This window comes from Oreochromis aureus, linkage group 2 (assembly GCF_013358895.1).
Source record: "Oreochromis aureus strain Israel breed Guangdong linkage group 2, ZZ_aureus, whole genome shotgun sequence".
NCBI lineage: Eukaryota > Metazoa > Chordata > Actinopteri > Cichliformes > Cichlidae > Oreochromis > Oreochromis aureus.
The window spans coordinates 6,135,179-6,261,121 of NC_052943.1; the positions used below are offsets into that span (position 1 = coordinate 6,135,179).

The window sequence follows — 125,943 nt, forward strand, 5'->3', positions numbered from 1 at the left end:
AAAGTTGCCAGGTCAGAGGAGGTAAACAAAACTGCAAAAATCCTGTGACTGCTGAAAACACCTCACTCAGAAAAAAAGGAGACAGCGACAGAAAGAGAGACAAAAGAGATGTTAATTATACAGTAGGCCGCTGGCTGTCACAGTGAAAAAGAGTGGGGCCTCTCCGGCGGTTGATGCCACTAATCATGGGGTGTGACACAGCATGACACCCTGCTATCTCTAATGTAACACACAAGTGCATACACACACAAAGTCAAACACATACACACTCAAAGGCGCGTGTGCTCGGCGCAGCGCACGCTGGTACATTCTATATTTGTATCTTCATTATAATAATAATTTCTTCTTCCAGGCTGAACAGTGATATGAGAAGCGGGTGTTGCATGAAATGTTTATCCCGAGAAATGAAAACTATTTCTTCTTTTTTTTTGTTTTCACCCCTTATGCATCAATAGGATGATGCATCAAGTCTAAATATATGCAACATACCCGGGGAAATAGATTAATTAGTACGCTAAAAAGAATTTGAATCGTCAAGGGGTAAGATTTGTACCCAACCATCAGCAGCTTTACTGACACAGCATGAGATCTGGTGACTGTGGAAGCCATAGGGGTACGGAGGACTCACTGTGATGTTCAAGAAGCCCGTTTGAGATGGTGTGAGTTTCGTGTCAATAAAATATGGGCAACACAGGATGTATTAGGGCGTTTTTCCTTATGCACATTCAAAACTTTGCTAAAGTGTAGAAGTATTTGTTGTCAAGAGTATATACACTTTCAAAAATGACACTTCTCAGTCAGAATTACTGTAAGATAGTTCTAGTTGAAAGATGAAATCATGCATACCTGGTCACTTGCTGCTAATTAGACGAGGCGACCGTGGCTCAGGGGGTTGAGAAGGGCACCTGTAACTGGAAGGTCGCCGGTTCGATCCCCGGCCTCTCTGTCCTGGTCGTTGTGTCCTTGGGCAAGACACTTTACCCTACCGCCTACTGGTGTTGGCCAGAGGGGCCGATGGCGTGATATGGCAGCCTCGCTTCTGTCAGTCTGCCCCAGGGCAGCTGTGGCTACAACCGTAGCTTGCCTCCACCAGTGTGTGAATGTGAGCGTGAATGAATAATGTCATTGTAAAGCGCTTTGGGTGCCTTGAAAAGCGCTATATAAATCCAATGCATTATTATTATAATTATAAAAGTACATAAGCCTGAAAATCTTCTGTTGTCCAGTTCTGGTGAACTTCCTGTTTTCAGCTGACAGGAGTGGAGCCTGATGTGGTCTTCTACTGCTGTGGCCCATCTGCTTCAAGGTTTGACGTGTTGTGGATTCAGAGATGCTCTTCTGCATACCATGGTGGTAGCATGTGGTTATTGTTGCCTTCCTATCAGCTTGAAGCGGTTTGGCCATTGTCCTGTGACCTCTGACATCAACAAGGCATTTTCTTCTAGAGAACTGAATATTGAAAATACTGGATATTTTCTCTTTTTCAGACAGAAAAACCCAGTAGATCAACAATTTCTGAAATACTCCCACCAACCATCATGCCACATTCAAAGTCACTTAAATCAACTTTCGCCTCTATTCTGGTTCAGTTTGAACTGAGTTGCTGCCATATTGGCTGATCAGATATTTGCATTAACAAGCAGAAGAACAGATGTACACAGTGAAGTGTCTGGTGAGTGTATTACTTTGATCTGTTTTAATCTTATTCTCTAAAAGTGCACACAGGTACACAACACCCATCGAAGTCCTTGAAAAGCAGGTTTTTAGAAGATTTCTGGGCATTCAATAAAGTTGGCCCCTAGTAAAAATTAACAGTTTCTGCTTTTTAGAACTACTACTGCTTTTTATTATAAGACGAGCTTAGTACCTAATTTAGCAGAAGTGAAGTAATAAAATCTCCCACAAGCTTGGTGACAGGGATCTATTGTATTGCAAAGCGTCCCTTGGGCATATCATTCCAAGGTTGTTCAAAGTTGTTGAGCTCTCATTGACAGATTTTGGGATGCATTTTGAAGAGAAAATTTCAGAAAATAGGTTAAGGCTTTAGGGGCTAATCACTGCGGTGTATGAAAGCTGTCAGTGCTCTGCTGGATCTTTTACTGCAGCGCTGTCTCCTTCGAAAGCTATGGTAACACCTGTTATGACTGTTCATATAGAATTTCTCAAAAAGCACTTCCAATCAGCATCCACCTGTACGCTCTGAGTTTACATTCACCAAGGGGGGAAGGGGGAACGCTATTATCACGACTCCCCTGCTGTGCTGATCATGCTGTTTTTGTTGGGGAGTGATGAGGTGAGATGAGCCAAACATAGAACATAGACCGCTTTCACACAATAGCTTCGTTCTAAGCGAGCTGAATTGAATTAATTCACATAACAACAGCTGAACAGGTTGGAGTACTACTGTGTGTGGCAGGAATGATAACAGCATAATGCAGGTACTTCATGTCAAAAAAATAACAAAGCTGCATGGAACAGAAAAAAACACTATCTGACTGCTGGCCTAATAAACTGTGTTAATAAAAAAAGAGCCGTTATAGATTAAATATCTACAATGGGAAAAATGACTGCCAAGTCAAGTGAACAGCATGTCATCACCATATTACACTCCTCTTATTTCCCACTACATCCACTATATTTATATATATATATATACACATATATATATATACATATATATAACAAAAAACCCTATTAAACGCCCTCTGAAATAGTACACCCGTCTCTTTCCTCTTTGGTAATGCATATGCACTTGCCTGTTTTTATACAAGCAAATGATGCATATTACAAAATCCCAATTAATTCAAGTGAGTTGCACACTGAGTTGCTGCTTGATTAAGTGTCTGTACTCACTAATCTCTGTGACCCTGATTGTTTCTGTTCACTTGTAGCAGCTTATGTAACACCGTCTTCCTTCGTCCGCTTTCAAATAAAACAGACTGCCTCAGATTATTATTATTTTTTTGGATCAGCGCACTCCTTTCAGACCCGGGCAGCGCTTTATCCTTCTCTGGTTGTAATATCTAAAGTCATATCCCATTTGCCTAAGGCACGGAGTGAGATTTATGACTCTAGTGAAAATAATAACTGAACAAATATCCATAGTTTATTCCTTTATTCAGTTACAAAAGCATGATGACTTCTTTCCAGGACACTTTGGTTAGAAAAAAAAGAAGATTTCTCAAAAGTCTGACTCCTAACAGTGTTCTGTATTCTTTTATATTTATTTAGTTTAAAACTTTGAACCCATTTATTGAACTTTGCTTGAATTTTAAAACTCAATTGTAACATTTGTAGAGTTAAAAAAAACATGACAGTGTTTCTGGTGATTAGATTCCAGTAGTAAAAGTACTGTGAAAAAAAAAAAGAAAAAGAAATATTCACATGGTGGTAGATTTTAAGCACTTCAAAAAAAAAAAAAAATACAACAGGAGATTAAATTAAAATCAACTCTAAACTGGCTCTGAACAACAAAAAGCGTCTGCAGATTATTTAACATCAGTGTGTGGTTTACTTTTTTTATAGCCTTCAAAGTGCCACCTAATTCTCCTTTACAATACAAACACTGAATGTCTCTTTAAAAAACAAAAACTTTTTCATTTTGTTTAATTTTTTATTTTATTTTTTTACAAATCCTGTTATGCCATATAAAACATATTTCCCAAGATAAAGCCTCCACAGAAGAGTGCTGTGCTGTCATAGTAATTAATACATCATCAGAAAAAAGAAGACGCATATGAAGGAGGAAAGAAAAAAGTATTCACACGGCAGGTAACTAATTCTGGTACACTGAGGCTTGATTTAAAGGAGAACAAACATTTTCACTGGGGAAGAGAAAAATCCTTTTATATACATAACAATGTGGAGATATGTATGATTTTTGCTTGCCCACTTGTTTTATGAACATATAGCGGAAAGAGAGGTTCTACATTAGATTTGGTACCCTTGAAAAAGGAAAAAAAAAGGATACAAACTCAGGAATAAAAATAAAAGCACATCCATTTGTGGAAGCAGAGGATGAGTGCTGCCTTTGTACAGGCGCTTGGCTGTAAAATAAGAGGTCAGCTAGATTCTGCAGTACATAATCTAAAGCTGACCTCTGGCATCCAACAGCAGTGAAAATCCCATTTCAAGCGCTTCGACCTTCCAGTCACCTTAGACTAAAATCACCCCCTTGGACACTGTTAAAGACACGCAGATATCAAGCCAGTGGTGATGGTTGATGCATTTTAGGACTTCTCTTTTCAATGACTATAATTTTGACCCACTTTAAAAAAAAAACCTTTAATTTTTACCCACATTTCCCTCAACTTGCTTCATCTGCTTAAACTTCGGCATTTCCTATATATACTTGAAAGCCTTTTAACAATTTGGGTACGTGAAATTGCTGTACTCTGCAGTGGAATATTTGTGGAGGTGGACTGAGGTGGAGTGATAGCTATGTAAGAGGAAAAGATGTTCATGCTGGCTGAAGGCACATAATGCATCCTTTACATAGCTCCAGGCTCTGATGTGTTATGAAAAAACCCCCACTGTTAGCGATTTCTCTCCTGGTCTCACATTTTTCAGTTGTACCAATACTTCATTTAAACAATCAATTTGGCAATAGTCTCTATATTTTTTATTATTGTTGACAATAAAATCCAATGAAAAGACCAAAACCAGCTATGATTACCAATCTTTCAAAACAAAAACGAACTAGTCAAAGTCTGATACTGTAACTTATTGCTCTGATACTACCTAAAAAAATATCAGTGAGTCACCTGACCCTGCTGAAATTTCATTTCAATACAACAAACCAGAATACTGCATATTTCCTTCACTTTATCCTGCACTTTTGCTGTACTAATACTGTAACATTTAGAGAAACTGGGACTGAATGCTTCAGAGAGGCTGGAAAAACACAAACTTCCTAAGGATGATCAAGACATTATGCATTTGTCGCAAAATGTGCAAGCCTGGTGGGGGAAAAAAGGAAAAAGCTAAAGCACTGGACCCTATCCACTTATATGCTTTTGTGCATTTATGATAAGTGCACAACATTTCTTATCACCATGTGTATGTTCTCAATTTTTCTAAAATAACAGGTTCTCCCGTTATTTGCAGTCAGCATAGTGCTACCAATCATTTCTATCTATTTCTATGTAAAGAAAATGCAGAGAGGGCTATCATAGAAAAAGTGTAGAAGTTGTTCAGAAAAATAAAATAAAACTGAAATATTACTGTCTGAGGTGAAAGCTAAAAAACGGACACGTGATTCCCCGTAGTTACTGGATAAGTGGGAAAGCAACATTATTAATGAATGAACTGCTCTAAGGATTATTTCCTAATAAACCTTTAAAAATACATATAAATTAGGTTTTAATATGTGATGCACTTTGTGAAAAAAATTACAGCTGACTGTCATTTGTTGGTACGTGGTTCGAGGCAATTCATTGGTTTGCATATATGAAAACTATTTTCATACATGAAAACAAATGTGTGCTATTATTATAATTACTACTGTTATGAGAATATTCATGAATATCTTGTGTGTAAAATGTTGGTTTGAGGACAGACGGGATTTAAGCAAAAGCTGTTTCGGCCTGTTGTGATTTATTGAACAGAGCCTTGTGAGAGCGACGGGGGTCAACACTGTCATCACGTTTTGATTAAAACATCTTCATACTGAAATATGTGACAACACATTTCTCCTGGCTCTATCAAGCAAGTAAACTAGTAAAGACAGCAGCAAAACACTCAAATTGTTCTAATGAAAAAAAAAACAAAAGTGAAAATTGTTGGTATCCTCGCATCTCTGGAATTATTGTCAATAAACGAAAAAAATAAATTATAGAATCATGCCAGTGTTTCTCGTTTTCCCTCCTGTTACATCATCTTTCCGTTTTAAATCACAGAATTAGCTAAAGGTTTGTTTTCCGCCGTTGGCCACTTATTCATAAGAATATAAATTACCATAGTGTGTGACAAAATGGGCCCAAGAAATGCAAAGTGCATCACCGACAGTCGTTTTGTGTTAAATGTACCGAAATGCTCTGGTATGGAATCTTCCTTTAGGGCCTAAATGCCAAACCTAGGATGTCTGCCCTTTGTCACATCTCCCCTCTAATGTCCCAGGCCTGTCACTCTGATTCCTCGATACTTGATGTGATCTGAAAGGGAGAACTCGGAGAGCCAAGCAATGCAGTGATCACCATAACCTTGACTTCCAATAGCAATACTGACTCCAAATCTGTCAGTCACATCGAGTGTATCAATCGCACCCCCTCCTTGCTGTGCTAGCTAGCAACAGCGAGGAAGCCGGCTTTCTGGCTTTTTCGCTCAGTACTGAACAAAATACATCAATGCTGCGACAACTCCAGATAAACTCTAAATTTGTCTTCAAACAGACTGTCCAATGTATCAGTGATTATGCTATGAATGTCACAACAGCAGAATACAGTGTAAGGTCACTCAGTAATGTACATACAGAATAATGTGTCATTGTGTCATCTCCATTCACTTTTTTACGTAGGTTGAGGTGAGCATTTATGAATGTGCCCAATGACTGCTTTGATGATCAATGTAAGTACTCAAACTCAATCTGTGTACAATGTTCCGTATTTGAATGGTCATGTGGCACTAAGACAAGGCATGATATGTTCAATGAGGTCTAGCAGCAATGCTTGTTTGTCGTAGCCTGGAAAGCTTCTGATTTGAACATCATTAACCGTCATCGAAACACAAGTCAAATCAAAAATACGTGAGACAATCTAATCTGCGCTATCACTCCAGCGTAAACCACTATCTCACAAAAATTGGCCATGCTACTCTGAGCACTTAGTCCTTCAAAAATGGAGTATAAATGTAAGAGTGAAGGAAGGTGGGGACATCCCGAAAACAACATCATATCATCGTAGCAGTCACAAGTGTTTGTCCTCCTCTGCCACATCTGTGCAAAGACATGATCCATCAGCCATCAGAAAGCATCTAGGTAGTACAAGGTCAGCAGTGGAGGTGAAGATATTGCACAAGCAGACTAACGTCAACAGCTCCATCGAAATGGCACAGCGCAGGCGTCACACTGAAGAATAAAATTCTTTTTTTTTCCACATAAATGAACACGGTAAAAAAAAAAAAGTCCAAAAACACGCCCAGTTGACGACTTCTTTATTGCAGCACGTTTCCCTTCTTTTTTTCGATATCTATTTTTCAAACACCCACTTATTAAAAAAAAGGAAAAAAAAGTTGCGATTCTCTGTTCATCATTTGCGAGGAGCGGTTTTTAAGAGTCCGTTTTGGCAGTAAGTTTTTGTTCAAGTTGGGAAAGCCGGGAGAATAGATGGGTCAAACCGGACAGCCATGGGTTTTGTTTTGTTTTTTTTGAGGTTATTAGAGTCCTGTGCTCTTCTTCTTCTGCCCCACCCTGCCTATCCCCTCGCCGCCAGCACAGTAATATGATGATCACATGCCGGAGGCACCCAGTCCCATGCTGGCGGTGTGGCTCATGCAGGGCAGCGTCTGAACGGTCTTGGGGAAGTCGTGGGTGAGGATTCGTCCGTTCTCTCCGCCGCTCCCATTGCCACTCATCCTGGTCAGGGTGGAGCAGCGCATGGCGTCGTTGATGGATTGCTGTTGGAAGCAAAAACATTGCAATTAGCTCACAGATCAGATTTTGGTGAATTTGTGCACACATGCATTATCTTGTAATCAAAACAGTGAATGCAACAGTTTGAGCTAGCAGCACACAGATAATGTCTGCAGAGAAGTTCGACATTTTTCTAGTCTTTTTTTTATTCTAATTCACGCACAAAAGAGTCTGCTGCATGTACGTATGTTCCTTTCTGAATGTTGTGTGGGCACGCTAAAAAAATCTGGAGCAAGTAAACTGTTAAACATTCCTTATCAGTTATATTTGCTGGTGTTAAAATTGGGGTACCAGACATTGTGCATCAAATGTCCCAATTTGTAGCAGGAGGAGCTGAGTGAAGGGTGGGCAGAGAGAAGGGAGCTGAGGCTTCACTCATTGGTTTAATAGCTTCATTCTCCAGTCTAGCGCAATAAAAGCCACTGGGATCGAATGCTGACTTAATGATGTGTGATGCTTGTGTGTGTGCGTGCACGTGCCCACGCGTGCCACTTCGCTATCTGTCAGCATTCTATAGCTGATTAAATCGGGCAAAGCAAGTGCGATCTGGAGCGACCAGTAAGTGCTGCACGGGGATTGGAGAATTACACCGGCCTCTAATTGGAACGGTGTTGTTGTTTCTTTCAAGTCAAACAGCATAAAGGCACCGCTGGACTAATAGGCTCCTCGCCATTCTCTTCAGCATACTGATCAGGTGGCCCCTTTGTGGGCTGATTAAAACATAAGAGATTTCATGTAGACGATCACTCCTCGCACTCGGCCTGCCTTTTTTTTCTGTTTACATGAAAACGATATCAGTGTGCCCCCGGGGGGGCTTTGAAGCTGGAAGAATAAATCATAGGCTGTTTGTTGTAAATTGATCCACGAAGCTGATAACTAACAGCTGCTGAAGACGAAACCTCACATCTACCAGTAAAGTATAAAGCAACAAGTCCTGCATTTTAGATCTGTGAACATAACAGCAGTTTGAGTTAAGACTTTTCGAGGTCAAAGCAGTGATGGAAGACATGCGAGCCGCACCACGTCTGCCTTATGGTATACATATAAACGATGTTCACCACAATGGGGCCTGCGTTTGCGAGACAGTCAGCAAAAAGAGAAGAAGGAGTAGGGCAGAGAATTGCTCAGAGGGACAGAAGTAGATAGATGTACCACTGTGATTCAAATTGCCTTTATACCTGTGCTGTGGTAGATTATTGTAATGGGTTAAATAATGGGTCTTAACAAAAGGCCTGTGAGGAACATTGTGCAGTGTGACATCAAAAAGCAACATGTGTACTTTACCACACAGTCAAGAAGGAAATATAAGTTAGAGAACAACATATAGTGACAAATAATCCATCTACATGTAACTTCAAAGGCAAAAACTAACTACATCAATCAAAAAAAAAAGCTACATTCTAACAATCCTGCCACATTAACACATGAAACTCTAAGTGACTGCTCTGAAAACTTACTTCTCAAACGTGACGAAACAGGCATAAGGGCAATTTTGGAATCAAGTGATTGAACAACACTGCAGGAGATCAGTGACATAAAGACTGAGCGAGGGAGCGGCAGAGGTAGAGAGAAGTACAGGAGAGCGTTTGCACTGGAAGCCGTGAGAGGCCCTACTGTGATCACGGTTAGATGGGCGGGGAGGGGGTGTGGAGGCAGATGTCATCATCATCATCATCATCATCATCATCATCATCATGGCTTGATCACAGCGTTTCCTACCCCGTGGCTGTGCTCTGCCCTTATATCTTAACAGTGTTGTTGGCGTACAGGCCGTAGCTCTGCAGCTCTGTGTAGGGGGCGCTAGCACCACTGTCTAAGGCTGAGCAGTGAAAGGCCTGAGCGGCTGAGGCAGCAGCAGCTCGCGCGGTGGACACCTTCATTCGGCGCGACTCGGTCCTGGACTTGTAGCAGAACTCCACCAGTGCCACCAGCATGGCCAGGCCCAGGCCTCCAATCAGGATGTAGAAGACTCCCGCCACATTGCTGAGGCTCAGAGCGCTGGTCTTGTCCTGGAGGAAGGAGGGCGGAGCCAAGTTGTGAGGAGGCAATAGTGGCAGCAGTATATGACATCTAATTGGACTCTTTCTCTCTCTCTCGCTCTCTCACACACACACCCAGACAAATTTAGCTATAAACTAGTTTCACAGACAGAAATCATAAGTGAAACGACTCAAATGGAGTACATGTACAGCAAAATGACAAATACAGACAAAAATATTGAACCACCCCTGACTTCTTTACAATATTCTTAGTAAAACTGGACAAACGGTGCAATGATTTATTGAAACTTTTGCAATCACACTTGGAAATACTATGTATAACATTTGCAGTGTGTTTGGTATCGTTACCGTGCCAAAAGAAAAAAAAGTTGACTTTGCACATTGAATTAAAATCTTCTTTTCTTTTCTATATGTCAAGATATTTCGAAGTTTTGAGAATCACTGTGCAATTACAATTTTATGCCTGTCAAACTGTGTTATTTTTGCCATTTTTTGTAGATTCGGGTAAAGAATTGGAAACAAATTATGTGTTTTGGCTAAAGTAGTTCTTTGATAACCTGTCTGTTATATATGTGGATCTGGACTTTGATGTCTTTTTATACTTGAATCATTCATAGATCACTGTTCAGCAGCTTCAGGAACAGATTGAAAAGGAGTGAAAGAAAGGAACAAAAAAGCCTGAAGAACCATTGCCCAGGAAGTCTGAACAATAATTTTGTTTCTTGGAAATAAAATGTTAAGAAATGTGGGTGGCTCAAGATTTTTTGCACAGTACTGTTTAACCCACACTAATCCAAACCTTCTTACTTAACAATAGAAACCCACATTGTAAAGAAAACGCCTCAACTATTTAGGCACATGAAGACAAGGTAACATAAAAGTCAACACACGAAGACACACATAGCCACACAACAAGAAAATAGCAGGGATAACAATATATTTCAGAGGCCTGGCTCACAAAACAGCTTTTAACTTTGGATCTAACTTTGGCTTTCTTATCTTGGTGAACTTGGTGAGGAGACCTAAGAGGGGAGGGGGGAACCTTCTTATAAGATCCAAGCAGCAGCAGCAGTAAATACTGCAAGTGTTAAAACGACAAATGCAAAGGGCACAGAGTTATTCTGTGAAACTGGTTCAGTGACTTTGCTTTTCTGAGAAAGTTAACTCATAAATATTTGAAAGAGTGTGCGCGGTTACAAAATAGAGGCCCTTACAAAACGGGAGGTACTACAAAAAAAAAAGTTCGGCATGCGAAGGTAGGGCTCAAAAGGCAGCTTGAAGGTACGATGAGTCAAAGTTAGAGAATGGTGTTCCAGTCAGAAGGCCCGAGTGAATTTATGTTGGCACAGACTGATACCCACTGCAGGCTCCAATGATTCATCAAAACATCCTTAAGCATGAATCGGGCTTAGGAACGCTCCCTCAACATTTGGCTCATTTTATCACCTGTCCCTATAAAAAGGATATCATGAATAATTTGTAGTGCAGCTAGTCTTCTAACAAAGCCAGTACTTACGAAAGCCACAAACAAAATCTGCCGTTGCAAGTTAACTACAATGATGAGCTTTTAGTGACTGCTTACATTAACATAACTTACTTATTCTGTCACTACAGGAACAGAAAATATGAGGCTGAACTGTAACATCTGATGACACTATCATATACAGCAGACAAACTGAAAAAAGCCTCAAACTTTACAGAGACATCATAATAAAACACTTTGAAGTTGCTCAGTCTTAGACTAAGTTGGGATTTATTGTTGTCTTCATGAGAGAGGAAGGCAAAATTATTATTTCCCACAACAGACTTACATAGCACATTAAAATGTCAGCAATGATATTGAACCCTGTTTAATAACCCTATGCGAGTGTATATTCTTTTTATAGTATTTCATACTCTACCTGCCTTCAAGTACCGTGTATCTCTAATTCACTTCCTGCCACTTTGTGCGAATGTCAAGCCAAATTTCACACTTTTATTAAATTGTGAGTGGCTGTTTGCGTGAAACCCCACCTCTTGCATGTGCTCTGTAACAAAGCTTTGCTGTTTATCCACTGTTTACTGGACTGAATTTAACTTTTAATTAACGTTAAACATATTAGAGGCTTTCTTTATATGGATGCTAATATTCTGATTCTATTAAGGAAAAGTCCAAATAAAGAAAAAGCTCAGAATAAGCAGGTGGAACTGATTACGCCTCTTCACAAACCAATCAGAAAGAAGAATTTGATCATGTAAAGTGTTCAGTCTTAGTACTTTCTCTTTTTTTTTTCCTGCACACGTCCTCTGTTCTGACGTAAATGCACGAGAACGAAGAGTGGGGACGCAGCGGGTAGCTGATCAGTCGTGTGCTACAATAAGATAGCCACTGAGGCATGTGTGACATTTTCATTTCTTCTGCATGTCACTCCGCTCTGATTAAGTGCACGTACGTCCTCACGTAAACACCAGACCGTATTAGGTCACGTTCCAGCATCTGACCCCAAATTTTCAATCAGAATAAAGCGTGCATGACTACGTGCGACTCGCTTTGTGTGGCAGGCCCCAGATAGCATTTAACACTGACTTACATTTTACACAATGTGAAGTCAAAAACATACAAATGTTTACTTTTTTTGTGAGGAAATGGGTACAGGTAAACACACAAACACGCCCCATAACACATGCATTCATGCGACAACAGCACAAACAAGTTTTTAGTTTGACATTATTTCATATTATGGGTTGTTTATCTCTGCTGCAAGGGCCCCTAACATTACATCTGTGCCTGCTGATAATATATACAGGGTATTAATTATTAAAGCTAGAAAGAGTGAACCTACCAAACTGATATTTTCTGTATATTAAATATTCTTTTTCATGAAATTATGTGGGGAATGTTTTTTGTCACTCAAATAGACACATGGGAAGTTGAGTGGTTTTTAGCAGATAAATAAAACTGAGGCATTAATTTGTTTGCTCAGTTAAATTGACTTTAATCCAAAGGACAAAATTGAATTTAAAGTCTCTCCAAATATGTAGATATACTCTACAGCAGGTGACGTGTGCCAAACTATGTGCTAAGGAGGACTGAGTCTGCTGTTTTTTCCTCCAAACACACTAGACTAAATCTTGAATTTGTGTTCAGTCAGCTGAATTTGAAAGTCTTCCCAGAATTGATTTTTTAGTTTTGTTATATTAAAACTGGAAGAAAATTTTACCACTACCACTAAGCCTAATGACTAGCGAAAGTGTTTTACCACTCCACACAGTAAAAAGCTGCTCGCAGAGGGGAGTTAAAGTCTGAGTTTTTCAAGCACGCGATTAAAGTGTAGTGAAATAAAAACCTGAATAAGTACTACAAGTATGCTGTATAGAGATAATGCTAAATAATTAACACTGGACTATTCCAGTTTATTTTGTGGCCACAGAAAACAAATAAAGTGTGACATGGTTAGTTAGAAGCCCCTTTGGGTGCTACTAGGATTGTTAGCTTTGGAAAGAGCATGCTAGCCTAACTGCTGTTAGCTCTAGCTATATTGTTAGCATGCAGATCTGAGCACAGCATCAAACTAATCACTGAATTCAATCAAGCAAAAAACCATAATTACTTAATTTAAGTACATATGTGCATATATTACAATAAAGGCTTAGTCTGTTATATATATGGTGGCAAGGTGGTGCGGTGGCTGTCATCCCACGTCGGGGTTTGATCGTGTGTGGGGGGTTTTCAGGGTGCCTTGTTAGAGTAATTGCAATCTCTGTCTGTGAGACACCAGCAACCTGTTGAATCTGAACCCTGTCCCTGACCCAATGTCAAACTGGGATGGTAGACTATATAAAAGTTGTATGTAGTCACTATGAATGCACCCAGTGCTTAGCAAAGTCCCACTGTGAATCTTTAAGTTTAGCACTTTTGCTATTTCTTTGAAACCAGATATACAAGTGAGGTGGGGATTTGACAGTGGAACTGGATGGATATAGGCTTGCAACATGTTAGTCACAAAAGGTAGCATACCCTGATTTATCACCCACCTGGACGATGACTAGCATATAAGCAGCTAAGAAAACGAATGGATCATGATGGCTATTTAAACTTCAAACTATCGACTGAACCTATAATTCCATCAGAACAGTTTTTACTAAGGTCTGTTTTCAACCAGAGGAGACGTCTCCTGCTGGGGGAATGCAGGTTTATGGCTTTTCTGCAATGGCGTTACTTTTCCTGAATGCACTATTCTTTATATACAGTTTATGGCTGGGATAGGCTTCAGCTCCACTGTGAACTCTACAAAAAGCCTAACCTCAAATGTAACTCCTTGTAACTATTCTGATTTTGTTTGTAACACGCTCCTTGTAGACTGAGCTCTTCATGGCACATAGTTTGACACTTCTGCATAAACTACTAATAAAACTGTCGGTACAAGCAATGGGAGAGTTCAGTGGGCCACACAGAAGTACATACAGAAGTATCTGAAGTAATACGCTAAAGCTTTTCTGTCGGGAGAAACTCCTTCTTTTTTACAGTAGATAACAAACTTCTAATGCATGCAAGTGCAGTGGGCAGACTTGATACAACTCCGGGTTAATATGAATTGACATGGCATCCATATATGCATACCTTGCATTAAAAGCGTTATGCCAGGATTATTATGAAGGCTAATATATAAAGGCAAAGGCCAATAGCTCATGTTTCATCTTTCTCACTTCATGCCCTTTTGTGTTTCTCATTCCTTTCGACAGAAAAGATTTATGTTCAAAAAGCCTGCTTGAGTAATTCATATTTGATCCACTGCACAAATATAATGTCATCCAAACACTGTGTGTGTACATTTGTTTGCAGGATTGGACAAACCATTTTATAAGGATTCCTTCTATCTAGATCCAAATGTTTAACAATTAATTTTAACAGTCCTTGCTAATCCACCACACATTGTTTATTTACACACTGGGAATGAACAATAAATCTCTGACAACACAATCTCATCAGAGGGAAGAAATAAACAGCAGAGCACCACCAGAGTACTGGCCCAATTATAAGACAGTGTTTCTGGTAAGTACATTTTTCAAAGTTGTGGTGGTGGTGGTGGTGGGGGGGGGTCATTTCACATTTGAAGATTTACTTTTTGTAATCAAAACAGCAGATGTTTTTTTTCTTTGAATAATGGAACTATCGATGCACTTGCACAGTAAACTGTATTGAGTTCATTTGCTTTGGTGTTGCTGAGAAAGCGAGATTGAAATTATTCCTCGGCATATATCTGCTAGTATTGATCAACACCCCAGCCGGCCTGTTTCAAAGTGAAAATATGTATATTTTGAAACAAACAAAAACAAACTCATTTCTCCCTTTGCTAATCAAATGCTTTTTTATGCAATAAACAAAACTTTTGATCAATTCAGTAAACTTAGTAGCAAGACCACAAGGTGGTCTCTGATGGGCGGTCTGGGGATCCTATAAGAGCTGTCAGTATAATCATCATAAAATGATGACTGTTGTAAAACTAATCCAAACAGAAATTCATAAAATATTTACAAAAGTATTGGGCCACACCTCTTAATCTTTGAAATCGCCTGTTCTCAGTACCTTTGCAACAGGTGTATAAAATCCATTACCTAGCCATGCAGTGTGTTGCTGTAATAGGAGACCACTGTTGCAATAAGCCCATTCATGAAATCTTATCCCTCCTAGATCCACAACTGTAAGTGGAAGTGTAATGTAACTGTAATGCTGCAGTTATTACAAATAACTGCAGCATTAGCATCAGCACAAACGCTGTGTGCCAGGAGCTTCATCGCATGGGTTTCCAGATCTTGGTGGCCCAGTACTTTTGTCTGTATAGTGTAGCTAATGAATTTTCATATGGTCTAAAAAAGATCTGATCAGTTAATGCACGTAAAATGAAGTCATCTTGTCCTCCTGGATACACCTTTACATTAACATTTACATCATGTTTTTTTTAAGTGGAGCAAAAGTCTAACAGATAATGCTGTGAACCAACGTTAATGACTCACACTGCAGACTTTATGACCCTTTTGTGACATTAAAATTACCATGCCATTTCCCTGCCATTCATATATGTGCACAGGCTTACTTTAAATAGTACAATCTTTCTTTGCTGGCAAAGGTTAATGTTAATGTTAGAGTAGAAGTGGATTGGACAAGTGGTGCCTCTTTTGATCACGGCCAGCCCATAAAGACATTGTTAGATATTATTAAACTACAAATGTAACAGTTTAGCTGGAAGAAAATGAATGGATGGACAGATGTAACAATCTCTTCACTGTCTACTTACATAGGAGCAAAGTGTTTAGAATTCATTCTCCAGGGTGAAAGCTGAAGTAGTTAAACTTTAGAAAAAGTGGCTTTCATTCACTTTGATTTGTGCATTTTTATTGGTTTCCTAATAATTCAAAATTAAAGTAATTAAATCCAAATATTTTGTTTCTGTAGAGAGATTGCAATAACAATTCTTTCAGGCTGAACTGAGATTTATTATATTCTTCTTTAAAGGTAATGATGCATGGAAAAACATTGATAAGAAAATTTTGTTTGTCTATTTTAATGCATTTTTAAACCATAAACAGATGAGAGTTATCCTTAATGATCATCTTATATTTGGGCCAATACAGTAGAGCTGCCAGAGCCACATGGGGAGTACTGCTAAGTGCAGCGGAGCCTAATGGCTCCACTTTGGGCTGGTCTAGTATTAAAGGAGAGCTATGCTGCGAGGTGCTGTGAGGTGCCAGGTTCGGGTTGGAGACTAACCTTTCTTCCGGAGTCCTTGCTGCCACACTCGCCTTTATCGTACCACCATTTGTTTTTCAGTTTGTCTAAGACGGCTTGCTCATTGAGCTTCAACACCGCTAGGTTTACTGGGATTCTTCCAACCATAAGGGAATAACATAAATAACATATTATACCATGTTATTTTATGTTATTAATTCAGAGACATAAAGAGCAGCAAATAGATACGCATGCCTGGATTTGCTTGTTGGCAAAAAACAAAAGAAAAATGTCACACAAACCACACCCACGTGCACACAAATACATTGCAGAAACATCATTAGAAACATCAGTCAAAGTGATATGAATTAATACTCCATCTAGCTCGGTTGGTTTGCTCCCTAAGGCAGTAGATGTGTATTACTATATCACTTTGGGTAACCGGCATACTGCTTGCACTCACTTATGCCATAAGGCTCTCTTAATTTGATCTTTTCCTATTTGAAATCAACCATGTTGTACAGCTAAACCTATAGTCCCAGAATGGATGCGTGGGAGCCACAACACGAGGAACCTTGCTGTTTTAATTAGCAGGCACTGATCAATTTTAAATCAGTGCTATTTTGTTTGAGCAGGGAGACATGATGCAAAAATTCCCCTCTCTATGGATTTCAAATTCATCCCCTGCCGGCCAAGCAATCACCCCCCTCAGTCCTTTCCCTTTGCTCTTCCCCACACCACACAGAGAGATTAAGTGTTGCTGGAGTGGTGGTGCAGCGCGGGCCTGCCGGTTACCCCCCTCTTCCCCTTCCCCCACTTCCCACCCCACCTCCCACTCTCAGTGGTGGTGGGTTTACCCGCAGGGTTTATCAAGCTGGCTCTGACCTTGGAGTCCCCGCCCCCGCTGCCGCACTCTCCCTTGTCGTACCACCACTTGTTTTTCAATTTGTCCAAGAGGCCCTGCTCGTTCAGTTTTAACACTGCCAGGTTTACTGGGTTTCTTGAAAATAATATAAAATGATAACCATTAGGAGACACTCTATGGGACAGATATAAAGAGATTGGTCGTATGGTGGTGGAGGTGGGGGTGATTATGACAATGCTGACTTAGAATTGGAAGCACTCCTGCGTTTGGCTACTGGTATGAAGCAGGTGTGCTGACTTTAGGATGCACGTGTTAGTCGCATACCTGCAATGGGGCTTAAACACTGAGTGCCAATACAGTCGGGTTTTACCAAGCTGGGGCTTGCCTCAGAGAGAGGCAGAGCAGACACTATAAATGGAGATGTTTTTGGATGCGGAAGTCTGACTACAGATGGTAATTTCCTTTCAGCTGCACCAGCATACAAATTGCTATGGCAACTAACCTATCAATATTCAAGCCATAACAGCATTCTTGTGAATAGAAGCTGATGCTGATTAATTTATAAATAACAGCAGAAACAAATTCCAGCAGAGGCTTCGACGGTTTTAACTGCTATGATCACTTTCACGATAGCTTTATTTCTCTAACGGGCTGAAAAAGACGTCGCGTGACCGACTGCAGACACATCACCCAAAGCACCTCCCCATGGGTAGCTCTGTCTCTCTCTGGTCACTGTGTATTTCCTATAGCTGCAAGGCTGAGGACAAAGACTCTATCCATCCAAAAATCACAAGAATGCCACAATCTGCAGTCAGAATTTGCATATAAAAGTAAAGATTACAGCCTTTACGTGATTGCCTTTTTTTTTCTTTTTTGCTCAAATCAGCACCAATTCTTCTGCACAGGAACAATTTAGTTTGGTGGCATCCTGCCTTTCTCATCACTGAACACAGAAGAATCTCTACCCCCAACCTGAAGGACATCACACAGCTGTAGGGAAGACAGTTTTTTTGGAGCTGGTAAAACCTCTAAATTCTTTCTTAGTCACGAGAAGAAGTACACGTGGACATGGATGTTGTGGAGAGCCATGGTTTGGTTGGTTCAGCGTGAGCAGATGTCAGGGAGATTACTGAATGTTAGCGGGATGGTGCAGACTGTTGGGCTGACACTGGACATTGTATATGTCAGAAATGAAGATCAGAATTTACACAGAACATCAGAGCAATCGACAAGAAAGGGATCTCTGAAGACATTCCTGCAAAATGAAGAGTTATGTCAGTTTCTTTTTCAAAAGTTCTGTTTTCAATCAGGCCTGCAATGCAATATTAGCGCTATCAGCGCTATTAGTCTCATTTGCTGCATAGAAAAGAAATCTTGACTTATGCAAAAACCTAAAAAGAATGACAGTATATAAATGTCTAATTAGGAACTTCTATTGGAACGGATATCAGTTCTGTAGTTCTGTACAGATACTCTATCAAATTTAAACACGATGAGAAAAAAAGAGTCAGATTAATGCTTCTCTAATATCCAGTGGTCCGTGCAAACTGATTCATTAACAATGCATTGCAGGTGCGATTGGACTCAGCTCTTTGAATTCATGGGTAACTCATTCATGTCCCATTCCGGATGAGCTGAATACATTTGAAATTTCCTCCTTAAAACCAGAAAAATTCCTGAGTCATTCTAATTGCCATGCTTTAACACCACTCATGCAATCGCAAATGTTTGTTATCTGTTAATGGAACTCCATATCAGACATCTGTGACCACAATGACAACTTGGGAATAAGGTACATCGCTTGGTTAATAATTAACACAAAGAGAGCGAGATCAAACGGGGGCCACCCTTAGCAGTTCACCACTCTGTCCCACTGCTATGTTGTGGTCTGGGCCAATCCCGACTACGTGACTCTAAAGCAGATTTATATCAACCTCTTGTCTTATTGTTCATGCAGCATTAAACTTCATTTGCGGAATCTAATTTGTATGAAATTTTAAAAAGGAGCATCTGATCGAGGCTTTGGAAGCAGTTCTACTCAGCATTCTGACCTCTGGCTGTCAACCAAGGAGGAAACCCATATGAATCCACAGCGAGTTTGAATAAAATCTTCCCATATGGCTCCTTTCATTAAAATGAATGAGGCCTATTAGAAATAGATTAAAAGCTTCAGATGCCACCAGCTTCTGCACTCTCTCTGTAGTTGCGGGAGAAATATAAATGGGAAGTTGGTTAAGGTGTTAATGTAATGTGAAATGACAGCTGTTGCTCTTGGACATCGATGGCAGGAGTAAATCCGGGATGAATTATCCTTCATTATGTCAATTATCACATTAAATGTCGTAAAAATACAAATTCCACTCTGCTGACTTCACATTCAAGGTGTGAGCTCTGGCTTAAGTGGTAAAGCAGCTATACGGGATGTGATTCTTTAAGTTGTAAAATTGCTTTAGGGGCTCGGATTTTTATGATTGGCACGTTTCTATTTTTTGAGTGTGTGTTTGTGTTTAAGGGGGATGATTTGAAGAATATAAAGAGAGTTTGAAATATAATTGGAAGGCAGCAAGGAAGCAAAGTGCTCCTTAAAGAGGATAAGAGATCTCATCGTCCTGCTTTATACTTCTGCTAGTGCTCACAAGTCAGCTGGGAATAATCTAGCTGCATACGTAGATGTGCAGACACAAATAAAGATGATCAGAAGTGAAAATGGGAGGGGTCGAGCTGTAAATGCCAGTGCAATATGTGCAAAAAGTTGGAGGATGACTGTGACAATAATGACATGCCTTCTATATCTGATCAGAGCATTTAATACTTATAAGTAATCTGGTAATGCGTGCACAAAGCATTCAGAATGCATGAAATGGCACCAAAAAAAAAAATCAACCAAAGCACATAAATATGTTCATAAATGAGCAAATGCAGAGCTCCAAATAAACAGGTGAGAAGTAACGCTCATGCACAGGCACCAATAAAAGCGCATGAAGGCTTTTATCAAACAACTGCAGTGGCAAGGGTTTACCTGAGATGGGAGCCCTTTGGTGTGGCAATTCCATAACCTTTGGAGTCCAGGTTGCCTCCCACCTTCATAGTGTCACAGGGTTTCCTCTGCTCTATGTACTCATTCATAGTGGACTCCAGCAGGTAGGCATATTTGCCCTTGGACTTCCTGACTCGCATGACACCCTCGTCTGTCGTTTTGACAAACACAGACGGGTCGGCCGCCTTCATGTAAGACCACATCTTCTCAAACACGGCGATCTTAGACCTCTGACAGCCAGAAATGTTAATAAGAAAAGGAATGGAAGTACAGGGAAAGGGACTGTCAGTATATAAATACTTTATTATCTATCTTTAGAGTGTTAAAGGTAAATGTTAAAATCCTTGAAAATGTCAGCACTTTACTCCCAATTTAACTATTTATGCTCTTTTCATTCAACCCGATATCACGGCAAAATGTGTAACAGACACGCAGATCCACTGTGTCCATTTCACGCTTTGCCTCTCCAAAACATGAAATGGACACACATGCAGACGTTGCTGCACTACCAGCACAGGGAGATATTTAATTTCAAGCCAATGTGAAAATAATCATGGGAAAGCGTTTAAACAGACTTTAGTAACACATTTACATGTATGTACACATTAGCTGCCTAGCCTAATTGATTCCGGCGATTAAGGACCCTGGAATGTCCTACATACATTTTTTTTCTCACTACCAACTTTGTGCCTTTAAATATATTACCCCCCCTTCTGGTAAGCAGTGTAGGGACTAACCTACCTAACCTAGCCTAGCCTCATCAGAAAAGTCGGGATTCCAATATGGCGACGCCCTCGAAAACTGTTGTTTTGCTAGCCCTCTACAAAAACAAATTACTACTAAACGCATATGCAACTCATCTGCAGCCTGGAGTTACCTACATCTTCCTACTCGGAAGGCAGAATTTCCGAGTTCTGAGTACAATCGGAAACACCACGACTGCAGTTTCTGTGTTGGACGTAAAAATAGTACGTGACGCTGTGACGTAGGCTAGAATCATGGCGGCAGTCGACGACGGTCCAGGCGTGGGATTTCTCTTGTGGAAATATGCACATTCAGTTAGGGAAGCAACACATTAATAAGAGAATTCTGAGTAAAACCAAAGTTACTTTCCCTGGTAACTAGTTACTTTGAAAGTAACGAGTAACTTGAAGTAACTGATAGAAGTAACTAGTAATGTAACTAAGTTACTAATTTAAAGTAACTTACCCAACACTGCTGGTAAGGCGAATTCTGCATGCAGTAATGCAACTTGCATGCATGTACATTTCACGTTTTAGAGAGGCAAAGCGTGAAATGGACACAGTGGACCTGCGAGTCTGTTACACGTTTTGCCGTGATACTGTGTCGTTTCGTCAGTAATTACTCACCATTAGATTTCTGGCAACGTCCACAGCTGTGTTTTTGTGATTCTACATTTGCTGTGCTCTTATAACACTGTAAAATAACTATAAAATACTTGAGCTGCTAGCTCACAATGAAAATGTTCAAACCCTGGGTGTGCCAGGTTTTGTTCCTCACCCTGAAGAATTCTTTGGTGGAGCCAGCATCCAGCGTTCCATATGCAATCTCTGTCTGCTTGGCCAGATCCTCGGCACTCTCTATAGGAGACACCATCCTCTCCACAGTCAGGAAAGCAGCCAGATTCGCAGTATAGGATGAAATGATGATGAGAGTGAAGAACCACCAGACGCCTCCAACAATGCGGCCTGACAGAGAGCTAAAAAGAGAAGGACAGGATGTTGTTAGTCTGTCAAAAATAGGTATGCAAAAGATGCTGTTCACACATATCTTTCACAGACAGAGCCAATTCTGCATTAAGGTGGGGGAGAAATAAATAGGTGGCATCCATCTTTCTCTTTATGGAAAATTCTGCACGCAATCAAGAAGAGCTATCTAAAAGAACCCGGTGATGTTCGCGCCATTCAAATGATCCACATTACATCACACTCACTGTATCATTCCTCTTTCCACTAGGCTTGGAGATCATACCCCGGTCTGCTAAGGAAAGATAACCAGCTCCACAAAGGCCCACTCAGCTTTCTCCCTGCCAAATTAATCTCACTTTAAGAAAGTCGCCAATATGGTTTATGCCATACACATTAATTGTTGGGGATTAAGAGGCAGACAAGAACACTTAGCCACTGCTCTAATTGCACTTCCAATAAAAAAAAAAGCCAAAGTCAAATGCCTGCACTGTGCAGTTCGTTTCCTTGTATCTCTTCACCTCAAGAGAACCCAGTTTGAACAGCAACAGTAAAAATCATGTTGCATTACATATCAGACCCCGTCCCAAAAAATCACTGAGGCACAGGGTGGCAGAGCTTACGCAGTGAAAATGACACAAATCTGAAACAAAAAATAAAAGGCTTTCGTGATTCACCTTTGTACCCACGACTCAAATGGAGCATGAACATGAAGGCAAGATTAAGTATGGAGGGAAAAAAAGAGACAGAGAGAGAAGCCGAAACGTAATCATTTAAGATGCTTTTCAGATGACGGGCAGATGATGAAAGAGCAGCCATGGAGCGAGCCGAGAGCAAACACAGAACGGTTGCAGAGCCTTTGAAAAATCAGTCGGGAGAATGCAGGGCTGTCTCTGTGTGTGTGTGTGTGTGTGTGTGTGTGTGTGTGCGCGTGTTTTGACTTGTTCACTGCTCACTCCTCAAATGGGTGTAGGTGAGGTTAAACTTTGACTGCGCAATGAAATCTTGTGCACACAGCATGTTTGTTGTGTGATGCAGGATTATATATATATATATATATATATATATATATATATGCACTTGCAGCTAGGTGAGTTGGGGACAAGAACAAGCCCCTCTCAAGCTGAAGCAATGGTTCTCAGACAGAAAAGGGCGGATTGCTCGCTCAGGGTTGCTGCCTTCAAGTGAAGCGGTTCAAGTATGTCAGGGTCTTATTCATGAGGTGAAGTGTGGCATGGAAGACTGACAGATTGCTGCAGTGTCTGCAGCGATGCAGATGCGATTGTATCCCGGTCTGTCCTGATGGGGAGAAAGCTGAGCATGAAGGCAAAGCTGTCCATTTACCGGCTGATCTATTTTCCTGCCCTCACTTGTGGCCACAGGGTGTGGGTAGTGACCCAAAGAATTATGGATACAAGAAAGCAATGAGCTTCCTCTAAAGGGTATCTGGGCTTATCCTTTGAGATAAGGTGAGGAATGTGGTCATTCATGAGGGGCTCAAAATAGAGCTGCAGTTCCTCCACATTGAAAGCAGCTGGCTGATGTGCTTGCATGGAGCTGTTTCGGGCATGTCCGACTGTGAGGGAATTTTGGGACATATCTAGGTACAGCTTACGGATGCCTCAGTGTTCCCCTAGAAGAGCTAATGGAGGTGGAAGAGAGAGGTCTGTGTATTTATGCTCAAACTGCTGCTACCAAATAAGCAGGAGAAAATGGAAGCAATGATGGATGATATTTTTATGATTTACAGATATGTCAACACACTCATATATTTAACATACACAATACACACAAATATTGAGATACAGATAAATAACTTTCTGCACATGTCTGCAAATAATTCTCCTACAATAATATGCTAAGGTTCTTCAGGTGATTAACCCTTTTGTCATTTATATATTAGTCAAGAAGCAAGCCAGCCAGCATCCATACATCACATTATGGTTACTGAAGTGTCTGTATGATTCCTATCTTTTTGAATTTTCACAAGAAAATGTTTACTTAATTTTTTTTTTATTAAGCCTTCTAGAAAGCTCAAATGTTGCTATTGTATGAAATATACTGCTTGAAAAAAAATTAAAGAAGCGGTGTCAAACATACACCCCAGAAGCCAGAATCAGTGGAAGTCTGTTTCTGATTGTCTGGTCAGAGACATTCACAGCAGTGGCCTGCTGGAGGTCATTTTGTAGCTCCAGTAGTGCTCATCCTGTTCCTCCTTGCATGAAGGAGCAGATACCAGTTCTTGCTGATTTGTTAATGGCCATCTACAGCCCAGTCCAGCTCTCGTGGATTAACTGGTTGTCTCCTGGAATCTGGCAATGCCATGTATTGATTGTGCCATCCTGGGCACAATCAATACATGTATTGATTGTGCCCACTGAGGTACCTATGCTACCTCAGTGGGCTCCAGGTATCACCTCAGCAGTGACACTGACACTAGCCAAATGCAAAACTAGTGAAAAAACAGAGAGAAAAGATGAGGAGGGGGAAAAATATCAGTGTCCTCCACCTGTAAATCATTCCTGTTTTTGGGGGTTGTCTCATTGTTGCCCCTCTAGTGCACCTGTTGTTAATTTCATCAACACCAAAGCAGCTCAAACTGATTAACAACCCCCTCTGATACTTAACTGACCAGATCAATATCCCAGGAGTCTAACTAAATGGGTGTTATACCTCGAGCAATGTATTATGAAAGAATTTACTATTTGTATAGGTTAATAAGGCAGATCAGTATGGTCTAAAAAATTAATTGATAAAACAAGAAAGTACAAATCTCAAATAAGCCCGCAAACAAGTATATTCAAGATCGAATATTCCACCAGTATGTTCCCAATCAGCCGTTTCCTTTAAAATAAATGAAAGCTCTAGATTATGGTTTGCTGGGATCCACCTATAAAACTGGCCAACATAGAGAAGCACAAGGTGGGAGATGTGAAACTATCGCCATAAAGAGCAGAAATGATGAGAATAACGTTCAAGAATTTCAGTCCTTGTAAAAATAAGTTTTTTTCAATCCCTTATGTTAGCGTTCAAACTACACGGCACACATTTTATGGTGAAAAGAAGAAGTTAAATCTGTTATTTTAGGCTGAAACAAGTGAAACGATGTGTGTGTGTGTGTGGGGGGGGGGGGACAAATGGCATAGACGATGAAAAGTAAACTGGATAGTACCACCAGAGGCAGACAAACTCCTCAGCTTTGACTGCTGCTGGCCTCCAGAGATGGCAGTAAACAGCTGTCTAATCCTTCCCCCTCAGTTGCCCTTTTTTTCTCCTTTCGTTTTTCTTTCTCTCGCCTCCTCTCTTCCTCTCCATTCTTTTCCCTTTCGCCTCCGTTCACCCTCCATCTCCGCTGTGCACCCCTGCCTGTCTCTTCATGTGCTGAGAGGGATGCAATTGGAGGGGGGGTGACAGGGGTTTGTTTTGGCCCGAGACAACAATAGCCTACACCTTGGCACTGATGCTGACAAATTCAAGTATGCACGAAAACACACATAAGTGCATGCACACACGACACACATATGACCCACATGTACATTTGCTGCCTTCCCGGGCATGGTTTGCTGGCATGAGTGTGTGTGTGTCTGAGCAAGGGAACAACGGGGTCACCATTTGGACGAAGAGAAAAGGGCTGTGTGTGTGCATGCATGGATGTGAGGGTCGTTTGTGCGCCTCAGTGTGTGTGTGTGAGAGTGAGTGGGTGTGTGTTGGTATCTTGCAGCAGTCCTCCCCATTTGAGCAAAGTGACTGGCAAACACAGACCTGTTTGTCTCTGTTTGTTTCCTTTTGAACTGCCTTCCTTTGAGCCTCCTTTCCGCCCCTCATACATTATTGCACAGCAGCCAACCTTGGCGCCTCAGTAAAAGATTAACTAAGCTGTCCTATTACAGTAAAGGAAATCTTCCGAGCAGCACTGTAATTTCATAGTCATGTTAAGGCAACGATTAATCAATTATTCACTCCGCCTTTAATTTTTTTTATTGTATTGAGAGGAAAATGAATGTTAATGGAAGCAGCAGCAGAAGCACAGGCTCAACCGCAGCGGCACAGGCAGAAATACAATACTTCTGTGTATGCACATCATTAGTGCTGAAATGATTAAACGATCAATCAAAGTGTCCAGCTACTGACATGTGATCGAGCAAATATAGTGCACATACCTACCAAACTCTCTTAACCTTAAAGATCGACTTACTTTCTTTGGCTTCTCTCACCATTAGTTTAAGTATTACATTTAAATAAATAAAAAATATAGTAATCAAATGATATAATAAGTATTTTAGAAGAGGAAAATAGGAAACGGGTCTAATTTGTGTTGATAAATTCAGTATCAAATCCAAACGAGCCTTTCGTTCTGTTTGTGTATTTTTCTAAAGTCTTTCTTGGAGCGTTTTGCTTCAGCTTCATAGTGATGGAGAGAAAGGATGTTATGCAATCAAGAACTGCACCAGGTCTGTGTGAACACTGATTACACAGCTTCTGAAAGCCCCCTTGGCCACCAGGACCCCCCACCCGACAGCTAGATTTAGGGAATGCTAAGTTTAGCATTCCTTAAAGCATTCCCTAGAGTGATGGGGTCCCTCAGGTTTGGCTCGTACTGGTCGGAAGAGGATGGGGCTGTGACCTCACGTACAGTATTTACCTTTAGAAAACAGATGTTAAACTCTCTTGTTAGAAAAAAAAAACATCTTAAAAAGCTACACACGGCAGACCATCCAGGATCTCCGGCTTTGACGTTTCCTACGCGATCTCCACCCACAGTTCCCTGGGAATCTGCTGTAGCGCTAAACTCGCATTAGAATTCCCCTGGCTGGCCTCCTCTTTTCGATATGGTAATTAGCAATGACTAATGACTTTAGCAAGTGTAAAAAATGAGCCAGTAATGGCCACATTACAATGGATTAGGAATTACAGAGGTTTAAATGAGAAAGAAAATGGTCTCTAATTATGGTGTGATTCTAAGACAAATCAGGGATGGTACAGGAGTTTTCTGATACGCAGCTTTTTTTTCTTGTTTCCTTCTTATAAATTAGTAGCCGTATGTTCTCAATGACTGGGAACGGCCACTCCCAGTGTGTTTCCACAGGCGAGCCTTCGTACATGCAGCTCGACAGAAAGGGAGTGAGAGAGTACCAAAGTGGAACCGGTGAGGTTATTGCGCCACTAAGCAGAAATATATATATAGATATAATCCGAGATAGAGTGATTATATCTGAGCTAATCAGCCTCTGCTCTGGTGAACTGCGAAAAATATCCTTAGCAAAAACAACTCATTAGACGTGGAAATGAAGAAAGCAGTATAAAGAAGAAAGGACCACTATTCAATCAACACAATGAGACCGCAGAAGATAAAGTGGCCGTGTTTGTGTGTGTGTGTGTGTGTGTGTGGTGCAACAACCAAGTCAAGGGTTACTCCATTAGTTATTCTAGCATAATATAGCACACAGGGCTCTACAGTCGTATTTCCAAGTTGTGCGTAAACATTATTTGTATTTTGTTTTGAAGGAGCTGAAGGTTTGAACAGGCCATGAGAACTGAGGTGAATCATTTTTAATACCTTACTTGATGCGTTTGTCACACAGTGCTGGCACAGGATGATGGCCTGCATTACATTTGAATGAAATTAGAGAAGAAGAAGAAAAATAACAACTCCATAATTTTCTCTTTTATTTGGAGGATTAAATGATTCTACTTATATTTCCTTTAAGAGCCCTTCTACTCATTTACTGTATATCACAGGGATTTTGTTAATGAGCCTTTTCCCCAACTATGCCTCCACTGCTTGTAAATGTTATGGGTTGATAACATTTTATTAAGCTTTCTCCACAGTCTCCTTAGCAAATTAAAAAATCAAACCAAAGCAGGTGGCTAAAATCATGCCTAATTGCACAGGTATGTCGGGATAATTAACCAGAATAGTATATTTATGAATGATGAACTTTTTTATGTGAAGCTGCCTCAATATAGGTCACTGTGGTTGCAGAAAGCACACGCATGACCCCGGTCACGGGTTCAGAGCTCAGAGCAGACGTGGCGACTTTGGCTTGATGTGCCACACACGATGCTTTCAGTGCACAGAAAGACAACAGACGTGCAGTTGTCTGACGCTTTTAGTGTGTTCTTGATATTGCCAAAGGAGCCTCGGGGGAACAGCAACACACTACGGCCAATATTGTTGCAAAGCTGCAGGTTTTGCTTTTGTGTGCTTGTGCTTTTGTTGCAAAGACCTCCCAGTTGTTAAGCCTGTATTATTTGAGAGCGCTTTCATCTCCAAGGCCAAACTAACATGTGAGCTTTAAGCATGGAGCACAAAAAATAATGATTTATTAAAGCTTCTCTCTCTATCTAAAGGTCAGTATTACCATGCCATTGAGCTGAAAAGAGAATATTATGGTAATGTTACCAGCCTGAAGCAAACACACCACAAGCTTGTAATTATACTCATTCAAGTAGACTATGGGAAAAAAACCAAAACAACACTGACAAAAGCATTATGATTTCAAACGCTTCGTAATTATTTAATGCATGTTTCTTTCATTAAGAAGCAGCAAAGTTAACAGGCTGCTTTGCAGCATATGGCTCATTTTGGAGCGGTCGTGCGTGAACGCAAAACAAAACAAAACTTCAGCTTGCAGCCACCGCACGCTGCCGGTGCAGGGGAATCGATATAATTGAGATGCAACTCTAATCGTTATATCTGTGTCCGCACACTTGTTTGCTGAATGATGCTGCGGATTGCTGTCTTAGCCTCAAGTAACCTGAGAAAAGACAGTTCTGGCAATCTGTGAGAGTGCTCAGCTCCGCGCCCACACACATACGCAAAGCCTCTTAGTCACTCCAGCTAGAAAAACAGGCAGATACATCACAACTGTTTCGCGCAAATCAATGCCATCAACTCGCGTGTAAGCGGACTGACAGTGCGTTCAGGCTTTCTGAGCATTAATACAAAAAAGAAAAAAGAAAAGGAGATGGTATATGTGTGCATTTGAGTGAAGTTCTGCACATCAGAGAGACTTGAAGTGAAACTGCTATGATTTTTTTTTTTAAATCTCTTGACGGTTGCCATGGTGACATACTCTGCACTCCAAACAGTACAGCTGAGCTGAGAGAGATTTTAGTCATCTCACTCCTCCTCCTCTCACTCTTTTTCCTCTCACTCCATATATAAGGGCATCCACCCCTATAGTAGAGTGGGCCTGCCATCACAAAGAGAAAACTCTCATTAGGGCTCTTTTCAACTCGCAGGCCCTCTCATAAGCCTCACAGCGTCGCATCTTTCCAGTCAAATAACTGGCAGTGTTTACACTGGCCCAGGTAGATTTCCCATGCGGCCTCGAGCTTGGTGTATTATTCATGGTTGCAAGAAATATATCCGTATACTGTCACAGCTTGATTACAGCAAAAAGAAAAAAAAAGCCCTCTCTGCATGTGGAAATGTATGTGTGACTGATGTGACAGAGTAAACGCCTCGGAGGGGATGGTGCCTTTGTCTGTGGTACAAAGTGTGATACGCCAGTGGGGAGTGTGTATGGGCTCGTGCGTGCGTGTGCCTCCGTGGTTTCTGTTGGCGAGTGTGCATGCATGTAAGATCAAAAAGTTGCCTTCATGCGATCTCCGAATAAATAAAACATAAGTTGTGCCGTGAACTAAACCGAGCCGTATCTTTATGAATAAATCATCCCTTCCTGCCCCTCCCACCCCCCACTCTCTCTCCAAAAAACTGCTTTATAGCAGCTAACTTATTCCACAATTATGTAACTCGGTGGCGTGTAACACAGTCTATTTTCTCAGTGCTCGCGACATTAATAACAACAATAAACACACTGTGACATCCTGCTTGATCCCTGTGCAAGATCAATAATTTCCTTGATCACAAGAGTTCACCTGGTTCCTCACCGAGGGTTTGGTTAGCAGCCGAACAATAGCTTTCATGTCAGAAATAATGGGTTTGCCTGCATTATGTAGGAAACCTTTAATTTCAATTGCAGTGTGCTACGGGTGAGTCTGTGTTTGGGTTGAAAGGAAGAGGAAAGGAACACGTACAATATTCAGTTTGAAGCGTGAGCCATTTTGAAAGCTCTTCTTAAAATGGAATGAAGACAAACCAATAGGGTATCTTTATCTAAACAAATAAAGTGATCACATCCTAAATGTTCTGGGAAAATGTGACCCAATGCTAAATAAATGTTGAGTCAATGTTACAATAATGTTAAAACCTGATGATGTAATAGTAATGACATTAAAAGAACACAGCGGTTCCTGTTATAATTGATCGATGATGATCTTTCAATAGTTGATCAGGTGACAATGAGGTTGAAAAGTCATGGATTTATAGCTGACCGGGAAATTATATTGAAATGTGGTGGACTGTATAGTTTAAATACCACAGAAGTTGAGTTAATTAGAAGTCATAAATTCAACATTGTGTCAATATTAGAGTGCAAAAATGATCAACACTCAAAAGTAGAATTCAGGTTGACAGTATAATGTTGATGTAACATATTTTTAATTATTGTTTGCGATCTGGGTCGGGTTTCAATGAGACTCTGATAAAAGTTGTCTGTGCTTACATAAGTCAACAAATAAATAAGTAATGGAGGCTTAAGTTGACACATTGCAGGCAGAAAGTCAACATCTCAACAGATGATCCAGATAATCCTCAGAAGGCAGGGAAATAATGAACACTATGCTTGTGTTACACATAGTACTAGATCTGACTATTTTACTGTTATGTTTTTGCTTCACGTAATCCTGGAGAAATGCAGAACGGAGAAATCAAAATTCCCTGAGAAAACTGAGTGTTTAACCTCTCCTTTTTAGTGTTGTAGCACAAAAAATAAATACTGACCCTGCTGGGGTTACATTATACGCCTCGTATACAATCCATTATTGAATGATTCTGACCGCCAGCCTGAGACATTGCTGCTGGCAGGAAGGGTGTGAGTGACAGGGTTGATTTATTTCAGTCTACAGTCATATAACAGAGGGAACGCAGACACCTGAGGACTGGAGACTACTCCGCGGGGCCGTGCATTTCAGGCAAACACGCACCTATGAGGAGACTCGGACGACAGATGTCGACTTAAACATATCCAAACACATTCACCTGAAGAACACTCTGCGCCGTTTTACTCAAATCCACTCAATATTTCCCTCATTGCGTCTTCCCTGCTGCGCTTAAAATGTAGTACAAGGAAAAAACTAGCTCTTCACTGTAACACAAGTATAGTGTTCATTATTTCCGTGCCTTCCATGGATTATTTGGATCATCTGTTGAGATTTTGACTTTCTGCCTGCGATGTGTTAACTTAAGCCTCCATTACTTTGGCAGGGTTCATATAAAGAGCGAGGGCCAAGCCTTGCAACAATACTACAGCTGAATGTGGATGCGATTAGCTAGTTTGATTCTGTTCGCAGAAGGCAGACAACTGCAGGGTTAACCAAAGCCATGTGTTTTATTCACATTTTATGGATGTGCGACTGTTTAGGATGGGAGAGGTGAGGGTTTTTCACCTCTGAAGAACGGCGAACAGAGTTGATTAGCGAATGCGGAGGACTGAGAAGAAGTAAAGAACGAGGAACTTAACAAATGAATGGAGAATATTTTGGGTGTTTATGTTTGTGTGTGTGTGTGTTTGTGTGTGGTGGGGGTGAGGGTCACTCTTGGAATCCACCTGTCTGCAGAGATAAACACAAGGAGGGCCCAACAGCACAGACTGGGGCTTATGGGAGGGCCTGACTGACAGTGCTGACATTTAGAAAGAGCACAGTAAACACGGCCTTGCACAGAATAAATAGCAGGGGGAGCAGTTTGGCCAATACACACACAATCACGTACTGTACGCATTAATGCATCGCATCAGTTTGAAGCATAAATGAATACAAGCATGTGAGTCTATGCATGTGCACAGAGAAACAGTGCTGCATGTACACCTTGATGCACAGGTACACTGTAGACTGTTCCAACTCGATAGCCTACTATTAGAGCGCTGACAAAGAAAATGGCAATAAGTGTTTGCTTTAAATAGAACCAGGCTACACACACACACACACCCACACACACACACACACACACACACACACACACACACACACACACACACACACACACACACACACACACACACACACACAGGCTGACGGGAAAATTAAACACGCCTACTGATTAATCCAGGACAGAGTGGATCATCAGTGTTGTTCCTTGGCCTTTTGTCTCTGATTAAATGGAGAAGTATGAAGAGAGAAGTGCTTCAGGCTGAATACCACAGAGCTGAATGCACCTCTAGAACAATCTGTTCACACCTATTAGTAATAAAGGCACAGCGATGAGAGGTTTACAGGCACTGACTGAGAAATGTCAGCAAATTCATAAACATAATATCTTTTACATAGTTTTATTCTGAAATGTATTAATTAACCATCTATCTATCTATCTATCTATCTATCTATCTATCTATCTATCTATCTATCTATCTATCTATCTATCGGCATGTAGAAGTGGTCAAGACGACGGACTCGTCTGAGTATTTCAGAAGCTACTGTAATTTTCACATAACCACATCTAGGGTTTACAGAGCATGGTCTAAAAAAAAGAGAAAATATCCAGTGAGCGGCAGTTCTCTGGGTGAAAATACCTTGTTGATGTCAGAGGTTAGAAGAGAATATCCGGACTGCTTTGAGCTGATAGAACGGGAACAGCAACTCTGTTATTAAACTTCTTACAACCAAGCCATGCAGGAGAGGATCTAGGTACCCCTCCTGTCAGCTACGAACAGGAAACTGAGGCTACAGCCAAACTGAGTATTGTTGGTGACGATGCACATCCCTTCATGCCCATCTTCTGACGGCTGCTTTCAGCAGGATAACGCACCGTGTCAAAAAGCTCAAATCATAACTAACATAACAATGAGTTCCTTGTGCTCACATGGCCTCCACAGTCATACAAGTCATATCCATTTAACAGATCACCTTTGGAACGTGGTTAAACAGCACAGTTATGGATGTACAACCAACACAGCCGCAGCAACTCTGTGATGTAATATGTCAATATGGACCCTACTCTGCTTTATGTCACATATTATTTCACATAGTCATATATATCCACATAGTCACTTTCTATATCAGCTGCTACCAAATTAACAAGTTCTTAATTAACTAGTTAGAGCAGACAAATCAATATTAGTTGATACTTTAAAAAAAAACAACCTAAGATCAGCCAATCAGCAAGGATAGCTCATGTGCTTACATAATAACCAACAAGTGACTATGCAGGATTTCATAAGCGGTATTTGCTAAGACATCAATAACATTGCTCCAAAAAAATACAGTACACAATTCTGAGTGAAAAGTGTTATTTTGTACTTTAGCAAAGTTTTGAATGTACAAAATGTTAAAAAAGGGACTTGTGCCTCACAAGGTATCCTTGCTCTAAAGCACACTCTATTTTATTGTCTCTTTCACTCTAAATGGCACCATAACACACAAAATGAACATAACAACGTATTGAAAAAGACCTGAAGGTAGTGCCTGAGAATATAAACTGTTAAGAGAGAGAAGTATGGAGGTTTAAGGCATAGCCGCACTAGCTTCCCTTTTCACACCGACAGGACATATTCAGTCTATGAATAAAGTGGAAAAAGAAAGACAGGCTGCAGCCAGGCAAGAAAAGAAAAAAAAATGAAGAAGATGGTCAAACACTACCTTACATACAAGAACAAAATCTTCTCGAGAAAGCATTTTTTTTGATAAAAGTAAAACTGCGTACGCTGTGGCATACTCTGTTCTCGTGAATTTGTGATGTTACAAGCACTGTTGCTTTCATCTGACAAACCGTAGCTGCAACAGTATGTCCTTTAACTCTAGCAGAGGAACTCATAATGCTTTAGGAGACACATCAGCATGCACCAGTGTGTGTGAATATGCGCTGTGCTAACTAGAGCAACTAGGTCACCCAAATTTTCAAGGGGAAGATGTTTCCTTCAGGCCAGTATTCAGCAGGGTGAAACATTCACTGTGTTGGTTTTTCAAGACACCAAGCAGGCCGTGCTGATCGCTACAGCATGTCCTGCTGCACACGCTGTGACATGTGCAGTTTTTTCTTTTTAGAAAAAAAAAGTCTGTGAATTCCCCTGACGCCCCCCCCAAAAAAATCTTTTACCAAGAACCAAAAATGAACACTCAGACTCACCTTGAAAGGACACTCCAAGACAAAGAGAGGTATTTGACTGAAGTCCTTAGAGGACAAGCGCCCTTAAAGCCCAACCTCACTAATGACACTAATGAAATTCGGTTCCACCTCAAACCTATTTTACAGAGAACATAAGAAAGTAGAGAGGAATGGCCTGTTTTGTCCTTTTAGCCGAAGTCAATGAAAGGTCTTGCATCGGCAGAGGTCGTCCCCCTCCCTCCTCGAGCAAAAGAAATGCAAATACTCTTAATTTTGTTTTTTTAAATTGCAAAGTACACACCATTCCACACACACAGTGCAAAGATGGCTGTGCATACAGAAAAAAGGGACAATTTTAAGGAAGCACCGTGACATTCCCTGGCCCCCTCTCTTTGTGTGGCATACAGGAAAATCAATAGTTATTCCAAATGCATTTTCTGCCTGTAAGAGAAGAGCATTTGGACAATAGGCTTCATCTCGCATGAAGCACAGCACAGTCTGCAGGCAGAAAACAGTAAATGTCAGATGAAGGCCTGTGGGAGGAGGAATTCACTACCTACATTATGTACTGCTGAGCACCTATGTGCCGCATGCAGGCCCGTGGGTTGCAAAGTTGTTTTGTTTTTTCCCTTCTGTTATTTGTGCAGGGTGAGGCCAAAGTGAAACTACACCCTTTAATTTGCCACAAGAAGGAAGTCGAGATGGGATGCAGCGATGCTTACGATTACCCTTTCAAGACAGAGCGCCGGGATCTCCAACTTCACGGTAGCTGCTACATAATGTATATGTAGCTTAATGTTTAAAGAGACAAGAAGCTCTGTCTACGAGTGACCTAACCTGTCTCTGCTAGTTCAGAGCTTACAGTGATAACACTGACATTATCTTCTCATCTCCTCCTGTTAGCGCCTCTGGAGAGCTCAGAAAGTCGACCTCAGTGTCTCTAATTTCAGACACTTAATGAGATTTTTAATTGGTGACCTTTTGAGAACGGTTTCATACCACAGCTCATGAGAGCACTTGAGGGAAGCCAACATATACCACTCAATACTCACACCAGGATCCTTCATAGCAGCTTCTTAAGGCTCTGATATTCGCACAACCGACTGGCTAATCACTTGTGAGATGCAGAATGGCAGGCAGGCAGACTGACAGTTGGATTTGAATTTTTAATTTTATAAAATACTAAAGCTTTCTACTGACTACCAGTTTTTACTGTCCTAGATTTGTGCCATGTTTTTAGCACTATGGGAATTATCTGGAGACAGAATGAGACCACAACAGTCTGCAACATGACCACATCATAAACTGGCTCTTCTGCTCTTCATCAAAGTTTTATCACTTCTTTGTACGACAAGTGGCTAAGAAAAACAAAACAAAATCTCAATAAACAAAACTCAAGTGAGCTGAAAAAGAAAGCAAGTCAGCATGCTGAGGCGTTGGTGTGGCAGATAGATATGTACTACACGTAGGTGGTACTGAATGTCTCTTTGTGTACCAACAAATAAAAGCAGAGACTCAGAGGACTATAAAGCTTCAAAATTTGTGGCCTCAGCTTCTTACCGTGGTGAAATATCACAGCCCTGCTGCATGAAGGCGCCAAGCGAAAACCAAAGGGAATTGAAGATGCCAAATTCATTGGTTTGCTCTGGACTCTGCTGGGTGGTGTTCTGCTGCGTCGGTGTCTGGCCCTGCTGCACACCGTTGGAAGCCGCCGCTTGGGTGGGAGTCTGCGGCTCGGCTCCCTCCTCGTAGTCTTCGGCGTGCCACTCGTACGGGCTGAATCGACTGACCAGGAAGAGGACGACGCTGACGCCAATGTAGGCAAACACAATGCACATCCAGATCTCGTAAGCCAGCGGGTCCAGGAAGGAAAACACGCCAGGCTTGGATTTGGTTGGTTTCTTGATCATTATAGAGATACCCAGAGACATGAAGGGCTTGGAGAAGTCAATCACCTCTTCACGGACCAGGGTGATAGTGAGCGGAGCCACAGCCACGTCTGCTTTCTGAGGAAAGAGCACAAAGACAGGTGTAAACAGTGCTGGATAAAGTAGCATTTCATTGAAATTCTGAGGTGGAATAATACTTGTGTTTCCTTGTTTGCAACAGAGATCTGAGAGGATCACCGCAACCACCCAAAGTGCACTACACCGTGTCTAGATATAAATGTATTCTTGATCGTTATCCAAGTGTATTGCACAACGAGAAAGCAAATGAAAGATCAGTTCTTTCAGTTTTAAGATGGTGTCTTTATCTTCCTCCCCCTTATCACAGCACAGTTGGTACACACAGCAAAAGTTAGTTGGTAACGATCCAGGTCAAATTAAAAACACAGCACAATTTCAGACTTCTGAAGAACAAAGTGGTTAGACTGTCGAAATTGCAATTCAGAGGAAGCTTTAGTAATCATATAATCCCAAATTATTCCAGCAGCAAACTGTAAGGATTTGTTTCTTGCAAAGGGAACCTTGCCCAAACTCTAACATATTAAAATTATAATTAATTAATTTAATTATTAAATAAATAAGCAGCTCAGAATACTAATAAAAAGAAATAGGCTTGGGGGCCAGTGAGGTTTTCAATGTGCTAAGACCTTCAATAATCAGTATTCACAAAAGACATTTAATTTTCCATCTTTCACTGTGGGGAAAACAAGAAGAAGCTCCACCGACTCACCCCATACACCAGCTCTCCCACCATGCCATTCCACATCTTGGTTTCGGGGTCTCGGGCTCCGTACTTGCCATCTGAGACGATCTTCAGTTTGTACTGGTAGCCCACATGCTTTGCTATCTCTGCAGCCAGCTCCACGATGTAGCCCTCGTACTTATCATTCCCCACAAGCTGTTCGTGGTTCTTCTTCAGCATCACGTACGGAGACTCCTGTTGGATGAGGGGCAGCCATTAGTAAAAACTGATTTTTTATTTGTTTCTTTTTATTTTCCTGAAGTTTTCAAAAGCACTTGCAGGAACTCACTCAACAGCTTCTGAAATGATTTCCCTGAAATTAGTGTGCATTTTGAAAATGAAGTGCTATGTCTTGTTCTAAACCGAGGCTTTGGAACAAATAAAGGAAAAAAAAGTACTGGCCCCCGGATATAATTGTAGGTTTAAAGGTTGAGAAGAAAAGATAATTAAATGGAACTACAAGGCATTATTTTGGCTTTGTTCCCTGAAGGTAGGTATGTAATTCATCCACAAAGACCCTCTAAGTAGGATGATTGCGACTGCATCGTGCACCAAAAAGCACATAGCATGCAGCAAGAAAACAGGAATTGGGCAGCATTGTTAGAGCCGAAGAGACATGAGGTATGATTCAAACGAGCACCTGTGTGAGTGTGTGGATGAAGACAATGAAGCTGACAGCTCTCTGAAACCAGGATAACCTCTGCTCCGGGGCCACACTGTTCTTCTTGTTACATCGACTACTGCACATCTCACACTGATTGACTTGCCTGAGAAACTGCAGCTGACACGACACCTGGGGCTCCACTTTCAGAAATATGTATTTCATACAGAATTAAAGTCGCCTCAGTATAAATTGTCCAGCAGCACTTAGAAGGCCTCAATTCCCACAAGTTGTTATGTGTTCCTGTTTCAAGCGAGAGTTTTCTGCTGAGCTTAGCAAATCCTTCCATCGTGTTCACCAGGGTCTAGATAAGGAGGCGGGGTGTAGGCAGGAGAGGGTTTCCTATATGTGTTACAGCTATCTGTGTTCTCCCGCTCTTTATGGTCCAGGTGAAGGTAATCATTGTTGCACATAACTTGAGGCTGGTAGACAAATGGCATCCTGGGGAGGCAGTGAAGAGAAAGGACCGGCGTGCAGCGCTTTCACAGTGTACGCAGTGGCGCACGCAGTCATAGACAAAGACAGGGCACACGCAACTGTGAGCATGCCCACCACACACACACAGAAAAACACACACACATGTACAAATGTGCACATGGAGACGTGGAAAGGCATATAAAAGGTCCTCCAGGACTCAATCACATTGACCTCGAACAGCTCCACTGAGATCTGCTGTCACTCAACCACATTAAATACAATACTCAGACACATTCGCTGCACATTTATACACAGAAGAGCACTTGTGCATCTGAACAAATGCGACTACACATGTAGGAGTTCATAATTTGAATACGTTTTAAAAATTCAATCATTTTCTCTTGTGTGCTGACATTACCCGATATATTTTAAGAGTTATACACACTAAAAGCGACAAAAACACAAAAATCAGGCATGCTAAGATTAGACACATTTCACTCTTTGTCTGGTTTCAGTGCAAAGCCGCAGTCATCAGCAAAGGAAGCTTTGATGCCCCATTAAACCAGTTGTGCCTCATTTCTCCACATCTCCAGGCCTAGTCTGTGGGCACAGGCTTGGACAGCAGGGACTACAGTGAAGAACTATGTGATATCAACACAGCAGCAAAACAACACCCACCCTTAAGCAACGAATCAGAGAGCACAGAAGTTAGAAGGTGTAAAAACTCCTGCGCCTGTGCTCCTCACACCTTATCTCTTCTCTTAGCTTCCAAGACAGAAAACTAATTTATCTTCCCGGAGAAAAGGACACTGATAGGAGATTATGTCAGAGAGAGTTATTTTGGGGGCTTACTCCGGAGACTCCAACTCTTGGGTTTAAATAAGGATTTTAGGCATACTTTCAAAAGTAGATGTCAATAGACTACATGTCAGGATTTGCATTTGCAGCTACATTAGTGGCTACTTTCTTATATTTAACTCAGTAATCTTGTTATAGTAATACTACAAGAACCACTTGATTGGCTTTTCAGTGAAAATGATTCTCACAGGATCTCTGGTGTTCCAGTTGTATTGCAGACAGTTGAAGTGGCAGAAGCTACATGCATGCAGAATGTATTCCTGGCACTTCACGTTCCACGTTGTGTTATGTTACAGCCTCATTCCACAAAGGATTCAATTCATTTTTACCTCAAATTATAAACATATTACCCCATAAAGACAAAGTTTTCTTGAAATTCTTGTAAATGTATTAAAAATTAAAAACTAAAATATAACAACTACATAAGTATTCACAGCCCTGGCTCAATATTTCAATCTTCTCTCAAGCTATGTGAGGTTGGATGGGGAGCATCTGTGCACAGCCATTTTCAGATCTCAAGTCTGGGCTCTGGCTGTGACACTCCAGGACATTCACAGAGTGGTCCTGATGCCACTCTTTTGTTACTTTGGCTGTGTGCTTAGGGTCGTTGTCCTGTTGGAAGACTGGGACTGAATCAGAACATTGTGGAGCTTGTTATATCAAGGATACGTTGCTGCGTTCATCTTTCCCTCAACCGATGACGCACCGCATCCAGGCCACAGAATTCAATCTTTATTTCATCAGAACAGAGAATTTTATTTCTCGATATTTGAGAGTCCTTTAGGTGCCTTTTGGCAAACTCCAAGTAGCTTCCCTCTGGCCTCTCTCTCCTGGAGTGGGGAGTTACTTTCAAACAAAGAATGTGTTTAGTTAACTATGTCTAATCTCTAGGCCTCGATGCTTATTTGCTAACTAGTTTCTGAGATTATGCACTCTGTTTTTCTGAAAAATAGCCTAAAGGCTTGAAAACTGGGTACAAAAAAAACATGTAAGCTATCAATCTCCTTTTCTCGCAGCTGAATGGATTGCATTAGGGTTCACTTTGGGCTTTATTTAAGCTGAACTGACTACTGCAGCCATTTTGCACCAGTTTGTTTAAACATAATTATATCTGCTAAGTGGCAGAGATAGTTGGCTTCTGAAATTTTCTTTATCTTAATTACAACTTGGAGGCTGACTGGAAGAGTTTTTCTCCTCTCACTGGCAATGATGTCTATATTTGCAGCCAATGCCTCTGAAAAAAGTGCACGGGTTGATGTGTACTCATGTTTTTTCTGTTATTCTACATTGTTTCTTGCCTTCATCAACTCCACTAAGAATCTTGTATCTGGTGAGCACTGAAGCCATCTGAAGGAAGGCGCACACAGTAGAATTCATGTGTCCCACAAAACCCCACAGTCATGCAAAAAAAAAAAAGCTTTCACAGGATTCTATACAGTCCGGTAAAAAATAAGGCTTATCTCATGATTCAGTAGCTGGTAGAACCACCATAATTTTAAATTACTATTTTTTTCTATTTCTTCATCAGTCTCTCACATCATTGAGAAGGAATTTTCACCCACTGTTATTTATGAATTTGCTTTAGTTCATAAAGACTTGTGAGTATTAGTTTAAGTAAAGCTCTCTTAGGTCTCACCACAATATTTAAATCAGGTTGACGTGTGGACTTTGACAGGGTCATTGGAACTACTTGATTCTTCTTCTGTTGTACATTTGCTGCTGTGCTTTGGAACAATGTCCTGCTGAATGACCCAATTTCACCGAAGCTTTAACTGCCAGACAGATGACCTCACATTTGACTCTAGAATGCTTTGCTATAAAGAGCATGCAAGGCTCCTAGGTCCTGTCTCTGCGAAACAGGCACAGATCATCACTCTTGTCACCACACTGCTTGACTGTTGGTATGATGTGTTTGCGCCTATATGCTGTGTTCAGTTTGTAACAAACATAGTGCTGTGCATTATGGTCAAACATCTCCACTTTGGTCACATCTGTCCAAAGGAAATCATTGCAGAAACCTTGTGGTTTGTTCAAATGGATCTTTACCAATCTAAGACATGCTGCCATGTTCTTTTTAGAGAGAAGAGTTTTTTTTCCTGTCAACTCTTCAAAACAAGCCATACTTGTTCAGCCTTCCTCTAGTTGTACTGTCACGAACTGCAAGAGTCTGAGATGTCGCTCTGGAATTTTTTGCAGTTTCTCAGTTTCGCGTTGCACTGTCTGACCTTGAGGTGAGTTTGTTGCGACGTCTACTCCTGGGAGGATTGGTAATCTGTCCTGAATGCCAACTTGTCAATATTTTTTTTCACTGTTGAATAATTGACTTCAAACTGTTTGCAAATGGTCTTATAAACCTCCACAGATTGATAGGCAGCAACAATTGTTTCTAGATATTGCTGGTGTCTTCCCTCCTCAGAATTGTGTTAACATACACCTGAATGCTCCAGAGCAGCAAACTGCAGAAACATCTTCCTTCATAGAGATGCTGACACTTGCTGATGTAGGTTGTATTTTTTTACAAGCCTGAAGAAAGTCATATAAATTAAGCTGCTTAATTGCATATACCTTTCACACATACATTAGATAAAGCCACTTTTCACTGCAAAAAAATTTTCACTTTAAAAATATACCACAAGTAAAAAAAGGGAACTAGTTCATAGACATAGACAAGCTACAGAGACTGTGAACATCCTGTACCTGCAGAGATATATTGTACTAACTAACTGTAATATCCTCTACTGTACTGTAGTCAGATATTATCAGCTATGATTACAAAATATAATGCTAAGTGTCACAAGAATGGATCAGGTCGAATCTGACCTCACTTGCAGACCATCTGTGTTACTGCCAATAAATACAACCTAAGACATGTTGGATGACCTAATGATGACATTTATGGTAAAAAATTGAAAGAAATTTATAGGATGCACTGACATACCACAGCCTCATATATAACAGTTACTTTGACTATTTCATGACAAGTTCTAATGCTGCACAGACACTTCTGCTGGTTCCTTCTACTCTGCCTGTTTTTTTATGTGTGTTGACATTACCACAGAGATTATGTTGACCTTTTGTGAGCTTTAAAAAGTGCAATAAATGTGTACTATACTAACTCTAACAGTCATCAACACTGTATGTCGGGCATAAGATTCTGCACTTCAGATCTACACGGAGCAATAAAGTTATACTGATACTCATTCTTATTCTGAGCAGGCTTCAGTCAGAGTGAGAGCAGTTAGATAATGTAGCTGGGAAAAGAAACGAGAGCGAGATACAATCACGGACGCCTGCTGAATTCTTTCAGGGGAGTGAAATTTGTGCCTACCATGATAGAAAATATGTTACTATTACTTTATCTGTTTTAATCTCTCAAATTAAACTCCCTTGTCCCCTAAAAAAGCCCTTAACCCCTGTTTGTTTGGGTTTTCTTGTTTTTAACTCATACTTACCAAGATAGTGGTGACTATGTAAGTTCTGTTCAGCAGTGGGTAAGTCTCGTTGCTCCCTCTCAGGCTGGCTGTGGTCACGTACTTCTCATCTTCATTCCAGTAGCCGACCTAAGGCAAGGAGAATGTGTCACAAAGTAGGGCCCGTGTTTAATTAACTGCCTAAAGTGAAACTCTGACTATATGAGAGAAAAATAACTTTTACTCCCACTCAAAGACTCGAGCTTAAAGGCAGTTTATCATATTTCAGCTTATATTTAAGTCCAGCCCAATGACCTATCAAGCTGATTTAGCAGCTCTTACTGTGAATGACTGAAATCCCAAAAGACACATGTATGTGGAGTGTACAAAATATAATTGAAATGATGAGCTGTATTTAATAAAAAAATGTATAATTTATCAGGTATTTCAGATATATTCAGGTACTTAAGTCTCCTCACTGTATAGCTTCTCCAGCGCAAAAGGAAAATATGAATTCCTGCTATTTCAAATAAACATTCAGTTACATTTGCAAGACTGAAAAAATACCAAGAAGTAAGGTAGATCCATGTCTCTAATTTACCTTTCATCCTTAAGGTATTTGCAGCAGTAATGATGCACTCATTTGGGTGCTGCTCAGTGAGGTGTAAGAGTAAAAAGCTACTCATACACCTCACTGAAGGTAGAAGGAGATTGCTTGTTAAATGTGAATCTTAACTTTTTAAATTAGAAACTGGCTCTTTGGAGCATTCACTCATTTGACTACAGTACAAGGTTTTAAAATAAGCTACAGGGTTAGTCAGACACATGTAATAAGACTGCATGCATATTTTCTTTTTAGAAAGGGGGCCCTTGAGCAAGAATGAATATCTTACATCAGACCATCAGGCTCACCTTCTTGGGTCCAGAGGGGGCCAGTTCCATGACACTAACAGTGTAGTTGGTTCTGCGGCCTTTCTCATTAAACTGAATGTGACCAGTCAATCCATCTATACGGACCTGTAATGGAGTCAAAGATATCGAATAAGTAATTCAGATCCTCTCACTTGCCTGGCTGGTACGGCTGCCACGTAGCGTGATATTCAACCAGCGTTTCAGTGCTAGGAGCGAGCACTCGCACATCATGCTAACATGACATGCATTCTAAGCGCAACTCGCATGTTTTGTGTCGTTTTCATTTGTGAGTGTCCGGTCGTCCCTGTGGACATAAATGACAGACGGTGTGCACGTATGTGTGCAGAGTGCACCGTGTTTGTCTTGGCTGTGTGATGGAATTAATTGAGCGAACACGAACGGCTTCAATCTCCAGTCTATCTGCAGGCAGATGGCGAGACTGATTCGGAACAGGCCTCTGCGCAGCCACTCTGCAGACAGAGCCTTGGGCAGCTCACTCACACACGCACTTGTACTGTACGTAAATCCTCACGAACACAAAAGCAGTTTTTATGTTTCCATACTTTGCATGAATGGTGTTGAATGGCTTGAATTTAAATTTTCTTTTTTTTTATTAGCGTTCTAAATTTAATCCAAATAACTGTCCGTGTTCCTCGATGCACATGCGGGTCGGCGTTCGTGTGTCTCTGTGACATTAAGGAGTCTCACAGCCAGTCCAGCATTTTCATCGCCAAATATTACATTTCTAAACTCAATTGCTGATGTCATATTTCATGATAATCACAGTCGAGTGTTATTGCCTGCAGGTTGTGTTTACTAGCTATGATGTCACATTTGATACTGGAGAGCTCTCCAACGACTTAATGTGAACTTTACACGACAGAATGAGACCTAATTTGTTCAGCCAGCCCAAACTCAGGAGCTGTTAGCCAATGTGCCACTCAAGAAATTGTGTGAGTGTGCACGAGGATCTATGTATGTATGCGTGTGTGCATTAGCGTGTTCCTCTCCACGTGTGCAGACCTGCTGCAGGGCTCTCTGGATGTCTATGCCCTGTCCCCAGGGAGCTGGCGGGTTGGCTAGGCATTCTCCAGCGTTGCCCCTGCGAGATATGTCTATCCTCTGTCTCCTTAAATTCTGGAAGGCTGTAGACATGACTTTCACCCCGTCATATGTTAGAGCACCTGTGTACTGCAGAGAGCAAGTTTAATTCAATTACATTTCATGTCAAAAACACTAGAAGCGCTTTGCTTAAACATCAGAGACTTCATTTCTATAACTTAAACTTTAGGTTATTTTCTTGTTCCTGTAAATGGACAAATACCTTGATATGGAATCACTCCCAGCTTGGTATAGATACATAATTGTTATAGCAGAAATCCAAAAAGCATATTCAGATAAGAGTTATCTATTATATAGACACTAGGCTTAGAGACTTATGGAAGAAGAAGAAAGTAACTCAGAAATTTAAGGGGTAGTACTTTGAGTCCAGGCTTGGGCATTTTGGAGTCCTTATTATCAAACTCCATCCACTGCTGGACGATGCGGCTCACACTCGGCTCTGAGTTGTTGACGAGCTGGAAGCCGGTTATGTTTGCCCCGCCTTTCCTCAGATCTGTCAGATCAATGTCCAGAAAACCCTGAGAGGAAACCAGACAGAAACAGATTACACACACATACTCACACAGGTACAGAGGATATATTACCTCCCTGTGAAATCCAGATTGATATGTTCTTCTAGACCAGTGGATTGCAAACAGGGGTTCTGGGTATCCAAGGGTCACAAGAAAAAAAACCTGCACGTAAAATGGATCTCGCCTCTACTTTTGAGCTTTATAAGCAGTTTAGCTTATAAGCAGATGGATGAATGGATGGATGGATCATCATAACTTGTTAAAAACTGCATCAAAGGGTTTCAAAGGTTTTGGAATCAGCAGCAGGGCACCTAACAATAGGTGCTGCTGGTTGGGTAATTTAGCCAACTTTATTACATTTTAAGTACTGCTTTAACTGTGCCATCACAAGTTCAAGTTTTAATTTCTTAATAAAGAAAAAAAATCTTTCATTTTTACATAGGGTGATCATCCCATTGAGCAGACTTCATTTAGGTCTTTCCTGAGGGACAGAAGTAGTGAGAAAGAAAATAGAAAACCTCATTTCATGGAAGGAGCAGTCCGGGACTAATCTGTGATAGACGGAGTCCTCATAGGCTACTGTTAACAACAGCAGGATCAAAACCTTATAGGCTACTGTGAACAATGCAAGGCGAGCCTCAGGCAAAGAAGAATGGAGGAAGAAGCGATTTACTGTAATGGTATTTCCTTCTTGTATTTCCCCCCCCCTGACTATTATGTGGAGAGGGCTGTTTTTCAGAGAGGTAGAAAGTAGGAAAGACAGTTTCGGTCTCTCAGCAGGCTGCCTGTCAGCGTGGGGAGAGGAGGAGGTAGACAAGAGGGACCGGGTGGGAGTAGAGACAGAGCAGGAGAAAAGATTTGTCTGTGATTTGTCTGAGGTTTAAAAGCAAAGTTTTGACTGATGAGGAGAAAAGGTGCCTCTCTCTGGATTGTCTCCAGCGTACCATCCGTTTTCTTTCTTCTCTGCTCTGATGTTGTTGTTGTTTTTTATCGTGCCATTTGAAGCCTTGGCTCTTTTTATCACATCCGTTCCGAATTCGCGCTTGTTTACTGTGTTTTGATTTTCATACAGTCAAAACAACTGAAGAAAAAAAAAGAGGACTTGCTGTTCCCTAGCCTAAAGTTATCTAGAATTGTTTTTTTGCCCTTCTTTATTTAAGAGAAGAAGAAAAATACCCTAAACATATGTGGGCAACCAAGAGGGGCAGCATTCAGTCTGCCTTAACAGCCGCATTTCCCTTAATGTACCTGTATGTGTTGCCAGGTGTCCATATTTCTCAGCTCAACAGACAGACTTATGTCTTTTTTCTGCTCCATGAATGAGCTAATGCTGTGCAGTCAGCTGAGGAGGTTACTATAGAAACTAGCCTTTGCTAACACAGGACGTGGATGGGGGGTGTTCCCGACAGAATTGTAACCACAATTTAAGTACTTACTGAAATTCAGTCTGTGCTCAGAATCAAAGCACACAAGCACACATGTGCACTGAGGTAAGTAAATGAACTAAAAGGTCCAAGGATTTATAAAGTCGTTTTCTTTCTTTCTTTTTTTTTTTTTGGTCAAACATTTTAATGGGTCCATTATAAATGACTGTGGCCACTTTGCATATCACCTGTTATTACCGTCTAAGCTTTATCATTTAAAATTAAATCTGGCAAACCGGTCGGACAAGGGAGATTGAGTCAATCTAAAACGCCGGCAGTGAGAAACTGTTCAAGCCAGCAGCTGCATATTAATGTTGTTATTACCACAGCTTCTGTTGATGCCAGTTTTCTTTTCATTTGGCCGCATTTATCGAGTGTTGTCGGGGTCTGCATAACATGTGTGTGGCGAGAAAAAGGCCGCAGACAAAGAGAGCTAATGGATGTATGCTTGCATACACTGGCTGCCTGACCTTTTTCTGTTGCTGTGAGTCTGCACAGCTTTCTGTCACTGACTGTCACAGGTCTCCCACTTGTGTTGCTGTGATTTCTATAGCTGTGGCAGTGAAAGGATATTTGACTAAGCTGAGCTGCAGATGGAATGAGGGTAAAACCAGATAATTCTATTGGGTAAACACAACTACCGAATTGGCAATAAACTACTGAAAGTTTGGAATCCAGTTATGAAATGAAATATAAGATAAAAGATACAATTTACATAAATTTATATAAATTCAAATAAAGTGTGAATGCAGAGAAGAATAGTGCCGTGCAAAAAGTCCTGAGCCACCCCCGATTTCTCTATTTCTCTTAGAAAATGAGAAATAGATACAGTGAGTTACTGAAATGTGCCAACATATATGAGCCTTTATTCTTCAACACAACCTGAACTCTCTAACACAAGCTTTCTTATAACTTCATTTTAAGTGGTCTTCATGCCTGATTGTATTCCATTCTGTATTTTTCTATTCAAGTATGATTTACTGTATTGGCAGCGTGTTTGGAATCATTGTCGTGCTGAAATGTTACGTTGTTTCCAGTCAGATGCTTTTCAAATAATATTACATAGTTGATCAAAATCTGACGGTACTTCTCTGCATTCATAATTCCACCATATTTGACAAGATCCTCAACACCACTGGCTGCAATGGAGCCCCAAATCATGATAGAGCTTCCACTGTGTTTTACGGATGGTTGTTAACCCGTCTACTTAAATAATTTCTGATCAGTCTTCATTGAACAGTAAACTGATCAACTAAGGCATCAGATAGATCTCTCGGGTCTCGTGACGGAAACTTTTTGCTATAGATAACATTTTTTTGGGACATGACACTTCTTCTGTTGTCCTCAACTTTTTTAAGTAAACACTGCACACCATGCCCAGATAGTTTTTGGTTAATAACTATTTAAGAATCAACATGCTAGTGGGAAAATACTATTTTATGCTTGTTAAAGTGTTTTATCTTTGGCATTTTTGTAGATTCAACTAAAGAAATGGAATAAATTCATGTGTTTTTGTGTGCTAGTAACAAAGTGTTGAAAGACTTGATTTAAAATAGATTCTTTGCTAATGTGTCTGTTATGTGTCGGCACATATGCTTGGATGATTCGTAGGTAAGTGCTAACTGTGGTTTTAAAAACATCCTTTGAAAATGCTCAGGTACAGGAAGTGGACTGAAAATGAGTGAAAAAGCAACCAAAGAACTAGGGAAATGCTAGCTCAAGAACTATTGCTTAAGACGTCTTAAAAAATTACAAGAACATCTGGCTCCTTGGAAGCAAAAGATAATTGGTTGTTGGTGGTTATTAAGAAATTAAAAAAATGAAAATAGTCTTTCTTACCAGGTTAGCCAGAATGTAGTGGTAGCTCTTTGCATTCTTTCCTTGATCTACAATCTGAAAGATAAGAACAAAAAAGAGACAGAAAATAAAATGCGTGCCACACACGAGCACACAAGGTTGTTTCGAATATATTCATGTGTGAGAAAGTGAGGGGAAGGATACGACACTCTCTCGGCATCACACCACAGACAGGACAGTGTAAAGCATTTGATCTTGTGCAGGACAGGCAGAAAGTAGGTTAACAGGAAATCAGAGCAAAGGGACTGGCCTTTGAACATGTTGGCTTTGAGAAAATGACAGTTCTGGAGTCAGAGAATGTCCTTTCCTCCCTTTCCTTCCAGTGATGAATGGCTCTGCTGTGGAAGAAGTGTTCTTACAGCACTGCTGTCTTTATGCAGATATTTGCTCCAAAGAAAATGGCACAATATCTACCAAGCAAAATGTATCAAAAGAAAATTTTGATACATAACCCGAAGAGGGAACAAGTTAAAAGTTAAATATCAAAAAAAAGAAGCAAAGATTGAGAAATATACACAGTTTGAGACATGAGACTCTTCCTAATCCTACTAGTCTTCTCTCTGCTCTCAGTATTGTTCCCTTGTGAGCTCTGGTTTGATCTTTGATCTGATATTTAAATATTTTACAGAGTTCTACTTCCCTGGAACTCCATCAAGGTCTAACAATACCATGAAATAATGCAGGCTGTTAGTGATGAACTGTGCCAGCCCTTCTCCCACGCTTACACTCTGCATCTCTGTCCTGCCTGCGCTGTCATAATTCTTTCACTGCAGGCGTCGCAGGTCGGCCAATCACAAAGGGCCAGGACACTTTAAGAGATGGTTTATTTATATTATGAGTGGAGCAGGTAAACCGAGAGTCACTTTTACTTAAATCTAAATGTAGATTAAGTATATGATTAAAAAGAAAAAAATGTCATGCTTAGCTGGTGGCTAAATTCTTTTTTTTTCTTGGCTAAATAACGAGCCTGCTGTTGTGTATAGCCACAGCAAATTTGGTTGTGTGTGTCCTGACAACAGTCGCATAAAATAAGGCCAAGTGAGCAGCATTAATTTAAAGCTTAATAACAGCCTTAACCCGGTGGATATGAAGTTTGCTTCATGCTCTCCATGCAGGCAGTGTGGTAAATATGTTTTTTCGTTTCTCTTTCTCTTTGCAAGCATTTTGCTTTGTGTATACAGTGCAAAGTGCACTCATTTGTTTGTGTGCTGTTTTCGTGTGCGTCTAATGATGCCGTAGGTCATGACAGAAGGTGGCATTTGTTATTAATGATGACCTCAACACGAGGGGAGCCCTGTGGCCAAGCCTCAGGCAAGGAAAAACAAGAAGGAGGGAGGAGAGACACGAACCAGTACTGACACCAACACACCGTGCAACAGGGGGAAACACACAGCCACACTGGACTGTCAAATGGAAAAGTTTTGGCTTTGAGAAGCTTTTTTTAAATTATGCATACAGATTTTAAGAGTCATTCAGAGTGCAGCCCAAAAAGAGCAGGCCACCCTTTTTGTCTCTCTGTTGGCAAACCCACCGAAACATCTCTGCGGTGGCTTTTCTATGAAACTGCCTCTACACTCGGTTTATGTGATATACTGTCAGTGGCTGTATTGTAAGACAATATCTGTACAGTATGAGATGAATTAGATGCGATCAGTTGTGAGTTTAAAGGGCAAACCAGGCAGAGGTGTTGTGTATATATGTGTTTCTCGCTGGATGGGTGCACAGGCAGGGCAGCATGGAGGCAGGGAGCAGATGTCGGTGATTGATGGTGGCTGTCTGAATGGAGAACTTCTCGGGCTCAGCTTCTGTAAACTGGTGAGAACTGATGCAATAACCTTAACTGTAGACACCAGGCCATCAATAACATTCACACAGAGCAGTGATAGCCTACAAATACAGATGGGAATGTGTATGCACTTTTTTTTCTCCTCTGGAACAAACATAAAGAACTATTACAGTCTGACTGAAAATCATAACTTGCGTGGAATCAACAAGCAAAACAAATTACACCTTGGTGCCTTCATATTATGCCAGAATGCCTGCTTGTAAAAGGCAGTAAAAAAAACGAAAACACAAAAAACAACAAAGTGAAAAAAAAGTTTTCAAAATAATGGGTTCTTGGTTTCAGACAGCAGTTGAATAAAAGCAGCTCTTTTTGAGTCAGCAACCACTGATTTTGCTGATTGAAAGACAGCTGTCCTTAGCAGCTTGGTAATTAAACTCGGGTACTGCACACGAGTTGGCTGAAAAATATATTTTAATGTTTCCAGCTTGCTCATTTTAAACTGAGAACCCTGTGAAAAGGGTCTCTTGAACCTAAGTACTTCATTCATGATAATGTGCATGATAAAAGACTGTCCATGGCAAGGCATCCACAGAGGTGATGTTTAATGTGGAAGACTAATAAATAGAAGAAGTGTCAGTTTAGGATTAAAGTGTAGCTGTTGTATCCTAAATTAATGGTTTAATGTATCTACTGCTTCCTATTAACAACACTTAATAATCCGGCCTTACAACCCTTAAGAGTTAACTGTCACCCGAGGCTATCTCCAAAAGCAACTAATCCCCTTAAGTATTAAAATTCAAAACTTTACAGCAAAAAAATGTTTATATCCTTTTACAAACAGTTTCTGGTCTTTTTAGCAGACTTTAACAACGCTGAATGTAAAACACTGCACACTATAACAGCACCTTCATGCCACTGATTTGGGGTTATAAAACTAAAACTTCAACACTGAGTTGAATTAACATTGTTATGGAAGCCTGCTCACAGTCTGCTAGGCTGCATTTGAGCTAATTCCAATAACCAAACGGGACCTCGGGAAGAGGGATGAGCCTGACTAGTCAGCTAGATGTTTGAACGTTTGCCAACTTTGCTAGTCTGTGTCAGAAATAATAGTCGGTTAAATGTATTATTTTTCTTTAATTAATGCAGAAAGGCAGTTACTCGCTCAAAGATGGTTCAAAGATGACACCACTGGTGACCTGGGGCTACAGCCCTAACACACAGCCGGCATCCCCCTGCCTCTCGTTCTTTCTACCAGTGGAAACAAGCTGGGGAAAAATAAACTGATGACAGCTGTTCTAACTAGCACTGGTGTATAAAACCTGGAGAATAACGGGAACATAAACAAACATCCAAAGCCAGGTGTAATCATATTCTGAATGTGGATGCTAGCAAGCGTAAACCAAGGCGGCTGCTGTTAGCATCACAAAGGTTAGACATACTCTGCCATCTAATCTGATGCTGTGTGTTTGCAACTTTATAAAGGACAAAATAGGGCACACATTTCAGCGGCCTCCAAAAAATATTGAACAAGGAACACGATTGACAGTTTCATATTGCTCCTGTAGAACACGTGAGATATTTGTTGTAATGAGCACTCAGTTTAAATGTTTTCTTAGGATCTTTTACACCAGTCTAACTTTGTTTCTCTTGGTTAAACAACGAACAAATTAGTGGTTTAAACAAGAGAAAAACAAACTGTAGCTACTGTCGGTGAAATGCACCCATACAGCTGTCTGTGGACTTTGCTAATAAAACTAGCTAGCATTAGCCCATAATGTAGCGCTGTTGCCTCTCATCCAGCTATATTCATTTATGGCTCCAAACAACCTAATTGCCAAAAACGCCATTTCAAAAACCAGTGGGTGATGACACAGTGTCTGTGTCCATCACAATATTCTTACAAGCGTATAAACATCCACTTTTCATATTTTTAACCACTATTTTTAGCAGTTGCTAAGGAAACTGCCAACATAGCATCCTAGTAGTGCATCATGTGTAAACTGCAGTGGTTACTGTGATATCTTCCTTTAGCCAAACTACTGTTTGTGAATAATTAGCCAGAAACATTTTCTTCATAGTATCTCCTTGTTGTGTTTTTAATCTTCCTTTATAAAGGTAACAACAAAGAGACACCACCTTCATGATATAATCTGGAGTTCAAGGGGCCTGCTGTGCCTAGTTACAGTTGCTAAGCTATGATTGGACAGTCTGTGTTTGATGGAAGGGGCTGCTGAACAGTCAATTGTGATGATAGGATCCTTTTCCTTTTAACAATGTGGAGGTGAGAAAGTGATGATCCTATCATGGGAGAACTGCTGGCTTCAAATGCCAAAGCTGTGTTATTTATCTTTTACTGTCCTTGATGCTCCAGCAGACGAGACATCACAACAGACCAACAGCCAACCACCACATTAAATTTATATCCCCTCCTTTCTTTATCTGATAAAAATGTGTATAAATTTGTCCTGAAATGTTTGTGGCTTTTTTTGTATGTCTGAGGAATTCTTTTAAACTTAAGCCACATACATAACTAATACTTAGCTTGACATGTGTCTAAAAGAACAGCTGTATGCTTTTGTTGTGCTATGAGGCCACATTTTTATGCTAAAATTAGATTATACATTGTGAAAACATCAAAAAGAGTGAATGTTTTTACCATTTGCAGTATGTTGTTGAGTCTCTCAGTCTCACAGTCAATGATAATCTGGCCCTCCTTTCGCTTGTCCAAATCCTGGAACACCTTCGCAAAGGCGTTACTCGATATGGTCTCCACATTGACTGAGGTCACCAGCCAATTCCTCTCTGCTGCCGTGTCAAGAACCTTCTGCAGCACAGACAGACCTGGAAGAGAAGCAAATGAGAACATGTGCTTTTGCCAAGTGTACGGAATAACTGAAATGCGCAAAGAAAGCTCTGGAGGTAACTGTGTGGGCACCTGTAACAGAACTTCTGCAAAGATGATGAATGACTAGTTGGTATTCATCTACTGGGAGCAATCCAACAGTGTCTACATCTTATTAGACAGCATGTGAAATAAATTACATGCGGGGTAATCTCATGCTTTGTGTAGTTATATTATGAACTGCAAGATAAGACAACTTGTGAGCCAAACAGAAGCTGCACAGAAACCCAAACTGCCCCTGATAAGCTTATCCATCAGAATCTCCCCTGTAGCTCTGGTGATAAAGTGTGACGAATGCGATAGTCCATTAAGCACACTGACATATACAGGTGCACATTTCCAACTCGCACACCGCCGGGCTAAATAATCACCATTTTCATGGTAACAAACAATCAGCTAGACGACACACTCACAGTAAGCTTTAAGTCCTCCAAGCCCCAATTACAGGTGGCTCTACTCAATTACACTGTCACCAATACCCTGCTGACTCATTCGAGCATCATAGAGAAGCAGGTAGAGCAGCCAAAAAGCTAAAGGCTCATGCTAAGACAGGATATAAAAGGTGATTATGGAACACATTGATCTTGAGCTCTGATTTACAATCTGAGTCACTGTTGTACTTCTTTGCTGCTGGCAGCAGACCAATCAGATTCCTCTCAAGCTGGCAGCCGCAGTTGTTCCACAGAGTAAATAAAGTAATTTCACCCACGGCAGACTGGCAGCCATTACCCAAATGAATTATAGCAATCACAAAATTTAGAATTCCAAACTGATACACGACATAGTTGTGTTTGCTTCCATGTCACTTAGCTGGCAAGCACTGTTAAAGACTCCTTCTTTCCACACATCACGCGTTTTACATATATTCTACGACAAATGCACGCAAATACATTACTGGCTTTCCCACAACAACAGCAACAGCAGCAACAAAACAGACCCTGTCAAAAGAAGAATGAGAAATGAAGTCACAGCGTCTGAAAGATGATTGCTTGGCCTTATTAGAATGCACACCAGCTGCTCTCCAGGCAATTCACGCTGCTTTTTTTGACAACAGGTCATTAAGAAATAAAAAGATGGATGGTGTTTCACCTCTATATATGACCACAATATAGCACATGTAAATAAATTAGGCAACCAGACAAATGTGAGGATGCTGAATGGAAATGATACAGAGGTGTTGGTACATGGCTATTCCTTTTTACCTCATGGTGCCGACACATTTAACAGAAGAAATGAATGATAGAGCGATGAGCACGGGGAGACAGGAGATAGTGAGCCGTGGCTGTGAGTAAAGTCACGAGGGCGGCTGTACTTTAATGGAGTCGAGCTGTGGCGCGAGTAAGGGTTTCAGCACCATGGACAGCACCACTCATTGTAACCAGGACCCATGTTCCCAAATATGATAATCCTCCCAGAGAGCTTGTCTAAAACTATAAAGCAAAACTGTAAATAAAACTATAAGTAAAGAGTTCCAGCTTAAGAGTGATTCAGCTCAAAAGACAGAAAGTTTTACCTCAGGAAGGCAGTGATCCTGCCGCTCGGTATGACATGATGGGTGAAATTGGCAGACCTAATCATATAATTTACTCTGGAAATGGTTTAAACATGAATTTGAAACTGTAATAAATAAGTTAGTTGCATAAATCTGAAGCCACACTTTAGTCTACGAAATATTTGAAAACACGGACCTACCAGTTTATTATGTTGGCATACTTTGCGCTTAATTATTAACAGTGAAAATTATTCAGCTTTTACAAATTACACCTACAATGCCGGGAAGTTCGCCATGTCTGTGAATGCTTTTGCAAGTCTGAGATGTGAAAAATAAAATGAACTGAATCATAATACGAGACCGTGGAAGAGCTGTAATTGTTTGTGTGATCACTCGGCTGATGAAAGCTGGACCGACCAAACTCATCACTGCTGCACTGCTGCGCTCTTTTTCTTTTTCTTTTTTTTTCAGTTCAGTGTTATTGCGTTGGCTGGAAGATGTGAGCGAATTTTAAATGAGATCGACCACAAACATTATCTTAGCTCAGCATTTGGAGTTGACACACATGCAAATGCACAATTTATTATTATTATGCAATCACTGTTATTATGGTGGGAAGTTTAAATACTCAAAAGTCACATCTCCAGCTTTACCTATTTCCATCAGCCACTGTGTAAAACGTTTGTATAATCCTGACTTTAAGAGAAACAGCTACTTTTAGTACTAGGACGCGTTGTGAACACAGACCCAGAAGTTCTTTTGTAGTTTATTTTAAATTTTTCTATTTTTTTCTAAAAACCTAATATGCTTATTTAGTTCTTAATCTGATTTTACATTGTGTTACAGCACTTAAGAATACAGCTGGTTAGCAGTTAAGGTGTGCTAAAATTAGTATTTGAATCTCATTAATGGATTCTAATGTTTTCTTTTTTCTTCCTTTGTTTTGTTACAGAAGTATTGATTGCTTGCTTCATTGACTGATTGATTTACCTCAAATATCCTCTCGCACTTTTAAATGTGCTTGATGCACTCCTCTAAATCAAAGTCAGTCTGACAGGAGAATTCACAAAAATGTTCCCTCAAAGGCATCCTGAGAGAGAATGATATCATAATGGAATCTGGCTGTCGTAAGCACCCTTTTGGCCAGAGGCAGTACATGGGCGACCAGGGCAACAGACAATCAAGAACAGAGAAAATAACACTTTAGCAAACTATTTCCTGAATATTGTTTATGATAGGTTTAATGGGCTATCAAATTTGTTTTCCCATTCTTGGCTTCTGAAAATAAAAATGAGAGGCACATTTATTAGGGTATGCTGTAAGAGAGCAAGACAAATGGTAATAGAAAAGGGGGGAAATACTAAAGCCTCTGAGGTGGCAGGAGGGTGATAATGCATGTGATATATTTGTATGTCCTTGACTGCTTTGGATAATGGATTAAACACTGGAAAAATGCTAACATAGATTGACATTTAATATGAATATATTAGACTAGAAATTAGAGAGCTTTTGGTCTTTTAAATCAGAAAAATGCAGGTTTACATGGTAACAGTCTGGTCTGAAAGTACATCTACTAAGTGAGCAACACAACAATTTTACAGTAAAATGCTGTATATTTTTTATTCTTAATTTAATAGTGTTAAAATGTTAAATTTAGTTATGCTGTGTTTAAACTTTGATTCCTGGCAAATAACTGAACTTTTTTAAACCAGAAGTGAAACTTCACATTAAAATGCTTTTTTGTGTCCTAGGTCACTGTAGGCAGCAATAATCTAGCATTTTTGTTCATTTGTTTGTTTGTTGGCTTAAGAAAAAGGAGAAAATCACAGAAAAAAAATACAGGAGTGCCTCCTCCTCACATAAAATCCACACACAGTGCTGACCGTACAGCCTATGCTATGATGGCTAGCCCTGTTAAGCTATGTTAATGTTTAGCTAGAAGTGGCCAAAGCTCCTGAAACAAAGTAAAGGTTCTGGCCAGTGTTCACACTTCAGTGTTGTTTCATATAGAAGACATTCTCACAAAAGCTGAGATCTTGTTATAGTTCCAAAAAAAAGGACACAGAGTTTAGGGTCCATAGACTATCGACATATGGTTGCACTTTGTTCCTCATAATGAAGTTCAAGACAGAGTACAGACTAATGATCACAAATAGTTTTGTATGGTTATGGTAAACCTTATATTTTAAATTGTACTGTACCATAATATGTTGTTGTAACTTACAAGAGATACACTGTAGAGTGTACAAGAGTTTCATGCTAGCAAATTCAATTCAGTTCAATTCAATTCAATATAGTTTTATTTATATAGTGCCAATTCACAACAGTCTCCTGAAGGCACTGTCAACTTAACTGATGCAGTGTACCTAATAAAAGATAGTTTGATGAAACATTTAGAGGAGGCAAACACAGCCGCTCTATACCGTACTACACAAACTGATCAAACTAAATACGATTTCTTTTAAAGGCTTTAAATAACCATGTAGGAAGAGTGACTGCAGTGTAGTATCCAAGCAACAGAGACGACTGATATGGATTCTGCTGGCTCCATCCCACTACTCACAGGGGTGACCCTCTCAGACACAAACACACACACACACACAGACATATGAAGAATTCGTGAGTAGTTAATAAATGGATCACAGAAGATAAAAAAATAAATCTGAGGGGCATGTGTGGCCGCTACGGTCATCATGCATTGACAGGCCAAAGACTGCTGTGAAATCTCTACTGTCACTGCTTGATTGTGTGCTGTGTGGAATGACATAATGGCATCTGTCTTTTAAAGCTGACTTAAATCTGCTATTTGTCACACACAAGTCAAACACATAAGCAGATACAAGCTGCAATAAGCTGTCATACTGCCTAAATGTATTGAAGTGTGCCTGCTTTTGGGCATACACAAAAAATACACAAATCATGGTCATGCTCCAAAACCCACAACACCTGGGACAGATGGCCTGGCATTATGGGGAAAGCTATAGCTGTTTGGCTCTGGGGGAGATGGAGAGGAAGAAGCAGGAGGCTGACAGGTGTGCTACTTTATTTTTGTCTGACTATGCAGAAGTGTCATTAAAATGTTCAATTTAAATGCTACAGCACTCGTTTTTTCTTTCATGGGACCGACAAAGGAACTGCAGCAACCCTGTTCTCTGTTGAGGAGCGCTCAATAAAAAGCTTAATTTTTTGTACCATTGTGCGATTTATCTGATAGTCAGTGCAGGTCAATAGTTCTTTTCTGTGTTCCCTGTCTGTAAAAAAGTGGTGGTCTAAAATAAGCTTTCTGATGACTGCTCATTGCTGCACAATGACTAAAATTGACCCTACTGCTGTCGCCATGGCAATATAAAGATGACACCTGGTGGCTGGTCTAACGACTGGTACTGGCTGTCTTCGTCTGCACGCATGCTCGTTTTCATGAGAGAAATTCCACCATCAGATGTTGACATTATTTTTTGTAATGATGTAGGCAAGCCTAAACATTGCGTTAAACAGAGAGCGAGCAGCTTTCCTACCTGAGTTGGAACTGTACATGTAGACAAACTTGGACCATCCATAGTGTTCGATAACTCCCACCAGCGCATCCTGGAGCTCGGGCCTCAGCTGGATCACAAATTGATTGGCTGTTTCGATGGGGAAGGATGGTGTCACAAAGCAGACGTGCAGCGCTCCACAGAAGGACATGAGCATGTTGACTGTCTTCCTGTCATACAGGCCAATGATGGCATACACACCTTTGGAGAACTGGGAGCAAACTGCAAGGGACAGAACAGAAAAACAAGCAGAGTTTAAAGATTCTAGTTTAAAGATTTTTAGGAGGGAACATTTGCATCCAATGTGACGGTCCGGGGAATATTTGATGTGAAAGTGATCCACGGTGCAACATCCTTTCTGCACTCTTCATCGTTTTTTAAAGTTAACCACATAATCTGCACACCTTTCCTAAGAAATTAACACTTTATTTTTATTAACACAAATTAAAAAAAAAACACACACAATGAAATCAGCAAAAACATTAATCTAATTATCTCTTCATTGCTGTTACACAGCGTCTATTAATCGTCAAATTAAACTTTGTCGCCGTCCTGCCTACATCCACTAGTAGGATAAGAGTGATATGGTCCAATAAGCAATTGTCGTAATTAGCCTGTAGAGCTATCGTGTGCAGATCTGCAGCTTTTCTGAGTCTAAGGTTATAGTTAGATGAATATCCAGGAAATTGAGAAAAGATCAGGCTAATCGAAAAAATAATCATTTAATTTTAAACTGAATTAACCACATCCCACAACAGAATTTTGTCTGAATTAAAATCAACTTAATCCATGGTTTGGATTTAATTTTGGTTTTTAAAGTGGGAGGAGAGAAAGAAAGAGGAAATAAGTATCTGTGGCATGCTGGGCGCTGTGAAGTCTTTAGAGCCTGAGCTATTAACTAGTACTCAATAGCATGTTTATGCAGGGCTCATCTGTTGGTCCAGCTGCATAGCATTAATCTGTGTGTTTTGCCTTCAGTGAAAGGTGGAGGTGGTGGAGGCAGATTAGGAGTAGAGAGGTTAATCAATGCATCCCCAGGGTTCCACTGACATTTTACTAGCAGCAGGAGGCGGTTTCCAGCTCTCATTTGCCTTTCTCCCTCAGTCCCTTCATTTTTCTCTCTCTCATTGTCTGTCTGTCACTCTGATTTCTTTCACACCCCCTAAATTCTTAAAATAGCTAATTTATATTCGTGATCTTCTCTCAGCACTGTATATCCTCACCGTGCTCTCAGTAGAGCATGGTATCTTTGCACTTCCAGGTCTGGTCTGGGCTATTTTCTGCTATGGCGATGGGTGGGCCTTACTTATCTCAGTATTTACCAAACAGATTGAAGACGGTGCCTGTACCCACACGGGGGCCAGCTTGCAGCTAGGAGCTGAGGGAAAGACAGAGAGCGAGGATGGCCCATACCCAAAATGCCTAACCTGTCACAGACCTGCACCCTCCGGTCAGGCACGTGTGTGTGACGGAGATAGAGGGAGAGTGAGGAACCGAGAGTGGGAGAAAAATCAGGGATATCACAGAAAAATACACGCGCGTACACGCCATGAACATGCACACACATATGCAGCCTCTAGTGCTCCAAAGCCTGGTGACTCACCCTACTTAAAGCAAGCCCTGAAATAGACATTTTGCGCCTCGCCACACTGACTCAGTAACAGAACTATCTTTTCTTCATGCTCTTGCTAATAAATGGACACTCTCTCAGCTACTGCTTTCCACTAGCACACATTATATATATCCCCTTACAATTTTCTAGGACCAATTTGATGCGGTGTCCTCCATGTTCTGCTTGAATAAAAGGTAACGGGAGCTTGTTTGACTTTTTGTGCAGTGCCCCATTACTCTGCCCTACAGCAGGTTACAATGTTTCACCGAATATGAGTCATTTCTCATCACTTCAGCGTGTGCGTTTGGAAAAAAAAAACCAACCATGTGACAGAGACCTCCTGCTCCGAGTTGGCAAGACAACCATGCGCCTGTCTAATTCGACATAAGCATTAGCGTAGCTCAGCAGTCCGAGTCTTGATAGCAGTACACACCGGTAGCATGTTGAGTCTGTTTGTGTGTGAGCAGCTTGTTAGTGTTGCTCCACATGTGTAACGGCACTGGACGCAGGGCTGAGAGACCTAAACTGATCTCAAAGACCCCGGCAACACCTGTCCACTCTGGCACTCCGTATCTCCTCGCCACAGTTACAGCTGCCATGGTGGCAGGACTGGGGTTGCCCTGGCAACAGTCTGTTTCTCTGGCAGGGATTACAGTAGCTCAGAGCTGCTAAAGGACTTTCGTAAGATGGAGTGGGAATTGTGGAGTGTTTGGACATTTTGTCATAATTAGGTTTTTCACCTCGAGGAATTAGCAAATTTGCAAAACTGACTTGGTTTTGCAAAATCCTTAGATAATTTGTGAAATAATGAAAGACAGTAGGGCTTCACTGCATCCCATTTTTATTATCACTCAAAACGAGAAACGGATAATGCCCAACAAGTTCTAACTTGCTATAACTGCGAGGCAAAGCTCTGCTGATTCTCATTTAGAAGCTATTTATCCTTTCTGAGGTTGTTATTATTGGTTATATAAATAACCCCAGTTCCAACATCTCCAGCTTAGCTCAGCTCAGGCTCTCTATACATACAAATTAATGCCGGGGGGGGGAAGCAATTTAGAAACACCAGCACCCAGAAATCCAGGTGCTACTTGTTACACTTCCTAATAATAATGTCACTTTTAGAGGTGTTTTGTGACATTATAACATTAAAAAACATACAAAATTGCAAAATTACTGCCATTAAAAGGGAATTTGTAAAATTAAAACATTTATGCCATTAAAAATAAACGTGAAACAATAAAAGTTTACTGCTATTGAAATGGACCTTGTTACATTACGAGGTCCATTAAAAATGAACTTGTAACAATAAAAAATTATTGCTATTAAAATGGAACTTGTTACATTACAAGTTTACTGCCATTAAAAATCAACTGCAAATGATAATAAACATTACAGCCTTACCTACGGAGAATTACTCATTAACATATTTTTGCTTTATCAAAAGTGAACACTGTTTACATCAGGTTTTGCAGTTTCAGTCAGAGTATCGAATATCCTATCATCTATGCCATGTATTAACTTTAACTTGTTTCATATCAAGCTGACACTGGTAGCATTTCCTTCCAGCCAAACTAAGAGCTAGCCATTGCTTTTTCTGAGCTGTCAGTGGCCACCGGTGTGTAAGTTTAGCTAGCAGATATCACAGTGATTTGTGTTTACTCGTAACTTTGTTAGTGCCCGTTTTAAAACACTGGAATACTTCTACAATGTAAAGGCTGTTCTCTCTGAATCTCCTTGGCTGAGCTACACAGTCATCTTGACACTGGGGGTGATATGGTAAAATTTTTTACTGTGAGGGATGATACATCTGAAAAAGTAACGAAACTATAAAAAACAAAAGAACTAAAGGATACTTTTCTCTCTGCTCCATCTTTCCTTTTCGTCCATCTATCTATTCTGGCCTTGTCTGGACATTGTCTGCATTAAAGCAGTTAGACAGTGAGCTCCTGTGTGTCAGGGATCATACTATGCAAGTGAGAAATATTCGTGACTTTTTGCTCGTGACGTTAACTGTTCAAAAGAATTTAAGGCTCTGTGCTCCTGATCGGCTGCCCACCACTACTAACGCTACAATTATAATATTTCAACAGCCGTGTATAAGCCGAGCATCCATGTAACAAATGATTTAACTGTACAACTGCGACAAATTACCTGTGGTGTACGATAGTATCCTTTGTGATTTCTTTATACTTTCTCTTTTTGTGGAATAAATAATTATGAATAACTGATGAAGCCCCCATTGATTTTGCAGCTGTAGCTGAGTTAGCAGATATTTGATAAACTCATACACACAGCGGATTGCAATCAGTCTCTGAGAGTTTCATTACTAACCTCTTAACTTACAGTTAGGCCTGTGTGTGTTTACTATTGAAACCTTAACATTGTCTAATGATGCCTATCTGTAACTGTGCTTCATTTTAAATGAATCTAATTAATCAACCTGATTATTATGAGTGACTATCATTTGCCTGTTTTGGTGGCTTTTCCCTAAGTAGGCAGCACTGTAAAAAAATATATGTGAGAACTCCACAAAGTTACGTTTAAATGCATTAACACCAATTAACCATAATAACGTCCAAAAAGTCAGCAACTAATTGTTTACTGCATACAGCTGCAGGAAAGCTCGTTGGAGCCGAGCTGACATTTTCATCCATTCCAGGCTTTTCCTATGAATGAACAAGATGTTGATTTGCATTTGTTGTGGCCAAAGAGCTTTGGGCGGCAAGAAAAAAGGAGAGAGAGAAAGAGAGAAAGAGACAGAGAGAAACTCAATTCCTAAAGGGGCTGATACTCACGCAACAGGAGGAACTGTCAGAAACAACTCACGCACTCACGTCTTCCCTGTTCTCTGTTTCCTATGCCCTGCAGCTGTTCCTCTGCTTAGCATGAGCCAAATTTTAAATGACAGACGTGTCTGTGCTGGCTGCACAAAAGAGGGATGTTTGTGACAGTTGCTCCTGCATCTGAAGGGCTATTGGGCGGGTGTTTGGAAAAGGTGCCTCCTTAATAGTGACCATAACCGTTTAAGATAGAAATATGGATAGACGACTTGATGGCTAAAAAAAGTACACTTTAAGCATTAAAACAGCATCGCGTTAGTTTTGATGGATAGGAAAAAAATATATTTGACAGATTTTTGGGAAAACAAAAAAATTCATTTAAGGATATGTCAGTATTCGCTGGAAATATAGGGAAATAGATATATAAGTCAGAGGTGTCAAGGTGCCCTTGTGCATGGCTGCCTCCCAGCAGCTCCACATCAGCTGTTCCCTAACCTGTGTACAGAAACGCAGTATTAAAAAATTGCTTCTTTGTGTGGGTGTATGTGATTCTTTTTTCAATAGTCCTGGTTTGCTTGACATGCCAAAAATAAATAAATAAGAAAAAAAAATCAATGCAGCTGAATTGAATTGTACCAAGAGCCCTCACAAATGTATTTTTAGGGCTTCACACAAACAGGTTTGAAAGAATCAATACTGTATAACAAATGTCATTTGAGTGCTGTGCCTAATGCCAAATCAGTAATTGATGTAATCTGGACTCACAGGTTTACGGAGACCATAGACAAACCACAAATTCTGATATGCTTATCAGAAACACAAACACACACAGACACACACAGGAGGGACACACGTATCTACTATTTTCCTCCCTTGGGTTATACATGCTATTATAATGTGCAACATTAAGGTCAGCGGTAGAGAGGAAATTTCACAGCAGCAGGAAGCTGGGTTTAGCTGGAGGGTGCATAGTGATTGGAGAGTTCTTGTTCAGTCATCCATAAAGATCTTTTTTTGATAGAGCCTCACTACTGAGGACTGACATGCCAGGTGACTCCATAAAATAGGACATCCGATTTGGTTGCTCATCTTATCCTCTGATCGACCGTATACCGTTCTCAGTTCGGTGCGTTATTTACTGTGAAACTTCAAAGAAATCTGTTTCAAATGCTATGAAATCATGAATTTTTCCTGCGGGCATCACTAAACTAAGACTGAGCGCTGCAAGCTTTCAAATCCAGCTTTCTTCTAGTTCAGCATATTGTTGCTAGACTGATTCATAAAGTCATTTCACCCAATCCTACACCTTTAGGTCATCACGATTTTCCAACTAGTCCCTTTTCAGCCTATAGAACAAGGAAAACCAAACACATTATTCAATTATTCATGAATTCTTGAAAAAGGAAATTAAAAAAAAGAAGAAATTAGGAAACAAAAAAGGCCCAATGTGAGAAATTTAAAGGTCCTGTCTAATTTGTTTTCCTCACAGCCCTGGAGCAACACTATAAAATCAAGGGACGAACATCAAGATCTGTTACGAATGAGCTCCGTAACTACTGCACGAATATGGAACTGCAGATTTCCTGTAGTTCCAATGAAGCTATTAAAGTTTGATTGATTAATCAGCACAGTTACATTTATAAAGGAATTCACAGTGACCAGCGGCTGTGAACCTGTAGCACTATTCTATAGAAACAGTACGCAAAATTCAAGGTAAGTCAAGTTTTTTGTGGCTCTTATGCTTCCAATCCTGCCTCCCAAAATGACAATTACAGGTAACATTCCTACATGTATCGTTCATATCAACACAAAATGAAATCCTCAGATCATTTATATTTAAATATATTTTCATTTAAAATGTCTTTATACATAAAATCCTGATCATGATAATCAGACGCTTTTATAATTATAATTTATAATGTGCCTGGGACACACTGCTTATTTGGCCTATTTTTCCAAGTGATACAAAGTGGTTCTCAACGCTCGAGACAGTGGAATGATCTGTCAATAGTCCTATTTATGTCAGGTAAAAACAACATTACATAACTGAAAACCTCAAGTATAGTTTCAGTGTCTACAATAAGTTCTAATCCTGCCAAGCAGCTGGATAATTTATCACTGTCCGGTGGACTTTTTGTTTAGTATGAAATACCAAATATCCCAGTTTTATCATTTCTAACAGCAGATGTTAGGCTGCAGTAAAATTAGTGTTGAGATCTTTCTTACACTGTTTATTATCACTGGAAGTGAAGATACTTTTTTGATTTTTGAACTGTCATGTAATAGAGTTTATAGGCTTTCATCCAAAATATAGGAGGGACAAAATCAGCAGCAATCCACTAGGCTGCCAAACAATTTTTTTTGTTGACTGTACTGATTGCAGTGTAGGTATGAACCTAGTAGCTAAAGCAACAGAGAGGCTACTTGGATACAATTTCCTATCATTTTTCTGCTCGTGGTTCTGTAATGAAAGCCTTAAATTCCTCACAAAATAATGAAAAATCTATATAAAAAACATTTCACATTTCTTGTTTTCAGAAATTTACACTTCCTTGACTTGGCTGGCTTACACTGATAATCCTAAGGTTTGGTACTTTTCTGCACTTAGTTTAAAGTATCCTTTGGAAACATGAGAGGAATGATACCAGCAGGGAGGTAGCTGTGACATGAGGCAGCAAAATACACCACCTTCACAAGGGTGAAGGGTCACTCAATCAACCACGGAGCACTTTGAGGGGAGATAAACACATCTGACACCAGACACTGCTAGGTGCACAGTTATCCTCCACTCAGCCACCCATGGCTAATAACTGCCAGATAATGCATGTAATAAAAACAGAGAGCATGTTGTGGTCCCTCTGGTCTCATCCATCTTCAGGAGAGCTAATCAGCTATGTTAATGAAAGGACGAGCAAAAGAAGTCAATAACCGATTCAATCAGACCACACATTTGTATGCAAGCATTCAGACCTCATTTTTCTTTTAAGGGTAAAAAACAATACCCCTTCATAAATGCTAAGCTCTAGCTAAAAATATTTCAATAAAAAATAAAAATAATGTCTCACTGGGTTTGACAAGACAGCGTATCACACACAGATCGTGCTTGTAAAGAACCCCTCAGGTGATGGGGTGGAGGTGGCCTACTCTGCGAGCCCTCCAACACAGCATGACTCACACAGTGCAATCAATCTCCTTCTGCGCAGAGGACAGGGACCCAGGGGACCAAAACACAGCACCAACCCGGATCTGCATGAAAGTCTCCAGACATGACTGCGTAGGAGGGTTTCGCTGTCAAAGCAGTTTTCAGTTGGATCGCCTTAAAAATCCTGAAAAATCTGCCAACGAGTATGTTTAGTCATAATGCGCTGTAGTGGTAATTCTTTGATCAATGTATGTTCGAGAAAATCTATAGTTAAGAGTTAAGGGATCCAAAACAGGTTCTAGAGGTTTTAAAAAGGGCGTTGTTTGTTTGACAGACGGCGATTTGTTGCTCCAGAGATTTGTTGTTTCCCAGGTTAAACAGCGTTACCTTCCCAAGCTCAAAAGAGATGCACTTCCTCAACAAAAGCAATAAAATTGTGTTTTGCAAAAAAGAAAAAGGGGAAATTGAGACAGAGGATAAAAAAAGTAGTGGCTGAAGCAGTAAGAAAGGGGGCAAAATAAGGAAAATATCGACTAAATCCAGAGAGGAAGACACTGAACTCTGGGGGAGATTTGGGACCAACAGCTGACCAACCAAACAGGACTTAGATTGTAAGTCAGGGCGCACTGGATACTCATGAGAGTTTATATTAGTTGAAAACGGGGCCACGGAAGGTTAATAAGGATGAGCAAAAAATGAAGTGAGTCTTGAAAATGTAGGTGACAGCAGACAGACGGCAAAGAAAGAGAAGCACGGGTGCCTGTGAGAGGAAATGATAAGGAGAATGCTGCGAACAAAGAGAACAGATGCCAGCCTAGCAGTGGGAAATAAAGGGACCACACAGTGAAATCTAGATCTCTCCTATTTCCTCTAAGTAATAAAACAATGGCACCGCATCGCCTCATTAAATGGGTAATCGAGGGTGTGAGAGCACTCCCCTCCGCTCCGAACATCTCTCTCTCTTCTGGTGTCTCACTCTCTAACCCTTTCACGCCAAGCCATTGTCTCTCCTTCTTACTGTTTCTCACCACGTCTCCAATCTGGTTTGCCGCGGAGCCCTGCCGCCTGCTGAACAAATGCTTACCTGGGCAACGGGTCAGAAACATAGCCCAGACCAACTCCTGTCAGGGGGTATGGAAACTCCAATTATCTCCTTAACAATTATCCCTTCGCAATTATCTCCCCATCTGCGTATCAGTGTCGACAGGTGCAGAGGGACGGTCCCGCTCACACGCTTTCTATTCTCTGACAGGGGAAGTGATAGAAGTGGATATGAGGGGCAAGAAGAGCCAAACTCACAACCTGCAAGCTAATTCATTAGGAACCTCTGTATGAATTAAAAACCTTCTTCAACAAATTCCAGCCGAGCTCGTGGGAAATGATTGCGGTCACCTCAAACCTGAGCAGAATTTATGAGCACTGCAAAAAAATAATTTCTATCCAGAGCTGCAAAAGTACAAAATGTATTTATTTGAAAAAAAAAAAAACAACCCAGCAAACATTTGACTGTTAGTGCTTGATAAATGAATAATGTTATAGCCAGTTTTTTTCTCAGTTAACTAATTGAGCCATTGACTCAAACTTGCAGATACAAGAGACAATCAATAACAGTGCAGGACAAGGCACCTATGGATAATTCATGGATTAAATCCGCTACCCTGATGTATTTAAATCTTGATATCGATAACTCCGTAGAGTGGATTAGTCTCAGGCGTTTGAGAAACTGTGTACACACGCAGTTACACTACAGAATTTATGCAGCTCACAGGTTTGACAGATGAGTTCTATTATTAACACAAGAACACAAAAGCAAAAGTGCAAGGAATTAATTTGAAAGTGTAAAAAGGAATAAGCTGAACATGAGCCATATAAGGAGATCTTTTGCATTTGAGTGAGTGTGGGAGGGGTTGAGGACTAGTAACAGGCATCCAAAAGCAAATCTGAAAGAGGTGTCAAGAAGACTTTTGAACACCTCAAACTCATTATTAAACTCATTATATTATTGTATATTTTATTCTATTTTATTCTACTGTATATAGTATTTTATTTTATTCTATTCTGTACAGTTGTGTACTGTATTTATTCTTATTTTATTTTATTCTAATTTTTGCTTCATAACTTTTGCACTGTCCACTTCCTGCTGTGACAAAACAAATTTCCCACGTGTGGGACTAATAAAGGTTATCTTATCATTCCATCATCTCAAACGGAGGCATTGCAGAGGTACACAGAGTAAGGTGCTGTGTTGGTTATTACTTTTGAAATGTCACTGAATGTTTTTTAGAAATTGTGGTGGATGTGTCTGATGTTACCATGTGAACCATGCGAATCTTGTGTAAAATGGCAATTTGAGCTTGTATAGGCTAGACAGCTCATGCGTATTTAGAGATACTGCAGTGCTTAACAATAATAAAGTAACGTCATTACTAAGAAAATATAAAGTTGTGGTTGTGTGTGTTAGGGTTGTCACAATATTGGAATTTTAAACTTGCTACAGATACTCAGGAAAATACTTCATATTTGATACCATGGGGAAAATGTTAAGATCCATTTTTTATAAAGATTAGAAAAAATACAAGCAAAAACATTATTTTTAACTTGCCTGACATAAAGTTCAATACCTGTATGGTATATATTTGTATATACATATAAATGCTTGGTTACCACTATCGCCATTTGGTCGGCACCTATAAATCTCCCTTTCACTCCCCTTGAGAGGTTGATATGTGTGTTCCTCAAGCTCAGCTGGGAATTTGAGAGTTCTTCACAGTATCTTAGCTGGTACCAGGACTGCACTGCACCTACAGCTTGATTCATCCATGTACGGGAGGTGGGTGACGGCCACTCCACTCCTGATTCTATATCTGTATCAACTCTTAGTGAGGAGCTCACGTAAGGGGTTGAAGGCTATGCAGAATGGCAGTGGGGACAGCGTATCCCCTTGGTATATTCTGCACATGATCGTCATTCACACTCCACAGTTCCAATGAATGTTACCGGCACACTATTAGCCTTGTATACTCCCAAGAACTCCTGTATCCACATGTGGGGCAATGAGTTATAGGATTATGTGTAGCCATGTGGTGCTCAGGTTAGTTTGGCTGGTCTTAGAGTCCTGGTGTACTGCTCTGTCAACCAGCAGCTGGTGCTTTGACCCTCTGGTATTATTTCCAATGCTGTGCTCATGTCTTCACTCAGCTTGGATATTATGATGCCTGAGAGGATGTTCCATGTTGTGGAGAGACAGGTAATTGGACAGTAGTTTGATGGTATTTTATGCTTGTGGGGATTGTTTTGCCCTGTGTTAGCCAGTAGTGGATGAGTACCTACTGTTAGCAAGTCCCTTATTTGTGCTACCAGGCTTTCATGACGTGCTCTTAGCTTCTTAAGCTAATAGAAAGGGATCGTTTCAGGTCCTGGTGCTGTCCAGCTCTTTATTCTTTAGCCTCGTTGTTAGAAGTTTGGTTCTTGGTATGGAAGGTTATGATGGTCTGCTCTTAGGTCCACCAGTCACTTAGCACTGGTATTATGAAACCTTTTCCTCCCAGATGTTCTTCCAGTATGTTCTTCCAGCAGTACGCAGGCAGACCCACCTAGCTCTGTGAGAGTACATCCTGAACGGATCTTTGGAGAACAAGGCATTTATTTTCTTGGCCTTTGTTTCTCTTGCTATATCTCTTTAGCTTACTGGCTTTGGCTTTGGCTTTGAGCCTGTGTTTGGCAGTTTCTACAGGCTTGGTTATATCAATATTAATAGTGGTATCATGTTGTTGTACTTCTTATTCATCGAGGACCTATCTCTCATGATGCTCTTCTATATGTCTGTTAGCCAAATGCCAACAGACATCCTTCTGGGCTTCCCTGATTTTGGCTTCCAGCCTTCTTGTTGGTGGAGGACCTTCTCTACATGTATTGTTAATCTTATACCCAAGTGTTTTTAGGATTACTGTTTCAACAACATCTATCTATCTATCTATCTATCTATCTATCTATCTATCTATCTATCTATCTATCTATCTATCTATCTATCTATCCATCCATCCATCCATCCATCCATCCATCCATCCATCCATCCATCTATCTGATGGTGCTGCAGATGTTTCTGTTTAGCTGCTGCTAGTCTTTTCTCAGAATTAATTCTTAGACTTTAACAGAAACATAGATAGATACACAAATTGTTTTATCCTTTTAAATTAACACTGTAATGTTACAGACGTGCAGGACATATAACGCTACATAATGATCAACATAATGATAACAGGTGGTTATTTGTATCGGATAATTGCTAATAGTTAATAGCGTTGTGAATATCAACCACATTTCATGTGTTTAGCTGCTAGTGAGGGGAGGGGCTATGTGCCTGCCCGTCTGCTGTGTAAAGCTGTGTGTCAACTGGAGGAGACAAAGATGGCATGGATATCAATACTTGCATCAATAATGCTGCAAATGCATATCCATTCCAACAGTAGTTTTCAGTAGCAATTATTAGAGTCATTTGTTTATTTAGATACTTTTTTTAGTATCAAGTTTGGCATCCATAGTACCAAAATTAGTAATGTTAATATGTAATTACAATTACATTATCTTGTGGGTTTTTCACGCTTGGCTAAGGTTGACAGCCATGACTGGCGGGCATGATGACCAGCTAATCAATCCAGGTATCAGTTATAATGATAATTTGTTGTTTATGCTAGCTAAAAGTTAAATCTAGTATTGCAATGCATTTATCTGTCTGATTTGTAACACTTCAGCCACACAAGTTAATGCACCTACACATAAGGAAATATACACCACAGTCTAAGCTGTAAGGCAAAATGTGTGATGATGCATGATTTTCTGTTTCATTTCTTGCCTTTTCTGCTTCTGCGACTTTTAACAACTGTTGCAGTTCTTGTGTCACTTTTGTGTAATTTAGTACCACGAGCATCTGCGCAACTGTGCCAACGACAACAGCAGTTGCAGTGTGTGACACTGGTTAATATGCTTGTAGGCTTTGTTCCTCATTACAGTACACAGAGGCTCCTATAATGCACTGTATGACAAAAGAGGGACTCCGCTTCTGTCTTTGCTGCAAAAACATGACAGCTGCCATCATCAGGCGCTCGTCCCTCCACCCCGCAACACAAATCCTGGTCCTCATCCGCGAACACATTGTTTTCTAATTGCCAGCCCCAGACGTCTCAGCTCAGACCTCCACGTCCCAGCTCCCATTACCTCCAGAGGCGACAGATTTGTTTTAAATACTTGGTGAGCTTGCATGAATACAGAGGAGGATTTGGAGTTGGTTTAGAAAGACAATGAGGGGGACAAACTGAAACAGGCTGGACACAGGCATCAGTAATGTGTGCGCGTTTATAGGCTAAATGAGATGTGTGATAAAGGCTGTGGTCTTGTCTTCACAACAGAATTTGGATTGCTGCAAATGGCTGGTCAGTTCACTTTCGTGTGGCAAGTCTTTCTTAGAAAAAGTCACATGAGGGTGAAGATATTAAATGACAGGTTGCTTATTTTCTGTTTCGCAGCCATTACTCTCTTCTTGCCTCCCTGCCCCATGTGTACATTCCCTCTGTCTTTCTTGTACAAAGCAACACAAGCGCACAAACACACGCACAGAACATGGAGAAAAAATCTACCCCCCTCCTGCTCTGCATCCTATCACTCTGCTGCTCTGGGAGAGGTTTTGGCTGATCTGCATTGATTGCTATGGGCCTTTCTCTATCCCCGGTGCTCTGGAGCAAGAAAAAAAAAACTGAGTCTTCTCATTCATCAAACCAGCACCTGCCAGACTCTAGCCCAAGAGAACTGCCACAAGTTTTTTTTCTTGTTTTTTTCCTTTTGTTTTCTTCTTGACAAATAACTGTGATGTCCCAAACAGTCAGAAGGGAGCAGTGATCTGCTTTTTGTCTGCCGTTTCCAATAGCAAATTGAATACTCTGTAATCCCTCTGAACATGCATGCACTGTGGAAGTCAGTCACCACAGATGGACCTCAACGACTGATACAATTGCTACAACAGGAAAAAAAACTTGAAATTGCAGCTTAACCCCCTACACCCCCACCACCACCCTCTTCCACTCATTGCTTTCACCCCAACTGAGACATGTCGGTTTGCCCCTGGAAAAGAGAGAAGGATGCCATCTTTTTTTTTGAAGTTTCTCCTATGGAAAGCTGAACATTTCTAAGCATTATAGTGTTTAACAGAGTCGGTTCAATTCTCTTTTTTCTGTCGGCTTATTATTACATATTTATGCTTATAACTCCGCGGAGTGATAGCTTTGGATGTGCTGCATTGAATAATACATTAAATGCATCTGCTCAAGCTCTGTCTCTTGTTAGCTATTGTGTGTGCGCGCAAGGGTGTGAACAGAGGATTTCACAAAGCAGTCTCACATGCTCACACACATTTCTTTTTTATAGTCAGACCATGGTACTACACTGATGGGGAAAACTTGAGCCATGTAAATGTGGCAGCAGATACACATGAGAAAACACAACATGATGGCAAAAGTTATCTCAAGGTAAAGGATTCTGTCCACCAGTTTGGTTATTGGAACATAAATCTTATTGATATAAGTGGTTTGATAGATTGGGGATTGTAGCCCTACTGTTCTGGATCATAAGTTAGACTTCAATTCTTTTAATTTACTTTGTTATTTAAGGGGTCACAAGCCAAAATATTTGGGAGATATTGATCTATGGTTCCATATTTTGCATTTTGCACTGAGGCAAAAAATGTTTACCCGCACAACGATGAGAACACGCACTAAATTTCAATCAGTGAGTAGATGTGGTTACAACACTCAGAGTTTTCCTTTTGGTTTTACTTGACGTGCTTTCTTTATGGCTGACAGACACCCCATATTTCCTCCCACGCCAGACTTCTCAGCCTTACTTCCATTAAAGCTCCTATAGTGACAAATTCAAGAAGCTGTTTCACAAGCTTTCACTTCTTATGGTATATGAAAAGAAATTGTCCACATGAACCTTCTGAAAAAAATCTTCTCCAAAAACAGCCCTCCTTTTTGTTTTAGTCCACTTTAGTTCAATTTTATTGCTATAGTGCCAAGTCACAGCAACAGCTATAAACAGTTGTGTGACTATATCGTAAGGCAACAATACAGAGAAACCCTAACAATCAGATGACCCCCCTCTAAACCAGCAAATGGTAAAAGTGGAAAGGAAAAACTCCCTTTTAACAGGAAGAAACATCCAGCAAAACCATGCTCAGGGAGGTGCAGTCACCTACCATGACCAGTTTGGGGTGATAGGAGAAAGACAGCGATTAAGGATAAACTAATAACAGTCAATAAAAGAATATTAAATAGATGTTTTTTTCTGAGGAGTGGTTGCTACAATTACATAAAACTTGCTCTTTTGGTAAGTCCTTATTATGTACATGTCAGACTGTTACTCCACGACCCGTGTAGGTACCTGTTTAGATTCTTCCCATAACTGATATCCTCTCTGATACTGTCTATGTGATACTATTTGATTTACAAGCAGCACACGACCAGTCCCAGTTTTGACCAGTGCCCCCCCAACCACCACCACCCCGAGCCCGCACCTCCATCTACGCTCTATTGATCAGCTAGGCAGGCTTCCGTGGAGCGCTCACTTCATTGATCATTGCCGCCTCACACTCACTCTGTTTAGGTTTTTAACTGACCCTCAGAGAGCTGGGGGAAATACTGCTATCTACATCACACTGACAACACATATCGTGTTTTCCATGAACGCTAATTAGTCCTAAAGAAAGGTTTATTGTCAAGATGGCTGAAGGTGACACAAAATCAAATGTAAGTTAGGTGCTGCTGAAGCAAAACATATATTATTGGAAATTCCACAGTCTAGCTTTGCTGCTAAGTGCAATGTTTTTAATTCATTTATTCTTTATTTGATTTATTTGCCCTCTTTTCTTTTTTTACATTATTAACCAAAAATAGCCAAAGATTAGTTGTAAGTCTTACCGCACATCAAAGTGAAAAACAGAACATATAGGCGGGAGCCTGCAGAGACTTTGACATGAAGCTAGTGAATCAGTGACATCTGCATTATAAACCAGTAGCAGATTATGGTAATGTGATATCTAACTGATGGGTGACTAACATTCTATATCTACGCTGAGCATCCCTGGCAGCTATTTTAAACGATGCAAACGTATACAAGGAAACAGTCCAGCAAGCACTTTTACTGGAAATGTGAAAACACTGCAGTAAAAAGGCAATATTGCTAATTCTGTTACTTTTTGACTCGCTTTTGCCTGTCAACGTATGATGGAAGAGGAGAGAAATGCAAATTAGCCTCACATTATGCAGACAGAGATGCCATCGTTATTATTACTACCCCGATGACTCCACATGCGGGAAATAAAATGAACCACTTTGCCCATAACATTCAGCGTTTTATGGCTTTCTTTATCTCTTCTCATTTTCTCTGTCACCTTTGCCCTACTTCCAGCCACCCGCCCCTATTCCTTTGCTCTTTAGGCAGGTGCCAGTGAGTGTGTGTGCGTGTGTGTGAGAGAGCATGTGTTTGTGGATGCTGTGTAGACTTGCTTCTGGAGGAAGTGGCTGGTCATAAGAGCCAGCTGATGAGCATCACCCTCATCCGGAGCTCCATTCATCCCCGTGCACAAGGGCCCATTCACCCTTCTGCTTTTCACACTCACGGACCCCAAGAGCCCCGGGCACATTCCCACAGTCGCACACTTACAGAGGTGAACTGTCAGTCACTCAAGACATCCTAAATAGAACGGGCACCCAGATGCAGATTCACGCAAACACAAATTCCTCCACGTTGGCACACAAAATGGAAATCCAGGAATAGGCTGCATTTCTCATCTGACTCATTATAAACAAGCCCCGGAGCCTTTCCTTTTTCCTCTCAAACATGTCTCTATAGCCTCCACATCCAAATACTTTTGAGAGCAAGTGACACACAGCAGGAAGAGGTGTCATTTTCATTTTTGTCATCTCCTTCCACTGCGAATCTTTCTGACACGCTTGTACCGTAGCCCATCATCATACCCATGGACTGCAATGATGTGCATGACATGGGAGGTGGGAGGGGGTCAAATTTAAACATCAAAGACAGGAAAGGATGTGTAGATAGAAAAGAAAAGGAAAGTCTGTGTGCATCATCTGCAGCTAAGAGAATAGATCTAATCAACCTCTGGTAAAAGTTAGATAATAGCAATGACCCTTGACTGAATTATTAGCACCAAATTACCAAAAACGTTAAGCTCTGGGTATTTGTGTTGTTTGGTAGGATGTCTGTGGATATCTAAGATACATATTTTTAAGAAAATATGTACAATTTAATGGTTTCTGGAAGCAATTCTGGCAAAAATAGTAAAAAAAAAAAAACTAAGAAAATCTAAGAAAAAAGGCAGACGAGAGCCATCTTATTGTCCATCTGAGTTGTTCTTTGTGCTGATGTCCCGCCACTGGCTGCACGCTGTGACAAAGACGTTAATGTACCACACCACACCACCACCACCACCACCAGCAGCAGCCTCCCTACTGCGATAGGATCCATGTTTGATCCACTGGAGAAATCCCTGCAAACATTCAACAGCAGCCTGCCTCCTATATTTTACATCACGCTCCCTTCTGAGCAGAGGGCAGTCTCTTTAATGAGGGCATCTTGGGTGTGTTTACATTTCATTACACAGCGCTCCCTGGCTCTGTGGCCTAAATGGCTGAAGGGTGGGGGGAGTTCAGGGGGATGATGGTTGAAATATCTGCTGTGGACTTTGCAGGTTTTGCAGTATTTCCCACAGGACACGCTGCAGATGGACATCTCTGTATAGGTTGTGATTCACAAAGCGTGTGGTCTTGAGAACAGGTCATAGCATGAAGCTTAATGATATATTTTGTTAGAGTCTGACAGATGAGGGTAAATTTCCTTTCAGTGGTCGTGTTCAGCCTTCAGCAGCAGCCAGCACCGGATGTCTATAAATCTACATGAGTGCCGCTGCACGTAATGCTTTATTTCCAATCCAATTTTAAGCTCATAACCGAATCTCATAAGAACGACTACAACCACATTACATTAAAACTCTGAGTCAGAATACCATTACACTTGCATTTTGTGTCTTTATAAATCAACATTAATTTCTCTTCAATTATATCATTGCTGCATACATTCCGGCAGGGAAGTCATAAAGACCAGTTTTTGAATTGCGGGGAGGGTTCAGAGTGAAAATGCAACGACTCAAAGTGGGAGCAGGAGTAAATGTCTGTGGATGAAGCAGTGTCACACACCTGCCAGACAGACAGACAGACAGACACGGTTGTCAAAGGGTATCTCCTGGAAGTGTGTGACTTCACTACAGAGAGCGCGAGTGAGCCACGGGCAAATTCAGAGGAGTCGAGGATGAAATGAGAAAAACACAGCTGAAGAGCCTCAAGGGCGACAAAATCTTGTCAGAATACAAAGGAGGGATGAGAGCAGGGCTAACAAAGATGAAACAATTTAGACTGACATTTCTTTTGCACAGCTCAGACACGGAGCTATTGTTGGTGCTGGCATAATGACACACATTATCACCCACAGGAGAATGGCATTCACACTGCTCTGACTATTGGGTTTCACAAGCAGGACTTTTAAACTTCCTTGATGACCATAAATCCTGCATCCAATTGTCAGAGAATCTGGCACACTGTTTCTCACTTGAGTTAACCGAGGATATGTCTGCCTGTTCCAGATCCATATTAATACAAAAAAGGAGGAGGGTGAAGTCCCAAAAGTTAAAACGTTTATTTTGTGTGCTGGTGTTTGTGAAGCTTTCAGGGTGGGAGGGTTTAATAGTCTGTGTTCTGCCAGGAAAAGATAATCGGATTGTGATCCGTGGCTAATTAGAAATGCATTTGGAGTATTTTTTTTTTTTACCCTCCTCATTGTTTGGAGAGCCATGATCTGCGCTCTGACTCCTTTTCTGCATCGGTGTAAAGAAGCACAAGGCGCACTGGGATCATTGGCAGCCGTTTTAGAAATCATATACGAGGAGCCGTAAAAACAAAAAACCTGTTGTTACATGACTGAAGGAAAGCTGTCGCCGTCGCAGAGGTTGCTTTCAAATCCCCGCGGCTTCCCCAGAGCGCAAACCACGCTGCAATCATGTAGAGGAAAACAAGTCCTTCGCGATCCCACGCAACAGTTAATAAGATAACCTACGAACACACGCTTTGCAGTAGGCCTGTAATAAATGCAATTACAGCCTACACAGGCTTTTTTTTCCTCTTCTCTTCTTTTACAAATGGAGTTGCAAGCGCTCTTTACAAAGTCAATAAACGGATTTAAAGATTTAGGTTCAATAGGTGGACTACATGCACGCGTATGTAATCAGTTTCCACTGAGATACTTACAGGCATATGTCATGGAGAAGCTATTCCCCATCATGACCATATCCACCTGCGGCACCAGTTTGGGGATGTCCTGGTGGTGAGAGAGGGCGAACCGAAAAACCTCATATTCGTGGGATCCGCTTGGGAACAATCCTCCTGTTGAGAAGCAAAGAACGAGGAGTTAATGTAGTACACAGTGGACACGAAAGGGAAAAAAATTAAAAAAGAGACACCGACTTAAGTTGAATCAGAGGTTGTTTTTTTTTCTCTCAGACAAAAGGTGACGATGTGTGTGCGCCATTCTCACCTATATTGATGTTACTTGGAAAACTTGAGCTTGAACCCAAGCACATCCCCAGTAAACTGGTGTAGAGGATGGTGAAGCTTCGCTGCATATTTCCTTTTGCATTGGCGAAGGGAAAAAGAGCCGAAATCCAAGCATAGGTTTTGTCCGTGTGTGAAGTTAAATCCCCCCGCTTCTCCTCCACTCCTATCGCCTCCCCTTAGAGCAGCATTTGCACCGACATCGATTCAACAGCGAGACAATTATCGCAATGGCGAGAGGAGGCACCTTTCTCTCTCTTCTTTTCCCTCTCACTGCTGATGCTCTCTTGTCCTTGGTTGCTGCTGTATGAGACGGAGAATGACTTCAGCATTAGCCGCACTGCAAAAAATAAACCCGTTTTGAAAAAAAAAACACCCTAAAAAACTGTTGAACCTAAAGACAATTTTAATTTATTGCCTTTTACCCTAAACAAGGATTTCCCCCATCCACGATATAGCGAGATAACTTCAGTTATTTGATATATAGAGCAAATTTTGGCTTTTCAAAGAAATATTTCGAGAGCAAGTGTCACTGCAACAAGTCTGGGCAGCGCGCAATAGTAAAGGAAATGACACAAGGACAGAAGCGAGCATTACTTAAAAAAGGCTGCTTTGGACAGGAAACAAGTAGCAGTGTCTCACTCGATAGGAGGATGTTACAGCTGGAAAAGAAAATGGAAATTTTCACACTCATTATTTGACTAATGACCTGCGGGTAAATATTTTTTGCAGTGTGCGCCTTTGGAGCGCACAGACAGGTCCCCCAAGAGACGCACGGGGTTTAGATATACGTTCGTTTCGTTGTGGAGCAAATATAGCCACACTGACAAGAGAGTGTTTTTGTAATGTCACTTTTATTTTGTAATAATTTTTGTAGCTGTAGATTTGCATTAAAAAGTAAATGTATAACCCATATAACATCTAAAAACAAGCGTATTTCAAAGATTTAAGAAATCAAGTTTCACTTGGATGAATGCGAATAAGAATGAAGTTTATTTGATATCTGTCTGCTTTTTAAAGAATATAATCTAACAAGGAAAGGAAGCCCAAAATAACATGACTGGTTAGTCCTTAAGTCCCTAAATTTAAAAGATATTTCAGCATGTAATATCGTAAAACAGTGTTAAGTCCTTGCACTGATCAAGCTTATGTGGCATGGTAAAGAAGTCCTGCTGCTAATGGACACTCTGGTGAGGCTGTTTTCTTATCTTCTTCGCCATATAGTAACTCTATAAGATACTCTGTAAATGATATTCCGTAAAATAACAAAGGACATTTTCAGCATTGTTTGCAATTCATTTTATTTGACAGCCTTACTTTGTTAAAGAAGTCGTGTTAAATCACTTCATGCCTGCTCTACAGTATGCGCAGTTGTGAAAGATGACACTGTGTTAGTGTATGACATGTGTTTTGATGGGGTACTAAGACAATGCAGCTAACAAGTGTTTTTTTCAGCTGGAGCAATATTGTCTGTAGGCTATAGTTAGAATTACAGAAGCATATTACAGTCTCTGACGTTTGCTGTCATTGATTACCATGTTACTCTAAACCATTATAATAAAACGCTGACATTTGGAGGAGGAACAATTAGAGGTTTTAAAGTGAGGTGAGTCAACTTTGCTTGGTTGGTAATTTAGGATTAATTAACTTTTCACATATACAATACACACTTTTCTTTTTTTTTTAGCATCACTTACTTCCCTATCCAGGACCATACAATAGACAATGACAACTCGCAAAAGAACCAGCTGAGAGATAAGTGAATCATTAGGTAACCTAATGGTTAGTTCATAATTATCCATAAATTATTCATACTGCAACTTTCTTTGTGAGTCATTCCTAGTTAAGGTGATCCAAACACAGAGCAGCACAAAGCAGTAATTACACATTCATTATTGATTATTTCAATATTAGTTCTTTTTCTGTGTGTTTGTGTGTGAAATAAAACCCAATTTAGTTCATGTATGAATAGTTAATATTATAATATGTTATATTATATTATATTATAACCAAAATATAATATTTTTAAACAATAAAATCCAAATTCAAATAATATTATGATAGAACGATCAAACATCAAATCTTTTAGCTTAATGATACTCATACAAGATATGCGCATTACATCACAAGCCACCTGCATCCCAAATTTAAACGATGAATGCAAATATTTATGGGGTGTACTTTCTATTACAGCCAGGTAATACTGTGATAATAGTGGGGTAATAAGTTGGAGACACGGGGGGAAGGATAATATAATTATATGGAAAGTTATATGGCTAGTTATTATTACTTAATTACCAAGATAATGTACAAGTAATCATCTTGTGTTAACATTAGTTATAGTTGAGTAATATTACACTAAAAGTCATGTAACTGGGTAAAATCAGACTACAGACTAGGGGTACAAATGTGTAAACAAACATATACCTATGAGGCAAAACAAATAGTAACAGCAGAGTAATATTTTAGTAACAATGTGATGACCTGCTAGCAATAAAATGGTATTACAATTTTTATACACTGACTGGCTGATGTTTTAGCATATTAGGATATTATTACTGTGTTGCAATGTTAATGTTTTTATGTATATTATGTATATTTTATTGATGATTATCCATTCTCCAGTCTCCAATCTATCTTCTTAACCACTAGATTCTTTGCTTAGCTGTCATAGCATAGCTGTCAATGCTTCTCACATTTATGGTGATGCAAATGTTTGTGACAATTATGAAGAATAATTGTCTCACTTTACTTCAGGACATAAAGAACAAAAATGAAAGGTAAAGCAATCCAGAAGAAATGAAGAATTACACATTGGGCACTTTGCATGATACTTTCTTTACTACACGGAGCAAAAAAGTGAAACTAATGTTCAAGTATTCGATAATGAATGAGTAGTTAGTAGGATGTGCTGCTTATTATTTATAACAAATACATGATAAAGAATGTGGGAGTGTGAAATATGCACTAGTACACTCACACACACAGAGTGCAGGACTGGTATCACTGTGGCGTTTACTGACGTATAAAGCCAGTTGTTTCCTGGAAAAGAGGTATGTCAGGTACTGTTTTGTACACACTGAAAAATTAACCAACACTGGGCATGCTCTCATGAGATGGATTGTAAATCACATTATGCTGTGATGCCCTGGCAGTTGTTTAGAAAATGAAGTGTTTTTTCTTGGCTTTGACACCATGCAAATTAGGTATCCATTTATCACACTAAGTACAGCTACTTTCTTAAGTTAAAATCAGTTATTGTTTCCATAACACAAAAGCAGGCATATCGCTCCGAGAAAATTATATTTAGAAGATTAGAAGCTTGCTTGAATTAGATTTCCAGTGTTTCCGTTTGAGGAGAAACATTTTCTATTTAAAAGACTGTGGCTGACTACCTCTGGCTGTGCTTGAAACACTTGAGAAATAGAATTGCAGGAAGTGAAAGGTTATCTAATTTCTGAGTGATGGATTTTATATAGATACAGGCAGAATGGCTGATTTTCCTTGTCTTTGATCAAAATGATAAGGGGTTACCTCAAACATAGATGGTTGTGCAGGCATTCATTCCACTACTTTGTTTTTTTTACTCTGGGTATGACCAAGAAGACGCCTGATTTATGCACAATATCCATCTTGCATCACAGTGTTCATGTCAGTGTTTCTGTTCTCTTTGTGTGAATGTGTTTGCCTGCAGTGCCCCGAGTGTAATCAGTGCCTGGCAGTTTTTAAGTAATGCAAAGAGATCTTAGAAAAGCATTATAAGCAATGGCTAAATATTCTATGGTGCTAAGTAGAGGAGTAACTATCACAGATGGAATCGCTTGTTGTTCGAAGTTAAAAATATTACCTTCCGACAGAGTCTGAGTAACAGAACAAAGGAAATACACTGTCTTTTTGTTCCTAAGGACGTCTTCACCATAGATCATAATGTGAGCGTCTGTCTGGAGGTTTTTAATAGAAATCTATGTGAAGAGTATAATGGGCCTAATCTGTCAAAATCTGCTGGTTCCACTCCAGTTTGAGTGTGGAGGGAGAGAGAGAAAAAAGGAAAAATTCCCTGCATGTTATTCCTATAATTGAGCTACCACTCTTGTGCTGTTGAGAACTTGTGTGCGTCACACGGCTGCTGGCAAAACTATAAAAAGTAATGTTGCAGAAGAGATAAGGGAACAAATATATCAAATGAGCTGAAGAGTAGTTGTTAGCAATCAAAGTGCCAACCTGCCACTGACCTTCTCTTCTGGTACCACAGAACCTAATGGTAGTGAGGGCAAAAACACCGGTAAGGTATGAGAAAGTAAATGGCCAGACTATTATATTCCTATAACAATTTTATCACTGGCTGTATAAATGCCAGTGATTAAATGCCTACTCAATTCAAATCAATATTTGTATTTTTCTAAGCCTTGTTAAAGTGCTTGAAAAAACTTTTTTTTTTCATTTTGGGTGACTTTTTTTGGCCTAAGCTTTTTCACATTTTTGCGATGATTAAAGTTTTCCCCGCTCTCCAAAGGCAGTTCTCATCAGCAAACCCAAGGTAAAGCATTGCATGCTACCTACCTTCAGAATAGTGTTAGCGGTTATTAGCACATTGGTTAGCCTGCTCAGTCTAGATTCCTGAGATCCTCTAACTTTGTTTTTTAAAATATTAAATAAAGAGTAGAATAAAGACATTTGGAGTTACTGCATTCTGTATTATTGGCGTCTCTAACAGCTATCCAAATGAGATTATCACACTAGATAAAATGAATAACTTAAAATGAAACCTCAAAAAATCTCGAGTTACCCCTCATTTCTTTATATTGTGTTAGGAAAATAGAGAAATGACTGCAGTGATTTACTGAAATATGCAACCATAAATGGTAATGCAGTACAAAAAGGCAAAAATCTTTACAATTCTGACAAGCTTAAAAGTCAATATTTGGTGTGACCACCATTATTCTTCATCACAGACTGAACTTTCTAATGCAAACCTGTCATTTGTTTATGTAGTCTTCAAGAATAGTTCTCCAGGCTTCTTGAAGGTCATTTAAAGGTCTTCTTTGGATGTCGGCTGCCCTTTGCTCTGGATTTTGTCAAGATGATCTCACACTGCTTTAATAATTTTGAGGTCTGGTGATATTATATGTTTGATTTTACTGCACTGGCAGTGTGTTTGGGATCATTGTCATGGTGAAAAATTAAGCAGAGGTTTCCAGATGATGTTGTATGATGGATTAATAATAAAGTTCATCAGTTTTGACATGATCCCCAAGACCACTGGCTGCAAAGCAGCAGCTGTGGTCACCTCTCTCCTGACATCCTCTGTACATTTTGACAATTTGAACCAAAAATTTCAAATTTGGACTCATCAATCCATAAGACCTCTTGCAACTGACTTTCAGTCCAGTTCTTGTGTAATGTGGCAAACCTCATCCTTTTCTCCCTGTTTTTCTTCCTTAACAATGGCTTCTTGACAGCCACCCTTCCAGTGAGGCCCTCCTTGGCTTCAGGGAACAGTATGTGGATCACCTAAAGGGCCACATGCATCTCTCAAGTCTTATGTCAGGTCTTTGCTGGATTTTTTTTTTCTTCATTTCTTAAGGGTATGACTTTCAGATGCTGTTCATTTGCTGTAGATAGTTTGTGTGCGTGTTTGTATAAATACTGTTTTATTCCTGTCAAATTCTGTGATCTTCAATTTTTTTTTGTAGATTCTACTAACGAAGGAATAAATGATGGATTTTGGCAACAGGCTGCTAGTAACCAAGTGCCTAAAATGTCATTTAAAAGGACTTCATTGCTAAGTTTTCTGTTAGGTTAGGTACCAATTTTATGCTTGAATGATTCATAGGTCAGTTCTAAGTGGCTTAAAAAAGAAAGAAAGGAAGAAAGAAAGAGCTCTCTGAAAATGGTCAGGTGTGTATTGAAAAGCGTGAAAAAGCAGTTAGTGTGCAAAGAAAAACTTTGAAAGACCTTCAGAAGGCCTAATACTGTCTGACTCCTTGAACGCAAAATACAAAGAAAGCTCAGGACTATTGTCCTGCATTGGTTGTTGATATCAAACCTGTTTATCATTTTATCGTATTATTTACAGACTTACGTACAAATGACATCGTCCTTATTTGATTCTTGATTCATTCCCACATTTTTGATGTTTCTTCAATCATTCTTAAGCACTTTGAGTTGCTATTGTTATTTGAATTAAACAAAAGTTTTCTATTCTTAATCAAAAGAAAAAATATCTAATATATAAAACAGTTGTGCTGTGTTTCTGTGTCATAGCATTTGTCTTGCTGACAAATGATGAGACGCATGAGTTTTTCAGTTTCTTCATTTTCATCAGTCTAACAATTATGGCTTCATGTTGAAAAACAGCGTTTTTTAAACATTGTGGGATTTTATAAGTAACATAACATATTTCACATTTCCATAAGGCAAAAACTGTAGAATGCTTTCTTTTTGTAAATAAACAAAATAAAGGTTTAACAGTTAATCCAGTCGTCTGGTCTCATCTGTATGCAAAGACAGGAAGATGAATTTAGGCACATCTAGATTATCATAAGAAATTTATGAATCCCACAAGATTTTTCATCCTATTTGCCTTTGAAAACATTAAACAGATCCGCAATAGGCAAACAAATAAAGCGTGTGATTGTTTCCTTTAAAAAAAAGCACAGTAGAACAGAATTCATAAAGTGCTAATGTGAAAATTGTCTCTCCCAATGTTGTGAAACACTGATTGGACCTCACGTCACATGCAGAACACAGTAATGCATTCCAATGGTATTTGCTTGGCACTCGATTAATTTGGAGACTTGATTGCAGGACTTGTTGACTGACAGACACTGTGGAACTACACCAGCCTTGGACGACTGCCTGGCATTAGTACAGAATCAATAGGAAGAAAACTGTCCTGGACTCAGTGCATACCTGATTTCTGCTCTGGACTTTAATTGGAATGAGTTATTGACATGTAGCTTAATTACTTGCCCCTTTAATTGATTTATCAGGGATGCCAAAGACGAAGTGTACCTTTTCTAACAGGAGAAGAATGGTGAAAATGTCTACACTCCATACATTGGGGCACATTTTCTCAGAACTTACACATTTTACCTAAGATCAAGGTTACCTGTCATATTTAAAGACACACTTTTTCATTCATTTTCATGATATTAATGTTTCTAAGATACATTGTCATAACAGCTGACATCATTAAACAGCAATTAAGGAAATAAAATAAAAGCATTAGGTATCACACTGATACCTAATGGCTGCATTAAGACAACATAAAAACACAGGAGCACGGTGTATTGTGGTCAGTGAGCTGCACCACGGAGAAAGTAGTGTGCTGCTTCAATACCTTCCCCAGTGCAGTTTTCAGTTACCAAACTATGGAAAGGAACTGCAGATGGCCACGCTTAATATTGGAAACATTCAGCCTGGAATACCCAGAGAGGCTGTTTATGCAAAAAGAACACAGTCAATCAGATAATGCCAATTATCAATCAGGCATACAGTGCAAAGAGAAAAAACATTAAGTGGTGTGGGAAATAAACATGCGCTCCTGTTTTGCTGTTTATTGCTATTCAGGTGCTCTCTTGCTCTCTCTCAGTAACTTTGTCTCTAGCTCCCTCGCTCTCATATGCTACCTGCATAATTGCCTTTCCCCTCCACTGGCCGCAGGGGAAGTGGAGCTCTCACAACGTTACCGTGGTAATACTGATTGATGGAGTCGATACTTGTGTGGTTCCAGAACATCGAGCATCGCCGCACACAGACATGACAAATTTTGAGGAACAAATTATAATAGCCCGCATCATGATTAATCCCCTCTGGGGAAATGGAAATATTGTGAATACCTACGAACTCATAGAGGACATAGAGCTCTACAATAAGACCAGACTCTGGGTGCTTTTGTAACCATTGTCTAGCTGTACAGATGGGAGGAAGGATGACGACGAGGAAATTCATGGTTGGGGCTGCCGAACAATGCTCGATGGAGTATCAGATGATTAATCAGCCAGATTTTAAATTCAGATTTTTTTGCATTATGATTAGCTAAGAAATCATTTTCACTCTCTGCGTTCTCTTCTTGATTTACAGGAGCTCAGTGTGAGCTTTGAGGAAAAAGAATAGTTATGGATTGTTATCACGGTCACGGAAGTAATTCAGCATAAAAATGGTGTTTCCATGTTATCTCTACTACATCCGTTTACAGCTTGCTCACTTACATCCCACTACCCACAAAGTAGATTACAGAGAGTAATGTGTAGTAAATAAAAAACACAGCAGAATCACCTAAATACAAGTTTGTTTACATGTGAAGAAACTTAAATAAGATATTAAAGAATGACTAATCTTGGATTGTTGCATATGATGCCAATATCAAGTTATTAATATTACAGGGTATTGGTGGATAATGGGAATTATGTGACTGTCTTGTGGTTTCTGGCAACAGGATGTTGGAATCACATCTTTTGGGTTTTGTGAGTGGTGGCAAAGTTCATGATGATGAGCAACCACCTTGATAACTTCTATGGCTAGTTATTTGCCAAAGATAATTAGCAGCATCTTGAAAGGTTGGTCACTTTGTCTGGAAGTAAGGCTTACAAAGAATTGCACAGCATTACTTCTGTTTGGTTTTTTTTGTATTTTTTACAGCTCATTCAACAGAGTACTGAACAAGAACTGTGCTAACTCAAATTATGAATAAGAATAGCAAGAAATAAACAAATTCACTTCCCACTCCCAACACGAGGAGCTTACAGCCATGTTTCAAAAAGAGATAACATCCTCTTTCAATTTTGACATTTTTGCTTATCAGGACAATCTGAAAAAAATCAACCAGTCGTTACCTGGTTCTAAAATGAGGTAAATTCACGCTCACACATGACATATTAAACAGGTCATAATTTATTTAACAAAAACAAAACAAAAATAAAGAAGCTGTGTGTGAAAAACTGAGTGCACCCCATGATTCAGTAGCTTATAGAACCAGTTTTAGCAGCATAACTTGAAGTAATCAATTTCCATATGATCTAACAGTTTTTGACATAGTGTTGCTTCAGTTCATTGATGCTCGTGAATCTCAATGTCCTCCACAGTGTTGATGTTTGGACTTGCATTTACCTCAGTTCAAAACCTGCCATGGACAGAGACAGAGCTTAGAAATGAGTGACAACCAGAATGTTTTCTCTTAATATATGATATTTGATATGTAGCAAGAGTGTTGAGTGGCCACTAAAAAAGGTTATACTTCTCTACAAACTATGTTCTAGAATCTAGAGTTGAAAAATCATCAAAGTCAGAAATCTGGTTTTATTTTGTACAGCTTTCTTCTTTTGGAGAAGCAACTCTATATAAAGAAATATGGATGAGTGCTGTGTGTACAAAACAAGGAAATAAAGCAAAATAACAAACACAGAATTTTTCATTAATTTAAAAAAAATCACACAAGTACAAATGTTACTTACTCAATGTGTTTGGTCCTGTGGTATTTCTGATTCAATCCTAATGCCTAAACTGGAGACCAAACGGATTTTGGATTTTTAACACTGATACATTTTAAACTCTGACACATCAGCTGGTATCTTTTTTTTCTTTTAGACATTTGATGCATAAACAGATTTTTTAAAATATCTATTATGTTGAGTTATTTATGAGTACTTGATAAGATCAAATGAAAATACTTTTAAAAAAGTAATTTATTTTATTAAACAAGTTGTGGATTACTTGTTCATGCTATGCTTGGATCAGCTGACTGTGTGTTGCCAACACAACAGAGTGCTGTCTGGTAGACAAACTAAATACCACTGACACTCATAACATGGTTAATGGGTGTTTCTCCTGTCATTCTAAATGCAGATATCAATATATCAGCAAACAGCTAATATTGGCTAATATATCTGCCGTGCTGGTATATCAGTCACACTAGTCTAAACCAGCTATTTATCATTCCTCATGAGGCGTACATTAACCTCACTGCCAAAACACATACTTTATATTCCACATGACTGTATATGTTTCCTGGTTCAGTTGTTGACTGGCTTTTTGGTTGGAGACACAGAACAACAGCTCTGTGTTTGATTCCATGTTTCCCTCTTATAATGTCTCCAGTTGTGGGATTAAGCCTGAGTAGATTTGGCACAATATCAGGAACATGAATGCCGGGTTTACACATTATATGTGCAGCGTATGTCAGAGTTATACTGACAAGAAAGAAAGAAGGCTCATTATTTATGCTCCAAACATGTATATCACAAACTAGTTAGCAACTTGACACAAAGACACTGCTTAACTCCGCACTACCTGAAGAAACTAATACCTTTTACTCCACCATCTGCTGGTACACTAATTAGTGAAAAAAATCAATAAACAGAGCTGTTTAGTGCACATTATTTTAATGATGGCAGATGATACGTTTCAGGTGAATGTCTATGAACAGCAGTAAATTTGTAGAGTGCAAATTGATATGTTACCTAACTACCTCACTACCTAATAATTTTGAATATCAAGCCTGCTGTCTCTGTGTGAATATTCTGCCTCTGCTAATAAGCATTTAGGATCAATCAAAACAAATTAATGTTCTGAGCAGCTACCAGGGTCAGCTCAAATGAGATTGGACACACTCAAAGGCACAGTTAGAGAAGACTGAATGATTAACGGGGCCTTGAGTAGTCAATCTTAAGCTTAGTAGCTTGTGTTTCATAGTGAACTCCTTTAATAGGATAGCCATCCAGGCTAAAACGAGTGCATGCGTTAATTTTAGTGGTCGCTTAGCCAGTGGGAGAATATAGTCTTGACCGTTATTATTACATGCTGCTGAATCAGTGGTCTGAATGTTAAGTAGATGCATTCACCAAGGCCCTCAAAAATCTTCAATAAAAAAATGGGAAGAATTTGGATGCAGTTAAATTAATTTTCTAATCATGAAATCCCCGTGAAACCTTTGAGGTTCATTTGAATAAGCACTCTGCTTCCTTCTTTCTCTCTGTCTCATACACACACGGATACAGACACGAAGTTTAATATCATGACTCACGTGTTTCAGTATACATTGCAGGCAACAGAGATGGCATCGCCTTGCTGTGAAAGTAATCATGCATTGCATATTTGTCCAGGGAAATCAGTGCCAGTCTAATCAATGTGAACATTTGTTAGTGTGTGTAGGTTAGCAACGTAACCTTTAATGGTACCTCTGCATAGAGTGCTGCGAGATGTTAAATCAGCAGCTCTAATGATCTCCAAGTCAACCTGATGCAGTCTGACTGACATTATTATCGCAGAGGAAACTGGAAAGAGGAGCAAAGGTGGAAAGGGCAGATCTGATGTTATGGATGAGACTAAAGGAGATTTAGCACAGTAAATAAAACAGAAGAACTAAAGGAATTTCATGAGGTCTAAACTCTTGCGCATACCTTTAGCACTCCCATTCTCAGCTGAAAGTTTTATGAAGCAGTGTAAACACAACATTCTCCACAACCTGACTCTTAGTGAAATCATATGGAAAAAAATCACATTTGCTTGTTGCCTGTTAAACACTGAAACCACTCTCCAGCAGTGCGCATCGCTCTGCTTTGATCACATTGCAGAACTGTTGACAGCAATAGTCAAAGAGCATTTGCTCCCAGGTGTCCTGCAGCTTGGATGCAGAGTTATGATTCAGTAGTGAGCCTGATAGATAGCGGCCTGGTGTTGGGCTGCGCGAGACGTGGAAATCAGAGAAGTGTGAGTAATACAGGTGAATGTGCCCACAGTTACTGGGTCAGCAAACCAGGTCACACACATTGACGCACCTAGTGCATTTACAAACACAAGCGCACTGGGATGTCCTCTTTCTTGTGACTGCCACAGCTAAGAATAACCTGTACTGTAGCTCACTGATCATTTCCTTTATTATAAACGCAGGCAAGCTATTTGTCATCACTTTCAAAGATTAAACGTTAGATTGAAAGATCTGGGTAAAACAGCGTTAATAATGGAGGTTGTAGGTACACTTAGCGAGTATATTTGATGTATACAGCCAGTCATGGCAAACGACTGCCTTTCTCTGAACCTGGTTCTGCTGGAGGATTCTTCCTGTTAAAAGGGAGTTTTTCCTTTCCACTGTTGCCAGTTGCTTGCTCACACAATATTCGACTTCGTCTTTGAGATCACAAGACATTGCTCCTCTAAGCTAATCTGCATTTAATTTGGGTGTATGAGATATGTAGAGCGTACTTGATGTGATCATGGATGTTCTACATAGTTAAACATATCATGATTAACTATGTAGGGGGTTTGTCTTTGCACTAATATTAGAGATATGCAATATGTTCCCTTTTCTGTGAAGGTCATGCTATAAGGTAACATAACACATTTTTAAGATGCTGTAATGCACTTGCATGGTGTAAATGCTTATATTCCACAACAGCATGAAAAATGCTCTATTTTTTAATATTGTACTGTAAATTAAACGTTTCCAAAACTGATTAATGTCTTGCAAACAAAAAACAAACAAACACTGCAGCATGACTTTTTGAGGGCCAACTAGGGTGACAGTACTGGATATGATGTAAACATAGTATAAAATATAGAAATTATAATCATTTAGAGTATTTGTTGACTATAAGACTGAAAAAAAGAAGATTTTAGGAGCCATGTTCAAATCTTTATTTTCCAAACTTCATATTTTAATTAAAACTAACACCATCGCAACAAACACTGTGACCAATGGTACACAGCTGGCATAGTATCGGGCCATCCCCCAGACCAATGGTGCACAACAAGAAGGGGGTTACTGGAAGACACGTGAGCTTAGCCCGCGAGCACTAATTACAAAGCTTTACAGTGATTATTATAGAGCATATTTCCTGATGTCACGCAGTAAACTATGAGTAACATAAAAAATCTGCTTACTGTCCAGCCTATGTTTTCCCACCTCAGCAGATGTCTGCTTGTGCCGGACTATTTTCACCTTTTCCTGACCATGCTTCCATTGTGAATTCACATTGTTTCCGCTTGTGTCTTTTCAGTTCACCTTTCTTGCTTGTATCATGCTTCCAGTATTCTCAGTTTGTTTAGATATGTTCCTATACTTCGTTCTGTCATTTGGATATCGTCTTTTTTTCTTTTTCATTTTCATTTTTGCAACCTGCCTCCTGTGTCCTGCGTTTAGCTGTTGAAACATAACATTCATTTCGAATCATGAATATGTTTTCCACATAAAAATTCTAACTGAAATCTTTTGAATTATTAATGATCATGGGTTTCTTACTAGTTGGTTACTGTAAGTAAATCAAGTCCATGAATATCTGGTTACCCACACAAATGCCATTTTTTTAACTTCAGTCGAAACAATTTTAGCTCCTCAATAAGGTTATGAGTCCAGAATACTGATGTAATGTGCTCTGAAATGCTGATGGAGCCATGGCTGCAGCAGTCAGACCTGTTTGAAACAAACAAGGACAAAATGAAGCTCAGTCCTCAAAAAGTCATGAGAAAAAGGTTTGTGAAGGTCACAGCACATTCTGACCACTGAGAAATCAATTTCCTTTTCAGCTAAAACGTCCCTTGTGTTTTATTGACCCATATCTTTCAAGTCGCCAACCCTATTCTCTGGTCACCCCCAAGTGTCTCAGGGCTAGAAATGGACCACTGAATAGCAGTATGCAGCCTCCACATCCGTACCTATCCATAAGAGTGGAATTCAATCATTTTCTCTTACTATTTGCATCTCTGTAAATTTTGCATCCACACATTCACAGCATGAGCTGCATGCTTGAGTGTTCACCATGTGGAGTTCTTTCCTTTTGTGCGTGGTTTCCCATGAGTGTGTATTTGTGTGTATGCACGCGCACATGTGTATGTGTGTATATTAGACTGCAGAATTTGTGCTTTGCTTTGAAGGACAAGGAAGGAGGCACGGGAAGCCAATCTGTTCCTCTGCAGATTAACTCTCTCATTCCAGGCTCCGTCTTTTCACCAAAACACCCACTATCTCCAGCGTCTGCCTCTCTCTCCCTCCTCTCGGCGGCTTCATCACTCTCTCCAGTTTCGGCCTTATTGCTTCTGTATACTCTCGGTCTTTCTCTTGCTCTCTGTCAATCAGAGACCTACATGGGCTGCAGTGGATTTGTGTGGGAGAGTGATGAATCTGTAGCTGGAGGCGGTGTAGAGATGCACCCCCGTTTTGAGTCCATAGCCTTGGTTTTTAAAGCTTCTTTATTCAGGTAAGGCCAATGCAAGGAACACACTGAGGAGACAGACCAAGACTGAGACCAGCGGCTGAGAAAAGACAAAGACAGTAGCTGCTTTTGGCCCTGAGAAAAAGGCGCTCACTTTTCACTTCATTCACTGAGTGGGAGTGAATAGATAAGGAGAATATTGCTCTCATTTACTAATATGTGTGTGGAAATGTTTTTACCCTATACAGAAAAACAAGTTTGGACATAAAATTACCATCAGATTTATGCAACAACGGCCTATTTTGTTCTTGCCACTGTAAATTAGAATCATTCTGAGCCAAAAGGCTCGTGCAATCTGTATACAACCTGCATGTTGACATGCCTTTATTTTTCTATATAAGGAAACATGTTTACTTCATGGTGCATGGAAAAAGTAGTGCCAGTGTTCCAGAAGAGAAGCTTGAACCTCTGAGACAAGAAAGCAGGAGAAATGCAATTGTTTCCAAAGAGGAAGCCAGAAAAAGTGCAGCTTTGTAAAGTGTTTCTGGTGGTGTCATAAAAAAATCTAACTGTAGTAAAACAACAATCAAAGCTGATACAAAAGAAACAAACAGACTCCAAGAAAAAGAAAAAAGACAGGTGGAGACGTGTGCACGTGATCTGTCAGATGAGACGAGAAAGTCACTGCAATGAAAAAAAAGAAGCCAGATTCTCCAACAGCTGTGGTGATGCTAAGAAATTAAACTGTAAGTGATATCCATCCAACAATAACAGACGTCATTTTAAGAGAAAGATAACATAATCTAAGACATAAGGAATAAATTTAAGTTTTGTTTAAATGTAGTTTTTTATTTAATTGTGATTCTGATCATTTTGTGCCATATTGTGTTTGGGGAAACTGTAAATATTAATACAAATAATAATTAGTAGCAGTAGTAATCATTTTAAAGACTCGTGTTTACATTTCAGACAGCCAGGCATTCATTTCTTTGTACGGATGATCAGCTGTAATTTACAAATTTGTTGCGAATATATTTTGGAACGAAAATATTGATAAATTGCTGATTTGAGAATGTTGGGCATGCGTGATTTACGCGCACAGGGCCACTCTTTTTTTTTTTTTTTCCAATTAGCCAAGTGACTTTTCACTTGCTGTCTTTTTTCTGAAAGTGTAACAAGAGGATAAAAGAGAAAGAAATAATTAGAAAAGAGACTGTGAGAATGAGGACTTGTGAAAGAACACACATTCCTGACCCTTGGGAACTCCTTGTATCTCCTCCTCCCTCAACGTCAGGCCAGACAAACACCAAAAGGAAAGAAGAGAGAAAGAGGAGGGTGAAATATGAATAGAGCAATGCTGAGTGGAAGTAGTGGTAGTGAGTGATGAAGGAGGAAAAACCCTGTGGGATTTTTCTACCTCTCCCACTTCTTCCTGTTTAAACCTTTTAAGTCTGTCCCTTCTGTAATAGAATTTTGTGTTGAAAACAATGAAAAAGACAGACATAGGGAGACACAGGGGTCTTAGAAAGGTGATGTTGGAGGGTGGCAATATACAGAGGGTGGTGTATGGTTGGATGAAGAGAGCTGAGAATAAGTGCAGGGAAACAGCGAGGGTACTAGCACTCTGCATGCTTTCATTAGCACTCTAAATGCTAATGAATAAGTTCATAGCTTTGAAGATGCAGCTATGTTAAATATGCATGGATAATCCAACACCATACATAGAGTGGGGGAAAAGGGGTAGAAGAGGAAAGGAGTGACAGTGGGAAAAGGAGCAGGAAAGAACAAAGGAAGGTAAGGAAGGGAGACCATTGAAAAATCCTGTCTTTTCCTTTTCTCCCCTCTCATCGCCTTTCTGCTTTTCATTTCTCCTCTCATCCGGTTGGTCTGTTAAACTCCTACAGCGGAAATTCCCAGTTCCATTTCTCTACTTCCCTGTTCCTTTAATTCCTTCTCCCTTTTGTTTCCTACACTTTCTTTCCCTTAAGTCTTCTCTCTTTCCCTCTAATGGGGCATATTTTTTTCATTATGAAAACCAAACTATCGTCATGGAAGCACTTTAAGAAAACTGATGAAATGTGAATTACTGCCTTAATTGTCGCAAATAAGAGTTAGCATGACTTTTCATAGCATTCCCGTCTCCCCTCCTACCCGCAGGGACAGATGCGGAGCCAGTCATTAGCGTTAAGTCAAAAGACATTAAGGCAAGCTGCTTGTGGTGCAGTAATGACCCGGCAGTTTGAAGTGATGACAACAGCAACTAGGGCCAAATCTCTGAGGAGAACAGCTTCATTTTTTCCTCCCTGCTAGAAAGAAAAGTGTAGTATTTTGTCAAGACACACATCACACACCCACATACAGATGCAGTCTCAGATTATACTTGTAAGTCACAATAAATCACAAATAACAATATCAGCATTTTTGCAAATGAAACGTCTCCCTTATCATTTAAAAAAATGGTAATGCACCAATTCTCGAACACAATTTAGAAAAAAAAATGCAAATGATTACAGCGTGCTGGTCGTTAACAGGTTAATGGCTTCCATTAATACCTCTGCAAAAGTGACAGGGGGATCAGAGGAGCTTCTTCAATTTGATTTCCAATTAATATGTATGAGTCGACCTGAGATGATATGAAGACACATTAAAGGAGCTGAGCAGAGGTGACAAAGTTATCAGATGACTCGGTTTAAATGGGAAGTGACCATACTATTAATGGTTTCACCAGTGACAGATCATGGACAAAGGCGAGGTAAGTCAAGTTTATTTGTACAGTGCTCTTAAACAACATGATTTGGGTTGGGAATAACGTAGAAACTTTGTGTGTCCTTTTAAGTGTTATTTTATATGACAAAAGGGTTTTATGTCTGTGGAAGCTGGATGGAAGAGCTCCATCTGAAGGGAGAGACGTTCTCATGGATGAACATTTACCGACCAAGACACTGCTAAGCAGTTTGTCAAATTAAAACCTGAAGCCTGTTAGAGTAGTCATTACTGCTGTCAGTGTAACATTAATGGATTAAACATAAACTTCAAGTAAACTTCAGAACTTAAACGCAGCATTTACAAGAATATTTAATATATTAATGATATGTTTAAAAAAAGTTATAAGATGCAGCATTCTAGGTTTCATGTTTTTCTCTTCAGACACAGGTGATGCAATGAAATGCAACAATACAAATGGTTTAATGCATCAGAATTAAATCCCCTTAGTGTTAAATTCCACTTAGTGTTATTCGGCCTGCTGTGCCGTTTAACTTCACACCACGTTCTCACTCCCAAAGCATAACATTTTATGCTAGGCGACAAATCGTCAGTATATTACGCTTTCGGCCACCCAACACGTCCCTATATTATGAGTTCGGAAAAATGAGGAAAAATGGGAATCGTTTGGAATGAATCTACACATGTGCATTTATTTTACTTAAATCGCTTTGGAAAATCTAACATGATTAAGGTGGTGGTTAACATTAGGAATAAGGTTATGGTTAGGGCTGGAATACACGGCTGGAACATGTGTTACAGCGGGAGCGTCATTCTATTCGAATTCATCCACAATCCGGCGTGTAGCATAGGAAGGCGGAAGGTCACCTTTCGTGTTCCCATGGAACGCCTCGCGACGTGACAAATGAATTGAATTGAATTGAATATCTTTATTGTCATTGTCGCTTGAACAACTAAATTAAAAAGTCGTCTTCGATCGGTGCTAAAAACCTTAAAATACAAATAAAACAACAGAACATTTACATTCATTCCAATACATTTGACTCAATTAGTTGCAAGTTATTCCACAAAATGGTACAGGGTACAGTTGCTAATGCTGATGTTTAAATACGATATTGCTGTTGGGTAGAAGCTGTGTTTAAGTCTGTTTGTTCTTGCTTTGATTGTCCTATACGGTCTGCCCGAGGGCAGCAGTTTCAACAGGGAATGGCCGGGGTGAGAAGCGTCTTTAATGATGTTCTGAATTTTTTTCAAGCAACGGCTTTCATGTAAATCCTTCAGCATAGGGAGAGGGCAGCCAGTGATCTTTTGGTCGGTGTTAATAACCCCTTGGAGTGCTTTCGCCTGAGCTGCCGTACAGCTAGTGTACCAAATGCCTAAGCCATAAGTTAGTACACTCTCAATGGTAGCTCTGTAGAAGGACACCATCAGTCTCGGTGTGATATTATTCTTCCTGAGAATTCTCAGGAAGTACAGTCTCTTTTGGGCCTTCTTCAGTAGCTCATGTGGACACCCAAAAAACGAAAGTCTGCCACCCTCTCCACACAGTCTCCCTTTATAGTTAGGGATATATTGCGTGATGTGAGAACGGGCTGAACTTCAACAGTTAATGTGAAATTAGCTCAAATTCCAAAAGCATAAGAAACTGTTGAAATTTTAGTGTCACTGTCATGTTGTAGTTAGTACTGTGAGTAATAAGGTCTATGGGTTTTTCCTGGGACAGATTGGTGATCCGTCCAAGCTGTACACTGCCCTCACCCTATAGGCCCCAGTGTCCCCATGACCCTGAATTGCATAAGCAGAGAAAATGGATGAATGGATACCCACATCAGCCCTACAGCAGACATTTGGAGTTTGAGAGTTGATAAATCATTGCAAAAATGACTAAATATGACAGTGTTAAAACCTCTTGGACCAAGTTCTAACTTGTGAATGATGCAGTGAATAATGGCCAGGTTAGGAAATATTGTTTTACACACAAGTGTGGCTGCTTCTTTCTATCATCCCATAACAGGAGCTGCATCATTGCTTGCAAAGCCAACAAACCGTGCATGTAATTTCTTCAGAGACATCCTTCATAGGAAGAGTTTCTAACTGCAGCATGCCACAGACAGCCCTGGTGCATAACTGCAGTTCAATATCTTGAAAGAAAGAGCCGCATAACTCACCTTTGTATGGAGTTCTCAACAATGAGGCAACTTGCTGAAACATTTGTATTATTGGTCTGCTACGAAAAAACTGTGATTTCTCCTTTATTTCGATAACAGTAGTTTTCAGTCTGGCACGGTAGCTTAATGAAAGGTGGAGCAGAACAGATCCTGATCAATCCTCCCTACACAGCATCATCTCTATTGTCATAGGACTGCAGCATTGAAAGTAAAAGCCACTTTATGATTTGATTGTTTTTGCACTGTAGACTCTTTCAAGATGCATCACTAAAAATCAAAAGGTGTTTCGGGATCAAATGTTATCCTTACTGGGGATAAAAACAAGAGAATAAGATAAAGGAGGGAAATACAGATAACAGCTTACTTATGAAATGTGTGGAGGGATGAATGAATAGAATTGATTTGATTTTTTACTGATTTGACTACAGTTCAATCATAAAATGTGTTATTTGTTTCATCTTTGTTTAACTACAGATGCTGTTGGTCACAATTACTTGGTGATAAATATATTTAGCTGCTATACACAATCTAAGTCACTTGGAACATGCAAATGTTAAACAGAAGAGGCCCAAAAACTGAGCCTTGGGGAATTCTGCATGCAACTTTTAAAAGCTTGATTGCCATGAAAAAGTTCCTCTCCATCTAACACGATCACGGGGGTATGTAGTCTCACCCACTTTCTTTGTCTCTCTTTTAATATGGTGGAAGGAAGAACAAAAGGGAGGAGAAGGTGGAGAAATAATGGGGGTGAGTCTAGAAACAGGCATGCAGATTTCAGGACATATGGTGCACAAAGCTGGATAGGTGATTTGAGAAATATGCTGACAGCATGCATGAGAGCCAGAGAATCCAGGGAAGTTGGATAAAAGGTTTAAAAGTTGAGTAAAATTTGCATACGTAGGCAGTGGGTGCAAAATAAGACTCAACATTTCAGCACAAATCCGGTGAAATGTGTCATTTTGCTGGGGGAATACTTTGATGTCAGAAACACAGCGCTTACTGTAAAACATTATATGTAAATGATAACAATACTGAAGCATCTACTTTTTCCCCCCCTCGTGCACTGATATGGATGTTAATGACCAGCTATTTGTCGACTCACAGTTGACAGCATTAAAGCACATTACTCCTCCATCTGTACCACTGTTCTCTGTGTTATGAATTATGCTGTTTAAATGGGTTCCCCCCTTTAGAAGAGCTCTGGGCAGGGAGGCATCTAATGGCAGCTAAATGAATTCATGCCCAGATAAGGCGTAGGCTGCAAACACAGCAAAGCAACAACAGCTGTCACAGATAGAGAGGGAAGCAGAGAAAGAAGGGGAGGGGGCAACAGAATTGGAGAGAGCAAAAAAAGGACCAGAGATGGGGAGAAGTACAAAGATGTAAAAACAAATGGAGTGTGTGAGCGGAAAATGAGAAAAAATCTGTGCTGCGCTTTCCAGCCTCAACAAGTGAGGAGGTGTGTGGGAGAGAACAGAACAGAGAGTGACATTAGTTGTGAGGAAATCTATTGATTGCCACAGCAGCCATTATTCTCTAAGTCAAGAGACTAAAGGAAATAAAGGAGAGGAGCGTGATGGTTGGTGTTTGATGCGATACAGATTTTTGCCGACTGGAGGCTGTTAATTTGTGTTGGATGGTGTCCACAATTTTTTTTGTTAATAATATTTTTTTAACAGAAAAAAATGCATTTTTTTCAACCTCCTATCCATTTAGCGATGGCCTTTAAGGCTGGTGCCAGAGCTGTTGTCGGTCTCCATTAAGCCAATCAGGAAGAGCGATTGACATAGGCAAAAAATAGAGATGCAATCCATTTATTTCTTCCTGAAAAGATGTGTAGTTTTTTAAACTGTGGATGACATGCAGTCATGCTTTAGCCTAAAGCAGGCAGAGATATGCTGAAGGGGAGAGAAAGGGAGGCAGAACATGTACTAACAAATGAGGAGGGGGTGGCAGCTTGGTGGTGGAAAGGAGGGGAGGGAAGCATTTATGTATGATGGATGAGAGGTGCAGAGGACTGCAGACTGTCAGATGTTTCCCTTCTCTCTCTTATGCGTTTTTGATACGCAGATTGGAGGGAGGTCGGAGGGTGGGAGAGCCGAGGAGTGGAGATGGAAGGCAGCGGTGGAATAAGGTGAGAGGGTGAAGGAAAGGAGGAGGAGATTGTATTGCTTGTATTGCCTGGCAGAATGTTGCCGGCACCTCTACTCATCTTTAATGAGGCCAGGAGGAACATTATGGAGATGAGCTGCAATGGACCCAGGACTACAGCCCTAATAGGGTCACCGATCAACATATCTCCCCTCTCTCTCCTTTTTCCTCTTCCAGCGATCCCACTCTTTCTCTGTCCGCCTCATTGTCCAATTTGCTTGTGACCTTCCCTTCCCACTATCTCTTTCAATTTTCTCCTTTGCTTCCTAACCTCCACCTAAACACATCCTTGTGTTTGCCTCTCCAGCCCATCCTAATCTTCCCATTCTCCTTTTCGGAAAGCGAGATTGTGTCATCGATCTCTTCTTCAGGCGAACTGGCTGATCAAAAGATGAATAGGGCCTCTTATGACGTAAAGATGAGATTCATTGCAGAAAGCGTGCTTTAAACTATCATCTGTTGAAGAGAGGAAAGGAGACGCATGATTAGTGAAGAGGGGGAAATTAAAGGCGGGGAGTGATGCGTAGGATTTGGTGCATCTCAGATGGAATTTTGAGGGCCATCCCTAAATGATGGCTCATCAAGCTTCTTTTTTGCACATCATATCTAATTGCTTTTATAGCTGTTCCTATGGAAACTGCAGTTCTCTTTTAAGCTGCAGAGGGGGGTTGTTTCATCACCTTTTCTCTTGGGGGTTGATGCTACCATTACATGTATAGTTTGGATAAAGAACACTATTGATGGATAATGTCACTGGGCCTCAGAGGAAAAGAATCACAAACCAGGGGAGGACGTATAAGCAGAATATGGGATAAAAAACACAGCATTTCATACATAAGGGAATGCTGAATGTGCCCATACGTGTATATAAGATGAACCCACACATACTAAAATGGTCAATTAAGGTATGTCTGCATCAGATGACATAAAGATAAGATAGTGTGCAACAACCATTTTCATCTAGAAATCTTTCATGGTTTGTGTCTTGAAGCTACAAAACACTGTTGCTTGAATAAAACTGATGGTCTCACAGTTATATGATAATAGTCAAGAGATGTTATTAGCGGGTTTGTAAGAGCAAATGTTGTAGATTCCTGTGCCACTGTCTCTCTGCAAACTCATCATTTACACTTTTATTTCATTTGCCAACCACAAGCATTTTGTTGATACACAACCACCTCCTAGAGTGATGGATGAATGTTTTCTGGTAATGTGGACATGATTTCAAGGGAAAGCAACAAGAAATGCGCATTTATTCTTAATTTAACTTCACAGTGCATCAGTTTAGTTTCTTGCTTTACTCCATGTCTGTCAAATATTTTACACACTTGCACAAGCTGTGTACTGGTTACTTTTAGCCATGTGCATCTTCAGAAACTACACAGTCTCACGGAGAATTGGAGGTTTAATTCAAATTACCTACCAAAGCCCTGACGTATTTAGCAGATGAGGGAAACTGGAGTAATAGTTAAAAATTGATTTCCAATTCAGTTTATTTGGTGTAGAATAACCTTTTAGTTTATTGTGATATGACAGTCATAGATTATTTTATTTTTTTTATAAGAGCTTATGATATTTGGTCAGCTTTAGTCTCAGCAGAGGTAAAGTGCTTAATATGATTGTATTGGTGTCCTGTTTGTGGAATGCTCCTGGCTTATGATGCCTATTAATATTGCACAATTCTCTAAATCATTGGTTGTATATAGAGTAATGAGGCTAATACTTAGCCCAGTGGTTCTTAACCTTGTTGGAGGTACCGAACCCCACCAGTTTCATATGCACATTCACTGAACCTCTCTTTAGTGAAAAATAAAATATGATTTTTTTCAAATTCAAGACATAGATATGTTTTTTACTGGTGCACAAAATGAGCCGTGCATGTCACGGCGTAGGCTCTGCCGAACCCCTGAGACTGGCTCACCGAACCCCGAGGGTTCGATCGAACCCAGGTTAAGAATCACTGAGCCGTATAAAGGATTTCTTCATTCCCCATTTATACTGCTAAGTTAAGTTTAGTTTAACTATAAACCACCAGAACGTGCCAGTACATTTAAATAATTCTCAACACATCTATTTCTTTTAAATCTGAAGGTTCTTATGTCGAGTGTTCAGCCCTTGAGCCGATAAACAGCCCTGCTATTCTGAACATTTAATTTACAGCTTGAATGAAAAAAAGCTACAGCGACAGCTTCTCTCCCTCCTATAGAGATCAATTTGTCCGCCAACAGCCCTCAGTCCACTCCTTTTTCAACAATGCTACTGAAGCAGAAGGCCACTCAAGCTTGAAAGGGTCATTGGTCGCTTGTATAGGCGTATTACACTTCATTTAATTCTAGTCTCTTTTGTGCTTTCAGTGTCTAAGCCACTGGAATTGGTAATAAAGAAGGATATATAAGAGTTTTCAGTTCTAGATTCCTAGTGTTCTTGTATTCCCAGAAATTCTTATGTTGATAAATTAGGTGCCATTTTACTGGAAATTCAGCTACTATCAACTGATGCTAATTAACACACTCCAGTAAATATATATTTTTCATGCGTACGAAAAAGAGCCATGAAAAAGTTTTAGACTTCAACCAAGAAAATGCCCATGCTGAATGCCTTAGGAAGACACCCCTGAAAATCACTTTCACACATACAGTGCTGTGCGATAGCCATGAGCACCCCTCATTTTTATACTCTGCTAGAAAAATGAGATATACTTGCAGAAATTTATTGAAACGTGCAAACATATACACACAAAAAAACTAAATAAATAACTTCAAATTAACCCTCAAAATGTATTAATGCTAATACACAGAGTAGTATGCAAACACATTTCTTTATACTCCATCTATCCATCCATTCACTTTGACTTATCCTTTTCAGGGTTGTGGGGGTGCTGGAGCCTATCCCAGCTGTCATAGGGCGAGAGGCGGGGTACACCCTGGACAGGTCGCCAGTCTGTCGCAGGGCTAACACACAGAGACAGACAACCATTTGCTCTCACATTCACTCCCGCATTCACACCTATGGGCAATTTAGACTAATCAATTAACCTATTTCTTTAAACTATGCTAGGAAAATGGGGAAAGGAATGCAGTGATTTATTGAAATGTGCAAACATAAATGGAAAAACAATAAATAAGGCATGAGGTGTAGCCTATGGCTCCACTGCAGGGGAGGGGTGGTGCAGCAGGCTCGAGGGGCAGTGCCAGGGAGGCTGGTAGGACAGCTGCATTGCATCCAGTAATCACACTCTTACCCCCTTCAGTGACACTGGGGCCTGGAGCAAGAGGTGTGTGTGGAGTCTGCTGGAAAGCTGCTCCAAAGCGACGGTGAAGACAAAACTTTGTTCAGTATAAATAAAAATAAATCTCAAGTACGAAAAGTGTTACATGTCATGACTAGGATTACACAGAGTTTGTACAATTTTAACAATTCTAAGGATAGCCAAAGGTCTTTGTGGATATTACATGCCTTTTATTCTGTTTTGTCAAGATTATCCCACTGTGTTTTAATAATGTTGAAATCTGGACTCTGGTGAGGCCAGTCCATAACTCATAATGTTCCATTGTGTGTTTTTCTATCCAGATATATGTATACTGCATTGGCAGAGTGTTGGCGATCATCAGATCAGATGTGAGTCAGATGCATTTCATATGGTATTGCATTTATCAATTTTTTAGCCCCCTACACATGTCTGTAGATACTCACTGTTGTACTTCTTTTCTGATTCGCTCCATACATATTGACATATTTTTTAAAAATTCTAATTTGGATTGTCACTCCAGAAGAGCTCTTGCCATTGATTCTTTTTGTGTAATTTGGCATACCTCAGTCTTTTCTCTGTGTTTCTCTTCTATTTTTCCCCAAATTTTGGACATCGCACATTGCAAGTGTCATACAGTGCTAAGAAGCATTTGCAGTGAGACAGGCTTTGTTTTTCCATTGTCTTTTTAAATGTACAGATGTGTTCTTTTTTTAAATTTTTTATTCTTCCTTTTACACTTTTTTATTTTTGCTTTCCTTTCTCTCTTTCCTCCTTTCCTAGCTCTGTGAAAACCAGTAGTGAGTTGTTGAGATAAGCTGATGTTTTAATCCCCTCTAGCCCCTCATCATGGCTCATTGCCTTATCAAGGTCAAGAGATTGCTTAGCAACACTTACAGCATTTTATTGGCATATTATTCAAGTGCAGAGGAAAGCAAGAAAACAAGCATTTAGGTCAAAAATTCACTGCCAAATATTATTAGGCCCTGTAGTGTTTTTGATGATGGGCCATAAATAAGTTTAATGTTGCTAGGGCTGAAACTCAACCTGATAATCATTAGTCTTATCTGTAGCTTCTAATTGCTCCTTTCTAATTTGAACTAGCCTTGGTTACTAGCTTCATAGCTATGTTTGCTTTCAAGAAAATCCTCAATCTTGACTTGGCTTATCCCGAGGTTTAGCCTTGGCCTTAAACCTCAAAAGCAATATTGTTCCTCAAACCATTTTTAAAATAATTTGAAATATGCACACATTACAGATCTGAGACCTAAATTGTTTTACTTACCAACTGTATTCACAAATTCCTATTCCCTGTGGCTTAACCAAGTATGAAATAGTTAATAGTATTTGAAGCCATGGCTGTAATTGCTGGTTGTACAGGGCCAATCAAGAGGGTGTTTAATAGAATGGAAATTAAAAACAAAACTGTTACTTTGATGTCTGTCTTCTAAGGCTGACAACAGGGAGTGAAGGTTATAACCCAGTGAGTGTAGCGTTTTAACAAGGGGCTCTTTGAAAATCAAGTGCAGCCTAACTCAAGGAAATATAACACCAATCAGGGCAGAAAGGATAAATGCCTCATTACATTTTAAAAGGCTATGCAGCCTTTAAAGAAACGGACACTCAAGGATACGTTCTGAGGTGGAGGCCAAAGGGATTCTACTAAAATAGTGTTACTTTGATATGTGAAACCACTTACTTTTCTATTTTTATAGCGTTTAATAATCGATAATCACAAACATCAGTGCATACACTGTTACATGTCTTAACTAACTATTAATCAATCAATCAATCCCCCTTAATTACATGTAAATTTACTTACAACTGAGTTTATGTTCTCTGTATCATGAAGTGCAGGACTCTCCACTGAACCATATCTGTAAAATGTAATGACTAAGTTAATCCACATTGCTTGCTACAGGCCAGTAACTCTGAGAAGTGAGAGCAGTAGGCAGTAGCACAGCATTATCCAAAAAAATTAAGAGATGGAAACACTGCACATGTAACATATAGTGCATTTAGCAGATCCACTGTGATGCTTTCGAGCTTAGTAAACACAAGTATACAAAACGTTTTGGATGGATATAAAGTAGATTAAAAAAAATTAACTGAAAATGTGATATTGCTACTGAGATTATAGATGGTTCACCATCACAATTCTTGTGTTGACTCACCCCCAGTGTTGATATTGTTGGAATTTAGTACCTAAATCATTCAGTCTTGTCATTCGTTACTGTAGTAATGTAACTTTGACCATACATTTTTCATTAAATGTTTGGCAGACTACCTAACCTGCATTAGGGAGACACTGTAGTTTATACAGTATTAAACAATAGACTGGAGCCAACCCCCATTTGTTGATATTTTTCTAGGAAAATGGGAAATAGGTGCAAGGATTTATGGAAACATGTTCCAACATACATGGAAATACAACATATAGGGCAAAAACAGAGTTTCTCCAATTCTATTGAGCTTGAAAAGTAATATTTGGTATCACCAAAATTATTCTTCAACACAGTCCAAGCTTTCTTATAATTTCTTTAAGTAGCCCTCAGGAATAGTTGGATGGATGGATGTTGGCTTCTCACAATGCATCAATAATTTCAAGGTCCGGGTGCTGGGGAGGCCAATCCATGACCAATAATTCCATTGCGTGCTTTTCTATCCAGTTATGCTTTTATTCTACTTTTACTTCAGATTTGTCCAGTTTCCTCAGTTTTTTTAAGGATACACTGCACACCATCCCAAGATATGCCAAGTTTTGGCTAATAGCTCTTTGGGAATCACTTTGTTGGTCAAAAATTCAGTTTTATGCTTGTCAAACTGTGTTTTCTTTGGTATTTTCATAGATTCAGCAAAGAAATGGGAACAAATGATATGTTTTTGTGATAGTCCACTTCTAACATAGTGCTGAAAGATTCAATTTAAAATTAGTTCTTTGCTAAGTTGCCTGTTATGTGAAGACACAACACTGGTCCATCCCTTGAATTAGATTCCTTTTTTTTTGCTTGGATGATTCATAGGTCAATCTTGAGTGCTTAAATAAAAAAACAAAAAAACATTTCTCTGAAAATGGTCAGGTACAAGATTGAAAATGAGCTGCCAATGTCCAAAGACCTTCAAAAAGGCTTGAGAACTATTGCTCAAGGCCTAAAAATATAAGGAAGTCTCTCTCCTTTGAAGCAAACTATAAATGATTGATGTGTGCCTCAAGACTTTTGCACAATACTTATTTGTTGGCATACTTTTATGAAGTAAAAAAAATGTAAATTTCTGTCTAACATAATTAACATAAAGCCAGTATAACTCACTTTAACTTGTTAAATATTAACATGTATGTATATGTTTTGTTCAACATTATGTAATAACAGAATTTGCAGTTTAAACAGTTAAACACAGATTCGCCTTTGATCCTTTATATTATACTCTTTAAGCAAACATATCAAACACACTAACCCACACATGTGCAATAATACTGCTATATGTGCAATTCTTCTTCTGACGAAGTTGTATTTTTGTATTTTCCTACTCAGTTGTATATAGTATTTGTATTTCCATTTTATTCTATTGTATATATTATTCTATTCTATTTTATTCTATTGTATATGGTATTTTATTTTATTTTATTTTATTGTATTTTATTGCTTTCCAGTGTTTTCTAATTTCTGCTACATAACTTTGCACTTTGCTGTAACAAAACAAATTTCCCACCTGTGGGACTAATAAAGGTCATCTTATCTTATCTTATCTTATCTTATCTTATCTTATCTTATCTTATCTTATCTTATCTTATCTGTGAGCACCCCCCTCAACTAAGTAGATATAAAGTACATGGATTTTTCCAAGAGTAATAAAAACCCTTCAATTATCTTCAATTTGCCACACAAAAATGCTTGGAGGCCTGATTCTTTCCTTGTGTCTGTATTTTTTAAATGCTCAATGCATCCTAATATGCATTACCAATACATTACAGTAATTCACTTTGACTTTAAATCACATTTTGCCCATTCACTTTTGTTGCATTACTATGAGGCAGCAGTGCTGAAGGTGGATACATCAATTAACATGGTAAGAACAGGTTCCAAGAGTTGCTGGTGAGTTCACAGGTTCATGCAAACAGTGCTTATCTCCAGCTAGCAGCTGGACGTGGTAGAAATAACTCAATTTAATACCCATGGCTGTTGCGTGATAATAGCCGCACTCTTGTCACAATGGGAGACTTCTCACCTCTTTAACCCTGTAGCTTCACTTCTCTTCTGCAAGCCACTGGCAGACTGAATGAGGTAAAATTTATATTGTCTGTCCTTCATCCTTTCTCTCATCAGTCATCTCTTTCCAATTCTTGACTTTTGTATTTTTGTTTCTTTTTACACGTCTCCGCTTTTGTCTTGAGAAAATGAGTCTTAATTTCTTCCTTTTGAAAGCCAAAGTTACAAGTCTGCTGTATGCTAGTGTCACACACCTGTGACTCTATGGCATGCTGGTGCTCTAGACACTGAGTTCTGGAGAAGCTTTCATTAAGCAGTGCAATCCAACCTCTCAGGAAGAAAGACAGCTTGGTGACTCACAGCCAATCTTAGTCTGTCATACAATATTTGGCCAGACGAAAGGATTTCAATTCAGTCACTCTCAGACACGAGGGCTCATCCATAGTAATGCATGAGAACCTAAAAAAGATACAAATGATGAGGCTGCCAACTCTGTGGCTAAACTTAATCATAGTGCGTCCTTCTATACAACATTTGGTCCAAAGGAAATTATCAATAAATAATTCCCAGTTAACATTTGGTATCCAGAAAAACATCTAACATCTTCCCCCTTTGTAATCTCTTCAGTATCACAACTGTCTAGTTCAAAGTTTCTCACTGACTAGTGATTTTATCCATGTCCATAGTTTGTGGATGAATCATATGATCCAAGAATAGCAAAAAGAGTTCCCAGCTTTCATAGGGTGAGAGGCGGGTTATACGCAGTGCAGATGGACAGGTCACCAATCTGTCGCAGGGCTAACACACCGAGACCTACAACCATTCACACTCACATTTACACCTACAGCCAATTTAAAATGATGAGTTAAGTTAACCTCGTGCACGTCTTTGGAGGAAGACACAGAGAACGCATAGACACGGGAAGTACATGAAACCTCAACACAACGCAAATACTTACCTTCTGTCATCTTCTACGTCTTATTTCTGAATACCTAACATATTACTGAGATAATACAATTGACTTGCAACCATTCCTCAAGCAATGTATGAATCAGTGATCTAATGTAGCAGTCAAGATCACCAGAGAAGAATCATTTTTCTTTTCTTTCACTTGTAGCTCTACAGTATGTTCCTACGCTCATTTATCATTTAGGGACCAGTGATTTAAACGAATAACTGACTGTGACAGCAATGTCATCAAAATGAATCTCTGCATAGATGTCAAAAAAGCATAATAAATAATTAAGTAAGAGAAAACTTGATTAGCTCATTACTGTGTAATCCAAAGACGTTCGGTTTACCTCTGTTGTTGTGCTTTGTGACTAAAACAATGCCAAATTATTTGGATAGACTGGATGCGCTTCTCAGACCTCAGTCTCTGCAGAACTTTATATGTCTATTTGACTCATCTACAGACACAAACACAGGGAATGAAAGCATGCTGTTGGTGAGCCATTTCATTATCTATTACACCACATAATGTGCTGCTGCCTTGTGCTGTCCGTGTGCTCAACATAAACAACGGTGCTTGCTAATGTCTAAAAGTGGGAGGACAGATTCTCTTAGGTAATTCAGTTATGTCAAGCTATTCTGTGGAAGTAAATCGATAGAGCTGTTCACTTGATGCCATTGGTTGTGAGTCACAATGAATTAACTCACTAAAGGAGCAAATAATACAGAATACCCTATCGGTCCACTGACCTAGCTTCAAACACAGTACTCAGATATGAGTGTTTGGGCTACATATGGTTTTGACTGATGACATTAATTCCAGGTGAGTCTACAGTAAGTTACTATAACTTAGCCACTGCTACATCTTATATGGACCAAATGTAAGATATATTATGACATTTGGATGTAGCCCAAAAATATACTACACTGGGTAATCTAGAACTTAATACAGTAGAAATGATGTAACTAAATTAAATGGCTGCATGTTTTTATTTTCCTCATATAATTTCCATGTTCTATATATTACAAACAGGCTTGTGGGCTTGAGAACTGTTTCTTTTGGAAAAGACATATAGGGTAGAGCAGTATTTCCCAACCTTTTGGAGCTACAACACATATTTCACATTAGAAAAATCACACAGCACACCACCAAACAAAAATGCCACAAAAAGCATATTGATAATTTTTCCCTGCGCACCAGATATAGTGGAATTGGCTCGGTTTGTCCCCAGTATATCTTTTCTGCTTCTGACCACTACTCATGCTAGGGCCTTCATCAGGGTCAGAATTTTCTCCGGGACCCAGGTCAGATTGACTAGTTTTTCTTTTCAAATATTTATCTATTGCTATTACTCACTGTGCCGTCTCACAACATGACTATTATATAATTTCTTCTTCATCTTCTTTAATCTCATTGACAACTGATTTCATTAGAGCAGGTAGTTGTACTGCCCCCTAGTGGAAGAGAATCTAATTGTTCTGCCCGTTACTCACACCGATCACTTAAAGTACTAATCAGATGGAACCAGATAATCTTCCATGGCACACCCATGTGCCGTGGCACAGTGGTTGGGAAACAGTGGGCTAGAGTGCTAATGTTGACAGCATGATTTAGATCACTAAAGTTACAAAAAAATGTTCTTAAATTATACAAAAAAAAAAACTGAAACCCTCCACTGGTAGCACTTAAAAATGCCAGATTTGAAATCATACAAAAGTCTGGTAGAGAAAATGATTTTGAATCAAGTATAAGCTGCTGAACCTGTGTATAAAGTAAAGCAAACTGGGTCATTAGGTCCCTTTGACATGAAAAATTCCACATCCCAGATGTTGCACATAAAGATACATTGTACTGCTCTATGAAAAGTCAGTGGACGATTATTGCATTCTTCAATGTCTGTAAAAAATTATCCAAATATAAAGGACAACTTTTATCATATTACACAGTCTCTCTGTCTTTGTCTTTATTTCTTTACCCACAAATGTCTCCTAGACCATCAGGAGTTCAGTATCCAAACTTAGCACATTTGTTCTTCAATCATTTGCATTGTTTTTTTCTTAAGATTTTACTCATTGTGCAGCACTTTGATCAAAGCCTGTTGTGTTTCAATGTGCTATATTAAAAGTGACTTGACTTGACTATCAGTGTACTAAAATGACCTGTTTTGTGGCTTTATTTATTTAGCAACTTATAAGAGGATCATATTGTTTAAATTTCAGAACAACAGCATCTAATTTATATTCACAAAAGCTGGATAATACTTCCCAAGCAACTATCTAGCAACAGGCTAAAATGACCTGACTGATGATTTCTAGCGTATAAACAACATATATCAAGTGTTGTTTCATACTTTTCTCATTGTGATTAAACATCTGTAGCATAGGCATGTACTAGTAGAAAACACTGTAAACAATATTTTATTTATTTTACTGCCCTCGAGTGTTTACAGTATTTCTCTATGATCATCATCCCTTGTAAGCTGCATGTTTAGAGCCTGGCTAACCTGTATATACAACTTAAACAAACCCTAAAGTTACTCTGCATAAAAACTTCCATTTGATGAATCTGGAGCTTGGCAGCAGCCAGGAAGAAACAGCTAACACCTAATGCAATTTCATACACGACAGAGGTCTGTGTAAGTGACCTTTCATTTGCACAGACCTCTGTGCAACACTGTGTCCCAAATGTTAAACCCCAACAAGGTCTAGGCGTTGAGGGGAGTAAAATAAAACTGGAAAGAGAAATATAAAGAGGCTGTTTGGGTCTGTTTGAAGTTTTATCACTGAGATGTTATCAGAGGGAAGCATACTTAACTTTAGGGAGAGCCAAGGCCAACACAACAAACAAAACAGCTCTTACTTAAAACAAAACTCAATCAACTGATTAACTTAACCAAAAAGAAGATTACAAACCTACACCTCAACTTCCTATTGACCAAAGAAAAACTGGGAAAAAGGGTGGATATCAAAAGAAAATGGCAGCTCTCCCCTACAAGCTTCCTCTGGACACTGTAACAGAGGGTAGAGAAACAAAGGACAAATCAAAGTGGGGTAAAACCAAAATCAAGCTACCCAGAAACATAAGGCTAATGAAAAAAGACAGGCAAACAAAGCAAGGACAGCAGCGCCCCCAGAAACATCTGACATTCTGACAAACACAAAAATGGCCAAAGGCCCCAAAGTGTATCTTCAGGCAACTTATACAGGCCTTGGAGCGCAACCACTGGCTGCCACACTCGGACTTCAGCCAGTGACATGAAACACAGGGACACCAGCAACCATTAGGAGGGAGGGGTGGGACTCAGGTCAGGACCTGGAAGCAGCATGGTAAACATTAACCTCACGCATTTTCCTTAACATTCTTTTAAGGGAACATGACAACAGGCGAGAAAAAGACAGCAACCAGCAATGGAGTGCACCAAATGACAGAAGGGAAGGCTGAGCAGACAAAGATGTTTTACTGTGCCACATCAAATTATTGAGCTCCATTTGCAGTATTATCATTGTAGATTAACATTTTTATGAGTGTGTGAAATTACCCATGAACGTCTATTGCCATGCAATACAATGAGGCACACAAGTCCCATTCCATGAATGGAGAAGCTGATAATAAAGAGGCAGCATTTTCACATCATCTGGTTTTGAAGAGAAAGGTTTCATGCACCAGTTGCATGTTAAGGCATTAAAACTTTTGGAGCCCTTTAAAATACTCCAGTCACAATACAGAATAATAGTCTCACATCAAGGTCACCACTACAAATATAGCTCTGAGAGCTGTCACTCACAACACAAAAGCTCTTTGTGTGCTTTATATTATTGTTGTATAAAAACCTAGAGCTGAACCTCAGCTAATAAGTTAAAGAGAACTGCATACTTCATTCACAGATGTCTTTTAGCTTCCTCAGCTCTCAGTGTTTGGAGAACATTGGTCAGACAACATGTAAAAATGTATCCTCCTGTGGCTCTGCTGGAGTGTTGCTGTGTAAAATTGCCAGACTTATCTTGATCACTGTTCCAGAGCACAGCTTTACAGGGGATGAGAGGATTGTGAGCTAGAATAGAGTTTGGTGAGGTTTTTTATCTTAAAGCACACGTGGAGGAATAGACCGCATCGGCAGCCTGAGCCTTGAGTACGCTACAGCGCTTCTTGATAATCTTGTTGTTACATTAACAACAAGGATAAAAGTGTATCCTTCTCCCACACAGGAGACTCTATACACACAGAGAGAAATTCATCTGCCAGCCATCTGAGGTTTGTAAACATAAACAATAAGTACAAATATGTGCTTACTTAAATTGCCAGCCTCTTTGCCAAAGAGGAAAAAAACATCGGGATGAATCATCAATTTGAATCTGAATTGTGTTCTCTTCACGTCGCCTTTCTCTTGTTGACACTAAAGAATACAGACTTTTGACATCAGAGCTACAAGACTTCTGGCTATCAGCACAAACAAACAAGAACTGATATTCCTCTTGATTGGTACCAAAAAGCTTCCATGGATCACAGGATCAATTTTGCAATAAAGAGGGTAAACAGCACACTGCCCAACAGCATCTGAAGATATGAGATGCATTCATTCTTGTGTGTTTTTCAGCCATGCTCCATGACTACTGTCACATATGATTGATGGGTTTTTCTATGCCTCAACACATCGCTATCAATAACTGTCAACACGATTACCACAATAACTGGCCGTTGCTTTGCATTGCATGTGGCCTGTCCCCTGACAGGTTAAATACATGTCTGCTTTTCTTTTTCCTTTATACGCCATACAGTCCAATCCAAAACAACATGAAAACCCTGACATATATATTTGAAAAGCAGTAGCTCTCATATAAAAATGATATATTTCATTTGCATAGCAGGCTGGCAGTGTGTTCAGAAAGACTAGATAGTACCCTGTTGTTGTTCTTGCTGTCAGGAAGAGGCAAGGCTCCTTTGTTAAATGCCCCACTGTTGACAAGTATTATGACCGTGAGCAGAATTGAAAAGCCATGTAGACAGATTTCATTCAGCACACACTGATGACTCACTGGCTTATTGAAGTGAATTTTGATGCCACACATTTGAAACTGTTCAAAGCTGTGAGGGCAACCATAACCACAACGCTGCCTCCATGTATACTTAAAAGGACCTTAGCAAGGCTCAAGACAAAGAAACTGTCACCGGCGTTGCAAAGAACTATGGAGAGCAGTAAGTAATCGAACATACATCAATAAAGATGAGACCCCAAAGCCAAGAAAGGCCTGAACATGGAATTAAAGCTTGAAAGGAAAATACAGCATCTGTTATCTTGCTGACTAGGAAAAAGTAAAAAGGAACTATTACATTTTTTATTTGCCCATGATGCTGACTTATGGAATGAGTATAGGTAAAACCATAACTTTACCCCCTTCTGCTTTTGATCTACAGATCAATATTTGATTATAAGAAGTCTAGCTGGATCAGTGGAGACACACACATGCACACACACACACACACACACACACACACACACACACACACACACACTGTTTGTGGCAGCGTCGGGCAAACAACAGAAGAACTAGGAAGAGATAGATGAGCTGGCAGAGAGGGACTACTCTTAAGGTCCAGACTGCAGATAACTGCACATCTTTCACTTTCTGTTCAAATAATCCCTCTCTGCTTACAGTATTTTCTCCAGGATCATGCACCTCCTGTACACGAACCTAACAAGGTATTTTGATCTTATTAATGTGCGGGCATAATCAGCATGATATATTATACCTAATCAGCTATGGTAATAAGGTCATTCATTTAGCCATACAATGCATTAATTAACAAATACTTTAATGACTTCACACAACTCATGGGATCTATAAATTAAAACTTTGTATTTTAAAGCGCTGAAAGTCATTTAAAAAAAATAATTGTACCCCCATTAAAATGCAAATTCGTTTATCTAGCTGCTCTGAAAACAGCTCATGCAATGGGTGGTTACGTTTTCTGCTCTAAAGCATGGCGTGTGCTTGTTGTTGTGTTGCCGCAAGCACATGGACATACTGCTTGGGTTGCATCACACCTGAAAGTTACTACACTTGATCTAAATGCTGTCACCACCATGCTGGCATGCTTTAGGACAATTCTAACTACACCATATTCATTTAATGTGCTAATATTTGAAAATTAAATCTAAACACAAAGTAAAGGTGCTGATGATGACAATGATACAAGTTTTGCTGGTTTGTTATTCAGACACTGACGTAACGGACAAAGTAAAATGGTGGCTTTCGTGATGTGTAGTAGATTAAAAGCAAGGAAATCATTTAACCCTTTAAACCCTAACCTAATTTACCCTTTAAACCAGCAGGACACTGGCCCTCGAGGCCTGGAGTTGCTCACCCGTGCTTTAAACTCTAACCCATCACTGGCTACGATTTACGGTTTAAAGGGTTAAGGTACCGCTTAACCTAAAGGGAATATGAATGTGCGACTAGATTACCCATTTTAGATTATGAATGTTGGTATTAAATGTCATGATTCATCACATCTGCATTTCCTGTCTAGAAAAAGATGGCAGCCTGTTTAAAAACTCACCTCTAAATGTGACCTATTGACAGAGTTAATTGCAAATTCCAGTTCTTTTCTTTTTTTGTGGGCGTTTGCTGCTTTTTTATTTCATTTTAAGACCAGTCCTTTTACCATTTTCAGAGGAATGTCTCAATCCTAAGTGACGAACCAGTGTTGTGTCTACACATGAATGTAAACTTAGTGGAGAACCAATTTTAAACTGCGTTTTAGGCACTGTGTTACTAGCAGTTTGTTTCGTAAACATACAATTTGCTCCCATTTCTCTATAGTTGAATCTATGAAAGATAACCAAAGATAACAGATTTATAAAAGAGTATTTTTACACTAACAAAGTGTTTCCTCGCGGAGATTATTTTTCATAAATTTAAGGAAACCAAACAGGTGGAGGACAATAGAATTGCTGGATATCTACAGCAGATGAACAGTATCAAAGTCACCTCCAGAAGACCTGGTACAGTACCTGAGATGGGCCTCTGGCCCTTCCATTCCCCGAAGCCTCATCAGAAATGGTCTCAACGAAAGGGTTTCTGTCAAGAACCCATTCTTAAGAAAGGGAAAAGATTACACAAGAAGTAGATTGAAAATCAGCCGTAAAAGGTGTTCTGTAGTGGTGAAAGCAAATTTGAAATCTTTGCTTCCTGCAGGTGCTCCGGAAAGAAGTACAACTGTCTACAGACATCTGTAAAGCTCTGTTATGGTTTGTGCTGCATCTTAGTCAGTGTTGTTGACGATCTTGTCAAAACTGGTGGAATTATGAACGCAGCAAAGTACCATCAGATTTTGATCTACTGTGTAATACGGTCTGGAAAGCTTCTGGTTGGCAACAGTGTAATTTTTCAGCATGGCAATGATCCCAAACACACAGCCAATACAATAAAAGCATACTTGGATAGAAAAACCTGGAGAAAAATTCAAAAAATGAATTGAAAGCTTTCCTAAGAGAGTTCAAGCTATGTTGAAGAATAAAGGTGGTCGTACCAAATTTTGACTTCAAGCTCATTAGAATTGAATTGAACTCTGAATGATTTACTCTATTTCCATTAATGTTTGTACTTTACAATAATAAATATTTACGCATTTTCCTAGATCCTGGCTCGAGACTTTTGCACAGTATTGTAAGCTCCACAATAGCCACTTATAAACCACACTGACACACACACACACAAATCATGGTACCATGTCTAAGTGATTCTCAACAAGGTGCCATCCTATGCTGAGTCCTCCTTGCTAATGCATCACACGCTCTCCTCTGCACCACTGATCACAGCCGACTGGACGCTTGGCTTACAGCTCAACACAAAGCCCCATGTTGGGATTAAACACACTGACTGGTATCACCACCCAAAGACATGGCCTTGCATCAGTGTGGCATTTGTGTACTAGCCACAATTCTTCCTCCAAGTTCAGAAAGAGACTGAGGTCACGGTGGAGAGAAACAGTGTGGGCTGACAGAGTAAGGATAAAGGTAGGATGGATAGATGTGGCTGCCAGGACCTGTCAGCAGTGACAAATGGAAGTTGCAAAGATGAAGCAAGTAAGACATTAGAGAACAGTGATGTGGTGAATCACCAGTATGAGTGTGTGTGTGGCGTGTATGTGGATAGATAGGTACCTGTCTGTGTGCTTTAACAACCGTGTGGGTGAATGTGAACGAAATAGAAAGTGCGTGTCTGTGTAGGTGTATCGATATAGGTGTGTCCCAGCTGCAAGGTGCCATCCCTGACAGCGACCCTCCATGACGTGAGAGTGCTGGGAAATTGATTTAGGTCGTGTCTGAGGATGACAGAGATGAATCTGTGCGTTTGATTACAGCAGAAAAAATACCAAATACCATGAGTTTGAAATGGCAGAACAAAGAATACTATAAGGGGAAAGGTGAAGCAAAAGTTGAAAACACAGAGAAAGAAATTGACATTTTTTCAGAACATTGCTTTGTAGTTTTTACGAATATTACTCAGTATCATAATGCAATTTTATTTTCTGTCAGTAGCAACCAGTTAAAATTTTATGTGAAGCTGATATATTGTAATGAGAGCTAATGTGGATTTTTTTTCAGTGTTAAGCGAGATAACCTTTGAAGGGGTTTTAAATTGCATTATTGTCAATACAAGAGCCAGCAATGCAGTAAGTCAAAGTTCAAGGTAAATAATTAGCCCTTTTTATGAGTCAGTCTCATCAAGGGTGGGTACACAACAGCCTTTAACCAGATACTGTTGGAATGTGTGTGGCTGTGTAAGCATTATCAATTATTAATAAGAGTTCATTATTTTGGCTTTTTGTGTATTTATTTAGTTTAGCGCTTATTAAATACATTGCTTCTGGCAACTCACTTCAAAACACAGTCCTTTCACTCTGGCAAAAGATTTGATTTTCTTTGTACAAGAGTAAATAATCAGTCAGCCAGTTAAACTACATTTGTATGGAATTCCACTGTGTTACTCCCAGCATTGGATATAAAGTGAGGAATTCAAAGAAAGGAAAGGAAAAACATATTTTAAGCATATTACACACTTAAAATTATAACCATATTCAATTTAAATCTCACTTGATTACACAATTTTGTGATGTAAAAAGGAAAAGGTTTTTTTTTTTAAGTAAATCAAACCTGCCTAAGACTGAACAAAGTTTAATTTAATGATTATACTAACTGGATATAGATTACCGGAGTGTTTTCCAACTTTCTCAACACATATAGGTGATTAAAATACATGAAAAGCTTCACACTTTCATGACAGAGACCCAATTTTAAGTCACTTTCTCTCCCAAAATGATGCGCTTATGATATGAAATGTATTTCCTGCTGAAATGCATTCCTTCCAAGTGTATGTTCGCTGACACGCACACACTTTGTGTCCATGAACATGAAAAAAATAGATTTTTTCATTAACTACTGTGAGTCTGAATGTACAGGATCTTTGATTTTCTTTCTTTAACAAGCTTTTCTGTGTTTAGAACAAAAGAGTATTTAAAAGCCGAAGCTCAAACTATGTCCTCCTTCTTCTAAATCAACACACTGCTCTAGCTACTTCTATATGAATACAATTTCCCCAGGGACTAGGGCTTCTCACAAGACAGATGTTGAACCTGAGTGAATAGTGAAACATTAAAAAGATTTATCTCCTATCTTAGGGTGCCAAGGGACTAAAATGAGGGATGTCCTCTCTTTTTAGGTTATCACTCATTTCACTTTTTTCTCTGAGATGCATGTTAGCCATCGCATCAGGCTTTTATAATGCAATCTTCTGTTGGTTTATCAATACTGACTCCATTCCATAGTATGCTTATTTCTAGTTTGTCATTTACACTTACCCTTGTTCAGTCTTTTCTTACTATCTATGATGTAATGTTAAATCAACTTAAACATATCAATCCATCTTCTTCCACTTATCCAGGGTCAGGTCATTGGGGCAGCCCAGACCTCCCTCTCCCCAGTCACCTCCTCTTGCTTTTCTGGGTGAACACCAAGGTGTTTCAAGACCAACCAAGAGATATAATCTCCCCAGCATGTCCTGGGTCTGCTCTGAGGCCTCCTCCCAGTGGGACATGCTCGTAACACCTCCCCCAGGAGGTGCCTAGGAAGCATCCTTATCAGATGTCCAAACCACCTCAACTGGCTCCTTTCGATGTGGAGGAGTAGCAGCTCTACTCTGAGCCCCTCCCGAATGGCTGAGCTTCTCACCCTATCTCTAAAGAAGAGGCCAGCCATCGTTTCCGCTCCTTGTATGCCCTCCATGAAATGAGACCCTATTATAGTGGAGGGGTTTGTGTGTTCCAGGGATCCCAGGGGCTATGTTTTCAGGGGGCGTTTTGCCTCCTGGTAGGGTCTCCCGTGGCAAATTGGTCCTGGATGAGGGACCAGACAAAGAGCAATTCAGAATGGCCCCATGAGTACAATATAAGGGAACAGTTTAACCTTCCTGGGATAGGGTTAAAATCATATCTATTTTAATTTAATTTTATTACCATTTCAGACATTTCACACTATAGGGGAAACCTATATACATAAGTCTATCAAGTATGTACTGTATACAGTGAGGTCAAAGTATCTGGCAGTGCCACGATTGTTGTAATTTTTGCCCTTCTTCACCACCTGAGTGGATCTGAATCAATCAGCCAAGATGTGATTTAAGAGCAAGTTTTCATCTTTAATTCAAGGGGTTTAACAAAAGTAATGCATTAGGAATTATAACCATTTTTATACATTGCTCTCATTTTCATAGGGTCAAAATAACTGACTGACAAGCAGCCACAGCCTCACTCTCGATGAAGTAGGTTTGTTATCATCAGAGTCAGCAATAAGGAGACCTTTCCATGAGTGGGAACCTAGAAAGGTGCAAGATGCAAAACACTGCTTCCACTCAAGAGCAAAAAAGCCAAATATTAAAAAGAGTCTTGCCAGTTCTGAATATGAAAAATCTTTAGACAAATAAAATTGAACCTGTTTTAGAATGATTGTAAGGGAAAATATGACAAAAAAGAGAAACGGCTCATGACTAAATGTCCATTTCCCTTATGTATACTACAATAAAACAAACTTATCGATAACACTTTCAGGGGCAAAAATATAAGTCTAGATTTACTCCTGATAAGCCCCCCTCAGTATTACACAGAGTCACAAAGGTATTTTAGGAGGACTGTGTCACTTTGCTACACTTATCATGTTGCTCACATACGCATGATGAATCTCCTTGCTTGCTGCTGCGGTCATCTTGGCCAAGGCAGCGTCTCTTTTCTTTCTTAGCCTTAGGCAGCCCATCTGGGAAAACTTCTGTTGGCCCTGAGGTCTGTTTAGATCAGCCAAAGCTCTTCAAGCACAGCACTCAAATTTGGCCACATTATGTTGTTTTCAAAAAATCTTAACCATGAAAACAATTTAACCACGATCCCAGATTTAGTCTTTACTTAAATCTTTAAGATAACTGAATCCATTTCTCATATTTACGTTATATTAGGAAAAAAACAGCTGAGGTAAACACATAATTTGTTTTCAGTACACAAAGACATGGCCCTGACCTTTATTGGCCTTTCAATCTGTTTGAGGGTTCAAAACTGTCGTCTGATCTGTTCCAAACCTGCTGTTTACGACCTGTAGTCCATTCACACTTTGACAAAATCACATCACTCTCCTGAGATTAGCCAAGGAAGCAAACAGCAAGCCATCATGTAACCTAAGCTACAACAATCATAGAAAGGCTTTACAATTATATCTAAAGCTGTATATCACTAACAATGCTGTTTTAGAAACTGACATATACAATAGAACAGGGGTAATCCAGGCCTCAGGTGCAGGTGTCCTGCAGGTTTTAGGTGTGTCCTTGATCCAACACAGCTGATTTAAATGGCTAAATGACCTCCTCAACATGTTTCGAAGTTCTCCAGAGGCCTGGTAATGAACTTATCATTTGATTCAGGTGTTTTGACCCAGGGTGATATCTAAAACCAGCAGGACACCGGCCCTTGAAGCCTGGAGTTCCCCCATCCCCGCATTAGGGGTCTCATTGGCCCTTGCATTAGGCCATATAAAGTATTAGCAACTTGTGAGCAGACCTTTGCATCACTCCAAAGTCGGCACCTCCTTAAAAACAATTAAAAAAAAAAATAAGAAAGAAATAGTTCATCCTAGTTAATAACTGGAGAATTGATCATTGCTAGTTAAGGCTTACAGTTTTTTATAATTCACATGAAAATGGACAGCTAGCAGTGCATTTTTACTTTTTCCACTCAACAAATCAAGGTGCTCTAAATTCAAAAAGGGACATTTTATTATTGCTAAGAACCAGTAGCCCGATAATAAGATAGCGCCTGAATAACAAAGAAGAAGAAAAAACGTCAAGTAAACAAGAGCCTTTAGGTACAACTGGGTTCACGTTGCTAATGCTTACATGAAGTTCAGAGAAAAGTAAGGTCAGAGAGCCAGCTGCAGACAGAGTATGAGTGGGTCCTGTGACGTAGCTCGGCTATAAATACTATGTTCCAAAGGCCATATTGACATTTAGGTGCTGATTTATCTGGGAGTCTGGCTCAGGTTTATAAGGTCCTCACCACTGTTCACAGGCAGATGTGATGTTATCGAACCCTCCCCTGTCTAGCATTGTGAGAATTATGAAATGGACACAAATTGTTTCTTTTTTTGGGTTTGAGCGTGGAGGGGTTGATGGTTTATGCGACAGTTTCAACAAGCGTAATGATGGTGCTTACATTATGAAAGGAATGACTTATTTAGAGCACCCCTGGTTCATTTTTTGCATAGACAATAAGAGATGACTTACTGTTGGACAGGATGGACACAAATAGCCCCTGGCTGAATCATCAGTAATAAAGGATGAGCAACTGCATCAGGAGATGTTTGATTCTAAGATTAAAGTCTGCGGTACAAATTAATGTGCAGGAAGAAGTCAGCCATGGATCCTAAAGTGCATCCAGACAACAGAAAACTAAAATGCACCACTAATGGCAAGGAAAGCTAAAGAGTGTGCTTTTAAGAACACTGATAATATGATCTACCTAATTCAATTTACTTTTGTGCACTGATACAAAATCTACTCAGTGAACTTAGAAGAATTAATAGCCATTTTTATATCAGATTATAATGTAGATCTAGTTAGATTTCTTGTTTAATCTATTTCTTGTTTTTCCAAACATAAGCAAACGTACCTTTGCTTACATTTTTCAGTTAGCGATCAAGTTTTTTTTCTTGTATTAATAATATTGGCAGGTACAAAAATAATTTTGAATTAACCGTCTGTGTAGTTGCAAGTGGTAACTTATTCTTTCTAAATATTAAGGTGTTACAGATTTTCTGCACGAGCCATTATTTAAAACAAAAGGCAGAGAATTACTCTGAAAATCAGAGTGATTTCTGTGCTAACGCAGGTTTTTTTATGGTGTCACATGAAGAAAAAAAAACCCCGCGCCGTAGCAACTGAGCTAGAATGACAAACAAACTCATGCTAATTACTTCCTGTAACAATTTTAAGTCCTTCATTTCTTTACTGGGATTTTATAGTGAAACATTGTCAAGTACACCATTGAAAAATTACATTTAAAGGGGATTGTGGCTTTTCAGTGGTGTATATTTGTTTGTGTCAACTACACTGCTGGCCATTATTGGAGACCTGGCTATTAATTGTCTGTTTTTTATGTAAATGAAAAATAAAAACCCATACAATAATAAAAAAAAATGAATGACCTAGATGCAAAGCCAAGGAAGGACATTTTTTAATTCACTCAAGGCTTTTGGTTTCCTAAAATACAATTTCAAGCGTTCCCAGTTTGCATAAAGAGGTTTGAGAAGTGGCAGAGCCATAATTCACAGGACTTTCAGCTACTAATGTTTTCGAGACAAACCTATAAAATAACATTATGAAGTGGGGAAGATTTCCACTACCAGTAGTTCCCACTTAATCCAAGCTGTGTAGTTAAGTACAGCAATTATTATATTGTTGTAGAACAAAGAAAATGACTGAAAATTAAACATATATTTGCTGAGTATCTTATAGTCTTGCTAAGGATCTATGTCTCAGTATTTAGACATGTCAGCTATCTCACAACAATGCTCAAAACATTATTTTTAACATGAAGAATTGTGGTTAAACAGGAATGGACCTGCACCTGCAGGATCATCAACCCCTACAACACAACTGTCATAATTGTAGCCTGGAAAATGGTTAGCCACACAGGACACAATTACTGGGGTTCTTAATGTGCAGTTTTTTATTGTCAATGACGACTGAATGAACAAAAATATCCTTTGACCTTTACTTTTGTCAAACAGCAGCCATATGGACTTGTACTAAACGCTGACAGCATGAGATGTAACGTGGCAAAGTAACAGAATAAACGATGAATAAAAAGATGCTCCAGTACAATACGAGGAATAAAGGAAATGAAATAAAATACAAAAACACAAAAATACGGCAGTGGCCTCTGTCTGTGCAGAACAAAATACAAATAGTTAAATTACACAAGGCTCCTTTAAAAAATGTGGAAGTGTTACATACATTTTCTATAAACACTTACATTCCACAGCAGTCTCAGCTCACTTGGGATACTGGAGCACACAGACGATCTCGCAACTTATCCCTTATATGCAGAAAATGGCCGCCCCGCGCCGCACACACAGGTCCTTTGCACCATCCATTTCAGAAATACATCATCGTGTTAAAATACTGACTTTTTACCACTGCACTACAATTATACCAATATGTTACAACAAGTTATGTGCATATTTAACAATTCCTTACCAACAATTTAACTTCTTCACAACAATCCCTTTCCACATCCACAAAAGTAAACAGGAAGTCCCAAGATGCATTTCTTGCTAAGTTTTTTGGGAAAACTGCAGTTAACCCTTAAGCACTTTTTGAACCTTAAATGGATATTTGGTTAACTGAAGCGGAAAATATTATTATTAATTTACCACAAGGCTACATAATGTTATTCAGCACAAGGGTCTTGACTCTTATTTTCTTGTACTGCTACTTTTTTTGCAGTTCCATTTATCTTTCTTTTGTTGAATGCTAGCTCAGAATTGATCATTGCTAAAACAGTAATCTATAACCCATTCATCATGTTACAGCCAGCACTCTTATGAAATCTGTCTATGTGGAGGATTTTCACAATGCGGTGTCACTTTATGTAGTTTGATTCTGGCATCCTAACTACCTTCCAATTTTTTTGCCCACTCTTAATCCAAACTATAGCCACAGTCAGCAAGGTCACTGAGTTCTTTACAGAGAGAAGTTTGCATCCACTGCCTGCAGCCACAACTGCTGAGGCTCACAGTGTTGACTCTCTTCTCGCTAGCTCTCTGGCATGTCATCCTTATGCTGCCAAGGAGCATATGGTTATGTGCTGACATAGTAATTATATATATTTCCACCCCCCATCTTTTATTTTCACTCACAGCTTTTTTTTGTATGTGTCGACTTCTATGTAATCCAACATGAAAAGGGCTCATGTCGCAAGTTGATGTCAAAAACAGTTAATGTTAAAATTATGTAGCTTCAGGACTGACTACATACAATTGAGGCTTTTAAGCTCTGTTGAATGAACTAATGGTATCTTTTACTCACTGAAAGAAGCGTGAACAAATGTTGGCACAGATAGCTTAATAACAATTAAGGTTTTAGTGTTAAAAACCTGAAAGTCTGCAAATAGTGATGAATAAAATAATGCAACTTAAGTGCATATATATATTTTTTTTATATGTAGTGGAAACTAGTAAGAATTTTAAAATGTGGAGATGTTTTGTCATATGTTGACATCAATGGCTTGTATAAGCAGAGAGTTTGTTACAGTTGATCCCTCCAGAAGGTGGTGAATTATTCACTGTTTGGTTGGCAGGAAGCCTGGGATGCGATGAAAGCCCTGGCTCCCACCCCAGGAGGGATAAGGGCTGGGAGGGAAACAACTCGCATATTCCTGCCTTTCACCGCTTCCCAAGCAGTGAGCTAGTTTAGCATAGTTATTGGTCTAACAGCAGTTTGTTCATTAACAGTCCCTTGCTGGCTGACAACATGTGGTCACTGTCAGTTAGAAAGGAGTAACAGAAAAAGTGGGATTGTAACTGCTGGGTGGAGAAGAATCATTAGGGTGTATGACAAATGCCAAGGAGTCAAGTGGCAAGATCTAAGGAAAGGAACTGATGGGGTTAGCTGTGGTCACCGGCTAGTCACAGCAATTAAGGTGAAATTCTAAATATAGGATTCACTGTTACGCCATTACAAACCAGATATTTCTTCATGTTTTACTGTGATGATACCAAAATGTACTTTTCAACATGCTATGGAAGACTTTTTTGGCATGACAGTAATATATCCAAGAAATCACTGAAGAAGAGGAGAAAAAAAATATCTGTAAGTTTGCCATTTAAAACGAATGAGAGTGGCAGTAAGGTCCTTTTGAAGTCTGACTTCAGTTTCTGCTTGTGTGCAGTCCAATGGTAGGCAGAAGCAGCTATTTTTATCTTTGCAACTAGGTTGTTGATATTGATTTTGAGGATGCTAGCATAAATGAAGCATTAAATTTCATTTCCTTCCATCTGGATAAGAGGTGTAGGCATATTAGTAGCTGTACTTTATCTATATGTTTACTGGGTTTCAAGATTCAGATATCACAAAGTCTAAAGTCTTAAAACATGTCCTATTTTATCTACTGTACAGCCAAGCTTGTTAGCATTAGCCTAGAACACATCAGTGGGCGGAAACTGGTCCTATTCAATGAGTTATAAAAACAATAATCTTGTTTTATTTATGAGCAAGTGCACTTTAACACAACTACAACTTTCTCACAATGTCTCTGACACATAATATGTAAATATGATCGTGGCTATGCATTTACAGGCAAAGAGCTGAATGAACAAAGTGTTTTTCAGCGCTAACAGCTTCCTCCGACTGGCAGTGTATCCAACTGTTTACTTCTGTATACTCGTCTAACCCCCTCTTGCATCTTGTCCCCCTCACATCTGTAAGCATGCGTGGATCAAAGGAAACGCTGCTGTTACTTTACTCTTACATGGGTGCAACAAATTCTGAACTGGCTTCAAAATCATTCTGACAAAGAAACACTTAAAACTCTGATCTTCACTGTTTGTTTAATTTTGTGAACGTGACGTTCTCTCGGAAAAACAGACACGACGCAGCTGGCTTGAATTCACTTAGCTAAAATGAATCCAAAAACAACATACTTTTTACAATGTGGAGAAAAAACAAGCTATAAAAGATCCATAGGAAAGTTTTAAACTGCTGCTGCAGCATAATCCACTTCTCCGCTTGGTGAGTTACAAATGTTCATAGCGTTTCCAAAATATGGATAAATACACTGTGTCATGCTGTTGCAATCTTGGATACTCTGAAGAATTTTGGTAACTCTTTGGGACATATTGAGCACACAGATGGACAACAGAAAGGGGATTAAACTGCAGAAGGCATGTGAGAAGTTTTAATGGATTTCTTCTTCTGTTATCTTTTTAGCCACAGTAAGGCTTGTCAGCATAGATGCATACAACAAGAAGATGATTTTAAAAATACTGCTTGCTTTGAAAAACTTGAGGTGCTTTATACTTAAGATACGTTCAAATTTTTAGTTAGCAATATTTTGAGCATTTGCAGAGTTTCATTCTAAACTTCACATGAATCTTTTATTACATTAAAAAATCAGCAAAAACAATGTGAACAACAAGCCTCTACTTTAGGGAACCACATAAGGGAAGGAAGGTCTCAGTTGCACGCATTTAAAGATATTCAACATCTCAACATCTCACTGACGCACACGTGCACCCACATTTTCTCACTTACATCCACACAGCCGCACACATTAAGCCTTAACCCCCACAGAGAATCTAATCATCGCCAGTCGAAACATGTAGTTCACCTCCTTTGGGTAAGAGAAAACCTCCCTAAATAAGAATGGCTCTATAATGAGATTTTTCTGATGGATCTTCAATGTTGAGACTGACCTTGTTCACCACCTTACCCTCATTTAAGCCATAAATCCATCTGAACCATCAAAACTGAAGATTTTTAATTAAATGTGTGATAGGAAAATTGGAATACTTATCTAGGTATTTTTTTTACATTTTCCCCTTTGAGCTCAAATTCCATTATCTTTGTCTCAAGCACTGTCAACGCATCAAGATTTCACCTCACGCGGCAGCGCTTTAATACTCTTTTTAAAGCCAATGATTGCTGCTAAGATGAGGAAATTAAATGTTCAAAGCATCGCGCTGTAATCGCAACGTGCACCAACAGTCAACTAAACTCCACCTCTCTTCCCTTACAGAGGAATTGTTTTTCTTTTATCATTGAACCAAAAAAAAAAAGCACGAGCATGACATTTTCTTCATTGTTAACAAGCCGGACTCCGTGCCATTGCTTTTGGCAAGAGTTGTCCTTTGTGTCTACAGAAGGCAGTCTAAACCCTACATACTGTACTCCTGATATAACCCTTAATTCAAAGCTACACCTGGATAACTGTGGTGATTTCTGCATCAGTAACAGTAAGATTTACAATCTGTTAAGTCTGCTATTTTAGCATAAATATAGATTTTTATTGAATTTGTTTATACTTAAAAAAGTAGATTACCACCTATTTATATCTTTTCCATTTTCAGTCTGCATTTCCTCCTTTCCCTGCACTGCCCATGTCGTTTATCATTATTCAATAGTGTATAAAAGTGGAGGTGATTAACATCTGTGGGCCTCCTCTAGAAACCTTTCCCATGTCTTCTCCTGATGCCTGCTGCCCCTTGGAGCATGTAAATCTCACCAGTAAATATTTCATCAGGGTCATGCAGAGTAACCCCCTCTTTTCCTGGTCTGGTACGGTTAATAGAATTTGGAGTGTGTCTTTGCCATCACAATCAGTCTAATTAAATCAGACAAACGATGCTTGTGGTATACACTCAGTGTACCTGCTTACCTAATCCCATACTTTCCAAAGACACTAAAGGAAAAGATAAACAGGGTCTGTCTGAGTAATTGATGCTAGAGAAAATCCGAAATTGCTCTCACGATGGGTTTAAGGCTGTTTGAGCAGAACGTTAAATGAAAGAGCCTCGACTAATGGCTTTAACTAGTCATTTAGACAAAAGTGTCCATTCTTTTGTCAGTATTTCTAAAGCTATTAGATAACTCTGCTGAGGTCTAAATACAATTGATGATCCAAAAGTCGCTCATCACTTCCACTGAGCTGAGGAGAGAAAATATTGATTTGCATGTGACAGTGATTTATGCAGTGCAATAAACTGCTGCAACACACCAGGTTTTAATCCGGCTTTTGCCTTTGCATTACAAAGTCCGTAAGCCATAGCAAGACCTTAGAAATAAGTAAGCATCTATGAGTTTAAAAACGTCTAATGGTTTCCTTTAAACGTACCAACTGTAATATGAGTATTGGTCTA

The 125,943-nt window shown here is 39.7% G+C and overlaps 1 protein-coding gene across 4 annotated transcripts; it reads right to left on the bottom strand.

Annotated features, from left to right (window-relative positions):
- Window positions 1-3,100: 3,100 nt before the first annotated feature.
- Window positions 3,101-77,372, bottom strand: gria1a (glutamate receptor, ionotropic, AMPA 1a). 4 transcript variants are annotated; one of them, XM_039616125.1, is made up of 16 exons: window positions 76,877-77,372; window positions 76,591-76,725; window positions 57,667-57,906; window positions 52,414-52,598; window positions 47,951-48,004; window positions 44,535-44,693; window positions 44,077-44,244; window positions 43,054-43,158; window positions 42,184-42,291; window positions 36,784-36,990; window positions 35,668-36,113; window positions 21,757-21,955; window positions 20,218-20,465; window positions 16,376-16,490; window positions 9,502-9,636; window positions 3,101-7,611 (listed from the first exon to the last, which is right to left on the bottom strand). In XM_039616125.1, the coding sequence occupies exons 1-16, from the start codon at window positions 76,962-76,964 to the stop codon at window positions 7,444-7,446; spliced, it is 2,760 nt and encodes a 919-aa protein (XP_039472059.1). In that variant the 5' UTR covers window positions 76,965-77,372; the 3' UTR covers window positions 3,101-7,443. The 4 variants fall into 4 exon arrangements, 3 of the variants coding, with proteins under 3 accessions (XP_039472059.1, XP_031589177.1, XP_039472055.1); XM_031733317.2 differs by lacking the exon at window positions 16,376-16,490 and adding an exon at window positions 17,219-17,333; XR_005614040.1 differs by lacking the exon at window positions 16,376-16,490 and having other exon boundaries at window positions 7,486-7,611.
- Window positions 77,373-125,943: the final 48,571 nt, after the last annotated feature.

Bases quoted from the DNA above. Each gene is read 5' to 3' on its own strand.
- gria1a (XM_039616125.1), bottom strand. From the start codon at position 76,964: ATGCAGCGAAGCTTCACCATCCTCTACACCAGTTTACTGGGGATGTGC. The intron at 44,694-47,950 runs GTAAGAAAGACT...GTTTCCTCTCAG, and splicing joins ACTACATTCTGGCTAACCTG to GGTTTTCTGGACATTGATCT. The intron at 42,292-43,053 runs GTGAGCCTGATG...TCCTTGCCTTAG, and splicing joins CCCCCTCTGGACCCAAGAAG to GTCGGCTACTGGAATGAAGA.